The sequence below is a fragment of the Zalophus californianus genome, chromosome 11 (assembly GCF_009762305.2).
Source record: "Zalophus californianus isolate mZalCal1 chromosome 11, mZalCal1.pri.v2, whole genome shotgun sequence".
NCBI classification, from domain to species: domain Eukaryota; kingdom Metazoa; phylum Chordata; class Mammalia; order Carnivora; family Otariidae; genus Zalophus; species Zalophus californianus.
Genome location: NC_045605.1, coordinates 37543224 through 37687402, shown reverse-complemented (window position 1 = coordinate 37687402; position 144179 = coordinate 37543224). Strand labels below are relative to the sequence as shown.

Genomic DNA, 144179 nt, shown 5'->3' with positions numbered 1-144179 from the left:
CTTTGGAAGGGAAAAGGAGTTCAAGATCAAATTTGCTATGAGTTCTGCACTAAAGTGCTTCTACAAAGAGCTATGGCATGAGGTTGGAGTTTTTGTGTTTTGTTTTGTTTTGTTTGTTTTTTAGCCTATACTCTGGATTCTATAGACCTGGGTTCAAATCTTTGTGTTCCTATGACATTTTTGGGAAAGTCTCCAAATAAAAGTATCAACCTCAGAGGGTTTCTGTAAGGATCAAATGAGATTATCAGCTTTGTAAATTATAAAGTATCAGATAAAGATTTATTATTATGGGAGGCTCCAGGTTGGTTCTATTTCCTCCAAAATTGATGCATGGTTCATATTTTAAAACATGAGTAGATATAAATGAAAATTAAAGCAGTTATCTAGAAAGTATAGTGGTTTAGCCAAAGACTAGGTTTGGCAGAACATGTTGAACATAATGCCCTTGGAAGGCTCTGGATTTAAGGTCCTCAGAATTCTGCCTCTTATCTTTCCTTAAGTCTATTTTCTCAAAATCAATAAATCCCATCTTCAGTAGATGCTTGGCACACACCTCATGCCTATCCCTCAGGTATGAGTCAGTTGAGTCCCTGGGATATTAGGTATTGAAAAGATGACACTCTTTGAGTCATATAACAATAGAGCTGATGAAAAGAAATATGCCAGAGAGTGAAGAGCCACAGGGGAGCCTCTGAGAATGGACAGAAGCCACCCAGAGCAGCCTACAAACTGAGGGCCAGCCCTGGCCTGCCACTGAGTCACCTGTCCCCAAGAACACCAGGCAGCAGTTTCCAGGATTGTGTGTCTGGAGGTTCTCTCAAGTGTGTATTTCCCTAAGATATTTGTTAATTAGGCAGATCCAGGTGTATCCTGTTCACTGCATCCAGAAGTAAACGTTCAGGGAAGTGGGAGTTCCAGAAGTGAGGAAGAAGCAGGCTGGTCAAAGGGGACCCGGGAGACCCGAATTCACTTCCCCGGAATAACTGTACTTTTTCTGGATGTCATTGCAAAAGGAGAAGGGAGGGGCAGGACCATCTTTAGGGCCTCGCCAAATTGCAGGTAATAAATCTTTGCTTTTCAACAGGGATTTTCTATCACTGATAAACAGAGATTCCCAATCAAGTTTTATTAGTTTATCTCTTCTATTTGAAGGTTACCAAAAGTCATAGAAATTCCCTGGGACATTACCGGGAAGGATAGTGAACCATCATCTCTTCATCGTTGTTATTATTATTACTATTGTTAGCATTTCTTCTTCCAGACTCACAAAATTAATTGGCGGGGTTACTCTCAGTTGGTAGCCAACCTGAGAACATGTAAGAAATGTCATAAAGCTCCTCAATCGCAAATAAGTCCCCAGCAGCCTGCAATGCTATCAGGGGTGGGGGGGACGTCGTCCCTTGATTCTCTTCCCTTGGGCTGTCTCCGTTTCCTATAAAAATACAGAATCTGAGAAGAGTTAGCACACTGTGTCAATACTAGCTGATTAGAATAAGTGATCTCATGAAATCCTTCCCACCAGCTGGAGCAATGCCTACACAGGAATTATTCTGATAGGTGAGGGTTATGGTCAGGTGCCTCTGTGCAGAGGGTCAGGAGGAGCCTGTCTTAGACCAGCTTCCCATGGGGCCAGAGCCTGGCTCAGGCGAGCCCTTTAATGGGAGGGCTGGGGCCAAAGTAAGGTCCCCTGTAAGATCTTGGAAATAATGCTAGTAAATTGCTCTCTACATGTCAAGTAGAAGATCGGCCCATAAGAGATCAAAGTAGAAACATACATGGAAAAGGTAAGAAGCAGCAGGACCTATGACATTCATAACCAGGGGTGTGCTGGTTAGTGTCGAACAACCAGCTTTCTGGGGGTGGAAGGGATAAACCTGATTTGTAACATTTGCCAATTTCTTTAGTATAAATACGCATTGTGGCTAATTTCAAGCTGCCAGTGTGACATCACTGAAAGCAGAATGGGGAAGAGATGCATATGATCAGCGCTCCAGAGTTGGTGCAAGTCACTGGGAGCCACTCCCTTGCACCATAACTTTATAATCCAATTGAGTGCATTAAGACATATAGAGAAAAGGTGTTTCCAGCAGAGAAGGAATTGATCAACCATAGAATGGCAGAGAAAGAAAGGGTCACTGTGACAGACACTGACCATGCCCATATGAGTACTATGCACGAGAGAGGAAGACTTGGCAACGTGCACCTGGAGTAGTTCCAAATCCAAATCCATCACCTGCCCTGTGAAATGAATGCATCAGGTTATTTTAGCTTAATGCCATTAAGCCTCAACTTACCCAACACCTCTTTTTTCAATCCCATTCCAACCAGACAAACTTTGAATCATGACCTGGTTTCCTAGGTTCGCTTGGCTCTATGGCGAGAGGGGGGGTGCAAGCTAAACATCTATGATACTCGCTCACAGACTGCCCCACAGCTTGAGTTAAGCATCATATAATGATGCCCTATAAATACATAAGGGGACATAATTCAGAGAGCCCTTTCACATTCATCAGTGGACTACATTTGACCATAGATATTTTGGTTTTTGACTTCTTTTATGAAACAGAAGCTCTGGTCACCATGTGCCAGCATTTTTACAAGACTATAATCAGCTAGAGCTGAGTAGATAGTTTGTCATGATCCCTTTCATGTCTTTATCACCTCTCTGACCTGACCCTCTTTACTCATTTAAATTACTTGCTTAGCTCCCATAGCCACTTGGGTTTGCTAATACCTAACATGGCCTCATTTCATTCATATCTATGCTGTGAGCACAAATTATCCCAATTTTATAGATTTCAACCCAAAATTCAGAGATTCAACAGACTCTCCTATGATTGCACAGTTAAAGGTGAGATCCAGATCTTAGAGTTTAAGGTTGTTCAGGGTCACCCTATAGGGTTGTACAGATTGTGCACTGAACAATTCTGGGAATGCCTTTCACACCATAGTCTATGTGAATGGAACCATCTAGAGTTGTATAGTCCGCACTATATGTGAAAGCCCTGAGACCATTTTCCCTTCTATGTCACCATAGTCATAATATTGTCACAAATTCAAAATTAGTCATGTCCTTCAAATTTTTATTATAGAACAAATACTCAGATAAGTGAGTGAAATGGTGAATGATCAGGTTGAGACCTGGACCAGTAGGTCTGAACACAGTAAGTCTTAGCTCACATAGATACATTGTCCAACTTAATGGAAATGAGGTAGTTAGTGAAGAATTGCTCCCTAGTGGCCACAATCATGTTAAGGGTGATTTCGTTTTCCTCTACAAGTAACCCAATCTCTTTCTAAATTTCAGTCCCCACATGATTAAATGAGAGGTTTGCACTCAACTTTCCAGTTAAGACAGTAGTGCTTGATCCTGGCTAGACATTTAGAATCACCAGTCAGATTTTATTTATTTTTAATTGACATTTAGGTCCCATCCCTAAAGATCTGAACTGAAACTTCACCAAAAAAGATATACATAATGTCAAAGTAGGGGGCGGGGAAGCCCATGAAAAGATGCTCAACATCATCAGTCATTGGGGAAGTGCAAATTAAATTTCTGGTGAGATGTATCACATACCTACACCCACCAGAATGGAGAGGATATGGAGCCACTGGAACTCTCCTGTTGTGCTGGTGGAAATGTAAAATGGTCCAGCCACTTTGTAAAGCTGTTTAGCAGCCTCTTAAAACACTAAACATAGGGACGCCTGGGTGGCTCAGTGGTTAAGCGTCTGCCTTCGGCTCAGGTCATGATCCCAGGGTCCTGGGATCGAGGCCCACATCGGGCTCTTTGCTCCGTGGGAAGCCTACTTCTCCCTCTACCATTCCCCCTGCTGTGTTCCCTGTCTCACTCTCTGTCAAAAAATAAAATAAAATCTTTAAAAAAAAAACAACACTAAACATAGACCTGCCACATGATTCAGTCATTCCACTCTGAGCTGTTTTCCAAGAAAAAAGAAAGCCTACAACCAGACAAAGATTTGCACATATGTGTTCAGAATAACTTTATTTGTAATAGTTCCAAACTGGAAACAACTCAGATGTTTGCTGACAGGTGAATAGATCAACAAGCTGTGGTATATCCCACAGTGGAATACTGCTCAGCAATAAAAAGGAATTGATACATAACCACATGGGTAAATCTCAAAGTAATTTTGAGCTAATGAAGCCAGATAAAAGAAAAGGAATGTATTATATGATTCCATATATGTAAAATTCTAGGAAATAGAAATTCATTTATAGCAACAGAAAGCTAATCAACGTTTGCCTGGTGGTGGGAGTGGGGGAGGTAGGGAAGGATTACAAAGGGTGTGAAGGAACTTTACTTGATTGCAATGATGGGTCAAGATATATACATTTATGTCAAAACTCCTCAAATTGTTTAACTACGTGCAGTTCATTGTATGTCAATTATACAATGTATATAATACAATGTATATCAATATGGCTATATTAAAAAACTGATGGCTGGATCTCAGGCTCAGAGATTCTGATTTAATTGGTCTGGGCATCAGTGTTTATTAAAAATTCCATCTATGATTCTGGTGTACAGCCAAGGTTGGTTCTATAATTTTCAGTTGCCCTAGGCCAGGGATTTTAGGAAAGCCCTTCCCCCCTTTGTGGACTAGAGCAGAAGGGGATGGTCCCACAACAGCAGTTGCTCATGCAAAAGGATGCAAAGTGATTAAATCCATTGCCTGAGTGCCCAGGGTCCAGCCTAGCTGCCTGGAAGCTGGAGCCTTTGGCCTTTCATAGAACAGAAACAGCCCTCCCCCTCCAACATTTATTCATCTATTCCAGCCTGATGCTTCCTTGTGACAATTGTCTTTTCAAAGCTGCCTTTGGTGAGCATGTTGATATTTAAAGTAGATAAAGATATTATTTAGGAGGGTTTGTATGTATAGAAACAGTGTGTCTAGCCCCAGCCAGATGCCTCCTACTAACACCTGCTGGTACAACTGTGGGCATGATATCCTGAAGTTTCAGAGCTAAGGCAGCAGATTGGGGATCCAGAATGCCAGGAGGTGGAAGAGAAATGCTCCCTGTCTTCATACTCCCAGGGATGGCAGCAAAACTTGACCACTGGCAAAGACCAGGGAACATGGAGGCCGGGAGCTAGAACCAGGTGGATGACCCTTTGTGCTAAGGCCCCTTCTACTCATCCCAGAGACACAGTGAAAGGGATATTGCTTTGAATCCCATTCTACTTTTTATCAGTTTGGGCAAGGCACCTGACCTCTCTTTGCGGTCAGTCCCTTACCTATAAAATGGAGACAACAAGGTCTTTCTCATTTACTTTAACAGAGTTATTGTGGAGATTGAATGAGAAAATGAGTGTGATCAGGCTTTAGAAACACAAAAGCATTTTATTTACCATGATCATCCCAGTGTTTTATAGAAGGGAGAAGCAAAGGTGTAGACTCAATTGGTAGGAAACTGGATGAGCCTGAGGAATAGCATCATTACACAGCCTCCAAAACTTGACTTGCTGTTTACATGACGTGGGTGGTGTTGTAATCATCACGATAACAATAACAGCTAGATTTATTGAGCACTTATGTTCTCAACACTCTACTAAAGTGCATCTATATTTTACAGAGGAATTTTACAAAGGAAGGCACCAAAGGGCTGATAGGGAGGTTAACAACTTGTCCAAGATCACACAGCCAGCAAATGGACTTGGGTCTTGCCAAGCCACAGTCCAGCTCCCAAGCATGCAGTTATAATCAGCTGAGTTTTCTCCTACAAAGGACTGTCTCAGCTCAAGATTTTAATAAATGACTTAGGGGCTCTCTGTAGACCTTCTCTCTCAATCCCAAAGCAGGTAGGGCTCTGCTAAGAGTCAGGAAACAGGAATCCTTGTTCTAGAATATTCTGTGCTATCTGGAGATGAGAGTGGGTGTTTATGATTGGGCTTTTAATGCAAGTATTTTTCCTTGGCTTCTGAAAATAAACCTACGGAGGTAAGATTAGAGTTATCAGATAGGCTGCAGAATGTGAGATGATATGCCTTTAGAGTTTCTTTTTTTTTCTCCAAGAGTTTATTTATTTATTTGTCAGACAGAGAGAGCGCACAAGCAGGGGGAGTGGCAGGCAGAGGGAGAAGGAGAAGCAGGCTTCCCGCCGAGCAGGGAGCCCAGTGCGGGGCTTGATCCCAGGACCCTGGGACCATGACCCGAGCCAAAGGCTGACGCTTAACGGACTGAGCCACCCAGGCGTCCCACCTTTAGAGTTTCTAATTACTCTCCATTTGCTGGACACTTCATGTCCACCACGCACAAAGAATAGACCAAAAATACAGCTATGTGCTGATACTGTACACCTTACAGACTAAGGCTGAGAGAGGGGGAGAAAACCGATAAATATAATATGCAGACGGATGGCAAATATCCTTAATATGTACAGATCTCACAAAAGTGACTAAGAAGAACATTCTCACCAATTTTTGTTGTTGTTATATAAAGTCAAAGTTTATCTTTTTGAAAGGAATAAGTTGAGTTCATAGAAAGGCAGATCACGAATGCAATCTTTCCCACATGACATATTATTTATATGTAGTTGTACTGTCAAAAAGTTTTTAAATGAGCGAAGGATTTCCAAATAAGTTTCCATTTTGAGAAGGGAAATTACAAACTCATTACAAAAAAACTTAAGGAAGGGACTCAGATTTACAAATGTATTCAGCCACTCTGACTAAAGGTGAGGTTGTAGAACAGGGGTCTACCTGTTGTCCCCCCTGAGGAGAAACCTCCATCGTTGTGGACGGGTGCTTAACTCCTGGCTTCCCCGAATAATTCCAGCCTGCTTTGGGTCATTTGATTTCAAAGACTGGAAGAGTTATCTCCAGAAAAATGAAGATTGAGCAGTGCTGATGGCAAACATTGTGAGGATTCTGAAAACGGTGGAGCTGGGTTCCATTGGAGAGGGAGTGTGCCCGGGCAGTCTTGCAGAGTCTCACAGCCCTGCCAGTTTGACAACAAAACGGTCCAGATGGAAAACTTGTATAGTCCCTTGCTCAGACTCATCTCCGAAAAAATCCAGTCTTCCTTTGATAGGACCAAAGACTTTGGCTCCACTGGCAGCCTGAGCTGGTGTGAGAGCAAGAAGATGGATGAGGCATGCTCAGCCCATTGTTGGGCACAAAGGAAGTGCTTCCTCAACAGCTTCTGTTATGCCGGCCCTGTTGTGAGCAGTACACCTTCCTTCCTACCTCCACTGGCAGGCTCTTGAGGCAGGGTGTGAAGTCCAGGGGCAGATTTCTGATACTATCACATGTGCTCACAGGTGCCAGCTCTCCGAGCCATGCTCTTCCTGGGAGAAGCATTTCACGCTGCGCTACGCAGGTCTCCAGCTCCACGCTGCTGGGTTGGACAAAGAAGATAAGGAAGGTGATCGGATCATGAACACGCATTTCTCTTCAGTGCACTTACATAGGGACTGAATCTTAGAATTGCTCATTTCGAGAAATTAGAGATTGTGTAGGCATTTCTCCAAATGCTAACATAGCATAAGGACATGACGTTTCTTTCTTCACAAGGCAAAGTAAAAACAATTTTAGGGGGTTGGCTTAGACTGAGTCAGTGAAAAGAGCAAAGAAGAAATGAACTGTTCAATAATGAGAAACGAAGTCCATTCCACTTGAGGGAGATAGTGTCTTGAATAGAATGAAAATGCTATATAGACACCCTGATACCAGCTGGTAACGAATGGGTAATTCTCCAGGTCACGTTGTTTAAGGAACGTGTAAGTAAATGAGCTAGGAGGCAAGGGCATTTGATAAACTGATAATCAGAGGGTCAACTTGACCATGAGTTCCTTGAGGTTGGGTTCCTCATCCTCCTCTCAGTTTCCAATGAATAGAAAAGAAACTCGAGATCTATTCAGTTTTCTCTTTTTTTTTTTAAGATTTGTTTATTTATTTATTTGACAGAGAGAGTCACAGCGAGAGAGGGAACACAAGCAGGGGGAGTGGGAGAGGGAGAAGCAGGCTTCCCGTGGGGCAGGGAGCCCGATGCGGGGCTCGATCCCAGGACCCTGGGATCATGACCTGAGCCGAAGGCAGATGCTTAACGACTGAGCCACCCAGGCGCCCAGTTTTTTCTTTTTTTGATTACTGAAAAATGCAAGCAGATCTTATCCCTGGAAACTATTTTGTTCCTAACCTTCTGCACACAAATATTCTTTCCTTTGAATGAGTATCCTAATCAATCCCTTGGACCAGGTCTGAATAGCTATGCAGGCTTATCAGCTGCAGGTAAACACTGTGATCGTGGCTCAACTTAATCCCATTTACTGCACTGCTTAAAAAAAATGGAGGTGATCTTCTTAGGAACTGAATAAGGAGTTTCCTGAAGCCATAAAGCCCCGAGTGGGGCTGCATCTCCCTCAGACTCTCATTAATGACACCATCTGGCACCAAGACCTGAGAACCTGGGTGCACCCTCTGCTGTGGTTTCTTCTCCCCGCCCTTTATTTTATTTTTTTGTGAGCGGTAGACTCAGTTGCAAGTGTCGAAAAAAGCAGCTGCAGCCTTCCAGGGCCAGTTGCAGGAGGATGGAGTTTGCAGACCAGGATGTGAGCTAACTTCACCCTTGAGCAGGAAAGGAGGCAGAGGAAGATGGCGGAGATTTGCTTGTGGGGGGTGGCACAGATGGGAAAGCAAATGGAGGCCTTTGGGACCGATGCCGAATGGAAGCAAGAATGAAGGTCTGTCCTTCCAAAGGCATTCTTGTTATGACTCCACAGATCATCTCTCTCTAGGAGAGGTGTCATGATTTTCCTGATCCTTCTCATCCTAGGAGGGTCAGCAGAACACCTCAGACCCATCTCCCCACAGGAGGGTCCATCATGACCTTCTAGACACATCTCAATATAGGAGGGTTCTTGACTGCTCAGAAACCATACAAACTAAGAGAATATATCAGCATTTTCCAGGAGCATCTCTTCCTAGGAGCACTAATCATGGCTTCCTGGATCCATCTCCTACTCAGGAGGACCCACCATAACTGTTCAGACAAATCTTAATCCAGAAGGACTCTTGACTCCCTGGACACTTCCTTGCAACCCAGGAGGGCCTATCATGATTCCCTAGTTTTAGCATTTAAGGTCCATCACTTCCTGCCCAGAACTAAAAAGCCATGAGATGCCAGAAAAGGTCTCCACCAAGTCTTCTCCACATTGGAAGGGCTGAGGACCCCACATCAGTTACTCCCAAAGAACAGCAGATATAAATTCATGGCGGCGACGGGGGGGCGAAGCAAAACTTCTATTCTGGAAATAAGAAGCAGCATGACTTAAAAAGCTCTTTCCCCAGTCTGTAGCCCAGGCAGGGATGAAGAGGGTCAAGGTAGAGATGAAGAAGTTGATGAAAGTCAGCAGTTTGGGCTCTAATATATCAAGCAGAGAAATTAAGCAGTGGGCTACCTAGCTGCCTTCTCTTCTAGATCGATTATCTAGAGATTGCCAAGGGCACCAGGCACTGCCCTTGGTTCCTTTCTGCTTGGGAACAAAGGTGCTGAAAGTACCTGCTGACAGCCCCTGAGTCCCCCAAGACCATCAGGTCTTCTGGGGTCTTCTCTCCACTCCTAGAGCTCACCCTCCATCTGCTGGTGTTCACGCCCAGGCCCAGAAGTCCGTCCACCGAGCACCGCAGTCCACTCCCAGGCCCTGAGGTCCACCTGCTGCTGGGCTGTATCCTGAAGCTTCTGGCATTCTTAGAGGGCCTCGCACTGACCCAGGCGCACATGGCGATTCCCAGCTTCCTGATGATGAAGTCTCCCCACCGGTCACCAAACTTCCCAGAAACATTCCTCCCCTTTTCTCTACCAAGTTCCTTTTTTTCTTAGGACTTCCTCTATTTTCCTCCATAGGAAAAGTGGTGGTGATTTTGTGATGGGGGCTGCACAGTCTTCAGAGGTGATTAAACAGATTCTGCCCCACCCCACGGTATGAATACATTGTAGCAACCAAAAATAGAGTAAATCGCTAAACAACAGAGCCCTGTGTCGTGTTGGTATAAACTACTGTTCCAGATATGCAGAGAAACATTGGTACAAACAAAGGATAACATTTTCAAAGGGGGAGGAAGAGCATGAGGAGGAGGCGGGGTCTGAGGGATGACGAAGGATGAAGTGAGATTGCTGTGCCCCAGTACCTGGGAGGCGGGGGCGGGGCTCTCAGCAGGTGAATCAGGTGAGGAGGACCCGGGCTTCCAGGGCTGGGAGGCTTGCGAGGTCTGCTCTGGTGGATTCTCTTCTCTCCGTTTCTCAGGAGAAGACAAGGGCTTTCTCGGCTGTGACACAGAACCTAACATTTATCATTGAGAATAAAAATTCTCAGCCTATATTTGTGTGAAGCTCAGGGTGTGTGAAACATTTTTTATAGATAATGTTAAGAAGCCATAAAACATGGCTCTGTGTGGGAACCAGTGACGGCTCGTAAATTGTAGCAGCTTCTTAACTACTTGGCTTGAACGCAAAGTGAACCCTTCCGGGATTTTTTAAAAAACTGGTTTCACCTGTCCATGCAAACGCCAGCCTGTGAAAACTTTTGAGTCACTTGTGAAGCTTGAGAAAAGAGCTTATGCTGTCGTTTGGAGTGGGCGTGGATTCGGCAGCGCATAGACTGATAAGAACGTGAGTGAAGGACATCTCTGGCATTTTTCTGGACCCACACATAACGGGATGCATTTTTCCCTTGTTCTCTTCACTTTCTTCTTCTTTTTGTTTTCCCTTGTTTGGTTTTGGGCACTCTAGGAGCTGAGGCCCTGTGGCCTCAAAGGGCCTGCGGGCTGGTGTTCAAGGCCAGGCCAAGCCCGCCTTCCCGATAAGGGGGAGCAGGGGCTGAGAGGGGCAAGTGGATGTATAAATAGCTGACTTCAGGATATGGAGCAAGAAGGCAAAGAGCCCCAGAACTGCCACTCAGAGTACAAGTTGGTACGCAAAAAATAGATGCACGGGAGCCAGGGTGCAGGGAAGGTGTGTGGCCAGGGCTGGCCGACAACGAGGTGGCTCGCCCATTCTGTGCTGGGGACGTGCAGATGTCACACCGGGCCACGCTGTCCTAGGGCTTGTCCCTGGTGCTGGCCTTCGTCTTGGTCATCTTTGTGTTCCGCTTCCCATCGGTATTGTCGCCCACAGAGCAGCGGTTAATAAGTAACGGTTGGATTAAGCAACCATTCATGAAGGAGTGTCCTCCCTGGGTGACAGGTTGAACTAGAAGAATTCCAAGATGCCTTTCTACTCAGAGACTTTATGATTCTATAGCGAGCCTGGCATGTGACAGGTGCTCACTAAATATTGAACCAGAGAATGTCTGCTTACTATTGAGTTTACGTATTCCCATCTTCTTTTTTTTTTTTTTTTCAGAGTATTGCAACACTTTATTAAGAGTATTGACTTTGAATTAGTAGCTGAGGTTCCTGGGTAATCCACATCAACCCTGGTATCAGGTTCTTGAGCCCAGCCCATGGCTAAGTGCGAACACACTCTGTATTAGTGTCTCAGGCACAGGGGCCATGACTCCAGCAACCTTGAGGTTAAACTGTTATGTACATTGTATCTACATGCGGATACAGTATTTTAAATTAGGAGGCAAGCACACGTGTAAAAGTGTTACTCTACCAAATATCAGGAGATGGCTGGGGGTACAGAGAGAGCAGTTAATAAAAAGAAAAGAGCTATATTACCTGTTGGGAGATAATATAACCTGGCTTATAGTTCTTCAAATTAAAAGAAATTGGTACAGAAAGGAAGTATAATCCAAAGAATATTGCTAAAACAATCCAGAGAAATTTTTCCATTGTCCAACATGTTCCTAATACAGGTCAGAATTCATAATGACTTGGACGGTCAAAAGGAGAATGCTAACTTCTGAAAAGGAAAGCCCTGGACATTCTGGGTAGGTGTTTGGCACCCAAAATTTCACCAAAGAAGAATGCTGTTTCTTAGTATCAGACCAAAGTGCAAAGCAATATAAATTAGAGGCCAGTCTTCTCTTGATGGTTGATTTACTTCTGTAAAATAGACTGTACGTTCCTTTTATATGAACAATTTACATTTGAAGCATTAGATTTTTTTTTTTTTCACTGATGGGGGCAGGAAATGGGCTTCTGTTCTACTGGAAGTCTGTGAAGCTAAGGTATCCTTCTCAAAGTAGAGGCCGGAATTGGAGGTGAGAAATGTTGGTACTTGGAAGAGTTAGGCTGCTTTGCATCTACCCAGCGTCTAGAACCAATTCCAGCTTCATAACTCAGCTGTGAAGAACTCCCTTAGGCATTTGGTAGCCATGTAGCCAGTAGTTCAAGACTAGGAAACCCTGAAATGGGTAAAGTGCAGACTGTTACCTGGAGATGTAAGTGTATGTTCTAGAAGGAGAACAGGTCTCGTTCTGGGCACTGGGAGGCACATTTAAGAAATCCCAAATCAAAATAGTGTCATCGTGGGAGCTGCTGATGATCTGAAATTCATCAAACTGTAGCCAAAACGCACATCCAGAATGTTCCACCAAAGTGCACAAACACAAAGTGCTTGCTGGGGCTTGAGGGTCCAGAGCAGCTTGCAAGTCCCAAACTTTAATTTTCCCATCATAGGACCCACTGACAATCCTCTTGTTATCAAACCGGATGCATTGGACCAATTCTTCATGTCCCTCTAGGACTCTTAAACAGGCACCACATTCGATATCCCATAGCCTTATGGTATTATCTGATGATCCACTAACAACCAGCCAATCCCTGTACTGGAGACAGGCAATGCCTCGCTTGTGCCCATTCAGAGAACGAACAAATTCACAGGTACTCGTGCTCCAGACTTTGATGGTTCTGTCACCAGAGGCAGACACGATGTATTTATCATCAAAGTCTACTACATTGACAGCAGTGCAGTGGCCAACGAGGACACAGCGTAAAGTGATATCGGTGGCAGAAGCCATGTCCCCACAGCGATGGAGCGGTCCTTGGAACAGGTCACCATCAGTCCATTGCTGAAGCGTAAGTGCAGTACGGTCTCGTTGTGGTGGATCAATGTATTCAGAACTTCACCCGTGTTCATGTCCCAGACTCTCACTGTAGAGTCTGAAGAACTAGTCACAATGACACGTTCATCATACTGGAGACAAAGGACAGAGCCAGTGTGTCCTGTTAACACTTTCAAACATTCCAAGCTGGTTTTATCCCAAATCTTAATAGAATTATCTCGTAGGCCACTGGTAATTTTTTCATCATCATACTGTAAACAGTAGACACCTTTACTATTTTCAGAGCGGCACTGAATCTTCTGCAAGTTGTGTCGTCCACACTGCCAGTTAGATTCTATAGTCTATATCCTGGATAATCTTTGGGTATAATGACCTATAAAATGAATTGGGAGGGCCATCTGTAGGTCTGTTCTTAAACAGGTACTGATCCCACCCTCTTCTTTCTGAAAGCCCCTTCCATAGAGGGTCAGTGCACACCATTCCTTCAATCAGCTTCTTCCAAAGCATTCCTTCAGAGATCACTCGCTGCCATTCTTTACATACCAGCTCTGCTGCACACAGAGACCTGGCATCCAGGTAAGAAAGAATGTTTTCTGCTATGTGGTCTAAGCCTTGCTCTGGTAAATCAGTAATAAAGTCCTGCTGCAACATGGGCTTCAGGTAAGAGTTACTATGTCCATGCTGATAATGACACATTCGTGAAATAAGGTGTTCCACAAATTCCACTTGATCTGATTCAGACCACTGGTCAAAATATTTAATACACAAGTCTTTTTCTTTTTGATAGTTTTCTTCTGAGGTCCTCTTTCTGGAGATGATCACAGATGATGGTCCATTACTTATCTGCCAAAGAGTATTTTTCTTGGGGGACTCATCTTCATTTTGATCCTCCATAACTGAAGTGTTCTGGACAATATTTTGTACTTCAGATCCACCAATCCAGAATGAATGGGGGTATTCCCTTTCAGACTAGTCTGAGAAAAGACAGCAGTCAAGCAGCTTCCAAGATTCTTTCCATTTACTGTATCCAGCTTTCTTCAATAAAACCCCAAACATGCACTTCGGTAACATGAACTCTATGGTCTTGTCCTCAATCATCGAATCGGGCTCCATGGAGGCCCCGGCGGCCCTGCCTCGCTCTTCCCGCGCAGCAGCAAATGGCCCGGGCGGAGGAGGCGATGGCGGAGGCAACAGAAACCGAGGTGGCTCTCCTACCCACTCCAGCTGCCAGCCTGCCCGGGCTGCTGGCAGCTCCCGTACCCCCATCTTCTATCTCCCCATATAAACCAGCTTATCCTTTTCTCCAAGTGTAGTAATCATTGACAAAGCACTTCAACTTGTCTCATCTCGCAAGAGCCCTAGGAGGTAGAGTCTGGGTTTCTACTGCTGTGTAACAAACCAGCCCATAACTTAGTGGTTTGAAACAACAGTTTATTATTACCTGTCCTGGTTTGTGGTTTGACTGAGCTCAGTGGGGCCAATCTTTTTGGGGCCTCATGGAGTCACAGTCAGACGTTGGCTGAGGCCATGGGCGTCTGAGGGCCCAGTGGGGCAGGACATCCAACATGGCTCACTCTGTTAGCTGGTAGTTGAGGCTGGCTGTTGGTTGGGGCCGTTAAGCAGATACATACACCACAACTTCCCCAAGTGCTTGGGCTTCTCACAGCATGGCGATGTTACAAGAAACCCAGACAAAATGACCTGGCCTCATGTAATCTAACCTCGAGGTCCAGAACATTGTTTCTGCAACATTCTGTGGTCATGCCAGTCACTGAGGCCAGCCTGGATGCAAGGGGGAATTAGAGGTCATCTGTTGATGGAGGAATGGCAAGGTCATTTTATTTATTTATTTTTAATTTATTTTTTAAAAGATTTTATTTATTTATTTGAGAGAGAGAGCATGAGCAGAGAGAGGGAGAAGCAGACTCCCTGCTGTGCAGGGAGCCCGATACAGAGCTTGATCCTAGGACCCTGAGATCATGACCCGAGCCGAAGACAGACACTTAACGGACTGAGCCAACCAGGCACTCCAAAAAGACAAGGTCATTTTAGAAGAGCAGCTGGGATGAGAAATATTACTGTAGGCAGTCAAGGAAAATACCATCTGTCATAAGTATATATTGTTAATATCCCATTCTATAGGTGAGGACATTTTGCAGTGACTTGCTAGGTCATATGGTTAGCTTGCTCATTTACGGGCAACCAAATCCACACTCCCTCTGATCTCTTAACCACTATGCTTCACTGAAGACAGTGTTCTAAAACTTTAATGAGTCACCCCTTTCAAAGATGCAGGATTATTTTCAAGAACATAAAAATATAAATTCTAGTAAAATGTATAAACTTGAAATGTAAGTTCTAGTAGGATTTGGGATGCCCTGTCTGACAAAGAGTAAATAAAGAACTAACATTTTTGAGTTGCTTCAGTGATCCAGGTACTTACACACTCTATATAAACTCATGTAATCTTTACTAAAATGTTTTCCCCCCAGATGAAAAATGAAATTTCGAGAGGTTAAATAACTCGCCCCAAATCACACAGCCACTAAGTGATAGAGCCAGGATTTAAACCCAGGTCGGTCAGTCCATCTTCCAGGCAGCTCCACGTTGAGCTTGGGCTCCCAGGAATCAGATGCTGAGATGAGGTCAGCATGAAGAAAGGTCACTGATGAGATCAGGGACATCACCTGAAAGGGGACATAAGGGCACAGGGTCAAACAAAGGAAAAGGTAGGCTGTTGCTGTCATAGCAAAGGACTTAGCAGGCCCTTGGGGAGCCCTGAAGCTGGGATAGCCCTTCAGAGTTGTCCTCAGCAAGGTGTCTGGCCTTTATTAACGCCCTCCCCCCACTGCAGGCATCACAGTAAATGGTTGCTAAATAAACCAATGCATCAAGCAGATCCAGATTGAACTATAAAGGGAGGCAGCATCACGGGGGTGGCGGGGGGGGGGGGGATGTTCCCTGACATGTCAGGCCAGCCAGCCCTGGCCCTGGACCAGGACAGCCTTTCCTGTAGGACACTAGAACATTTGGGCCCTAACTTCAGGCCCTAACTTCCTCAAAAGGAGAAGCCAGCTCGCTAAGCCCAAACAAAGCACTAAGGTGAACACTGTAGGTCCCTTTATCTAACCTGCCCAAGGAGTCCTCAGCACAGGCGGGTACATTTTTAATGTTGTTGAGTGTAGGCATGGCCCCAAAATGAATCAACTTACAGTATTGAGTTTATTTACTCTAGGATTCCACATTGTGGCCACACACCCAGTGAAAAGTTTCTACAAGTAAATAATTCAGGAGCTATTTACTCCTAGATGCTGGTGGTAGGAGCTTGTTAGGTGGTAAGATATGAATAGCCCATCATAGTGACTGTCATCATCCAAACAGGATGGAATGATATGAACACATTTCCCAGACCTACCCTTTGTCTCTGTGCCTGATCCAGTCTCACTTTCCATCTCCGTGGAGCATGGGAAGGGGGAGAAGTGGGGAGAAGTAGAAGTCAACAGGGAAGAGGAAAATAAGAAACCACTTCAGGGAGATAGGGCTGATTTACTGAATGTGTGTTATCCCTTAGGCCCTCTTGCGACCCCATGAATTATTCTGACTGCCAGGTTTCAGGCGAGGAAATTGAGACTCAAACGGACTAATTAAGATCCCTGGGGGTGGGGAGAAAGAGGGAAGAGAAGGAAAAAGGGGTGAAGGGAGGAAGGAAGGGGGGAGACTGGAGTTGGGCCCATTTATAGAAAAGGGGGGTGATTTTTTAAATGCCCAAACATACTCATGCCCCCAGAAAACCATGCTTCTTCCCTGTGCACCCAAACTGAGAAAACAAGAAGGAGGTAAGTCCCGGAACCCCCAGTCCTCATTCCACCTTCACTTTCTCCTTTCTAAATATCTCCAGGTCCTGCTTGAAGCGCCTCAAGACCGTCTTTCCAGAGGTTTTTAGACATATGATGACTTAAATCCTTTTGGGCTTCATTTCTAATAGAATTTCCAACAACGAAACGAACACTTACTGAGCACTTATTGTACATCGGAAACTTTCAAATATGTTATTTCATTTACTCTTCACAAAAACCCTGATAAGATAAAGAATTATTAATTCTATTTTTGAGGAAGATGAATTTGAAGCTCAGAGAGGTTGGATGGTCCAAGATCACACAGGTAGTGTCAGAACCAGGATTCTAAGCCAGATTAGAGCCTGCACACTTTTCCCTTGATCCTCCTGCCTCAAGGTTATGGAGGTCCATGAGTCCCACATGGATTATCCTGGTCTTGCTTTTGGTTGATGCAAACATTCAGTGTCCATCAAGGATTGCAAATTTCACAGGGATCAGTTACTTGGAACTGGGCATTTTATTTTTATTTATTTAATTCAATTTTGGGTGGTGTGTGTGTATGTGTGTGTGTGTGTGTGTGTGTGTGTGTGTGTGTGTGTGTGTGTGACTCTTGCTACCTGTAGAGTATGCCGGCCTCCCTCAGATAAGCAAAACTTCCCACTGTACTGAGTCATTTGGCAAGAAGAAAGTGGTCCACAGCCAATGCAAACAGAGGAGGAGCGCAGGCAGGGGAAGGGAGGGGTGGGAGGAGAATTTGGTAATGTATGGAGCTGTGAGTTCAAGCACCTCATTTTTGCCTCCTGCAAAATAACCAACACCCCTATGTGAATATTTTTCCAAGGAGTCACCCGGTCTGTACTTTTGGTCTGTGGTCCCTTAGTGACCCCATACCCGGCAGCCCCTGCTTTGTGCTTTGGCAATCATCTTTGGTCTGGGACTGGCTCTAGCTTGTGTGAACACCCGTGAATGCTGCCAACAGTTGCCCAAGTGGCGGGGGTAACCATTATTCACAACACGCCTGCGGCTCTGCCCTTTTGCAGAGCGGATGGGAGGGACCAGGTCCTCCCAGGTCTTGGCAGTGGACTGAGACACTGGCAGGAGTATTGAGGGAGGGCTGACAAGCCAGAGCCTGAAGGGAGAGGACCATTTGGGAGGCACACCCAAGTAGAAGTCCCTGCTTCTCAGATTTAAATGAGGAGGCAGGGGGCCAATGCCAGGGAGGTGGGGCAGGTAAAAGAGGGAGATGGGCGAAGGAGGGAGTGGGGAGGTGTTATTTCCTGGGGCACATGGAAGAACTGTCAAGCAAATGCCAGCCACAGTTCTGGAGGCTCTAGATGGAAAGAAGACAACATCAAAATGGCATTAACTCTCAACCCCGGATGCTGGAAAGAAAAAACGATGTACATGTATAAATGCATATATTAATTTATGAGCGTGTAAAAATGTATGTGTGTATAAGTTCATATATGTATACGTGTGTGTACGTATGTATACATAATTTCTCTACAACAGTGCTGGGTTTGCGACCCTCTCTACCATTTCCCAACTGTGGACCTTGCACCAGATACAGAAGGTGAGAATAGGAATTCCCCTGGACAAGACTGGCAGGGAGAGGTCAGGTGCGGGCCCACGCTCCAAGCGCAGGAAATGTTCCCTTCCCTTCCACTGTCCCCAGCGATTAGGAAGGTTGCTTTGTTTTCTTCCCAGGCAGGGGCCTGGAAGAACCGTGAAGCTCATGGCTGTCTTTGGAGTCCTCGAAGGGAGGGAGCCCCGGGCGTGGAGGGGCGGCCTCAGGCCCCGGGAGGGCGGGCCACAAAGGGGCATTGTTCCCGGGAGGGCGGGCTGGGGCGGGCGCCCACTCCGCCGCGGGCCTGGGGGTGGGCAGGTTTGCTCCGCCGGAGGGGAAGTCCTCCATCCCGGCCCACGGTGGCCAACCTCCCAACAATAGTTTGTTAAAAATCAGGAATGCAGGAAAATGCCAGAGACTCTCTTTTCCCCTGGGGTGTGTGGGGGAGAAAGCCACTCCTTTTCTTGGGCTGGATCCAGGCTGTTTCCCCCACCACCACCCCAACCTTTCCACTGTGTGTGGCTGCACCAACTTCCGAAGTCCTCGGGGAGGCGGCCAGGGGACAACACTCCCTTCCTCTGGGCGACTGTGCGTCCTTTCGAGCCCGCTCGGCCTGTTTCCTCCGGCGCTTCTAGAAAGGACAGGCCGATACTTAGGGCAGCAGGGCCCAAACCGGGATGAAACCCCTTCCGCTGTCCCAGTCCAGCACAGGGAGCCTGAGCCGGGGCTCCGTTCCGAAAGCGGGCAGGCCGGCAGCTGCGATCGGGGGACAAATGTGTATACAGCGCTTCCTCCGACAGCCCGGGTCCCACAAGGGCGGCGGCGGGGGGGCACCCTCGCGGGGGAGGAGGGCGGCGGGGCGCTAGGGGCAGTCCACCATCTCGGGGGTCCGGGGGCGACGCGGCGAAAACCGTGCTTCTCGAGGGTCCCGGGGGTCCGGTCCGCTCTCAGCTGTCCCGCCCCGCGACGTCAGCGGGCAGAGTCCGACGGCGGCGGCCGCAAGTGGGGTCCTTTGCGCGGAGCGGGGGGCAGCGTGTCCGAGGGCGGCGACCCCACCCCGCTCCCGCCCTCCCAACCCCGCTCCCTGCATCTCTGGTGACCCTCGCCGCCGCGGGGAAGACGATCCAAGGAAATGGACTGCGACGGGCGGGACAGCCAGCGCTCCTCGCCCCCGGGACCTCGCGTCCGTCCTCCCGGCGCGGGTTGTCCCCGGGCCTCGGGCTGGGAGCCTGGGAGGCCGAGGGAAGCCTCAGACTCCCAGGACCGGCCGCTCTCATCCACCCAATTCCGCATTGTCCCCGGGGCCTCCCTGGGCCCGCTGAAGACCCCGGCGGGGCCCGATCCCTCAGACCCGCGGGAGGCCAGCGCTCGGTTCCGGGTGGGGGCCCCGGCTCGCCCCCTGGTGACCCCACCCGGCCAGACCGCGGGGCGCATCCGCCAACGGCCTCACCCTGGTGAGGTGACCCGACTGGTAAGGACTGGGCGGTGGTGACCGGGGCCGAGGGTCACTTAGGTCCTTTCACCGAGCGCTGCCCGGGGCCCACACGTGCGAAGCCCCAGGCGAAGTTGCTGGAAGACGGTGAACTCAAAGCAGGGGAGGTAGATAAATCAAAGGTACAGTTGCATCCTGCTCGGACAGTCTGTTGGCCCATCTCAGTGCGACCCGTAGGGTCCGCCCTTCCCTAGACCTGTGTCCCCCTTTTTTGCGATGCGCCCCATCTGAGAGGTGTTAACACGGGCGTCGGCTTACCGCGGGGCGGGGGGCTGTGTTGGGCGCCCCTTACCCCCGCACTCTTCGGCGGTGCGCTGATTTCACAGGCTGGCCGGCAGAGGGCAGCCTGATTCCAGGTTCTCGCCCCAGCTCACCGGGGAGGCGGGACCTGGGTATCTTCTTCCTTAGCCAGCCATCTCGTTCACCTGCAGGAAGGCTCAGCGGGGAGGGCCCCGGCGCATCTTGTCTCCAGGGAAGCCAGCGTGAGCCCAGTTGACTGTCCTTTTACTCCTCTTGAGAGCTGTTTACATTTTCAGGAGCCACGAAGTCTCTGCACACAAAGAAAGCGGGCCAGGGAAGGCAGAGTGTGTGTGTCCATGCCTCCCTCCGACCGAGGCTGAGGGGAGCCCTTCCCTGTTTTCGGAAATCACCTCAGATTCCAGTTCGGGTAGCATACCACTGCACACTGTCTTGGTGGAAGAAGCTCTGGGTTCAGAGCTATGAAATCCAGCTGGACTTCTGGCTCCCTCCCTATGAGTTGCCTCCTATTAGACTGCATCATCTTATAGCACTTACCACTATGGTCATTTTATCTGTTCAACACATATTCATAGAGTGCCCACCGTGTGCCAGGAAACTATTATTTGCTGGGCTTGGAGTCAGACAATAAGCAATATATATAAAAATGAAATCATATCTGTTGGAAGGGGGCCTGTTATACAGGGCTTTGCAGATATTTTACGGACTGTGGTGTTCATGTGAAAGAAATGGGGAACCATTCGTGGGTTACGAGCAGCAGGTGGGCGTTTGCTTTTCACAAGCATCACCTTGGTTGCTGTGTTGAGACGAGACAGTAAGAGATCATGAAGCAACATGGAGGCCACAGCAGGGACCGAGGTGAGAAGGGTGTCGTCTCGGCCCGGTGGGGCGTGCTGGAGGTGGGGAGAAGTGGTCGTGTTGTGGGTATGCATTTCAAACTAGAATAAAGAAGATTCCTGTCTGCTGTGGGGTGTGATCGAAAGGAATCGAAGATGGCTCCAAACAGCTGGAACTGGAAGGCTTGTGGGGGAAAGGCACGGAAGAGCTGAGTTTTGGTCATACTAAGTTGGAGATGTCTAACAGAAGAAGTGGTGGAGAGGTTGTCTAGAGAGGGCTGGGCTGAGATAGAGACGTGGGGCTGTGAGGATACATGGAGGCGGCACTGGAAGGCCTGCGGCTGGAGAGATCTCGAAAGAGTGAGTGGGATATGGGATTGCAAGCACGGAGCCCGGGACCGCCAGTACGCACATCACGGCTGGTCCCTTTGCTCAGCTGTGGTCCCCGTGATCCTGTCTTGTTCACAGCTCCATCCCAGTGCCTGCTCACAGAACATCTGATTCTTACGTGTAAGGCAAGCAAAACGAGATGCCTACCTTCTAAGATTGTTGTTGGGAAAAGCTAAAAGGGGCGATGAAAGTGAAAATGCCTTCCGAATAGTAGGCACTCAGTATATTCTTAAGATATATTCTTGATGATCTCATTCTTATTTATAACTCAGGTTTATGAGAACTTTACCGCCTCTATTACTCGATGGCATCTTCCCAATTAATTCCTGATGCATGCAGGCAAACACTGCTCTTCTCATCTCCTAGAGGAGGAAAGTAGGCTTGGCGAGGTAGAAGAACTTTCTGAAGGTGAACATCTAGTGGTAACACCAGCCCACTCATATAAATATGAGCACGTCTGTGTCAGGCACTGTGTTAACAATGTTGCTTGTATCTTGGCAACAATACTCGGAGTGTAGAAAGGATGGTTAATGTAGCCAAGGTCACAGGCTGAGTGGGTGGCAGAGCCTGGGGCATGGAGCAGACCCACCCCCTCCTGATACTGACCAGAATGTTCTTTTCCCAAACCTGAGGCTCCTCCTCCACGTGCTAGACTCCCCGCAGGGCTGGGCCCCACCAAGGGTCAAGTGAGTGGCTACCTCTTTGCTTTGAAGGTAGCAAAATTCTCCCTCCTTCCACTTCTCTCCTACCAATACTGCTGCAGGATCTGAAGGTTCATTCACTCCTTGGGAGTTTCTAGAGCAAGCAAAGTCAAAACATTTTGGTTCATTGCTCCCTCTCTCTGGAATGTCTTTTCCCTTGTTTTCTATCTGGTGAACAACTCCTATGTGTTCTTCCAAATTCTGGTGAATTCCTATATGTTTTCCCAAAGCCAACCCATATGTTTCTTCCAGGGTGAGGCCTTCCCTGCTTGCACCCACTGGAGTTAGTCGCTACTCAGTTCACGGGACACTTTGGTCATACCTCTTTTGTAGCAAGTGTCACAACAAATGGACAGTTTCCTGTGGATTTGACGGATGCCACTGTAAGATGGTGATTTCCTCTAGGAAAGATTTTTGTTTCCCGTGTCTTTCTATCAACATGGTGTTTGCTTCATGGATATATAAGTGAATGAATGAACCATCAATAATCACTGTCAAAGCAATTGTGTGGGTGTCAAATACTGTTTTAGAGACGAGGAAATAGGCTCAAAGAGGTGACTTGCCCAAAGTCACTCAGCTAATTAAATATTGGAGCCCTAGCTCCAGAGAGATGCCTCATGAGGTCTCTGACCGCTGGGGAAGCCCAAAGACTTCAGGCTGCTTCTGCTTTCTCTCCAGGGCCATGCAGGGTCGCTGAACTCTCCCCCAAATGATCCAGCAGGTGGCAACAGAGACCAAGGAAAGGTGTCGACCCGGAGGGAGCCCAGATCTGGGGGGGTGAGGGGGAGGTGAGGAAGGCAGAGCCACCGAGCGCAAAGGCAAGGTGATATGAAGAAATCCAGGCAAGGGAGAGCATCTTTTGCCTCCATCATTTGTAACTCAGAAGGAAATTGTTTAGACTCCTGCAATTGACATGAAGAAAGAAAAAAACAATTAAAGGACATCAAAAGGCGAAAATGAAACTTCACACCTGGATGGAAAAGCCATATGATCTGTCCCAAGTCACAGAGGGAGAAAGGGGCCGAGGGGAGGGTCAGTGTCCCAACTCATCGCCTACGTCATCTGCAGAGCAGGCAGCTGCCTGGTGGCTGAGCACAGAGAAACCCGGTGCGGCTACAGGCGCATGAGATGGGCCCTAGAGGGTGTTTGGTCATGGACTGAGAGCCCCCTGGAGGGCCAGGGTTTATGGCTTGTGGGGCTCTGTCCCCAACTCTGCCCTCAGAAACATTTTTACCAACGGCTTAAAAAGCAGAGGGAAGGTCCTCAAGTTTGCCAAGGATAGGAAGCTGAGCACTTGCGAGTGCCCCTGGGGAAGAGCGGGGAACTGTACAGCTCCAAGCAGCACGGGCCCATGGGGAAATGGAACACGGGCACATGTCACCCTCGTGTTCTGAATCAGCGGCCAAGGACAGAATAGAAGAGACATGACTTTAGCAGTAGCGTATGTGGCTAAGAACAGGGCTGGGGCCTTGTTTCTGCAGCACCTGTAAGACATTCCCACCGTCTCTACCCCTCACGACACGCCAAGAGGCGCTAATGGGGAAACTGAGGCTGGAAAGTCTCGCCTCATTGAGCGGTGAAGCTACATTGTAGATAGTGTTTCTCTAAGTCTTGGGCAACTTCTGGGCCTTTGCCGCACATCTCTAACCAGGCTGTAGGTTCTGCCCTTCTTTCCTCAGAGCCTCTTCCCTCCCGTCCAGCCCCCTGCCGTGTCAGAGGACTGAGTGACCCATCTCTCTGGCGGCATCTTGTACAACCTCCACAGTTGATCTCATCCTCTCTTTCCTCCCAATAATCTGATCCATGCCACATGGGTAGGCTTGCTGGATTTGGCCAAAGCCAAAAACCAGAGGCTCGGTTAGTTTGAGTTTTAGAAAAACAATGACAAATGTTCACTGTCTGAGACGTACTCGTATTAAAAATATTTTTGTTGTTTACCTGAAATGCGGATTTCATGGGGCATCTGTATTTATATGCCAACGGTATCTATGAGTGTGAGTTCTGAAAGGCCATTTCCATCATTCTGGAAGTGTCCAGTTTTCCTGTTACCTATCCGTAACCACAAGTTCAAGTCCCTACCTGCCTGGGCAGGTAACATAAATGCATGAACTGGGTGATCAACAGGAGGAAGGGGGCCTGCAGCTGGATCAAAAATTGAAGAGCGAAATGTTTCCTGACCCTAGACATTCAGATTCAGATGTTGAAAATATATACTAAATCCCTGTTAAAGCAAAGAGTGAACAAATACACACACATATCCATAGCTGTCAGAGTTCGGCTTCCCATCTGGAACCCAGGCTCAGCCGAACCCCTTGGTCTGAGCAGCCTGCTCTCCTCTCCCACCCCCCCTCGTCCGTTAGCTCACGCTCGCTCACCACGGCCCACCTCACCCCCGGCGAGTCCCACGGGCCACTCGGGCCCACAGCGATCTTTCCCTTTCCACGGTCAAAGCGCTCCCCTCTGCCCACGGACACCTCTCGTGCTCACATCACTTCCCCTCTGGCAGCCCCGAAGAGCAGACAGCAAGTGACTTTGAGAGGTCCCTACCATGTGCCAAGTCCTTTATATACAGACCTTGGCTTATTTCTGGCCCCCTCTCCTCGGCAAGGTGATGAATCACTCATAGGGTGGCACCCTGGGTCAGACAACCTTCAAATTCCACCCTGACTTTTAGTATAAAGACGCGCTCAGCATAGACCTCCCAATGGGGCCAGGAGTGTGCGAACTCACGAACTCAGTCACTGTGGGCAGGGAGCCCCGCTGTCCCCCAGTGCTTCCCCCACCCCCACATTTCCTTACCGCCTCCCAGGCCGCCTTCCCAATTCTAGTCGCAAACAGTTTTCAAATCTGAAGCTTCAGCATGAGTTTGAGCTTTGGCTTCAAAATCCACTTTTTACAGAGCTGATTAGGACCTGGATTTGAAAGATGTCTGTTCTGTTTTGGCCTCCGTCCCGCCGGGTGGTTTTGCTTTATTAGAAAATTAGCCAGAGCACCTTCAAAGGCCTCCTCTTGTGCATGGTGAACTGAGCCAGACTTGGAGTTTTGAAAGGAATGCCATTGAGTCTTGGCAAAGCTGTACCTTTTGTTTTTAAGTGTGTGTGTGTGTGTGTGTGTGTGTGTGTGTGTGTGTGTGTGTGTGTGGAGGGGGAGGGCAAGGAACACGGATGACTCAGGGCAAAGGACCAGTTGGCCCCAGACCTGATCCACTTCTGGTGGGAAAGGCAAGAATCCTGGAAACAACCCAATTAGACACCAAACTGGGGGGCTCAAGAAGGGGCAGGCACCAGCCGGGCAACCTTTCCGTCTTGCTAATTCCGAAGATTTTTCCAGTATCCTCCTCGTCTCGGGATTGCTAGCCTCCCCAGCTCCCAGCTCCATTGGGGCTGCGAGGTGTGAGCACGGGGCTGGGCTCCACTCCGGGGTGGGGGGGGGGACTGCTCGCCTTCACTGAGCCCCCCGCCCCCCCCACAGGCTTCCTCTGACTCAACAGCTGCCTCCTGGAGCTCCTTTTGAGTTCTGCTGTTACTCTTTTCTTTAAAAACAGAATCCCCTCCTTTCAATGGGAAAAGGTGTCATGACCAATACTACGTCTCTGTTTAGAGTTAGGCTCCAGACTTCTCCAAGGGGGGGAAAATGGCTTTAAAAAAATTGGATGAACTAGAAGGAGTTCTTTATTATACATCAACTTCAAAGAGACTGTACTTGGCCCCTTGGACAGGACTCAGAGCAGAATTTCCCAATCAGAAATCAGGGACAGAAAGAAAAGACCAGGACACATGGGCGAATTTTCCTGGATTAGTGGTTTTTCCTGTAATAATCTATTTAGTGTCTCGGGGGAAGGAGGTTGCATGTGCTTGTTTGCCAGGTACCGGGAGGGAGGTGGAGGGGGTGCGGGGTGGGGACACAGAATGAAACAGCCCTCCACCCCGCGTTCTCCCCACCTCACCCGGAGGAGGAGCGGGGCTTAGGCATCCTGAACCCAGTGTGGTGCTTATGACACCAGCTCTGCAGTCAAAATGCCCCGGGGGTTTGGGCACTGGCTCTGCTGCTTATGGGCTGTGTGGCATTGGGCAAGTTACTTAACTTCTCTGGGCCTCCATTTTAGATGCTAAAACAGAGTTAGTTACAAAACCTACACTATAGGGTTCTCGTGGAGATTTGATGAGTTTAAAAAGTTAAGAGACTTCAGCGCCACGCTTGGCACTTGTGTTTACCGCTCTCATTCAAGTGTGGAGGAAGTATGTGGGAGTGCAGAGGAGGGTGCCCGCCTGCAGCAGGGGAAGGCTTCAAAGAGCCGGGGATATTTGATTTGCACCTGAAAGGTGAGTGGGAGTTGGGTAGACCAAGGTAGTGGGAGGGAACCCAGTTGGAGAGTGCCTCGGGAGACTGGAGAGAAGGTGGGGGTTGGTAAGAAGGAGCAGGGCCAGTGTGGCTGGAGTGAAGGACTGGTATCTGGCTTGGGGAGGGAGTGAGGGCATGGGGGGGCCGGACTAGAAAGGCCTTGAGTGCCATGTCATAGGTCATTCATTCATGTCAGCCACGTTGACCGTATCTGGGGTACTGGAAGTATTCAATCAATATTAGCATCATTATTATTACTATTAATATCAAATCCTTTCCAGGCATTATGTCCCTGAATTCTCAAAACATCCCTGGGAAGTAAGCTCTGTAAGACAAGAAGGAAGGTGGGCCTTGCATCGTTTGCCCAAGGGCACGGAACCATTGGGCCAGAGCTGGCAGGTGGTGGAGCTGGACTTTGAATCTCGGTCTGAGTCCAGAGCCTAAGTACTCTCTTCCCCGAGACTTAGTGCTTTCTCACAGTGTTTAAGGCTTCTGCCCTAAAACAGTGCTTCCCATTTGCCTCGTTAAATGGGATGGTATATGAACAATGCCATACTGTTTACAGGGCAAAGAATTAGATTAAAGGAATCCAGTAAAGCAGTCTGACGGGGACCTTCCGTGAAAGAGAGTACCTTGAGTCTGGGGTGTATTTCAGGCAGCCTGGGAGGGGGATCTCCTGGGCTGTATCCCCAAGGTCATCTGACTCCCTGGTGCCCTCACCACAAAAATCACCACGACAACCCCAGTCGGCATTTCTTTGCAGACAGCCTGGCAAGGCTGAGTGGTACCTGACACCCTCTGGGCCACTTCGCTTGGAACAAGGGCTTGACTCCCTTGGGGGTCAGTGCAGGCCAGGCTGTCCCTGTCCCCAGGCTGTGACCAAGAGCCCAGACATCTTCTCATCGGCCTGGGGCGTGAGGTACCCTCTCCTCCACTCATTCACCGCTGGCCGAGCATTTGGGTCCTGGGTCAATTCTGCCGGTCCTCTCCCCTTCTTTTGGGAGACATTCACTGGTCAAAGACACTTAGTTCTTAAGTCCCCGTGGGTCCCCAGCACCTCCCGGCAAGTTGCTGGGGAGGGAAGAATGGGCTCCCGTGGGGAAGCAGACAGTGGGCACCAGGGAGCCCCCCTCTCCAAGCACTTCCCCGTTCACTGGGCCCTGGTATCTTCAATCCAGAGCTTGAAGAAATCAACGTGGACCTAATTGGCATTGGATCAGCTGCCTCTCCTTAGCATCCCAGTGCTGAGGAGCCGATCTGCAGACATGTCGCCTCCTCCAACAACCCTTCCCTGCCCCCCTTCCCCCCGATAGTTCAGGCATTTTGTGGACTGGAAACTCCACATGGGCAGGGCGTGTGTCTCCTCATCCCTTGTTGTGTAGCCGGCCCTGAGCGCATGTGGGGAGCGTGGCCTTTCGGCCTGCATCTCTGGGCATTGCTTTGCTACCCCCTTTCCTGGCTTAGTGCCTTCGCCACATCCTGGCCTTCACTGCTGAGTCCTGGAGGCTGGCTCTCAGGTCACCCTCATCCCACCTAGGTACAAAGTTTCAGGGCCCCTACACAACGTCTTTGTATGTCTTAAAGGCACCCCGAATTCCCAGTGACCAAGGTAAAGACCCATGGTCTCTTCCCTACAACTTGGCCCCTTCCTGGTGTTCTCTGAGTAAGTGGCTCCATCAGGCAGCCGTTTGGGTCAGGCAGGAAGCTGGGAGTCATCCTGACTCCTCTTTATTGTCTACCCCTGTCCCCCCTCCCCTGTCTGATCCCTGCTACTCCTCACATGTCCCCGAATTCCTCTCCTCCCCATCTCTGCTGCATCCGCCCCAGTCCATGCTCCCTGCTCCTCTCATGTCCCTGCCTGCCTCCTTCACCAGCCTTCACACTTCTATTCTGGTCCCTTACATTCTCCATGCTCCCGCCAGAATGTTCTTGAAATGCAAATCCGATCATGTCACTATCATTCCTCCCTCCTCCACACACACAATTTAAAACTCTGCTGTCGCTTTTGTGGCTCTTACAATAAAAGCCAACGGCCCAGACCTTGGGAGGTGGACTCAGAAGATGTATTCTGGGTGCTGTCTCTTGTGGACACCCCAGTCTGCCCTTCGTGCGGGCGGTGGGACAGGGCCCCCTCTTAGACTGTGTCCCTTCAAGATGTCCCAGCCTGGTTACCCCTCATGGTCTTCTCTTGGCCTGCAAGGGGATCAGAACTCCTGGCCATGCCAGATGCTGGAGGGGCACTTGTGTTTGCCCCTTGGCCTCCCTTCTTGACTGGCCCGCCAATGAGGGATGCTTGGGCCACAGTTTAGCTGTGTGCTTTCCTTTAGATTGGAGTTGCAGAGCAGTCTGTACGTTTCCCTAAACTCCACACGACATGTATAAATTCCTTAGAGTGGAGCGGGGACTCAAACCCAGTTCTTTCTGAAGAAATCTTCTCCTCCTGCCTCCCCTCTCTCGGCTCTTCCGTAGCCAGGAGTGGGGCTGGAGGAAGGGTCACAAAGAGGATTGGGGTCACCTCTGTTGCCAGTCCTCAATACACGGGGCATCATTTCACATTGGAATCTAGGGGCGCTTTACCTTCTCCTGAATCCTTCTGGGGGCCACAGGCAGAACTGAGTACAAAGAGTTCTAGCTACAGAATGCTGTTTAAATAGAAGGTGCTCAGTGGAAGGAGTTGGTTAGAATCTTCTATTATGAGATGAAAAGGGGCATGTTCCTTTTGGAAAAGTCGAGTGGATACAGCTCTGAACAGCTAGAGACCCCAGAAGAGCCCAGGAAGCAGAGGGGGCTGTACCCGCTAACTTGCCTCCGTCACCACCACACCTGGGGCCTGAAGTCAGGGTGCAGGGTCTTCTGAAGCCTCAACCTCTCCCTCCCAGGCTCTCAGTCAGCCCCCGGACGCCATCTGGTGTCCCAGTCATATACTGAACACAGAGAGGGTATAGACAGTCAAGGTGGATCTAAGGCCACGTAACTATGGATAATGTTGTCCAAGGGCACTTGCTCTCAAAACATACAGGGTTCTCCAAAGGAGACTTTTGAAGTATGGTGCTGAGTGCGTACAAAAAAGTGTGTGTGTGTAGCTTACCAATAGGGAAATCATATGAGCCCTTACTTTCCAATCTAATCCAGTATGTCTGGGTGTTTCTAGGAATGTTTATTTTAAAGATCCTTCCCTATAGATCTTGATGCTCAGAGAGAAGGTCTGAGAACCACAATTTAGACTGCAATCTAGCATAGTCCATTTAATTTTTAAAGATTTCCCCCATGTCTTATTTTCATGGCTGTATTTCCTTCTTACCACAGAGTTATAGGGAGAAGAGCAATGACAGAAGACACTATGTAGCTTGTGGACCATACTTGTAAGTGCACATACAGATACATAGAAATTTAGGTACATAGGAATATGGATATAAACATGTAGAGAAATCTAGAATGACTTCAATCTGCAAAAGCATTCTGCTCACAAGCAAGAGTGGGCACTTACCTTCTTTTCCTTGGGGTCCTGGGAAATGGGTGTGTGTTTCCATGTTCACCTTCCTAGCACTGCTGAGATTCCACCTAAGGACGTGGTCTTAGAAGCAGTGGGAAGTCCCTTTTCATCTCTGCTAATCCGTCTTCACATTGTCGGCAGGTCAGTGCAATAGATCAGGGCTGCAATTTTTTTCTACTGTTAGGAAGATATCCATTCAGTGGAATGTGTTTTTAATTCTGCCCACTGGTTCTCAAAACGTGCTGGACATTGGAATCACCAGGAGAGATTTCAAGACCAAATATCCTGGGGCCCCTGGGTGGTTCAATGGGTTAAGCGTCTGCCTTTGGCTCAGGTCATGATCCCAGGGTCCTGGGATCGAGCCCCACGTTGGGCTCCTTGCTCAGCAGGGAGCCTGTTTCTCCCTCTGCCTGCTGTTCCCCCTGCTTGTGCTCTCTCCCTCTGACAAATAAATAAATAAAATCTTAAAGAACAAAACAAAACAAACAAACAAAAAACCCCAACCAAATGTCTGGGGTGTAACTCAGAATAATTCCATCAGAATCTCAGGGTGGGTGATTGGTTCTCAGGTTATTAGTATCTTTAAAGTCCCCAGTGATTCTGGGGGCATCATGTTCAAGAACAATTAATTTGACCTACACTTCACCTGAGGAAGAAATAAAAGTATAGCAGGAACCTTCACTGAAAAGCCAGGAGAAAAATACTCCTTTCCCTTGTACCCTACCCCTAGTCATGATCTCATGATTACTTTCTGTACCCACTTGTCCTTCTGTGGTTTGATTTGCCTTTTTTTTTTTTTTTTCTTTTCGCAGACTTCAAATATTATCCTGTGGTATGCACCTGTCTTGTAGTTTTGGTACATTCAGAACTGGAAAGTTCTTTTTTATGACCCAGCCATTTTCCTTCAAGGTCCGACCATGTGGCTGCCGGTTATAGGGATGCTTTTTAAAAATGGAGGTTCCTGGTCTTTGGCCCATACTCACTAAATCAGAATTGCTAGGGGTGGTTCCATGAATCTGGATTTTTAACAAGCTCCTCAGTGGTTCTTATACTTCAAAGTTTGGGTATTTCTGCCCTGAACTCACCAGTCCAGTTAAGGTGCAGTCATGTTTAGGGTCTAAAATATTGAGGTTGAAGACCCAAGAACAAGCTTAATAGGAATGTGATATATTTTAACCCCAGGAAGATGAACATTCTGGGAACAGGGATGAGCAGAGGGGCTGATTTTTAAGTTACTAACTACATTAACTCTAGAGATATAAATGAAAATCCCTAAGACGCTTCCCCAAGGCTATCCTTAATAAACTGAGATAGGAGAAAGAAATTTCCTAATCCAGGTTCTATATGGGATGTAGTATTGACCACCTCAATAGTGCACGACCAGAAATAATGAGTTTTGAGGCGCCTGAGTGGCTCGGTCTGTTAAGCATCTGGCTTTGGTTCAGGTCATGACCTTGGGGTCCTGGGATTGAGCCCCGTGGGAGGCTTCACCATCAGCAGAGAGTCTGCTTCTCCCCCTCCTTCTGTCCCTCCCCCTTCTTGTGCACGTGCACGCACTCGGTCTCTCATAAAAAACCAAAAATCTTAAAAAAAAAAAAAGAATGAGTTTTGCTCATGTGTCTGGGTTGCCTGGGAGATGCTGCTGATCTGGACTGGGCTTGGCAAGTCGGCAGTCAGTGGTACGTAGGCTAATGACTTTACTGACCTTGGGTGGGTTTCTCCACCCAAGGCCACGGCCAGAGCATCTGGAACAACTCTGCTTGCTGCCGGTGTCTCATCCTCCGGCAGCTGGCCCCAGACATGGCAGGACTCTGAGAGAGAGCAGAAGCACGCAAGGTTTCTTGGAACCTAGGTCTGCAACTCGTACAATGTCACTGCTGCTACATTGTTGGCGAAGTCAAGTCACCAGATGAACCCAGATTCAAGAGGAATAGACTCTACCCCTTGATGAGAGAAGTTGTCGAGTCATATTCCAAAGGTTGTGGCTGCTGGAAGGACATTAAGTGTTGCACTTTTGCAAACAATCTACCCCATCCATTACTTAAACTTTGCCTGTTTGGGTAACGCCTAGCTAGAAGGTTCGAGATTTTAACAGCTCTCAGATTGGTCTTGGGCATTGGAAGGGTCTTGCGTGGGAAGGGAAGGGCTTGTGTGTCCACCGTGTGCTCCCAGGATCTTAGACTTTACCGATGAGAGCCTGGCGGACATCATCAGAGGGGATGTGAAAAAGTATTCAGGAAATTAATCAAGATAGGCAGAAAACCTCCCAAAGACAGCATTGTACTTGCCTTGCACATCCTGTCTGCACGAGGCCCTGAGATTCTAGTCAGGCTCTGGTTGTCAAGGAGATGTTGTGGTTCCAAAGTGGGACACATCCATTCCTGTGCTCGAGGCCTATTGAAAATGGCTTTCATCTCCCTTTCGGATGAATAAATACAAGTGTTTTAGTCTAACCTTGACGACCCTGCACGGTCTGAGCAAATGACACTTGCCAAATGCATCTTCTAATGCAAAGCCCTACGCGCCCGGCCTGAATATTGCACTCTGGGTTTTTGCTCACTCTGTCTGTCCTCTCTGCCCAAGTGTGCGGTTCTTCAGTCTCTGTGAATCCAAGTCTTAGAAGAAACAGAGTAGCAACTGAAGTGAAACAGACCTGAGAACTGTTCTACCATCCACCTGTTTGACCTTAGACAAGTTACTTAATTTTGTTTGACCTGTTGTTTTTTTTTAACTCTTTGAATGGGGGAAACACCCATTTGTGGGGTGACTCTAATAAAAATAATGTATGTAAAGCTCCTAACATTTAGAAGGTTCTTGATAATTGATGGCTGGTTTTATGACCCCCTGCTATACAAACTATTCCCTTATTCTTTCCTCTGTTGTCTGATGTCCCTATGCTAGCCTCTTCCTACCCACACTTCCCTTTCTTAAGGACAGGGGCTATGCCCTCCTTCATACTGTTATCTACATTTTACAGATGAGGAACCCAAGAAACCACAGGATTAGGTAACTTGTTCAAGGCCAGAGAGCTAGCAATGCTTGGCGTTGAGATTTGAATTTATTCTGGGATGTGTTTTCTAAATTCCTATCTTGTACTGCTTTATCTTGGCCTGCGGTGTCCTGAAAGCAAAGCCAGAAACCATGGTTTAGGAGACCAGAGAAAGTGGAGGACAGGGGAGGGAGAAGGGAAAGGGGGAAAGGCGATAGAGTTGGACCAGTCCTTGATTCTCCCGGCTCTCCAAGTCTCCAGACCGAAAGAAGGAAGCATCCATCCTGTTAAGTCACTGGCCAGGGGTTAACTGTTAACTCCCAGCATTTCACATGCCTTGTGCAAAGGCAGTTCCCTCTGGCACCCTCCTACAAGCACTCAGAGCAGCCCCGGGGGCCAGAAGCCAGAAGTCCGCAGTCCAGGGCCACAAGAGATGCTCCCCCACCGAACCTGGCCAAGGCTTACGCGGAGCTGGCCACTGCAGCGGGGCGGGAGGGAGTTAGCAAGGGGCTACCGTGATTGTGCAATAGTGTGCACTAATGCTTCTGGGCAAGTGAAGGAGAGCCAATGGATGGTGGACAGTTCTGTAACCAGGTCCATTTTCCTAAATTTCACCTTGATATGTTCGTTTTAGGAGCAGGCTCGTGCCAGAGGGAGAATGAAGTCTTGCCTAAGCTGCTTCGAAAGGGTTCTATGGAAAGGTTTGGCTCACCTGTGTTTTGAAACATGTCAAAGATGTGAGATTAGGGAGAAGAGACATTCTCTGCCACTGACTCTGTTCTCAACCCAAAGTGAGAAAGTGATGTGATGTGCATTAGCAACTATGACTTTTTAAAAAAAAAACTTTTTTAAATTAACATATAACGTGTTATTTGTTTCAGGGGTACAGGTCTGTGATTCATCAGTCTTACACAATTCACAGCGCTCACCGTAGCACATACCCTCCCCAGTGTCCATCACCCAGCGACCCCATCCCTCCCACCCCCTTCCACTCCAGCAACCCTCAGTTTGTTTCCTGAGATTAAGAGTCTCTTACGGTTTGTCTCCTTCTCTGGTTTCATCTTGTTTCATTTTCCCCTCCCTTCCCCTATGATCCTCTGTCTTGTTTCTCAGATTCCTCATATCAGTGAGATCATATACTTGTCTTTCTCTGATTGACTTATTTCGCTCAGCATAATACTCTCTAGTTCCATCCATGTCATTGCAAATGGCAAGATTTCATTTTTTTGATGGCTGCATAATATTCCATTGTGTATATATACCACATCTTCTTTATCCATTCATCTGTCGATGGACATCTTGGCTCTTTCCACAGTTTGGCTATTGTGGACATTGCTGCTATAAACACTGGGGTCCACGTACCCCTTCGGATCCCTACATTTCTATCTTTGGGGTAAATACCCAGTGCAACTATGACTTTGAATTGGTAACTTCCACCATATAGTGGAATGGTGCTGAAAACAGAAATGTAATATAGTTTTAAGCTTTCTTGAGTCTTCTTTAGATCAGGCTTGTTGTTCTCTTGGGAGAAATTCTTAGCCATTAAATTTACAGGTACTGATTTGATATAATTGGTCTGGGAACCTTCCCCTCGGGGACCATCTTTTAAATCGAAGTGCACCTACATGACTGGAGGAAAAAAAAAACCCGATTTTTTAAAATTAAAACAGTTGCAAGTTAGCTGGATTGGAAAGTTATCTAACCTCTTGTTTGGAGCATAGACTATCCTTAACTTTCTAAGTAAAATGTCATGTTGATAGTATTACACTATCATGCAAGAAACTTAGGCTGAATTAAGGTAGGGAAGTTCAGTATAGGAAGTGGTATTAGAAAGACGAGTTCAAACCCTCACTGGGCAAATCTTTCTGAGACTCAACTTCCTCACCTGTAAGATGGAGGTGTGATTCTTCCCCAAGTTATCCTGAGGAGTAAATAAGATCATGTATGTGAGAGGACCAAGCTCACACATAAACCTGGACTTTTATTTCACTTTTAAAAATGGTTCAGAGTTGTTAATAAATTCCCAGGGAGCCAGTGTCAAAAAGGGGGATTCTGAATTGGGGGAGGTCCTGAGGAAGGGCTGGGCTGCTGCGTTGGCCGGATGTGTCCCCTTCTTCTCCCCCAGACGTTGCATATTATTGAAAGAGACAGACTCTCATCAGCAAGGAGCTGGTTTCTACCGATCGTCCGTGGACGGCTGGACACGCGGCACAAAGGGAGAGCTCTCGCCTTTGACACGAATTTTTATGTAATCAGCATAAATCAAAATTAGGACTTGCCTTGGAAAACCTTGCATAAAAGGCTTTACACATGCTCTGTAGCTTTCCAAAAGCCTGTCTTCACATATCTACTTGAGACCTTACCATCACTGCCCATTACACGTGTATAACCTCTCCTTCCCGTCTGTTGTTCTTCCCACCTCTTTATTTCAATTGGCAACAACACTGTGGAAGGCTTTCTCATTTAGCTTTTGAAACCTGCCACCGTATATTTCAAATACATGATTACATTTCACCTCATTCTCAACCACATCCAGAAGGTATTCTTCCCCTCAGATTGTGGTGTGGAAATCACGGTTCCCAGAGATCAAATCACTTCTAAGGTCACAAAGCTAGGATTAGAATGTGAAGAAAAAGTTTTTGAAGCCAGGCTCTGACCCCAGGTTCAATGCCCCTTTCCCATTCTACATTCCCGGTTTGGCTAACAAGAGACAATAGTGAAATGAACGTGCCTCTTGCTGCGATCACAATGGACATTTTATTTTTTATTTATTTATTTATTTATTTATTTTAAAGATTTTATTTATTTGAGAGAGAGAGAGAATGAGAGAGAGCACGAGAGGGAAGAGGGTCAGAGGGAGAAGCAGACCCCCCGCTGAGCAGGGAGCCCGATATGGGACCCGATCCCCGGACTCCAGGATCATGACCCGAGCCGAAGGCAGTCGCTCAACCAACTGAGCCACCCAGGCGCCCTCACAATGGACATCTTAAAAGGTAGCAATAATTATAGATTTTGCACCACTTATGCTATTGCAATATTCCATTAATGCAGTATCAAGTGATTATAACAAATGTCACCAAAAAACTGTGGGTTGGGAATAAAGGGGAAAAAAAAGACATAGTTCTGATGTCTTTCTGAAAGCATGTCTCAATCATCGAGCAGAAATGAACCTAGGCAAGAATGCTTCTCCAATGTAAATATAAATATATATAAAAGAAAACAGTCAGGGTTCAGTTTTGCCAATTTTATTGAACCAATAAAATTCCTACTAATAACAATGAAATAAATTTCTGCAAGTATAAATGTGATACAGTTTAACAAAACCCATTGTTCTGTACCTATAAATAGATTTTCAAAATGTCATAAAAAGTGCAGTTATGAATTGTTGTTAACATGTTTAATACACAGTTCCTTTATTTCAAATGTGTTTGTCTTGACCCACCAACAGTTCCTTCTGCATCTGTTCAAATAATATTACCCATCCCTCCAAAAAAAAAAAAGCCATTAAAGCACTAGAATATTACACATAAACTGATCCATTCAGGTCAGCTTTAGTCAGAATTGTAAAATCAGCAACATAAGAAAAATAAAACCTACTTATACATACAAAAAGCTTTCATGGGTTCTATAATCTCCTTAACTGCTGACTCCCGTGGAGGGCATAATAGTTGAAAAGGCTTATATGGTTAACTACCTTAGACTACTACATCTAGAGCAGGGTCTGGTTTGCCAGAATGAGTTTAAAGTGGCTGTTTATCAAGTCTGCTATTTTCAGAATTGAAACTATAAATATAGGACCGCCGTTTGACGCTGAAAACTGTGTGAAACCTAAATTGCATCAATGATCTATTTGATAAAAGCTTATTCTAATTGAAAAACCTTATATAGTAAGACTGATATATATAGCAGTCTTAAAGATCATGTCATCTGCCTCACATTAGTCCAAAGTCACGTGCTTCGTAAAAAAAAAAAATTACAGTAACAAAGCACAGGACTACAAAGGCAAAACATCACAGCTTCTGATTACATTGAATAAAAAGTACCAAGGAACGCAAAAGATAAATCTGTATTAATACTGATGAATTAAAGAACTATAATAGACATTTCACAGCATGCTACATATATCGCTCACAACTGAAGGATAAAATGATGTCTAAAATTGAAAGTCAAGAAGTTGGCAATCTGATTTCATGTGCAATTCAGCTACAAAGTCTTAATATATACATTCATCATGTAGCTGCCCTGCAAAATCAGGATTTTTTTTTTTTAAAAGAGATTTCAAGTTCAAATCCTATTTCATAAGCTAGAGGATACATCCAGTTCTTCCATGACCAGGAAAGTTATTTTCAGGTTTGAAGGAGCTAATCCGAGGAGCAAGGCCATATTCCAAGTTGACCTGACGGGGTACTTTCTCACCTCGCTCAGACTGTGCATGTGATGGGACTATTCTATTGGGCATGGAGAAGATGCCAAACTGGCTTGGTTTGCTTCCTGTGTCTATCTTATTTTGAGCTGAAAAGAGTAGATGTGAAGAGAAAGAGGAAGGGAAAAATCGTTATTTTCTTTCCAGAGAAGATCTATGGATGCAAAGAAAATGTGCACTAGATAAGAGAGTTTGGCTCGCTTTCCTTGATGAACAAGGGCACCACTGAACTCTTGCCTTTCCTTTTAGAGAACTCATGAAATTCAGAAAGGAGAAAACAGCCTCTCAACATCACAAGGAAACATTTTCCTACCCAACTGAAAGGTTTCCTTTATCCTTCCTTTTGATCCTTCCTTACGAGATTTGGAAGTCGGTGGAAATCTGTAAAGACGGATTAATTTAAGAAAGAGATGTATAGCCACTTTCATTTGCTAAGTGTCATAATGCACACACTCAGCTAATCAGAAGTCATGGGCAATACTTGAGCATTAAAGACCAGAGGTTCTCTCCCCCTTTGATAATCTTTCTGTGGAAATTATACATTCATTTTTAAGAGGTTCAACCGAGGGGTACAAGAAAAATAGACTGTTTTAGCAAAATTTATATACCAAAAATTCTATCTATCATACTTAGACTTACTAATGTTTGATGTTGTCTTATCAGCTATAAGTAGAATGGTGTGTTTGTTCTAAAGGCTATTTTATAGGGTGTGTTTCATTATCTCAAAGATTTCCACAAGCATTGGGAAAAAAATAAGATATTCCTTCCCCCGCCCCCATTTTTCCTTTTTCAATTCTCTACTTCATGGTGGTGCAGTCATAATTAATTTAAAGCTAGAATGAACACTTCATGACATATGATTTAGTAAAAACCATCCCTTCAGCATCTACTATTGTCTCATTTCTTAACGAGGCATCAATTCACTCCTGGGCAGTTAAAGGCATTTTACTAGACTCTGCTGTCAGGCTGGGTTGCTCATGAACAGAATGCAAAGTGTCAAATACCACCACAGATTGTAATAATCTCTACTTCTAAACAGGGTGGTTCATCCTCAGGTCAATCATCGGTAGAGCAACACACCCCATGTTAGGAACCTGACAGAGTTTCCATCCATGAACAACACAGAGCGTGCACTGGCCGGAGAGGAAGAACTTGCTTCTTCCTCCTCTGTGCACTTGTTCCTTAATGATAAAGTCTGGGTATACCTGAAATGCAGGCAGGGGAAGACAGACTACAAAGTCAATGCATTCCTTTTTCATCAAACAGTACTGCCCCCCCTGCCCCCCCATGACAGCAGGGTAAGAAAGGGGGTGAGCTTAATCTGACCCAGGAAAGCTCGTCCAAACTCTTATGTACCCAATTTTGTGGTATTTTATCTATGTTATATATCAAATGGGCTTGTGTGATCCAATGGGACCACCTAAACACCTTTTATCATGTGTCCTTCTATTAGAACTGTGTTTCAAGGCCCAAGCAACAACAATCAAACAAGTATCTGAAACACCACCCATTTATATGCCAGAACTTTCCTGTTCCACTGAAGGGTTACGGATCAATCTGAATTGCTGGAGAATTTTAAATTTACATTCAAATTACTTGGATTGACACCACTATTTATTCCCTAATATAGATCCAGGTTAGGATGGTAACTCAATCACGTTAAAATCCTGCTAAACGCTAAGTTCTGCATGATAGAAATAGTTCCATTTCCGTATCATGTATAAATATAAAGACTTCTACTTTGATTAGAAGGCAAAAATCTTCTACGATTTATTAAAATATGGAAGTAGCATTGCTGAACAACAGAGAGTGAATCCATGAAAAGGTTGGATACTCTGAATTTATAGGCTCTTTGGGGATGAGGTAGAGGACAGCAAGCTATTTTGGCAGCCGGGAAAGGGGAGAAGAGTATGGGTTGGGCAGGATTCCACTCAGTGCTGCATAATATCTGGTAGGGTGTCCAAGGTAAAGGTTAGCTAAAATGTAGCTGGATGGTTGAGGGATTTAGGGGAGCTGGGACAAAGTCATATTCTTAATGAGTGGAGAAAAAGTAACTCAGAAAAAGTAAATGCTGGTGACTATCAGCAGGTGGCTGGTGACGTTTGGATGGTGAAAAGACCTGCAGACCAAGATGGGCTGAGGGACGCAAGCGTGTAGAAGGTTGAGGCACTTGGGGGAAAGAAAGCAGGCAGGAAAGGGTGGACCGAATGTAGGTCAGAACTCCCACAGGGGAAGGTTCCTTGATGTTAGGTGTGCGATGCTGAGGACGGCCACGCTCAGAGTAATGTTCCACGTGTTCTTGGGAAACCTTTTCCTTCCTCACAGGGCTCTCTCTGCCTCTGCCTCTAGGATCCATTTCACCCCAGCTGTTTTTGTTCTAGGTCTCACCTGAGTGGACACTGCTAAGCCAAATTTAGCATGGAAATCAGCTCCACACACTGGGGCATTTAAGTTCCGGTGACTGAGAGGAATACATTCATGGTACAGTACTGTTCTGAGGAAAGACTCCGTAATTTGATTCTCAGTCTCCAGAGGGATACAGTAGGGAAACACATATGAAGAGGACGGCCACCGAGAGTGGGTTCTGATGATACAAATTAAGTAACTTCACACTCGATCTGAACCAAGGGGCCACATGTCTCTCAGGGTGCTGTGGAATTATACCACCAAGAAACTTTCAGATACTGTTCATATAGCATTACTGTTGCATACTTTTTACTCCATATAAGACCGCCTATTTGCAGAAAAGAAGAAAAAAGTCTATTAGATAAAGACAAGAGTTTAAGGTCTTGCCTTTCAGAGGAATGATTTCAAACTGTCTTCAAAACACAACACAACACAACACAAAAACCTCATTTTACTATCACAGTGCAAATCATTTATATCACATGCACTGAAATTTATTTTTTTTCCCTAATGAACTGTCTTTAAGAGTTTAAAAGAATCTTATGGTCATATATGCATGCACTCTGCACTAAAGTGGTGAACTATTCTTAAGTATAGATTTTTAATTTTTTTGCCGATCATTTTATTTTGCTGTGGCCTAAAAATCTAAGATTTTGGATTAAAAAACTCTATAAGGTGGAAAAGGAAAAAAAACCTGCTCTGGAATAATGTTAGTCTTTAGAAGAATTTAAGAGTTTTGGAGACTTTACAACACAATTAAAATAGGGGCTCTGGTTCAAATATGGTCTTAATATAAAGCTTCCACTGAGTTTTCTGTTCTAAAACAGCCCTGCATCGCTCTGCCATTATCTGGGTTTAAAGCCATAATTAAAGGCCAAGGCCATGGCCCAGATTCCACATTAGCCACCTTTTATGGTAAAAGTACCCCAGATGGGACGAAGATTCTTCCTGAGACTGAGACAACATACGTGGTTCAAAAAGGTAAAGAAGGTAATGAGCGGTCTCATCTCAGAAAGCCTCTTTTCCTCTGGTTATCACAAGTCCACCTGAGGGGGCCTAATCTGAAGGATCAAGTGGGGCGGCTGCCAGGCCACTCCCACAGTCAAGCGATTGGCTTACAGAACAGAGTCACCTTCCGATGGGAGAGTATTCAGGTATTTCCTACGGTGATCTGAGAAATTATGAATTACAACCAAAGCTGGGAAGTAAATAGACTTCAATCAAGCATATACATCAGTGGGTTGTTAGACCAATTTTAACATGATAAGCGATGAAGTCAGAGAATTCACATTCGCATGTGCTTTTTTTTTTTTTCCAAGTACACTTGCACATTTAACGTTTGGCACAATGTGAGCCCCAAGGTGTAGGTTAGCATATCGTATAATCACGTCATTACACCAATTGAACCAGATATCTCTTTTAAAAATATCACATTTTAATATAAAAAGCTATACTATAAATTACTACATAGTAAATTCAATACTCTGAAAAAATCCCACCCTGGAAAACCACATCAGAATTTCAAGTTTGCGTTAGAGAACGTTCCCGGCAAACTTGCCGTAAAACGGTACTCACACCCTGGAATGCTGCACATGCTGTGGCTCAGGAGGTGCTCGAGCACCTCCGGAAGTCAATTTTTCTAGGCTGGTTCACTGAGGTTCATAAATATATTGTTTTGTCTTTGTTTATAGGTCCAAGTCGACTTATGTTCCTGATTACTGATGAGATAGATCAATGCTGAGCTAAAAAGAAACTTTGCTAGAAAAGAGATCTAGTAAAGGCACTAATATTTCCAAAACCCAAACTCCAACTACTTACATTTCTGGGGTAAAAAAATAAAAGACAAAAACTAAGTGGCCATTTTAGTTACTTACACCTTGTTTCCCCTTTTGGTCTAAAGCTCATATGGTGTTCTGTGAGAATTTCGCCTCCTTTTCCATTTATAAAGATCATTTTTAATCCTGTAACACAGGTCACCTGCACAACAATATAGGGCTATTAACTGAAAGGATTGTAGGAAAAGAAAAAAAAAAGAAAACAAAAAAACCAAACCCAGATGTCAGGAATAAAAGATATCCTCAACTTGAAAGTTCTAAGGTTAGGGAAGTCAAATGAACATTTATGCTATCATCCATGTCTTGTCATTTGCCTACTTTCCTTGCAGTTAATACACATCTGTATAATGTGATGTCGAGTAAAATCAGCATATGGTATATGCAATTAAACAGAAGAGATCTGGCATGAATTCTCTGAATACTATCTTTAAATAAACCACCCTGTCTTAAAAAATATTAGTAATTTTTTCCTCACATGGAAGATTTCAAATGAGATCCTGGGATCTAAAAATGCAGAACCACCTCATATTAGTAGGCTTACAGTCATCTTTCTGTTTTCTTATCTGGAACAAAATCTAAAAGAAAGCAACCTAACATGTTGTACCAGAAAAGGATGATGAATGGAAGGGCAAAATGATCTAACAAAACACTTGTCCACGATTCTTTCATGAGAGAAAACTCCTGTATGACAAGTAAGGAAGTAAGTCTAAGATGAAATCTTTGTGGGAACTCTAATGGAGAATTTTGACGATATTATTTACTATGAACAAATGGAGCGGTTTTTAAAAAATTAGCATGTTTAAAATTCAAGTCACCCTTAATTAACCAAAAAGTGTTTAAGCAGTGCAGTTCGTGTCCTACTGGATAGCTGTAAGCATCTCTTTAGGCACTTCACTGGTTCATTAACACAATACAAATTAAAGCTATAAACACATAATGTTGTGCTCTGTGAAGATAGTCTAATCAAGCAACATAAACCAATGCAAAAATGTGACTTTTTGGATGCTTCTTCCTCCCCTAAGACTTGATATCTTTTTAAAACCAGTTGTCCAAAGAGATTTTTTTTTTTTCCCTGGGGAAGGGGGTGCTTTGGCATTAGGAAAAGAATATCGTTCAACCCCAGTAAGGCAAAAGCCTTGCGCGATAAAGAAATCGGAACAAAATTTCTTTATGGCTCTGTTCAAAAGGACACTTCTGCAATGACATAATGGGGGGAAAGTCCAGCAGAGTATTTTTTCCCAACATATTGCACTTTTTTTGTTGTTGTTGCTGTTCAATCACATTAATGCATAGAAACACAATTTTTACCTTTGAATATTCAACTGTTCAACCTATTAGAAGAAAAATCATGGGAAAGAAGTTCTAAAGGCCTACCAGGAAAAAATACAAGTATATTAACCTTCCTCTGCTTACTGCAATATAGAAAACACTATGAGAAAAGAAAAATGTGCAAAGAAACTTTTTGGTCAATCATGTGTGGGTACAGGCTTGTATGTGCCGACTGAATGAACTGTGAGCAGCCCTGTGAGCACTGATTATTCCGGTGACTGAGGATGGCTGTCAGTGATAGAAAGGATTGTGCATAATTTCACTTTTCATATATACATCTGATAAGGAAAATGGAAACTTCTGTTTCAGAAGAGAAAGAAAACAGCTGAATTTGGCATTTCAGTAGCATGCTATAGAATTCATCATGATTAATTTCACATTAAATTATGGACAATGGCTGTATCACATTTCACGTTATCGCCAATAGCAGTAAAAAAAAACAAAAACAAAAACAAACAAAAAAAAACACAAACAGTGCCTGACAAATAATCTCCTGGGGACACAGATATGTGTCCTGTGAGCAGCTTAGTTCAACAGCGCATGCTTTTCCTCCACCAGATTTAGGACACAACATTAAAAAGTTTAGAATGGCCAGAGGAGGTCATTCTGTGCTGTATTTCCAATATCTGAAAAACAATTGCTTGAGCAGATTGTAAGCGCTTTTCCTTATTTAAAAAAAAAAAAAGGAAAGAAAAGAAAAGAATACACATACATACAAATCCAAAAGCGCTGAAGTTAAGCATTAATAAACCAGGTTCATGATTTATGATCAGTATCCAAAAAATCCAACTATAAAACAATGCAAAGTAGTGCTCCTCAGTATTATTTTTGCAATTGTTAGTAATGTTAAGCATCAAGAAAAATAAAACACATCATTGCACATTACAGCCGCCAAAAAGAACGGCTAAACTTTGACACTAGAGATTGAATAATTTTTGATGCTACATCACAAACAGCTTCTGATGTATATCTTGTGTGAAAAGGTCTTTACACACATAGGACATTTTCGCTGGGTGATGATGCTTCAGGTCAAATGTCGAGTTATGGCACGAAGCGCATAAAGTAGTTCAGCTTGCATCCGTGCTTCCATTAAAAGTAGATTTACATGAACCTAGAAATGAAAATGTTATCTTCTTAGTGACCAGTATAAATAGTTGAAAAAAACTTACTTTTTTTTTTTTAACATATCAGACATTCACAAAGGTTTATCACACGTACAGGCGTGTAAATGACATAACATTCATTGACAAAACTGTAAAAAAGAAATGGGTCTTGTGAGCAGTAAAAATGACCTCTAAAAGCCTGGAAAATACCAATCATTATGTCAGAATATATGTTAGGTAAAGCCAATCAATCTTCTGGATTATGCAATAACTTTTTTTTTTTAAAGATTTTATTTACTTGACACAGAGAGAGCGACAGTGAGAGAGGGAACACAAGCAGGGGGAGTGGAAGAGGGAGAAGCAAGCTTCCTGCGTAACAGGGAGCCCGACGTGGGGCTTGATCCCAGGACCCTGGGATCATGACCTGAGCTGAAGGCAGACGCTTAACGACTGAGCCACCCAGGCGCCCCTATGCAATAACTTTTTAAAAATATTTTTATAAATGACAACTTTCCTGCAAGTGATACTTTCTTCCAGTTGTCAAATCTTATAGGGCTAAAAATCAGCTCTACATTCATTAAAACCTATGTTCACTCCTTGGAAAGCTTTTAAAAACATTTCTTACTGTGTACTTGAAAGATGCTAAGGTGAAAACCTGAAGCTGAAAGCAGTTTGTAATTAGTGTCTGGTCCTTCTTAGATATGCATAGCTTCCCTGGAGTATTTCAGATACAACTGTGAACAAGCTCTAAGTTTTAGGGGAGATATATACCTCAGCTGATAGGTTAAAATTAATACCCACATATTTTCAAAACTTACTACAGAGAAATGCTTTTGATATTATATTTATTTTGATAACTTCTACAGGTTAGATGTACTGTTAAGACATAGTCTCTTGATGAGTAAAGAGAATTTCTAGATACAACCTAGTAAAGGAAGAAAATCTAATGCAAACATGTAAACAGGGCATAAAGAGCCATTAAGAAGAGATGCTGGCAGTAAAATGGGTATTTATGTGATGTGTGATTGGCTCTTAAGACTTCAAAAAATCAGTTAGGTTTGGAGGCCATAACATTCTTTGCCACGGTCATAGAATTAATTAGTGAATACTAAGACCCTAAAGAGATTTTCTTACTCTCAAAAGCTTGGAAACTGTGGTATAAATGAAGATTCTTGGACTTACAGGTCGAAAAGACCTAGGCTTTAAGGCCAGTTTTTACACTACAATGTTGGTAAAGATTCTTAACATTTACTAGGTCTTAAATAACGATTCCTATATATTTTATCCAAAGAAATATTCTTAGATAATGGTACATACGTTTGGCTCAAAGGTCATGCATTATATCGTCAAAATACTAAATTACCAAATTGGAATGAGAAACTATTGTTCTAATAAGTTAACTCTAATGGCTAGAGTTAATCTCTCAACGGAGATACCTTCTGGGCCTGGCACAATCACCCCAAACACATCTCCTTAGGTTTGATTTTTATTAATCATGAGAATGGTAGACATTTCCCTAAAGGTACTTTAAAAATATCAATATCCAGATCCAGCCTTTCAAAGGCGGATGCTACACGTGTACAGTACACACCACGTTGGCCAAAACATGTAACCAAAATTTAGTTAATATTCAATAAACTGGAATTTAAACACGTTTTTAAGACGGCCGGATGATGCCACTTCCTTTTCTTTAATGGCACTAACTTATCAATATTTTCCTGTGTAATTTTTCCTGATCATTACTAACTACACTGAACACATGCCTAAGGTGTCTATAACGTTGAGTCACGAAACACACCTTTTCTGAGTGCTTGAACTGACGCCAGTAACTATCGTACATGCGCTTGGTGGTTCTCTCCGGATAGCAGGTCACTGTCTTAATGTAAACCTTCAGGCTTCGTTCAAGTAATTGATTAACTTCTCCGTAATCATAGTCATCATACCTATGAGCCAAAGACAAATGACAAAATCAAAATTTCTGATTTCTAAGTTGGTATCAAGAGACGGTGATTGTCTAGCAATTCAATACCAAAAACTCATTAACTAATTGTTGTCACAAATATTTACTGAGTGCCTATTAGGTGCCGTGTCCTTTTCATGTAGCTTTCTAGGCAGTGGTGATACACGGATGAACAGAGTAAACAAAAATCCCCGGTCGCGGGGATTTTCAGCCCTTCTGGAGAAGGAAGGAAAAAAAATAGACAAGCATGTGATATGTTGGGGGTGTTCACTGCTGTGGAGGGAAAGGGAAACGAGCTGTGAGAAGAGAAGCTGTGGTTTTAGGGAGGGAGCGAGGCTGCCATCTGAGGAGAAGGCACCAGCGGAGAGCCCTGCGGCGTGAGTCATGGGTGGGGGGGCGTGCAGAGGGAGCAGGCTGCTGACGTATCACGTACGACAGGAACTGACCCCAGAGCCCCGGAAGCAGTCGTGCGGGGGTCACAGGCAACCTCGCCGAGACTGCTTTTGTTGGTGTGGTGCCATAGTGCGTCCAAGAGGGAATGGGGGATAAAATGGTGACAGCAAATAGACAACACTTCATCAAAGAGATGGGCTGTGCGTGGGAGGGCGGGAGGATGAGGCAACGGCCAGAAGGAAAAGAAGGATGAAGAGAGGATTTTTTTCTAAAGATGAGAGAAGTCACAGCATTGTGTATATACTAATGGGAAAGATCCAGTGAAGAGGGTAAAGTTGATTTTGCAGGAGAGACAAAGGAAGAATTTATTTTTTTTTAAGTAGGGGCTTGAACTCACGACCCTGAGGTGGAGACCAGAGCTGAGATCAAGAGTTGGACGCTTAACCAACTGAGCCACCCAGGCGCCCCCAGAAGGAGGTTGTTTTTAATTATAGTTGGCATAGAATATGATATTAGTTATAGGTGCAGGACACAGTGATTCAACATTAATATCCTTCACAAAATGCTCCCCACAAATGTAGTTACCATCTGTCACCATACAAAGTTACTACAGTCTTACTGACTAGAGTCCCTGGGCTGAAACATTGTATCATCATGACTTACTTATTTTATAAATGGAACTTTTACCTCTTGATCTCCACCTATTTTGCCCTCTCTTTCCCCTCCCCCGACAGCCACCAGTTTGTTCTCTGTATCAGTCTGTTTCTGTTTCTTGGTTTTGCTTTTTAGATTCTACCCATAGGTGAAGTTATACCGTTCTTGTCGTTCTCTGGCTTACTTCACTTAGCATTATACCCTCTAGGTTTGTCCATCTTGTCACAAATAGCAAGATCTCATTCTTCTTTGTGGCTGAGTAATATTCCACTGTGTGTGTGTATATACACACACATACATACATACATACACATATATACAGTATGTACATACACATATACAGTATACTATCTATCTATCTACCACATCTTCTTTACCTAGAATAGGGATCTTTAAATGAGAGGAAATGGGAGTTTGTGCCCAGAGGGCTATAAACAGTTCATCCATCACAAGAGAGAAGAGAGAGCAGAGTCAATGGGCACAGAGACAGACAGGAGGGTAAATGCAGTAGTGGGAGCTTGTGGGATTTCTCTTCTATATTTTCAGTTAATTTTTAACTCAAACATATACTTAGTTAAAAATAAGTATTCAAAGATCTTATATGAGCTTTATTTGGTAGCATCCAACAGATACACACCATAACATTTGTCATGTATTGTCTTGAACATAATTTATCACAATTGAATTAAATTGCTAGTATTTATTTTTCTTAAATTAGGTAGTTACGGCTTACGTGTCTTAAAATGTGATGATTCTGTGTTAACTTATTATCTGGAATGGTAAATGAGCAAATAGCATAGCTAACTATTTACCATCATAACAGTGTCTTCTAGGTAGAATGCTGGACTATTAGTTTCAGGAAAATTTTTTTACATTAAAATTATAGAAAATACTTTGCTTAGCAAATTGAATTCTAATTCCATTCCACAAAGGCTTTCTGATACATTAGAAACGATATAGTAGAGTCAAATTGAACGTATTCATAACTGGGAATTTTTTCTTTCTGCAAATTTATCTCCATAAACGCCTTCAAAACCCAGCTCAAAAAGGCACATTCTCCCAAAAAAGCTTTCCTGATTAGACCATTCAATCTCATTCACTCATTTACTCACTGTCCTCTCAATGCCAATTTTCTAAATTTAGAGGCCATTAATTTATATTGACTGATAGTTTCATTTTAGTGTTCTTATGTGAGCTTTATGAGGACACAATCTATCCTAGTTTTATTTATACCCTAATTACCATTCCTTTAAAAATAAACAAACAAACCAGCATTTATCACAGTGAGCTAAAGGGGCACAATAAACATTTTTTAACTGCCTAATTCTTCCAGGAAGGATTCTTAAATTGAGTCTGATTCTATTGTACCCCCCAATGATTACTGATTTTCCCCCCTCCTTAGTAAATTCTCATTACTGTATTTATAGGTGCATGCTAAGATTCCCAACAGTTAAACAAGGAAAAATGTTTTTCTATAAAATGGAAGTCATTTTTTCAAAATCAGAAGTCCACATGTAACACTTTCTCCCCAGTACTATATAGCACTAAACAGGACAGGAGCAAGACTCATGCCAGAATTTTCATTTAGAAACATTTAAAACTGTCTTGACAATGAACATACCTGATTCCAAACATACAGTGAACATAGTTAAATAAAGCTCTGCGCAGCGTAGTTGTGTCAACATCCTCATGGGTGGCCATAGTGTTATAGGTGAGATTGTAGACCATGCGGAACTTCTCATCAAGAAGATGTCCAATGTCAGAATAAAGTCTGTTCACCAGGGAGAACCCATGATTTTCCCAGGTATAGTCCTAAAAAGAAGAAATTGTATCCAGTTACAAAATGGGCAGTCTCCCATTTAAATTCCATGTTTGTAGTAAATATAACCACTGAAGCAAGTAAGTGAAGATATGTCAAATATAATTCTAAGGTGACAGCTTTACTAAGAACCCTTCACATCGGTTCATGGATCAAAGTGCCATGTAGTCTCCTCAGTGGAGTCCATGGTTTGACATGTTGGTGATGAACTCTGGCCACCTCCTGTGGTCAGGTACTATGCTAGTTAGCTACACCCTTATCTGGAAGAACCCCAGAAAATCTGAGAATATTCCTATGTGACCAAACCTACTCAGTGACCAAACCTACTCAGTGACAATTAGAAGATCAGTTCTCCCAAAAGAACTGATTCTGTCTTAATTCAAAGAAGTCTGTCTTAATTCAAACTTCCACTCTCTTTAGGAGCCACATCACTACTGTGGCTCTGTTTTCTAGGGGTTGGTGGGGTAGCCCTTAAGCCCATAACTACTGGTATATGATCTTATTACAAAATGCCATTTTATTGTAAATGTAACTTTATCACTTAATTTCCTCCCTGCTCCTCTCAGAAAAAAAAAATGGTATGAGCACTGTACAATTACCATGTAATAATGCAAGTAACTGAATAAGACCATTTCCTTTTGCCTTCGTAGAGGGGGAAGCATTGAAATAATAATTCATCTACTGGAAGATCAAATTAGACTAGGCCAAAAACTAGGTTACATAGAAAGATCTACAGACTCTATCAAAATGACCATTAATTTCTTTAGAAGTCAATGTATTTACATCTCAACATTTCACAGTTAAAATGACAGTATTTCTTCTCTAGTTTCTATGAATTAAAGGCATCTTACATACCTGAGCTCGGAATGTTGGCAAATGTTCTTCTCCTCGTCTGGCAAAGTCCTCATACCCAAAACCAGGGTCTTCAATATATCGGGAGACATCAGATGTTATAATCATGTCATCTTCAAAATCTAAGGACAGTAATGAACAATCTAGAATAAAGGAAACTGTGCATAGAACAATGAAACTGCTCCATTTCCCTCCACGTTTTAGCTTTTCCATGGATTTCTGAAGTGACAATATTGACTTCCTGGCTTAAGTTTTGAATTTAATTTCAATTCAATTGCATTACTAAATACTGGCAATCTTAACATTTAACTGTACTTGTCTAGGCAAAAACATGACTACACTGAAATATCTAAGCAGTAGCAGCAAAGAATCAATACACTAGCTTTACTTAATTCAGAAGAGGAATATAGCACAGGGCTTTGAGTATAGAGCTTAAACATTTTTTGAACTCTTGCGCCATGAAGTGGGATGTGGGGAAAGAGACGAGATGAAGGTGAAAGACCACCTGAGTGGAATTTAATGTTAAGATAGATTTCGTTAAAATTCAATGGTGCTTCATCTGGATGTGTCCATGCTGAAAATCAGTGCAATCTCATCCATTTTTAGCTCACAAAGAGGCATTTAGGGAGACGGCCTGGGAAGGGAATTGGGACAGGAAGGAGAGTGGCCTTCTGGGTACCGCCATTATTCTGAGTTGACTTGGGCGCTAAACAGGAAGGGTCAGTTTGAGAAAATTAATTGAGTTTTATGCCTAATGTATGTGCGCTTTTCTATGCACATGGAAATAAAAAGGCATACAACGTACGAAGTAAAACAATGTGTTGATGAGATTGTGATCAGAATATTATAAAAGTGGCATTCAGGAAGATAGGAAGACTACAACCATCTTTTAAGACAGCTGACTTCTGCATACTTGATAATATTAAAAATTTACCACTGAAAAATTTCAAATGCCCAATGCATGTTAATGTCATTTAAAGAAAATTCTAACTCACTTTTTTTTTTTAGGGCAGTCTGTCTTTATAATTACCTTTTTCTCATTTCAACCACTGAAAGGGAATGAACAACCTTTATTTACTACGTCCTACTCTAGGAAATGAACATACTGTTTCCAAAATAATAAAAAAAAAAGCTCCTTCCATGCAAAGAGCAATATTTTATTAAGTATTTTAATCAATATCAAATAAATGCCATACTTAATAATTAATAAACAAGTACTAGTTTTTAGAACAATTTTTAACATTTTATTTATTTATTTGAGAGAGAGAGAGAGAGAGAGAGAAAGAGAGCATGAGTGGGGGTGAGGGGCATAGGGAGAGAAAGAAGCAGACACCTCACTGAGCAGGGAAGCCTGACTTGGAGTTCGATCCCAGGACCCTGAGATCATGACCTGAGCCGAAGGCAGACACTTAACCCACTGAGCCACCCAGGAGCCCCACTTAAACAATTTGGTGGCATAAAAACTATAATTCTTAACTGGACAGTCTTGAGAGGCTTAAAAGAACAGGTACAATTCTAGTAATTCATCCAAAAGATGTAGTAAATTAGTAGTGTCTGCATTATCCTTAATCTTTGCTATTTCATGAAAATCCTAGCAATAATTATTCTTTCTCACAAGGTTTAACCTTTCCTTAGGTCACTGCCATGGCCTAACAGGGTGCTCGATAATGGCAGGAAAGATCAAGTACCCAGGCTACCCAACTTTGGAAATATTAAAATTCTTACCTAACTTCTTTACTACCCATAATGCGAAGAGACTGACATTTGTTGAGTACTTTTTTTTTTTTTGTCAGAGAGGGAGAGAGCACACAAGCAGGGGGAGCAGCACACAGGAGAGGGAGAAACAGCCTCCCCGCTGAGCAAAGCACCTGATGCAGGGCTCCATCCCAGGACCCTGGCTGGGATCATGACCTGAGCCAAAGGCAGACGCTTAACCGAATGAGCCACCCTGGTGTCCCTGTTGAGTACTTAATATATACCAGGTACTATGCTATGTGCTTAATATCTATTTTTTGTTTGATTAATGCAAAATAAATACCTTCTTAAGAAATTAGTAAACTGTAAACTACTAAAAGCACTGTCAGTAAGAACTACAATGCGAATTAGTTTAGGATGGTGTGGGAAACTTGTAAACACTGAACTACTTAATTTGATCTGAAGCTTGTAAGTGACTTCCAGTTTTCTAAATCGAAATCTTGGGCTTATCCCTAGCCCAACCCATGACCCCTGCGTTGTCTCATCAGGCTGCAGAACTCTGTTTGGGTAAATGGAAACACTTTGAAAACGGTGTTTTCAATGCTTTGTCTCTCCGTATTTATCAACGAGGTTATGCTTTCCTTAATTCAGTCCATCACATACTCATCAATAGAAATGAAGCAAAAAAATTGAAAATGTAATTAGCGATCGCTGAGGCTGCTAGGAAAACTAGGAGTTTTGTGGGCTGCGAAGTAAAATCAAACCAAGAACAGTGAATGAGAACTAAAGTCTGCACAACAGTTTCTCCCCTGATGTGATCTCTCCACCCACACTGCACAAGCAGTTGGTTTCACTGGGCAAATACTGATTCTGAAGTTGACTATTACACAGCTGGTTCATTTGATGTTGATGTTAGTTTCTGATTTGTCCACAAACATTTTCTAGTTGTCATACGACTTTGAAACATTTTAAAATAAACAATGATAACTGGAATCAAACAAGATAAAATTTATCCTACAGATAATATCCATTTATTCATTTTAAAATTAGGAGTCAATCAAGACCTGTTTTCTAGACCATTTTGTCCACAGAAAGAAATGTACAAAGGTCTCTCAAACTACAAATACTTTTTTTTTTCAAATTTATTTTAAGAAGTTAAAACCAGTACTCTGATCAACAAATCTAAAACTCCAATTTTAATTCTATCTAAACAAATATTTCAAAGTCTGGGCTCAAAGGAAATAGTAGTTTGCATACTGGCTGCATTCTCTGCCCCAAACGTAATACAGAAAACACTCTACTACAGTAATGGAACAGCTTTCTAACTTGAAAAACAAAAAGAATAAGAGTTGGTTAACTCTGTTACCAAGCTATAGAATACTACCTCTGTAGAACATTTTAAACGTTTATTTTCTTCAAAAGGTTTGAAAAGCTATTCTTAGAGTCTCCACATGCAATCTGGAATGCTTTATCACACGGGTCAAACCAAGAAATTCACTATAGAAAAAAATACATTTCTATTTCCATTTTAAAACGTGGTAAGATTATAAAAAGGACTCAGCCACTCTACCGAGTCATTTTTCTGTTACCTTTGTGTGACCAGCAAATGTAGTACTGGGAATGGTTAAGAGTAAACAACGAAATGATTTATTTCCTTGACTGATTTACAAATGATACAGCCTCTTCTGTCAAAATTAGAACATAATTTTTGGCGAGGATCTAAGACTTGCTAGTCAAAATTCACTACTGTATAAGGCAGGAGTCCCTGCTCAAGGATCCAAGAAAGTAGAGGCTGGGATCCAAAATATATTTTCAAGGGGTGCCTGGGTGGCTCAGTCAGTTAAGAGTCCAACTCTTGATCTCAGCTCAGGTCTTGATCTTGGGGTCGTGAGTTTAAGCCCCACGTTGGGCTCCACGCTAGGTGTGGAGTCTACTTAATAAAAAAAGCAAAACAAAACAAAACAAAAGAAGCTCTCAGAAGAGATTTGATTAAAAAAAATAAATTTTCAACATTAAAAAACAACTAAGAGAAATAAAACATATCCTTCAAGCTCTAGTAATGTTCGAGAAGTTCTTAAAAATGAATGTCTGAAAGCAAATAGATATTACTAACCTTAATAAAAATGTTTACATTTTACAATCTTGGTTGACCTTGAAGGCTCACCCTAGGCTTGTGATTTTCCTTTGTCCCATGGGTTCCCTCTGGATGGTCTTTATAAACAACTCTTCCCATTTTAACTCCCAATCATATGGCGATAATTTCCAAAATTTCATCTGGAGTTTAAAAGCCTCTCCTGACCTTCAGACCATCTGCCAAGGCCCTCACTACTGCAGGGTGGGGTTTGCAGACTGGTGGCCCTGCCATCACTTGGAAGAATGATAGCCATGTGGCCTCTCAGGTCCTAGACCAGATGACTGAATCAGAATCCGCATTTCGGCAAGATTCCCCAGTGACTCACACGCAATCAAAGTTTAAGAAGCAGTGTACTAGACATCTCCAGACTGGAGGTTTAACAGACCTCTTAGTTCAAAATGTCCAAAATATGGCAGGTTGCATGCTCCTTAAAGCTAGAAAGGTCATCATGATAAGGCCTCTGTTTACCTAACCAGCTTATGTGATGACATTACCTGCCTCATGATTTATGCCCACTTGTTCCTGTGCCCAGCATCCTGTTTCCTTAGCAGGGTGCCTTGGCTCTGCTGATTGTTTACCACCAACTCCCCTGTCCTCCAGCCACTGCCTGACTCCCTTGCACTCGAGTCTTGAAGACTTAGAGCCCAGTGGCTGGAGGAAGTCTTCCTCGGGGACCCCTTTTGTGCACACTCTTCCCCCCCACCGAGACTGGATTCAGGGCCCTCTTCTAGGCTCATATACTGTTCATACTCTGCTATGAACTGAAATTCTTTCTCTCCCTCCAGCAAGGGGAGCTTCCAGAGGGCAGGAATCGTGCCTTATTTAGCCTGAAAACCTCAGTACCTACTACAGTGCTGAGACTATAGAGGGTACTCAATAAATGTTTGTAGAATGGATATTAAGCCAATAACTAAAACACCGAGTTTCTTTATTTGGGATTTCCTGCTGCTTAGAAGCTCCGAGAAACTAGAACTTAATATAGTCAATGTGGTGGATAAAATCTTTCATAAAGAGACCACAGGGGAGATGATAAAAGGGGTTTTTCTTCTTCCTGGCGAAACTTCTGAGAACTACTGGTCAATGCTATGTTTAACATTAACAAACAAGTTATGGCCCAATCAGTTACCCTCAGAAGTTATGAGATTGACTGGCCTTAAGATGAGACATTTCTTAAACCAATGGAACTCTATTTTTAAAATGTTATGTAGATTGGTGACTTTGGAGGGTTTCAGCTTTCTACTGAGTCAATGCTATTTTTTTAAAAAGATTTATTTTATTTTAGAGAGAGAGAAGAGAGAAAGAGAGTGGAGGGAGGGACACAGGGAGAGGGAGGCAGAGAATCTCAAGCAGACTCCCCATTGAGCTCAGAGCCCGACTTGGGGCTCGATCTTATGACCCTGAGATCGTGAGCTGAGCCGAAACCAAGAGTCAGGCACTCAACCGACTGCACCACCCAGGCGCCCCAAGGCTATTTTAATAACATTTACTATGTGGTGTTCAATATCTTTTTTAGTCATAACTAAAAAGTTGCCTAATTCAAAGTCTCTTTGAGTACTGGGCGGGGGGGGGGGGGGAGGGGGGAGGAAGTGTATTTTTAAGACCAGAGCAAAGATGTCTAGCTTTTAATACAGAATGAATTCCTCCAAATCCGATATAAGAAAATGACCTAAATAATGCATTTTTATAAAATTCCAAAGATGTCTCCAAAGAAATGCAAATGCAAGTACAATGTAATTTTAGAACTAATCTGGAAAAGTAGCAGTTCGAGAACAATCCTCCCACATACTCCCCACACACAAGAAAGGCAGAGATGTGTTTTTTTTTTTTTAATCTATTGAAACAGGATTTCACTGATCGCTTTAAAACATCACAAAAGTAGAACGAATTAGGTATCTCTATCTAACTTTGTAGGCAACTGCTCTGGCTTCGAATCTCATTTTATCCCAGATAAGTGTGGACTACAAGGCGGGAAGTCCCTCTCAACTGGACCTGGAGTGTATTCAAAGATGCACCAACAGAAGGGGGGTGGCAACAGCATCAGGGGAAGCTGGAGGAGGAGGAAATAAAAGGAACTTGATAGTAGAGTCGGTTTTACAGATCCGTGTGGAAAATACGGAACGTGGTCTATCAGGGATGCAACAACTCAAAGGCAAAGACAGTACGGGGTGGGTTGGGGGGAGCTCACCTGAATGAGGAAATGAATGAAAAGTGTCTCCAGAGACCACGAAAAGACTTTCTTTCTTCTCCTTCTCAAAACGAGTGGTCATTTCTTCCTGAGATGCCTCTTCATCTTCCCTCTCTTCTCGAAGCCTCTTCATTCTGTCCATTAAGGCCTCCAGCTCACTTAGAGAATCGACAATCTGAAGCCAGGTAAGATAATGTTGGGTGTTAGTAATATTAAGAATTATTCTAGTAAATGTCCCCGTCTCCCAATGCCACCTTATTATGTACAGTGGCGTGGGCACAGTTCTTAAGTTCCTGAGTGGGTTTTCCATTAACTCCAAAGAAAATCAAATGACACATTCAAACCTTTTCAGGAGTACGATGTTTTTGCGGCAGTTATAAATCTAGAAAATTTAGAAGTGTAGATATATTTAATCTAGAATTCTAGCATTATGTATATATTAAATTAGTTTATTTTTTAAAATGAGGCAGCTTTATGCTTTGTAATAATATCTATTTGCTTTATTATTTTTTTCAAAGATTTTATTTACTTATTTATTTGAAAAAGACAGAGAGAGAGCATGAGCAGGGGCAGAGGGAGAAGCAGACTCCCTGCTGAGCAGGGAGCCTGACACGGGGCTCCATCCCAGGACCCTGGGATCATGACCTGAGCCGAAGGCAGATGCTTAACTGACTAAGCCACCCAGGTGCCCTTATCTATTTGCTTTGAAAGCCTCCTTAAGACAATTCAGAACTGCATGTACAAGTTAAGTTTTTACAGTAGGAAAAGTTGTGTAGAAATATTTCAAGTATACAATGTCCTGTTTAGTCAGACAAATTCTTTCTAGATATTTTTCAGGCAAAATAGTAAAGAAAAACAAAGTTCAGAACACTAACCCCGAAGTTGTTGCCTGTAAGGGACGCATTCTCTATGCTGTTATCATTAGCGAGATCACACACACAGAAATTGTTGACTGATATTAGCCTGAACCCATTGGAGATTTCTGGATCTCTCTCTGGATTGATGCCACTACCAAAAACAAAGCTTGCCAAAGCATGATAATGTGCCAGTAGGACCACAGCATGTACCAGTTCAGGCAGAGACCAATTATTTTCTCCAGTTTTGACAAGTTTCTGAAATGAGAAAGTGAATCAGAGTAAGAATGAAAATCACAGAATGCTACAAAGCAATTTTAGAAAGCATGGAAAATCCACCAAACTTTTAGGTCCATTTATAGGAATCAAACTTAAAACTCCCTTTTAAAAATGTTTCATATAATAAAGATATGGCCTTGGTCAAACAATATTACATTCAACCGGCAAACCTAACAATATAATTATGTTGTAGATCCTTCTAAATCCCTTATATGTACCATGGATCTTCTGCTTCCAAAGCGCTTTTACATATTATGTTGTTTTAATAAGATATTTCAGAGACTCCAAGAACACTAAAGCTAGAAGGGACTTTAAAGATCCTCTAGCAAAGCCATTCACTTTAAGGTTTTTAGGTAAAGACTTTACCTTCAAAGTCACATAAAAATCCAAGTCAGTAAGTCAACTTTTAGGTGCCTTTCCTGATGGAGAAAGAGCCGATAGCAGATGGTACGAATTCCAGAATACTACCTTGCTTTTGAATAGGAACTTCAAAAGTTTCAAAGCACTTTTTCATATGCTATTTCACTTGATCCTCCAGCTGAAGGATGGAACCACAAGTGAAGTCATTGAAAACTGTGATGTCTCCATCCTCACTTTCTCCAAGAGCCAATCCCATCTATCAGTCCATCAGAGAGTCTTTCCCATCAGTGTTCTACCTTGCTTGGTGTACACGTGCGTGTATGTCCTGCTGTTCCCCACAAATCCACGCTTTTAATTCTGCTCACATCACAGCCAAACCCCCACCAGACACCTGTTTTGCTTTCCTCTCCATTAACCACACAGACACACACACACACACACACACACACACACGCACGCACGCACACACACAGGAAATTTAATATATTACCAAAAGCTCAGGAAAAAGGAAAGGAAAAATTAATCATATTCTACCACCCTCATATAACTTTCACATATTTTATTTTTATAAGCATAATTATATAATCAGAGTAATACATCTAATTTTCTCTGCCTTTCAAACCTGACATTTTGACATATTCATTTCTCATGAGGCTCACGCTGTCTTAAATTGAGCATGGGCTGTATACTGCATAGCAATGGATGTACAGAGCTACTTCTCTGTTCCTTTACTGTTAGATATTCAAATTGCTTCTAAAGTTTGTTGGGTTTTTTTTGTTGTTGTTATTTGCTATTATAAATAGCATCATCAAGCTATAGCTCTGAATAATTCCTAACAGCATTTTTAGGGCAATCATATTTTAAATACTTTTGATAATACTGCCAAAGAGCCTTCCAAAACAACGGGTAGAATTTACAATGCCTTTGTCAGTCTTTCCAAGAGTATTAAACCTGAAAGGATAGACATCCAGCACTCATCATCTCAAATTTCTCATCTCACACTCATTTCTGTTTTTTTTTTAATTCATTATAATTTGTTTTCTTTTTTAAGCAAGCTCCTGAAAGCAACTTTCACTAAGGTCACATATGACCTCCAAAAGACCAAATCTAACTATTTCTTTTTAGTACTTATCCTATTTGATCTCTGTAGGATTTATGTTTTCCTTACTTCCTCCCTTCTTGAAATTAACCTCCCTTGACTTCAGCAATTCCACTCATTTTTTTTGCATCCTTTCTCCCCTGAGATGCACGTTTCCCCATCTTCCTCATAGCCCCCTTTTTCTGCTTGCCTTTAAAATGTTGGCTTGCTCTATTCGACCCATGATCTTCTTTCCTTGTGCAATACCTCCCTGGATGGAGCATTCATTCCTCCAACTTGACCTCTGCTTACTGTCAATAGCTATCTGATTTTATTTCTTTTTTTTTTTAAGATTTTATTTATTTATTTATTTATTTATTTAAGATTTTAATTTATTTGACAGAGAGAGACACAGCGAGAGAGGGAACACAAGCAGAGGGAGTGGGAGAGGGAGAAGCAGGCTTCCTGCTGAGCAGGGAGCCCCGACACGGGGCTCAATCCCAGGACCCTGGGATCATGACCTGAGCTGAAGGCAGACGCTTAACGACTGAGCCACCCAGGCGCCCCCTACTTTTATTTCTAATCTATCCTTTATCTTGAGTTACAGACCTGTATTTCCTTCAGTAATTGAACATCACTATCTAGATGTCACAGTCGTCTGTTTGCAGGCCAGTGTATGCTGTCCTGCTCATGGCATTGCCTTTTGCCAGTCAGGAAGGTAGAAACCTTACTTACTCTCCTGTCCCTACCCTCTCTTCCAACCTCACATTCTACTAGTCACCAAGTCCTGCCTCTTCCCGTGCAGAATGCGTACATACAGTCTGATCTCTCCTCTGGCTTTAAAAAAAAAAAAAAATCACCTCTCAAATGGACTACTGCAATTGCTTTATGACTGGCTCTCCTGTTTCTAGACTACCATTTGTGATTTATCTTCTGCATCACCACACACATTCATATTTACAACTCAGCTCAAAAACCTTTGATGATTCTTAATTCTTTATCATAGTGATCTCTGAAATCTTTTGATCAGATATACTACTTCTTTCTTAAGATTTTATTTGGGGGGGGCACAAGCAGGGGGAGAGACAGAGGGAGAGAGAGAATCCCAAGCAGACTCTGCACTAAGTGCGTAGCCCAACGCAGGGCTTGATCCCAGGACCCTGAGATCATGACCTGAGACAAAAATCAAGAGTCGGATGCTTAACTGATTGAGCCACCCAGGCGCCCCATGATCACATATACTTCTGACAATAACAGCTGGGGGCTCCAACCCTTGATAGTATGTACATTTATTTATAAATTAATAAATACTTATAAAATACATCTTATATAGATAAGCCGTACACATGTACTGTAATACTAATACTGTAAAATATACAAATAGAGAAACTTATTAAGGTAAAAATACATGTGCATGTGTATGCACACACACATACGCGCGCACACACACACACACACATAATTTTCTAACATTTTGAAGGATTGCCTTCTGCGTCCCCTGAAGTAATGTAACATAAATCTGAAGAACATAGCTTTCTGAGGATAAAACATAAATTTTTTTTTAAAGATTTTATTTATTTATTTGAGAGAGAGAGAATGAGAGATAGAGAGCACGAGAGGGAAGAGGGTCAGAGGGAGAAGCAGACTCACCGCCGAGCAGGGAGCCCGATGTGGGACTCGATCCCGGGACTCCAGGATCATGACCTGAGCTGACGGCAGTTGCTTAACCAACTGAGCCACCCAGGCGCCCAAACATAAATTCTTTAATACAGTATCCAGCTCCCCATTCCTCCCATCTCCTACCCCCACCTCACATAACCTTCCCTACTGTCAGTAACCTGAGGCCGTTAGCTACTTTTCCAACACGTTTCACACTCTATTATTTGTCTGGAGTACCCTCCTCTTCTTGAAAATTCCCACTTACTCTTCAAGACCTATCTCAAATGTTACCTCTTTCAAGCAACTTCCTGATCCCCTTCTTTCTATTCATATCTTCATACATCACTGTGCTGTGTTTATTGTCATTACCTCTCCTCCTTTCTTCCCCTAGATTCCAAGCATGTTCAAGGGCAGGGTCTACCTTTTTAGATGCACCAAAGTATATGGCACGGAGTAATTAACATATGACATAAAAATAATGATCAATTCTTCTATCTAAGTAACATTCAAGTCAGAACATAAACCTCGGGACAGTATTACGTTTCATATATTCCCAGACAGATACTCAATTTCTAAGAGTTATAGAGACTGACAAAAGCTCAGTTTGGTTTAACTGGGCAAATAACTAACAAATATGTAGTCTAATAGAGAGGATCAACAAAACCAAGGACATGTCTACGCATTAGAAGCAGGGAATTTAAATACCTAAGGCTTCTCCGATAACAATTTAGATGACAGCTGCTATGTATTGAACAGTGACCAAGTGCCAGGCACAGAGCCAAGGATACGGTACAAGGGCCTCACCCTGTGTGCCTTTGATGGAAGCTCCTTTCCACCTGCAAGTGTTCTAGTCAATTGCAACTCTGTTTCTCATCTGAGCTCTAGCTTCCAGAGGCCTTCAAGTGTTCACACCAATTGGCACATGGCTTTTTATTTGCAAAACTGTAATTTGCAAATCTTAAAATTATGAAATGTTAGAACTAGAAAGGAGCTTGGAACTCATTTAATGTAGGCCCCTCATTTTATAGAGGGGGAACTACTGAGACCCACAGAAGTTAATTTACTCAAGGTCACGGGCATGAGAACCCAGGTGGCCCATCGTGCAGTTTATTTTCTTTGTCTGCTTCCTGCTTGAAAACAGAAATCAACTTTTCTCAGAGCCACTCACTAAAGCACCCGGGTAGCTCATTACCGATTACCTAAAGAGGAATATTCATTTGTACCTAAATTAAACCCACAGACTTTTTACATTTTTCTCTTCTATATACCGATAGCCTATGTTTTAAGTTTCTAATACGCAAGTAGTAAAAATTAAGTCTTAAGCAAAAATTAAAAAAAAAGAAAAAGAAAGAAAGCAAAAGAAAAAAGAAAGAAAGAAAAGAAAAATGAACTCTTGGCTAGAATCATGAGTAAACTTCTTTTTCATTTCCAAACAGCACTCAGTACCTGAATGTGCTCTTTCGTGATCAGCCAGGGTCGGTGTGCTAGCAGCTTGTTTATTTCATTAAGATTTTTCAGTCTTTGCGGTACATATTCCAAACCATTCAACCACTCAGCAATACCGCCTGTCTTTAAAAATTCATCCACATGCATGTTTATTAGGTAGGAACACTGATGTCTAGCTGCAGCCTAAAACACAAGAAGAGTCAGTTGAGACAACAATCGTGGTAGAGGTCGGATTCTACTAGTTCTAAACCAATAATAATTTATTTGGAGTTTAATAATTTCAATAACCAATACTTCTTTTCTTCCAGATTCCTCCTCTTCCTCCAACTTCTATCATACAATATGCCATAGATTCTTGAATCAATACATGTAGCTGATATTTGTATAAGCAAATAACTGTCACCTGCAGGCAATTACCTCCTCAGCCAGAAGTGGGTACGGATTAACCTAGAATCCACTTTCTGGTTATGTCAAGAACATACATGTCCATTTCATGATGGTAAATGATATGAACTATGTTCTATTTAAAATACAATAAAATCTCACTAACTTGTACTCTACCCATTCAGAACGCATGCTAATTTGGGTGCTCCTCCTACCCCTTCTAAGATAACTGTGATTTCAGTCTTATCTGGGCACATCACCCTACTGAGATGAGACTGAAGCTCGCTGACCCCTTCCTTCCTGCACAGTCAAAACCAGCTTTGACACTGACAGTTTGGGAAATCTGTGCAAAACAGACTTTTCACCGCTCCTTGCCCTGGGACTGCTTCTCAGGAAAATAGTATTGTTTACTCATTCTATTTTCCGTATCTTGCTTATCTCTTAGTGTGTGATCATTCTAAGGCTGCCTTGGGCCTCACTGTCATCAATAATGTAAGCTGGAATTACAGTCTTGATCGTGTTCGTCAGTCGAGAAAACAGAGCGCTGCCCTTGTTGTTGTTTAAAACTTCAGTGAGCGCATAAACAAGATAATCAAATTAAACTTAGGAAAAACGAACCTGCTCACTGTCGGCTAGCTCTGCGAGCCCAGCTGTTCTCCTAAACTGTCCCAGCACAGGGCACTTGGAGCAGGTCCTTCGTCTGTTTCTTCAGTAATAGTCCAACTGTAACACTGTTCCCCTCCACCTTTCTCATCCCGATTTATAATTCTCTCCCCACCCCCACCAAAACATTAACTAGTTCATCCAGTTTGCATCAAGTACTATACTTAGCAGCGTTATGATTCATTTAAGAATTTTTCTCCATTGGTGCTGATTGATAACTTTCCTCTCATCGGGCCAAATTAGCGATATTCTTCATGGAGAAAATGACTAAATTGGATGTCACAACCAACCTGTTTTATGTAAGTAATAAAGAGAAGGAATCAAGAGCAAAATAAAACTTGTAGGATGTTAGGGATATTCCTTTGGACCCTACAAGCGTCATTAACTGTAAGAGAATAAACTGAAAATTCAAGGAGAAACAGTGAGTCCTTTAAGATGTGTAAAGTATTCAAAACGTATCCAAGACACGGGGTATCTGAAAGTCCACGGGCTTCTTCAAGTCTTATTTCTAGAAAATTACACCTAGCTCGACACACACACACACACACACACACACACACACACACACTTGGAGGCAGGAGGAGTGAGTGAGGGCGAGGTCAGGGAACTGAGGCAGCCGGCAAGCAGGCGCACCATTATTGCGATGTAGTGCCTGTGTGGTAGAGGAAGGGGGCCGTCCATGCGCAGCATATAGAACTGGCTCCGCAGGAAAGACTCCAGGTACTGAGCGTGCAAACTCATGACCTGCGTGATGTTGTCCAGCCGACCGGATGTAGAGTATTCTTCCACAAGAAAGTTAGTACGCTCATCCACCGTGTTTGCTTGGACAACCTTGCAATTGAGAAACACACAATGATTATTGAGAAGCAGTGGTTCTTTTGCTTACATACATGATGCCACTCTTGAAGCAAACGAATGTTCTTTTGATATGAGCAGACCTTGAAATTGTGCCGTTGCTCATACCAGAAACGGAAATAAAAAGAAGGCGCCACTCATTCTTGGCTCTGGGACGACAATTTATTAAACAACAAATGTCAAATCGTCAAACACACAGCTCTGAAACGAGAGAAAAGCAGCTTCCATCTGCTGTGCCAGGCACATAAGGCACAATTTTCAGGACCCACTTGCCTGGTCATTATTACGCCAATTCGTGGAGCGGCAAAGCGGTGGCATTTGATTTCCAGAGTTACAATTTTATCTCAACAGCCTATGAAGATACTTAATCACGTTACCTTAAGACAAGTATTTTCAGTCCGATCTTTTGCTTTGTTTTCGTTCAACATAAAATGAAAAGCTTTCTGAAAGTCTTTTTAGGGACAAAGGAAAATACGATAATTTGTAGGAAAGTGTTAATTGAAAAATTAAAAAGGACACTCGAATACTGTCACTCCTATTTTCAGCCTATTGTATTAATTACTAAAACCAACGTTAGTTATTAAAATGGACATCCTCCATCCCAGGGAATCAAAATAGTTTTCTCAAAAATAGATTATTATCCATAGCTTTATACACAATGACAGTTTAGGCATCACACCAAGAATTGGCTCTGAAGGTGTTAAGAGCTTTATTAGCACCTCGTAGAAGGACCCAGCTCTGTGGGAATTAATGGACAGGAGATGAATATTTCTAGGCTCAGTTCATTATTTATTGATATTTTCGAATTAGAATTCTAGACTTAAGAATACATTTCTTATTCCAGATTCAAAATTAAATTTGAGCTCATGCACCTAGTTAACCACAGAAGCCTCATCTAGAATCCAGATTTTTCTAAAGTCCAGACTAATGGTCTTCCCAAAGATCCATACTGCCATTAGAAACTCTATTTACTCTTTAAGGCTGCCTTCACAGTCTCTTCTGAAAAATAAGCAAAAATTACACAAAGGCACTACTGACCAAGGAAAATGTAATCCCAAAGGAAACAGAATGTTTGGAAAGTGTGAACTGTGAGGAAATGTTAATTACAATGGCATAAAAAAGCAATTTCATTTCAGCTAGTTATAAAGCCAAGTACAGTTTCATTTGCCCATTTCCCCCCATTTTGTCAACTACAGGGACCAAGTGATGTTAAAAACAGTAAGATCCGGATCAACCACATGTAATTAAACACAGAGTATTTGTTGGTCTTGTTTTGTTTTCTCCAGAGCAGTTTCTTTTGTTTAACGGACTGGCGCCAAAGACGTTAACAGATGCAAGACGTCCTGAAAACAGTAGTGGTTTCTGCAAACCAGCTTACCTTCAAATATATACTGTGAAAAAGACTGTGTTTCAGGAAGTCTTTATGTATACGAGGTAATCACTCGGCCAAGAGTGGTCCCTGTGCTGCAGGGGAAAATGGGCACAAACACGGCCATTTCTCTAATGACTGGTCACCACCTAGATCAGCTAGAGCCGTTACGGTTAACAATCCTTCAACCTTTCCGTTCAGATGGTAAGGTCACTCAAAAAGCGAAATGAAGATGAAGGACTACTGACTCTGGCAAGGACCTCGAATGTATCCTTCAAATTCTATTCACCCTTTCTTTTAAGACAATGCCTCGCACATAGCAGGTGCTCTGTACACCTTTGTCGACTACTTTCAGAACAACAGAGGAATAATGCTGGTGCTTTAAGATAAATGTCTTTGCAGTAAATAGTGAATCAGGATACACAATCGTATTCAATAAGGGAAAAACTCCTTCCAGCAGAGAAAAACTCCTCAGTTTAGTGGTTCTTAAACTTTTCTTAGCCCAAATGTCTGAGAGGCATCTAGAAATCTAGGAAGTCCCGCACATTTGCTGTGATCTTTCATAAAGATGTATACCCACAAAAGGGGCACAAATCTTCTATTGATTATCATTTCTTTTGCATTACATTTTATGACCTTTTTCTTGCAGTTACCATATTGCCTTGCCACCCTCACCAAAGGTATAGACTATATAGATTCTATTGACATTCTGTTCAAGAGACTTAGAACCAAAACAAGCAAGCAAACAAAAGAGTAACAACTAATGATGTAATGGCATGTTTTGCTTAATAGGTTTAGTTGGGAAACTCATTTTTTCATTTCAAAATATATTTTCTTAACATTTATGAAACGTATAATCACCATGAGGCCATTTAAAAACTTAAAACCTTTAGGTTAATACTACACTTGGTTTAAAAAAACATTTATTACTGTTAGCAGCTTTGTTCAGAAAAGTTATATTTGAAATCAAATATGGTAAAATTTACTTTTTTCTAACCTTGCAGTATAACTAATAACTAACTCTAAAACAAGAAGGCAGATTACTAAGTACACAAACTTTTAAGTGAAGTTCAAAAGGAAATATCTCTGTGGTTCTCTGACATATAAATAAGGAACAAAAGCAAAACACAGGCTTACTTCCATATTAAAAATGGAGATACTCTTTGATAACAATTCAGTTATTTTTTTGTATCACACTTAATGTATTTTAAGACAGATAAACTTACTTCCTTCTCTGGAATAAAGGCACTTGGTCCTCTTGTCAAGGGTTGAGATACTCTGATTCTTTTATCCTGTTTTCAAAAGAAAAGTTTTATGTGTTAACGATGATGTTCTAAGAAAAGTTAAATTGGTGCAAGTTTATTGCTGAGGTACTAAAACAAACAGCATAAATAGAATTATGTAAAATCAAAATAAGGGACAGGTCTCAGATCACAGAAAATCCATAAGGGCTAATTTGTGAATAAGATAATGGGGCAAAGTTCCTCAAAAAGTTAAAAACAGAACTACCTTATGATCCAGCAATCACACAACTAGGCATTTACCCAAAGAATACAAGAGCATTAATTCAAAGGGATACATGCACCCCTATGTTTACAGCATCATTATTTACTATAGCCAAGATATAGAAGTTGCCCAAGTGTCCATCGATTCGTAAATGGATAAAAAAAAGATGTGGTATATATATAACGATGGGATATTACTCTGCCATAAAAAAGAATGAAATTTTGCCATTCACGACAACATGGATGGAGTTAGAGAGTATAATGCTAAGCTAAATAAGTCACTCAAAGGAAGACAAACACCGTATGATTTCACTCACGTGAAATTTAAGAAACAAAACAAACAAGCAAAGGGAAAAAGATGAGAGAGAGAGACAAATCAAGAAACAGACTCTTAACTGTAGAGAACAAACTGATGGTTACCAGGGGGGAGGTGGGTGGAGGGATGGGTAAAATAGGGGATGGAGATGAAGGAGGGCACTTGTGATGAGCACCAGGTGATGTACAGAATTGTTGAATCACTATATTGTAGGCCTGAAACTAATATAACACTGTATGTTAACTAACTGGAATTAAACTAAAAACTAAAAAAAAAAAAAAAAAGATAATGGGGCAAGTGCCTACTCTAGTTCTGGATACACAGTAGGCTTCCAAAATTTCATTTCCCTCAGTCATCTTCTATAGCCCCAGAGATTCTTAGCCCATAGATGACATGACTGAAACTGTCGATCTCTGTAATAAAATCATATCTAATAGTATACTAGTGCACTGTCAGACCTCAATCTGAAAGCTCCAGGAAAGGCTGAATTCAGAGGATTCCATGCAACTCCCCAAAGCAATGACCTGACCTGTGGGTTTTTTTCCGGAATAAAATAGGAATAAACATATCTAATATAAACTTTTGAAGCTTTGAGTAAGAAAAATGTAAAACTTGGAGAAGTAGAGATTAACTTAATGTAAGAAATGGAGAATGCAGCAATGCATCTTGTTCCACTTGCTACTCTATTTAATATTAACTGGGAGATTGCCAATGGTATGTTTGAGTGTTAGAGTTTTTTGAAGTTTTTAATTTTTTTGTTAAATTTTTTAATTAAAAAATATCTTGGTAACCCCCTTTAAGTGTGATATCTATAAAGCTGCAAACATTCCAATCAGGTAAAAACTTCCTTCTCTGCAGGCATGTTGAAAAGCGGGAATAATCAGAGGGAGGCTCTCAAGGCTCTGAAGTCCTCCTTAGGCAGGAGCAGAGAGAGGAGAAATGGCCACTTAATGTTCTATATTAAAAGTAATATTCTAAAGTTCTAAAAAAGAAGCCCTCTAAAACTGTAACTTAAAAACAGGGACTATGCTTACACCATACACAAAAATTGGCTCAAAATGGATTAAAGACTTGGATGTAAGACCAGAAACCATATAACTCCTAAAAGAAAACATAGGCGGTAAGCTCCTTGACATCACTCTCAGCGATATTTTTTTTGGATCTGACTCCAAAGGCAAAGGCAACAAAAGCAAAAATAAACAAGTGGGGCTAGTCAAACTAAAAAGCTTCTGCACAGTGAAGGAAACCATCAACAAAATAATAAGGCAACCTACTGAATGGAGAAGATATTTGCAAATCATATACCTGATAAGGAGTTAATATCCAAAATACATAAAGAACTCATAAAACTTCAAAAGCAAAACAAAAATTCAATTTAAAAAATGGGCAGAGGATCTGAATAGACATTTTTCCAGAGAAGACATTCAGATGCCCAACAGACACATGACAAGATGCTCAACACCACTCATCATCAGGGAAATGCAAATCAAAACCACAATGAGATACCACCTCACACCTGTCAGAATGGCTAAACTCAAAAACACGAGAAACAACAAGTGCTGACGAGGATGTGGAGAACAAGGAACCCTCATGTGTCAGAGAGGATGCAAACTGGTGGAAGACAGGATAGAGGGTCCTCAAAAAATTAAAAATAGAACTATCATATGATCCAACCATTCTACTTTTGGATATTTATCTGAAGAAAATGAAAACACTAATTAGAAAACATATATACACCTCTATATTTATTGCAGCATTATTTACAATAATCAAGATATGGAAATAACCTATTCATGAATGGATGAATGGATAAAGAAGACATGGTATACTGTATATATACAATGGATTACTCCTCAGCCATCAAAGAGAAAGAACTCTTTCCATTTGCAACAACACAGACAGACCTTGAGGGTATTATGCTAAGTGACATAAATACTGTATGATTTCACTTACATGTGGGATCCAAGTGATAAAACAAATGAACACACAAAACCAAACCAAACTCCTAGAGAGAGAAAATAGATTGGTGGTTGCCAGAGGGGAGAAGCATGGAAAGGTGGGCAAATTGGTGAAGGGGATAAAAAGGTACTAACTTCCAGTTATAAAATAAGTTAAGTCACAGGGATGTGATGTACAGCATGGTCAATAATATTGTATAGCAAATTTGAAAGTTGCTAAGAAAGTAAATCTTAAAAGTTCTCATCACAAGACCAAAAAACGTGTAACTGTGCAGGTGACAGACGGTAACTAGGCTTATGGTGGTGATCATTTTGCAATGTACACAAATGTCGAATCATTATTTGGTGCACCTGAAACTAATGTAATGTATGTCAATTATACTTCAATAAAAACACAATAGGGACTAGGCTGTGGTTTACAGAGATTATAAAGACTGCATGGGAAACTGAAGAACATAACATGAGAACAGAGGTCTACTGGAAAAGAGTGTACTAAGCTTCAGGTGCCACCAAGCCCTCCTCAGGAAACTTCTAAACAGAGGAAGTGACTCTAAATGGTTCCTTATCCAATGTTGGCAATATCTATTTCATGTGACTTTGTCTCCCGGCCATAGCCGACTAGACCAACCAACATAGAAACTGATCTGCAGCCTACAGGTGCCTTGACGCAAAAGTTATACCCAAACACAACTGAGGGTAATTCGTTGGACCAGTTAAGATTCTAGAGTTACTAGAAGTATATGCAAGTAATGCACTCTGACAAAGAGCAACAACATAGCACTCAGAAGCAGAGGCAGAGAGCACAATAAAGAAGCATTAGAGTAGGCAACAACAGATATCTGTTTTTTTTAATATATATGTATTTTTTATTATTATGTTATGTTAATCACCATACATCATTAGTTTTTGATGTAGTGTTCCATGATTCATTGTTTGTGTATAACACACAGTGCTCCATGCAGAACGTGCCCTCTTCAATACCCATCACCAGGCTAACCCATCCCCCACCCCTCTCCCCTCTAGAACCCTGTTTGTTTCTCAGAGTCCATAGTCTCTCATGGTTCGTCTCTCCCTCTGATTACCCCCCTTCAATTTTCCCTTCCTAATATCTTCTATTTTATTTAAACATATAATGTATTATTTGTTTCAGAGATACAGGTCTGTGATTCAACAGTCTTGCACAATTCACAGCTCTCACCATAGCACATGCCCTCCCCAATGTCTATCTGCTTCTAAGGGGAAAAGCAATAGCATTTCTACGGAGTCTCTAGAAGAAGTCCAGCCTAATCATGGGCTCTCCTGTGTCTTTTCCTCCCTTCCATCCTTCCCTCTTTCTCCCTCCATAAGGTAACCGGAGTCTTTTTTGTTCCTTAAAATCAAAGAGCCTACCAAACACAACATAGTTATTCCAATCTCTTACTTCAGTGAGCAGCAGTTACAAAACAAATGAACAAAAGTAGGCAGCCAGGCATTCAATGATTTTTTTGAGAACCTGATCAGATACTGTGATAGACTCAGAGGATACAGAGCAAGCAAAACGGGGGTGGGGGGGTCCCCGCCCTTGTGAGCGTGGCACACAATCTCCATCAATTTTCAGAATTCTATCGGAATAAATACAGTGAATAATGATAATCTAAACCTGTTCAAGTTTCAGAAAGGACCAGGCATTTAGGTTGTATTTATAAAGTGATGACAAATATATCTTAACCTATCGGTCAAATATACTAGCAGACTCCATGTAAAAAGAAGTAATTTAGAATTTCTAATATTGGCATTTCCTGTCTACATCAACCACAATCTTGTTTTACCCAGAAAAATAATTTAAAGGAAAATAACAGATTTCTTCCCTCTACTAGTCTCTGTGAGTTATAGGAAACATTTCAGATACTCTCTATACAATATAGCCTAATACAGTCATATGTTAAAAGCAATTTCTTTGATGACGAATCATTTCAAATGAATAAAGCAGTTAAGAGAAACTGATTGTGAGGACCTACCACAGGTTTGAAGAGAAAAAAATGCCAATGGGAAGGTAAGTGGAGGTTTTTGTTTATATTTATAAAAAAATACTTCAAGTTCAGAGAAAAGATAGGGAGAGAGAAACTAAAAGCATACGAAGGGTTTCAGGAGACAAAGAATGATTTATTATGAATATGATTTGTTTACAAAAATCACTCTTTGATACATTTATCAACTGAATTTACCTTTACATGCTTGAACTTGTTATTCTGCCTACGAAAATATTTTTCTGGAACAGAAGATGTTTAAATCTGAAATACGTCTTCATTACAAATGGAACTGCAGGCCGTTGCACTGCAAAGAATGTAACATCTCTTCGTTTTCACCAATTGATAAGAAGCAACAGAAACTCAATTTCATTTGTGTCAACATTCATTTGCTCATTTAGTCAGCAAACATTCATTGAGTATCTACAACGTGCCAGACACAAATAAGGATTAGCCTGGCAGAAATGCATACAACCAACCACCCTGCATATGACATATCCCAGCGCAGATACATACACAAGGTGATGTGGGAAGACATCATTGTAACAGTTACCACTTGCTCAGTCATTCCCCTTTTGTTGAACATTAAAGTTATGTCCAGTTTCCATTATTATAAAATAATGCTATGAGGAGTATCTTTGTAAAAAGAGATTTGAGGGCAGACCGTGGTATTCCGGATAGGTTCTTTAGGAAGAATCCCAGGTGTGGATTTCCTGGGTTTTAGGTCATACATATCTTTAAAGTTCTTGTTGCAAACTGCAAAGGTGCTAACAAAAATGTTATACCAATTTTATTTTCATCAGCTGAGAAAATGCCCACTTAACTCATTCACTTCCAACGTGAAAAACAGCAACCAAAAATGTGATTGAAACTTTTCATGATATACATATCTGAGGTAAAATTTCTTACATAGAGATATGTAATACAATTAATATACAATTAATAATACTACAATATTTTAAATAATATATACTTTAATAATACAGTTCTGGGGGTGATGTAGCCCCTGGGCCTGGGACTAACACAAACCAACAAGCCAACAGAAGCACCCCAGTTGGGCAGTTACTGCAATAGTCCCAGGGAGAAATGATGTGGCCTGACCTAAGAGAGCTGCTTAAACACTGAAGGGAAGGGAAAACTAACATCATTTTTTAAAAAGATTTTTATTTATTTTAGAGAGAGAGAGCACGAGTGTGTGGAGGGGCAGAGAGAGAGGGACAAGCGAACCCTGCACTGAGCGTGGAGCCCGAGGTGAGGTTTGATCTCACAACCCTGAGATGGTGACCTGAGCCGAAACCAAGAGTCAGACGCTTAATCAATGGAGCCACTGTGGCACCCCTGAAAACTAACATCATTTTTAAGTTTTGCCATCATGTATCCTTCCTCAGTTATGTTTTTAAAATGGCACCACTACTGAAATGGTCAGCCTAGTTCCTGCTTCTGTATAAGGAGCACCTTTTCTGGTGAGGATTCTACTATTGTCTCAGTTAGCTGCTTTGTATATTTATAAGAAGGTGAAAAACAAAATTTCAAAAATGATCAAGGCAGCTCATAAATTCTACTGTGAACTCATTTTTCTAAGTCCCCCCCCCCACCTACTTTCTGTCTCTGTACGTTTTTAAAGTTGATAAGGTCAAACCCAAAAGAAAGAGGATGGCACCATATCCCAAAGATTCATTTTCAAACCCTAAGCTGAAGTTCTGGTCTCCTGTCATACCCTGTAACACCTTTCCTCAGCTTTTATTTCAAATTCAAAATGCCCAGGACTGAGTTGCTACCTCACATTCATACCCTGATTAACTTTTCTGAGGTCTCCAGACCTCTGTTGCCTTGTAGAGTAGCCATCAGTCACATGTGACGACATTTAAATTAATTAAAATTAAATAAAGCTAAAAGTACAGTTCCTCAACCATGCTAGTCCCATTTCATGTGCTCAACCACCACATGCACCCATTGCTACTGTAAAGGACAGTGCAGACATTCCCCTGCCCCAATGCAGAAGGTTCTAGCAAATAGCACTGCTCTAGACTCATTTTTTTTAAATCACATCTTTAGCATTTTAATGCCTTTTTGAAATGATAAATGATTTCTCTGCAGAGTTATCAGTTTGATGATCACACCTACTCAATCCCATAACCAAGCATTTTAATGTAATTGCAGAAATGCTCTCAACCAAATTAAGAGTGAATCCAGATAAGGGCAATTCAGGAAAAACAAACAAACACAAAATCAGCCAGTTCTAAGAATCCCTGTCTCAGTTTCTGCTCTTATGACAGTCTCCAGGAAAAGAAAACCTTTTTCTCCCTTTTAAAAAAAAATTATGGTAAAAAGCACATAACATGAGACCTACTGTCTTAACAAATCAAGAGTACAGTACAGAATTGCTCACTCTAAGTACAGTGTTGTACAACAGATGTCTAGGACTTTTTTATCTTGCATAACTGAAACCTTATACCCATTGAACAACAACTCCACATTTCCCTCACCCCCCAGCCCTTGGCAACCACTACTTTGTGCTTTTTATGTAAGCATACTCTTCAGATCCCAGCTGAGATGCTCCTTACATAATCACCAGCCTTCCGGCCTCCTCGCACTATTCAGTTCTGTCTCCTGTGTAACTCCACCCTTGGTTGCCTCTGTAACACTGGACCACCCATCCTACTGAGTCTTTGACCACTTGTACACTTTTCCTGAACATCCCCTGCATTTCTTTCATTAATATTCATTCGCTCAAGTGAGCATTCTCTTCCAGGGCTTACATCTTCTTTCCATAAAACCAAATTTACTGAATTGTGTGATAGTCCCTGTTGCAGGGGTGGGGGTGGGGGTGGGGGTGGGGGTAGGGGGAGGGTATGTGAACTGAAAATGAGCAAGCCACGCAACTGACTCCTGAATCTTGTTATCTAGTTCAGAGCTAGCTCTTCTTGGCCCTGCAGGCTGGCTGTGGGGCATTCTGAACTGCCTGTGATGTCATCTGTTTGTAATATTTGCACCTTAAAATCAACATGTTTAAAACCAGTCTTCTGGGGCATCTGATTTCAGCTCTGGTCATGATCTCAGGGTCCTGGGATCGAGCCCCACATGGGGCTCCCGGCTCAGCGGCCTGGAAGGGGGTAGGGCCTGCTTCTCCCTCTCCCTCTGCCCCTCCCCCCGCTTGTACTCTCTGTCTCTCTCTCTCTCTCTCAAATAAATGAAATCTTAAAAAAAAAAAATCTTCCACATCAAACTCACTGTCCATTCTTGCTTTCCTGTCTGAGTCAGTCGTAAAATCGCTGCACGCCCCAGTAGCCTTGGTTCCAATGGAGAGTTATCTTTGTCTCTTCATCCTAGGAGCCTGCATTCAAACAACTGCCAGATCCTGTTAACTGCCTTTTCCCATCCTCTCCACAGACCCTCCTCAGCCATAAGAGTTGAGAAATAGTTTCCTCTCACAACTGAAATTAATGTCCATTCAATGTCTTAGCTTTCCCTCTTGTGGGGGAAGATAACACATAAAAAATGCAAAGCATAATACAAAATGAGGTCTTAGTTTTATTTTTCTTTTGCCAAATTTCCCTTATGTAAAACAAAACCAAACACCCCAAACTAGAATAGTTATATTTTCTCAACAGATGCTGCTCTAATAGAATTCAAGGTTTGTTCTAGAAGTGAAAGTCACCTGCAGCCCCACTAATTTTAAGGAGTAATACTGTCATATTTTCCTCTTTTTAAGTATAAACTGGTATCTTATTCTGCAGAAACAAATGGCTTTGCTCATACTAGCAATTCTTGTACAATGGCCTTGTTTTGTTTCTATGAAAATCTAAAATCCCAGGGCACCTGGCTGGCTCAGTTGGTGGAGCATGTGCCTCTTGATCCCAGGGTTGTGAGAGCCCCAAGCTAGGTGCAGAGATTACTTAGAAAAATGAAAAATTTTTAAAAAATGAAAGAAAATCTAAATTCCCAAAGCTAGCCCTTGAGTTTTTTTAGCTGCATTGTCCATTACAATAGTCACATGTGGTTATTTCAATTTAAGTTAACCTTAAATGAAGTTAAAAATGTACTGCCCAAATTGCATTTGTCACATTTGAGGGTGTACAACAGTCACAGGTGGCTAGTGAGTGTCATGCTGCACAATGGAAATCTAGGATTTTTCTAATCATCGCCAAAGTGTCTACGGTACAGTATTGCTCCATAGCATCACTTAGTCCTGATTTTAGCAATTGGGATGATGCAAAGATATAAAATGGTTAAAATTTCAGGAATGAACAAAAGTGTAATAAACATGTAACTTTAGGGGTACCTCGGTGGCTCAGTCGGTTAAGCAGTCAACTCTTGATTTTGGCTCAGGCCATGATCTCAGGGTCCTGGGATTGAGTCCCGCATCGGGCTCCCTGCTCCTTGGTGAGCCTGTTTCTCCCTCTGCTTCTCTCTCTCTCTCTCTCTCTCCCCCTCTCTCTTTCCTCCTCTGTCTCTCATGAATAAATAAATAAAATCTTTAAAAAAAATTGTTTTAAAAGGATTGTAAGGTCAAGAAGGCTACCATGAGGAAAGTTTCTTTTTTCAGATATGTTATTATAGCTGAAAGAAGTTATGCTTGAAATTCATCAATGGAGATTATGCCTATTAAGTCATTAACTGCTAGAAAACAAAACACTGAAAGGATGAAGATTAATTATATTTAGAAAACTGCTTCTTCTTTTGACCTGTAACAGCTAAGCAATTTATATAAATTAATCCCAATAGAAAATTCAGATACTTGGAAGTCAGGAGTTCTTAAAATTATGAATTTTTAGGTGTAATCAACAAATTACTTGGCCCTAAAAAGCTGACTACCCCGGAGAATTAAAGTGCTGCACCTCCTGCTCCTAAATACTTTTAAAATTATTAAATTTCATTTTCATGGAACTCACCCATTTATCATGGGAAAGCAAAACACATGCACCTTCTATTTATTAAAATGTAAAAACTACTTGTGAATTTCTCTCTCTAGGAGAGAAATACCGAGTAATACCCAGAGACACTTAGAGGTTTTTAAAATTTTCAACATATAAAATTTACGGCAAAACATAAATTTGACTCCACGGTGCACACTGATCCCATAGCTTTTATTTTATTTATTTATTTCTTTTTAAAGATTTTATTTATTTGACAAAGAGAGACACAGCGAGAGAGGGAACACAAGCAGGGGAGTGGGAGAGGGAGAAGCAGGCTTCCTGTGGAGCAGGGAGCCCGATGTGGGGCTCGATCCCAGGACCCTGGGATCATGACCTTAGCCGAAGGCAGACGCTTCATGACTGAGCCACCCAGGCGCCCCTGATCCCATAGCTTTTAAAGATAGCCTGAGGGGGCGCCCGGCTGGCTCAGTTGTACACCATGTGACTCTTAATCTCAGGGTCATGAGTTCAAGCCCCACGTTGGGTGTGGAGCCTATTTAAAACAAAATAATAAATAAATAAATAAATCCTGAGAGGGCAATTTAATACCTTCAACATTTGTTTTTGTAATACAACAGTGACAAAACAGCTTCCATACGAAACACGTGCCCCAAACAAAATTTTTAAGTGTGACTGTAATAAGAAAGTCAACTGCAATGATCAACACAAATAGTACATTTCAGTTGCTGAGTCACCTTCTATTCTTTACAGGTGTTTCACTTTGGCACAAACCACTGCAGGAAGGGCAGAGATGGATAGGAGGCTCCATGCTATGAGATAATGCTGATGACATCTTTTTGTTCCTTGGCAGACACTTTCAGGGATAATGACTGGGTTTAGAGAAATCGATGACATTACATATTTCAGAGGAAAAGGGCAAATGGAAAGGAACACAGAGATTAAAAACTATCACTACCTAAATGAGGAAAGAACAGGCTTGAAGATTAATTGTAACAGACTGGTAATTTTACAGTAAACTCAAATTTAAATTTCTGTAATGATCTGGAATATACATTATGTTCCCACCACCCAAATGGCCTAAAAGACAATTTAACGAAGTTGTGACTTCTCCCACACTAGATTAAAATATGTATTGACCTGCATGATACTATAATAACTGCAATCTACGGTCATTTTGTGAGAAAAGATCTGGTAGCAGAAAATGGCAATAGCACCAAGGATGGGAATCTTTCCAATCCCACCCAAATCTCTCCTATTACTTGGAGCTAGGGTGTGCAAAGAACTGCTGGGTATCAGGAGCCCAACCAGGCATCGCAGCGAGTGGCAGAAAGGCACTGATAGTCCAAACAGCACTCAAAATTCCCCTTCAGAGGTGGGAGATCCTGCCTCATTTTCAGGGCCTGAGACCAGGAGTGGACTCCCTTTTAACAGACTTAGAAAAACGAAGCCTATCAAGTCCCTCTGTCAACAATAGCTCCAACCCTGGGTAGAGTCACTTGAAGAACAAGGCAAAGACCTTGTTAACTGTAAATTTCAGTGATTCTTTACTAACACATACTGGCTAAAATTTTAACTTGAAATCTCAAAACACTTTCAACAAAAGCAATGCATTTATCCAGTGTATTTTTTGTAAAGATTTTATTTATTTATTTGGGGGTGGGGAGGAGCAGAGGGAGAGGGAGAAGCAGACTCCCCACTGAGCAGGGAGCCCAACATGGAGCTTGACCCTGAGACCATGACCTGAGCCGAAGACAGATGCTTAACCAGTGACTGAGCCACCCAGGCGCCCCCATCCAGTGTATTTTAGTGATTTCTTTACCTTCTCATTCCCTTGCTAAGCTGTCAGCTCCAGGTGGGCCTGGATAGTGCCTTGTTCATCCTTGAGTATTCCAACTTAATACAATCTACAGTGTGAGGCAAACATCTGGTCCATTTTTGAAAGTTTTATGTAATGATCATTTGAATAACAGTATTTTTTTTCTATTTCATTTTTCAAAAAATCAGTTCCAAGAAATGAGACATCATGATTAAAAAAACAAAAAACCTTGGTGTGCCATTTGGTAGGGACCATTTGGTAAATTTGTTTTACCAATAGTGGGCCTAAAGATAGACAAACTCACCTACTGAGTAGGACTATTATCTAGCAGAAATCAGTAATAATAGTTGCTGTAGTAGATGCAGTCAAGTACACAAAGATGAATGGGCCTCATCCCATCAGTAAAATAATTAAACACATATATCTATATAGCAAAGGGTAGCTAATGATTTAAATTTGCACTGCAGTATAGCTGAATTTCTAAATGAGCTTTCCCTTGGCTAGTAACAAAAATCCCTTAAATTTTATTCATTAGAACATTAGAACATATTCATGGTGAACTCCGTGCAAAGTGCAGGCAAGTTTTTCTATTTTTATACAGACTATGAAATAGCAAACTTGTAAAAACAAAGCACCCTGTACAACCACAGACTGACACCGACTTATAAAGGTAGAAATATTAAAAACAAATATGGGAGGGATGCCTGGGTGGCTCAGCCGGTTAAGCATCCGATTCTTGATTTCTGCTCAGGTCATGATCTCAGGACTGAGCCCCACGTCAGGCTCCGTGCTGGGTGTGGAGCCTACTTAGGATTCCCTCTCTCTTTCTCTCTCAAAATAAAATAAAATAAAATATGGGGCTGGGATAATCTTTAAACTACATGAGTAGCATCATACTACTAACTAATCCTTTAAACTGGAAGTAGATCTAAAATCATGTTCATGGGTGCCTGGGTGGCTCAGTCGTTAAGCATCTGCCTTTGGCTCGGGTCATGATCCCTGGGATCGAGCCCTGCATCGAGCTCCCAGCTCCGTGGGAAGCCTGCCTCTCCCTCTCCCACTCCCCCTGCTTGTGTTCCCTCCTCACTGTGTCTCTCTCTGGCAAATAAATAAATAAATAAAATCTTTAAAAAAAATAAAATAAAATCATGTTCATATCCAAGGCCATCCAGAGTCAAGCAGCAAAGAACACACATCCTTTTCCACTTTCCATGCAATGTCACAAAGTAGCATAAATCTATCAAGTTAGTTTCACCTATAATTAAAAATCAGTAGTTTTCTTTTAAAGATTTTATTTATTTGAGAGAGGGAGAGCAAGAGAGCTGGGGGGTGTGGAGGGGCAGAGGGAGAGGGAGAAGCAGACCGCCCCCCCACCCCTGCCGCCGGCTGAGCACGGATCCCGACATGGGGCTCCATCACATGACCTGAGCCGAAGGCAGACGCTTAGCCGACTGAGCCACCCAGATGCCCCTAAAAATTGATAGTTCTAATATGACAGGTCTTTTCCATATTCTGTGGACTTTAGATATATTTGAACCAGCGCTTCCTGAGACTCTGCCTTCCCTGTTTTATGTCTGTTGAAATTCTACCCATTCCTCCTTTAAGACCCAGCTCAAATATCATCTCCTTTGGTCTCCCCTCCACTCCTACCAATTCCCAAGACCTGCTGAATTTAAACTTATTCTTCTTAAGATTCACAATTGTGTTTCTCTCTCTTATAACTATTAACATATACCATTATCTTATGACTCCTTTCAAATAATAAATAAGCTCCTTAAAGAGCAGGATCAATTTCTGATACAGTATCTATGTATTACAGCACAGCAACATGAAAATAATAGGGTACTTGTATATTTGTTGAACTGAACTAAGGAGACAGGAGTCTGGTACAGATTTTTCTCTTCCTTCAACAGGGCAAGAGCATCCTGTGGACTTGAGGCCATTCTCTGTATTCTTATTGAGAAACAATAGTAAGTTAAACTAATAAACACAGTCCTGGACATCAATCCATTACCTTCCTTGTGCCCCCTGGGTTTCCTATGTGACACTTTTTCCTGTTTATTTTCTTATATTGATAAAACAAATAATATCTTACATTTCCCATAATTTGTAATATTTTCTAGAAGTCAGTAATAATATTATTACATGCTGTGACACTAATTTGAACAATAAACGCTCCTATATAAGCTTTTCAGTGTACTTGCTGAACATGCTATCAAAATTTTGGGCTCAAGCCCAAGACAATGAGGAGAGAACTATTACTTTTTGTATCTGAAATAATGCGAGTCCATAATAACTACCACAGACAATATACTTTTCTCCTACCAATTACAGGATCTCTCCCCAAGTCCCACAAAAGTATTAAGAAGGGCTTTACTTCTCTACAATTTTTATAAAGTTTTGTATTGTGTAATAATAAAAACTCTTCTTGATTTTAGAACGTTTTACTATTAAAATTAGGTCCTAATTAGATTAAAAGAAATTAAAAATGGGAGTTTTAGAAAGTAAGACTCCCATCAGAGACCATTACAGTTACATAATATTCTGATAAAAGTACATGGTCAATAGGGCTAGTCTTTTGAAGAAACAAGAACATATGCTATGAATGTAGTTCCCTTGGTATATGAGGGAAACCTAGTTTTGTTTTTTAAAGATTTACTTATTTGAGAGAGAGAGAGAACACACAAGGGAAAGGGGCAGAGGGAGAGGGAGAGTCTGAAGTCTAAGAGAGGGAGAGGGAGAAAGCAGGAGAGAGTCTGAGCATGGAGCCCTGAGATCAAGACCTGAGCCGAAACCAAGGGTCAGACGCTTAACCAACTGGGACACCCAGGCACCCAAGGGAAACATAGTTTTAAATCAAACTTCTAAACTCAGCATCTACCGCCTAGGTTGTAACAAAATCAAAAGGCCTTTAGGTTATTCTAATGGAACACAGGATGCCAGGACAATTTCCAGATCTTTCAAAACACAATGATTAACAAAATACAGATCACTTGCTTAGCTTAGAGGAATCAGGAGGAAAGCATTAAATACAATTGATTTCTAGAGATGTATAAAACGTAAGCATTTTAACCACTTGAAAACCAATACTTCTTTACACACTTAGTAAAAAATAACAAGAAACTTATGTTCTAATTTAAACTGAGAAAGTACCTTTCACACAGCCTCCCAGGAACACAACAGCTGAGCAAATTAAAGTGTGTTTGATTTTATATTGAATTATATTCAACTTCAGTTGTAGTGAAATTTAAAAGAAAAACATAAGTTTTTGTTTAACTTTGAAAAGAACAGTTGTATTTTAATTTTTGCCTGGAATAGAAAATCTGATCTGAATAATAAAATAATCAGAATCTGATAGTTCATTCCCTCAACCGATGGAGCCACGCAGGCGCCGGTTATGCTCATTTAAATGGATGGTTCACAAACTTTTTTGATATCAGGACCTCTTTATACTAAAAATTATCGACCCCAAAAGCTTTTATGTAAGTACTATCTATCCATAATTACCATTTAAGAAATGAAACCAAAGAACATTTTGAATTACTTATTCATTTAAAAGTAAAAACAGGGATACGTGGGTGGCTCAGTCAGTTAAGCGTCTGCCTTTGGCTCGGGTCATGATCCTGAAGTCCCAGCATCCAGTCCCGCATCGGGCTCCCTGCTCAGTGGGGAGCCTGCTTCTCCCTCTGCCCCTGACCCTGCTCTCATGCTCTCTCTCTCTCTTTTACTCTCTCTCTGAAATAAATAAATAAAATCTTTAAAAAAAGAAAAGTAAAAAAAGAATAAACCCATTACATGTTAACACAAATGAAGTTTTTGGAAACTATAGACAATAGCAAAAAATCACTGAGAAAAGGAGCATTATTTTACATTTGTGCAAATATCTGGCTTAATTAAAAAGAACTGGAGTCTTGTATTTGCGTCTGCAATTCAAAATGTTGCTATCTGTTGTAGTGATTGCACAACATGAATAAAATCTGGCCTCACAGCCTTTTCACATAATTTTGCACATTCTTTGGTACTACACTAAACTGGACAAATCGTAGCTTTTATAAGTTTGTTGCAATGTGGAATCTGAAGCCCTATCAATAAACTTCTTACTCTGCTGCATTAAAACCCATTGGCTTATCTTGTACTTGTATTAAATCGATCATTTACCCACATATGATTTTGTAATGTTAACCACTGGTCCCTTAGAAAGTATTGGCTCCCTGAGCTTTGCAGGTTTTTAGAAAATAGTGATACATATAATATAATATTAAAAATAAAATTTGTTAAATACCACCACTCATCACATCAGAGGCATCTGTAAGTACTGAGAAGTGGTCAAACTCATGGTAGAGCATACCAGTTTTCAAAAATTCTATTCTCATGAAAGCTCAATTTTTATCATTGGCAATAAGTCCTGTCAGTTGTTTTCCTTAAAATGGCAGGCTCACTTGGTTAGTTTTTGCGAAAATGTCTGCCAGATACCCAAGTCTGAGTAACCATCAGTCATTCTTTCCCGTACAAATGGTGATCAATAAAATAATTAGCTTGGCTCACAACTGTCACACGTCTGTTCTGTCCGGAGACAGCCACTGTATTGTGGCGTGCAGAAGAGCTTTGTGCATATTCTCTACTTTGAAACAGAGACTTAAAAGATAAGTAAGTATTCAATGGTCGAGATTTAATAAAATGTATAATCTCTACTGTCTCATCAAGAATATTCTTGAGTGGGTGGCGCCTGGGTGGCTCAGTCGTTAAGCGGCTGCCTTCGGCTCAGGTCATGGTCCCAGGATCCTGGGATTGAGCCCCGCATCGGGCTCCCTGCTCCATAGGAAGCCTGCTTCTCCCTCTCCCACTCCCCCTGCTTGCGTTCCCTCTCTCGCTGTGTCTCTGTCAAATAAATAAGTAAAATCTTAAAAAAAAAAAAAAAAAAGAATATTCTTGAGTGAAACTGACTTTTTTACTGTGAATACAGGGTGGTGAGGAAAACAGTGGTCACCATTACAGTGTGATGCCCCTGCTTTGATTTGTGCCAAGGCCTAAAGGTCCACAGACCACACTTTGGGAACCACTGATTGAAATAAATGTTTCCAATGCACTGGGCTCTCTCTTTCAATTATGTATCCTTATAAGTGGTTTCAGTCATTTGCAAAAAGATTGCCACATTTTACCTTCATATTAAGACAAAGTATTAAGAAGCTCTTAGAACAATTATGATGTTTTGTTTTTCTCAATACTACAAGATCATAGAGTTTCTATGGAAGTGTTCATTTTCTTATTTGTGAAATAAACTTTCAATCAATAAAGTATATACAAATGATCAAGAACACCCTGTAGAAAAAGCACAATTTAGGAGGGGTGCTACCCTACCATATAGTAAAATATATTACTATAATACCCCTACCATATAGTAAAATATATTTCTATAATTAAGAGTTGTGTTGGCATATGAACAGATTCACAAACCAATGGAACATTCGTAATTATGACTCAATATCCGGAAACAATAAAAAAATTGGTAATTCAACCACACACACACACACACACACACACACACACACACACACACCCCTTCACACATTACAAAAACACCATAAGCAAAATCAGATGACAAATACTTGAAATTTAACACCGACAATAGTTAGTTCTCTAATTGTTTAAGGAGCTCCCAAAAGTCAAGAGGGAAAAAACAAAACCAAATTAAAAAAAGGACAAAGAACAGGCATTAACAGAAGGAATTATGCATTAAAAGACAAAAGCAAACATTATATTTCATATATCAGACTGGCAAATAACCAAGTTAGGCAACATATTATTTATTGACAAGACTATAAGGCAACAGACACTCTCAAAAATTGTGGGAATGCAAGAATCCAGCAACTCTCAGGGACAGGAATTTGACAATGTCTGGAAAAATTACATATGCATTCATCCTTTGACCCAGCAACCTCACTTCTGAGAATCTAACCCATCGTTACAGCCATAAAAAATGGCGAGGAAAATGTCTAGGTACCAAAAATAACCTGAACCTGAATCTAATCAAGCTTTTAGTCCAGACTTCAAATTAGCAGGAAATAGAGGGTGAGAGGCACAAGTTAAAAGACAGCATGAGAAAACAGAGAAAAATATCCAAATTATGAAATATTCTATAGGACAACTGACCCAACTGGTTATAGGCATGAAAAAAAACAGCAGGAGCAACAAAAGAGGAGAGACTACTCTGAAGAGAGACTTCAAAAACACAGCTTCAGTGGATGTAAGTCAGAAAAAGTCAACTCTAAAAAGACATGGAACAATGAGAGGAAACTGAATAAGATGAAATATTACATGATATCAAGCAATTATTGCCAATTTTGTTAGGTGTGATATTCCCCCTGTAGTTATATAAGAATGCATTTATATATTTTAGATGCTAATGTAGCAGGGGTAAAAGAGAATGACTTTTGAGACTTAATTAACTTAAATTACCTCAGCAACAATAACACCACTGGATTGATGAAGTGACAAAATCTTGCAATATTGAATTTGGTGATGGCTCTCAGAGGTTTGGTGTACTATTTTTTCTGCTTTTGTATAGCTTGATGTTTTTTATGATAATTTTATTTTATTTTATTTTATTTATTTGAGAGAGAGAGAGAGCACAAGCCGGGGGAGCGGCAGAGGGAGAAGCAAACTCCCCACTGAGCAGGGAGCCCGATGTGGGACTTGATCCTAGGACCCCAGGATCATGACCTGAGCCAAAGGCAGACGCTCAACCAACTGAGCCACCCCAGGCACCCCCCAGATATTTTCTTTTTTTTTTTTTAAAGATTTATTTATTTATTTGAGAGAGAGAGAGAGTACATGAGAGGGGGGAGGGTCAGAGTCGGTTGGGCGTCTGCCTTCAGCTTGGGCCATGATCCCGGGGTCCTGGAATTGAACCTCGCTGAGCAGGGAGCCCGATGCAGGACTCGATCCCAGGACTCCGGGATCATGACCTGAGCTGAAGGCAGTCGCTTAACCAACTGAGCCACCCAGGCGCCCTATATTTTCTTTTTAAAAGGTTGTTATTTGGAAGGTCTTGGGCTAAGTACTGGGAGTACGAAGATAAAGCGTTAAGTGCTGACCTCAAGGAAACCTCAGGTAAATAAATATGGATGTACAATTACAATAGACGTTAGGAGCTATAATGGAGATGACCAAAATAGAAATACCTAACTCTGCCTGCAAGGGGGTGGATCAAAAAAGCCTTCCCGATGGGATAGATCTCTAGGAAGGAATGGAAATGTGTCAGGCCATCTAGAAAACAGATGGGTGTATGTGGGTACAACATCCTAGGTAAAAGGAACAGAAAATGCAAAGGCATGACACATTTAGAGAACTATATGCTGTTCTACCAATCCCTGAATCTCAGGGAATAAGCCTAGAGACACAGGCAAGAGTCATATCATGAATGCCAGACCAGAGCCAGGTGTTTTTTATGATAATTTTCTTTTAATTTTATTTATTTATTTGAGAGAGAGAGAGAGAGTGAGAGGGAGAAGCAGACTCCCCAATAAGCAAGAAGCCCGATGTGGGGCTCACTCCCAGACCCTGAGATCATGAGCTGAGCTGAAGGCAGCTGCTTAACTGACTGAACCACTCAGGCACCCCTAAGAAAATATTTCTGACATCAATGAGAAAAAGGACCGGTGTGGGGGAGGCTGGAGAACATAATACCTGTTAGAGGGCTCCTATAATTTCTAGAAGAGAGAAGACCTGGGTTCACTAAGCAGTATGGATTAAGAAAAAGCATTGTGTTGAGAGCTACTTAGGAGACAGAACAAACAGAACGGAGGGGCTGACTGGATAGGAGGGGGTAGGAGTGAGTGAAGTCTAGGTTGCCTCTGACGTAGATGCCTGGATGGATGAAGAATGGTGGCACCAACTGATATAAAAGAAATCCACCCCCTTGCAGGCAGAGTTAGGTATTTCTATTTTGGTCAACTACCCTGATCTGCTGACCCCCAAACCGTCCTTTGCATATTTCTGTACCTCTGTTCCTTTGTCCTTGAACCTCCACATGGAATGCCACATCCCTTCTTCATAGTTATTACAGTGTTTCTAACTCATCGCCTCAGGCCCAACTCAGTTCCTACGTGCTCTATATTGAGTCATTCAACAGTGAGTTTGTACCCTCTTCTGGGTTCTCACTTAAATGACACCTGATCATACCTTTACATGGCTTTATCTTTTATTACACTAACTTAATTCTAAGAGTAATTCCATCTTACTTGATAATAAATTCAAATCTGGTGCTAACAAATGTTGACTGATCACATAACATCTCTATATATTACTAAGACTACTACACATTTAATAATATCAGTAGCTGTTTTGGGGCAATAATCGCCTTAAAACATTTTAAAGATTTTATTCATTTACCTGAGAGAAAGAGCGAGCATGAGCAGGGGGAGAGGCAGAGGGAGAAGCAGACTCCCCACCGAGCAGGGAGCCAGGTGCAGGGCTCTACGTGGGGTTCAATTCCAGGACCCCGGGATCATGGCCCAAGCTGAAGGCAGACGCCCAACCGACTGAGCCACCGAGGCACAGTGGGGAGCCTGCTTTTCTCTCCCTCTGCCTCTCCCCCAGCTTGTGCTCTCTCAAATAAATAAATAAAATCTTAGAAAAAAATAAAGATGAGCATTCATATGATGTAAGCTTCACTAATTTTTAAGCATTAAAAAGACATTGAAGAAGAAGAAGATAGCAGGAGGGGAAGAATGAAGGGGGGGGAAATCGGAGGGGGAGATGAACCATGAGAGACGATGGACTCTGAAAAACAAACTGAGGGTTCTAGAGGGGAGGAGGGTGGGGGGATGGGTTAGCCTGGTGATGGGTATTAAAGAGGGCACGTTCTGCATGGAGCACTGGGTGTTATACGTAAATAATGAATCATGGAACACTACATCAAAAACTAATGATGTATGGTGATTAACATAACATAATAAAAAAATAAATAAATAAAAGGACATTGAATGGGAACCAGAGCATTGTACTGGGTATCCTAAGTTAAAAACAGCCATTCCAATCAACCAACCAACCAATCAGTATGCACTAAGTGGATTGTTCATTTTTTTAAAAATTATTTATTTATTTGAGAGAAAGAGAGAGAGCGAGTGGGAGGGAGGGGCAGAGGGAGAGGGAGAAGCAGGCTCCCTGATGAGCAGGGAGCCGGACGTGGGGCTGGATCCCAGGACCCCGAGATCATGACCTGAGCGGAAGGCAGATGCTCAACTGACTGAGCCACCCAGGCGCCCCTGAATTCTTCATTGTTGAACAGCTTATGTAATAGTTCTTTTAAGACTATAAAAAGTAGAAAAGCTACCTAAAGGAGTTTACAAACTGTTGGTGAAATTAGACGTAAGTACCTCAAACAATAATAAACGGAACAATATGTAACTAAATGCTACGGGCAAGGTGATATAATGAAAAACGTACCAAAAAACCTGCGTTCTTAAGCATTGAGAGAACTTGCTCAGTTTCTGGGGCATCAATTTTCTCACTTGAAAAATGAAAGAGATGATCTCTAAGGGCCTTTTTGTGTTCACATTGTCTGGTTATACAGAATGCTGTGAGCAACTCTAAAAAACAGTTTTCAGAAACAAATAACCAAAATGCCTTAAAATTACCTTTTCATTATTTTTATTAGTTTAAAACAGATATTTTTAAAATAACCATTCTACTTAATAAGCTGACAAACTCAGATTTTGAATTTTTGGTAGAACGTTATGAAACCAAAATTAGAAAATAAACCATATTACAGATATACTATATAATTTACATATTTTTATAACAGAATGACTTTCACTTTAAATTTATCTAAAAACCTTTTCAATGTTCTACACTCTATATTCTGTATAAATGATCCAGTTGAGAAGACATACCTACTCTTAAGAAAATTTTAAATAAAAAAAATCAATTTCTTGTAAGGATTCATGTTGTTTTATAAAATTAAAAATCTTTATAATCTATTATTGTAAATGATTTTTCAATGTCCTCACAAAATGATGTATGGGCTTGATGTTTTCAGATATTTCTACTAAGAAATGTATTGTAGAATTTTAGCTTCACCATTAAGGATTACGAGGCCTCTATATATTCATGAGTCTTAATTTTCCATAACTTATTTTTTAGGGAGTTCATATAATCTTAATACGTCTTCAAATACAGCTATTTCTTCACCAGAATGCAATCTTCAAAAAATACATTTTTCTCTTCTAAAAGAAGAGTCATCTGATCATCAGTATGTCAAACATGTATACAACTATCAGAGTTGATGGGTTGGCTACTTGGAAAGGAGGCCTCACTCAATGGCTGGTTGATGCTGGCTAATGGCAGGGGTACCATGCTTCTCCTCCACGTGATTCAAAGACTAGTCAAATGGTGATTTTATATCATGATCAAGAACAGAAGTGAACTTAGTGAAGTTAAGTCACTCTTACCCATCATGTAAATGAAGTTATTGTCAATAAGTCTGAATAGATATGGGATTATTTAAGCAGAATTTAGTTGGCAAATATTTGTCAATACTTTTAACATACCAAACAGACTTCTGAATTTCAAATACCCAATAATTTCTTTTCCATTTTGTTAATGCTAGTATTTGGTTTCTTAGGGAAACAAATGAAAGTTTCAAATAAGGATGCTCTATGAAACAGAAGCCATAATTTAATTTCACTGATAAGCACTGAAATAATTTATTTCTATAGTGGCAAAACACAAAATCCAGATTTCTAAGTCTTGAATGGCAATATTCTGCAGTCTTATAAAGCTATGGTGCCCATCTCCACAAAAGCTAACAAACTTTTTCCCCCAGAAAACGTGTTTTTTTTTTCTAATTTAGAAACAAGATGATCGTGTTTTTATTACAAAAAGATAAACACGTGTTTCAAAAATACACAATTCCCCAGAGAAAAAGAAAAAAGTAATACATTATAACAGTAATACTGTCGCATCCAAGCAGCAGGTAAATACTGAATCTCTTCAAGACTCAATTTATTCTTTCATAAAGTGGGGATGGTATCTCAACTTCAAAAGACTGTTACGAGGATTGAACGATATAAGGTATGAAGAAAAAGCCTACTACTGAGTCAGAGATATAGTGGGCCCCAAATGAAAAGCAGCCCTATATTCAAATTTTAGATAGAATTTCTGACAAGATTTACTAATTTCCTTACATTCTGGATTATGTTTCCCTGAGACCTTCAGTGAGAAATGAATTAACTTACTGTTATTACTACACCCCCGCCCCCCACAGCCACTTCTGAATTACAAAGCAGTGGAAAGAGGATGATGTGCAACAGGATGGAAGGCCCCACACCGGATGAGGAAGGATGGAGCTCGTAACACTGGCACGCTACGGTAGAGGGCAGATGTTTGAGGTACGTGTGTATGAGGTATTCCTAGGTAGATCAGGTCAGATGAGTGCACTTTTCTGAACGTACCCCGTGTTTCTCACAGATGAAATTGCGTGAAGCAAATACAGAATTCACCATTATGATCAAATCATTCCCTTACACATCAACTGGAACAAAACTGCCTAAGCGCTACACTAGAACAGAAAGCAGGCTGCATTCTAACACAACATCACTTAAACACAGCTCTTACTAAGACAGAAAGGAAGACTAAACACATTTATTATTATTATCCCACTATACCAGACTCAAGACTCTTGAATACATACAAGTTAAATTGTTTCATAGGAAAAAAAGTTAACTTGACAAAGTTCACAGGCAAGATGGAGAGAAACTGAAACATGGAAAATCTGCTTTCAATCATGTCATGTAGTTTATTATAAATAATACCCTATAAATAAATACTTGCCTTCTTTATATCAAAGATCTGGTCTTATTTAAAAAAAAACAACAAAAACAGAGAGTTAATTTATGTAATTTATAGTTAGATTTGCAAAATTTGAAATTTGAAAACCAGATTCACAGAAAAAGATAACCAATTTTATCAAGAAAACTGAGATGCCCTGTTATCATTAGAGTAAAAAAATAGGATATATGTCTCAGATAATAATCAATTACTTCCTGGTGTGTAGATAAAGTATGTTTGTTAAACAGTAGTGACAAATCAAGTCTGCAAATTCTAAAGTTGTAATCAAGCAAACCAGGAAAATTTCTATCAACCAGAAGACATTCTATATATTTATTAAAAATGTAAATTACTCACAGAAACACTGGCCTTTAGAAGTGAAGACCAGTAGACCATTGCCTCTATACTAGGTGGAATAAAATCCAAATTACCTATTATTCTGTTTCAAAGGCTCTTAGAAGAGGAAAACCAAAGCAATTGCTTCTCTTGGTTAAGAACTATGTCTTGCAACTCTCAGGCAAGAAATGCAAATATATCTCACTATATTAGACTTTACAGACTTATAAAAGGAAAGGAAATAAAATCATCAGGGCACTTAGATGAAAACTTGGCAATTAGTAATAAAAACACTGAGTCAGTTCATTTCCATACACTTTTCTGTTCTTTTTGGATACTGAGAATTTCTATCTAGGTTGAGGGAAAGCAAACACATAAGAAAATCATTGAGGGTATGGTGGTCATAGTTTTAAAAGTTACCTTGTGTACCTGATAGCCTCATCCATGAAATGGGGATAATAATAGCACCTACCTCGAAGGGTAGTATGGCACAAAGCCTAAAATTAAGGCTGAACATTATGAGCTGCCTTGACATCTGATAAAATAAGGAGGATCTTAAATAGCCTAACTACAAATTCCCATCCTCACGCTGTTCACGTAGATAAGGTCCCCAAACCAAACAACCCTCCTTACCACATGCACCAGGTACAATTCCTGCTTTTCCTCAAGTAGCAAGTTTCAATTCCCCACCAGTCCATGGAATTATTCAAACAAGCCAATCACAGATTTCCACAGGAATCAAGGGGTATCTCAACCTCTTGATATGACAAAGCCTCCCACCCACAGCCCTTGGTTGTTCACTCCTGAGTGCAACCTCCATGTGGCCCTGTGTGGTGTGCAGTGTTTTCTTTCCCTGGGGTGTGAGTATATAGAACAAACTGCTGATCTCCTCTGTCCAGTGTTGGGTGTTGTGTGTCTGGCCATCCCCATGACCCAAAGTTGGGGATCTCTCCCTCATCAATGGGATAAATAGGAAGCTATTAAAACAAGTAGTGAGAATAATTATACGAGTGAATACCTGTAAACTTCTTAAAACAGTGTCACATTATCAGATACATAGCTGCTACTATTAGAATTAGTCAACACTGAGTTCACAAAGCACGATGTAACTAGTCAAAATGTTTAAACGTTATCTAACAAGTTAAAGGAAAGATTTATAGAATAGACTGGATTTATGAAACTATTAAAATTGGCTCACAGTAGTCCCTTAATTCAAAATTTTGCTCATCAAATGTCCCAGACAATTAAAAATGGAAAACAGAATTGGAAAATATAGCCACTTAAGTGAGAAACACTCATTAACACAATAACTGGTTATGGATACTCTTTAATGAGTAGATGATGATTTTTAAGAATTAAAATTTAGACTGAAAAAATTATTAAATATACAGTCACCAAGACCACATCACTCTACCTTGAAAATTAAAAAGGTATTTAATATTTAACTAGTCTTTTCCACACACTGTATTTAGATGATCGACATTTTATTCATGCTTTCACAACTGTTAAAGTAACAATCGATGAATATCTATTAAAAGCCAAAATAATATGTTTTCCATTTGTACCTCCTTTCATAGTTACTTAGAAAATATATTTCACTCCAACCACATAGTAAGCTCTCTAAAACCTAGGTCGTATTCTGTATGCCCCTTTATTCTTCAAAAATGCTGGAATGAAAATATTAATTAACTGTAAATTAAATTATTTCAGGGGCACCTGGGTAGCTCAGTCAGTTAAGCCTCTGGCTCTTGACTTCGGTTCATGATCTCAGGGTCCTGAGATGGAGGCCCAAGTCTGGCACAGCGGGGAGTCTGCATGAGATTCTCTCTCTCTCCCTCTGCCCTCCCCCTGCTGGTGCACGCTGTCTTGTTCTCGCTCTCTCTCTCAAATAAATAAATAAACAAATCTTAAAAAAAATAAATTATTTCATAAAGTAACCATCTTTCCCTACCCTTAGGTCCTAATAAGTAACACCTCTAGATTAATATACAATGTTCAAATTAAATATTTGATAAATTCCTGGAATTTATACAAGAAGTCTTATCTATCATATAGTATAAAAAGAAGAGTAATATAACAGCAGCTATCTTTTGAATTCAAAATTAAAGAGGAAAAACTAAATTTCTGTTTAAATATTAGTAAGTACAACAAGTTCCTAAAGAGAAATCCTAGAATGACGTATATGATAACAGAAAGGAAACTGCTATCCAGATAGCTACAATACCTTCATTCATTTCCAGATTGTATACATCGATGTCTACACATTTGAGTCCTCATTAACCACCTACACACACATTATTATTCCCTTGGCAATTTACCCACAGCTACTATGGATATCTATTAAATCTATGAGCTTTTGTTTTTGTCTCAATGCACCTTTAATTTACCATCTCATTTGGATTTGCTCTCTGCACTGAAATTATTTGTTCTACTTATTTCAAAACAGTAATAGCTCTTAAAATTTTTATGAAATACACATTTGTTATGGAAACAAACAAAAGACAATAACAGGAAGTAAATGATAAAAATAATTTCCAGCAATCCCATCATCTGGGTGTTGATATTACTAATTTTGAAGTCCACCCTTTTTTTAAAAAATTAATTAATTTATTTTAGAGAGAGAGAGCAGGTATGAGTGGGTGGGGTGGGGGACAGAAAGAGAGGGAGGGAATCTCAAGCAGACTCCCCGCTGAGCATGGAGCCCAACGCGAGACCCGATCCCAGGACCACGAGACCAGGACCCGAACTGAAATCAAGAGTCAGATGCCCAACTGACTGAGCCAACCAGGTGCCCCTGGAGTCCGCCCTTCTGTCTCTTTACATTTTTAAAAATGAAAATGGATATGAAGTCATATCCTTTAAAAAAGAAACCCAGCCTTTTCCACTCAATAACCTATTACGGACAATACATTCACTATTCACTTCAATACATAGATCTAATCCCAACAGTAGTTCAGTATACCACTGTATTTATGTCACATATTTGTTTAATTGATTTCCTTATTATTAAGAGTAACCTCAGACTATTAAGCATTTACTGATAATACTTTAAGGGTAAGAGATGATTCAACTAGAAAGGAACCCTTACTGGATAAGGCTTAGTCAAGAAGGAAATAAATATAGACAAGACAAAAGATTACAAATGATAATGTGGTTTTATTCTTTAGCCTGTACTAAACAGCACTCTCACAGACCTTGATGGAAGGCGAGGTGGCCCAACAGTGAGAACCAAAGTTTTGCCTTTTTGGTGGGTGTGGATGCAAGAAGGAACAAGGAAAGCGGGCAGGTTGCCAGTGGAGTCTCTTAAACAGAAGTGATCTGTAGACTCAAAATTATAGGAAGCAGTTAGGGGGAAAAAATAGGCATGAAGTGTTGCTTTTATTTTTAATCTTGTCATTGCTTCCAGTGTTCCCCAGAGAATTCTATTTAAATATAATCAAGAATGACCCATAATTTAGTATTTTTATTCTTTATGAGAATAAAATTACAACTAGAGCTAGGCAACCCTTTTTTTCTCAGGCAGGGGCCCCAATCCTAAACTTACATCGGAGCTGCTCAAGTTTTCCATTAAGCTGAAGATAGTAATTATCACTCGTTAATTAAGGGAGGGATTGTTGTATAGCATTTTGAAATGCTCAGATGAAAAGTGCTATGTAAAAAAAATATGTTATGCTAGCTTCATCAGACATGCAGTAACTGACAGGAAATATTCTCATACCTTACTTTTGCTGCACTGCTATTTTAGACCATGAAAATGCCTTTCTAAATTTCCTTTTTTATGAGTCTCAAAGTCAAAAGCTGACTGCCCATTGCCATGGAGACAGTTCTATTTAAGGTACTATATTAGTCCTTTCCTCACAGAGGGATAGAAAAGTGGTCAATAGAAAAGCATCACTCTCCATGGGTTAGAATTAAGTAATTACATATGCTTCTGGGGCAGCAAACACATAAATGGGAATTTAGGAATGGGGGGCAATTTAATACAGTTTGTTATTTTTCCTGAGAAAGATCAACACAGGTTAGATTTTACCACTAAGCTGGAGACAATAAGAGAAAAAAATCCCATTACCTCAAAATTATATGCAACCAAATAAGAAAATAAAATTATTTCTATTTACTATCCTAGAGGGAACTGCAACTAGCTGAAACAATCTTTCCTTTCAAAGAGCAATCTTTTATCCTTTGGATTTATAGAAAGCCCACATATAACAGACATTCCTTAAGTTTCCTTTGTGTTAATTTTCAGACTTCCTGATTTGGCTTTCTGACATCCCATTTGTAACTGAAGAGTAAGCTACTAGTTTACAGGAAAAAAGGAATATCCATAATTGACATGTATGTTTAAATTTGTCTGAGACTCGAAACAAAACAAAACAAACAAACAAAAACACAATCTTTCAATCCTAAACCTGTCTTTAGGACAAATACTATCACGTCCTCTGTTTAGGAAAATAAAAATGTCCAAGATAATCTTTTCCATGAAAGCTTAAAACATCAATCTTCTGTGAAATAAAAATAATTTAAGATGGTGAGACCCATCAAAGTTTATCAATGTTGGTGCTAAAACACTATTTTTATGTAAACAAGCAATTCCAAAAGATATTTTCGTTCGATTTCAGTCATAAAATAGCTTCTAAAACCCAACTCTTTTCTCCCTTAAGCTAAAGTTCAGAATCCAGCAACAATAAAATAAGACATTATATTTCTTAAGGTGAGAACATGTCGGACCAGATGGTCTCAAATCTATATATTTTTTTAAATAGGCAGAGAAATCTTTCTGATTCTGGAGCTGATACTACCTTTATTATCTATGAAGAGTAGGGATTTCATATTGACTTAATTTGAAACAATTTCCTCTTTTTACCATATTTCTCCAACAGTTGATAATGCATACTGGAAATAAAATAGACACACACAATTTTGATTCATAGAAGTATTTGCTTAATAACTGTAGACCAGTGGTTCTCAATCCTTAAGAGTGTATCAGGAACACCTGGAGGGGTTGTTGAAATACAGATGGGCGGGCCTCACCTCCAAAATTTCTGATTCAGCAGAGCTGGGTCAGGGCCCCAAATAGTACATTTCTAACAAACTCCCAGGTGATGCTGATGTTCCTGGTTCCAGGACCACACTTCAAGAACCATTGTCCTAGACATTAAACAAGCTTATTAACTTACAGAATTGTTATTCCGTTAATATATCACTTCAATCTTTCCCCAAAGGAAAATAAAACAATAACTTTAATCTCAGGGGTGGGGGTGGGGGAGGACAGTCAATCCTAGCAATCTGGAAAGGATATTAATTCAATCAAAACCAAGTTAAATTCCTAAAACTTGCTATCCAGTGGTTAGGCAGCTGCTGGGGTTACAATGACATTCAGGAAAACAAACCCTTGACCAACAGAAAATGGCTGTGTCTCTGGTGGATTCAACTGGCCTTGAAAAGCAACTATCTACTATAAACTTGTGCAGAGAAACTTAGTAATTGAATGTAAATTTTTCTTAGAAATAACTGTAAACCAATTATGCATTTATGTATGTGCCAGAAAAGGTATGTATCAAGTTTCTAGGAGTCCAATCTAGCTTTCCTGCCGACTTACACTTTCATTTTAGAAATCCTTTATCTTGAATTGATTGATCTACAACTGACAGCATATTGCATTTTAGTTTTCAAGTGCTCTATAACTCTGTCAAATAATTATCCATAAATACTAAAATGCATTAAAATGACTATAAAGATAGAATAAAAGGAAACAGCCTTTTGTAATAACAATATACTCCTCTACTATTTTATGGGCATGAAATGCATACCTGTCACTGGCAAAGTGATGGGCAAGTTAGAAGTACCAGTGGACAAATTACTTAGTTCTCATGACATCAAAGTACCTTTCATAAATGGTAACATTGTGGTTTATTAAAAGCTAAAACTGTTAAATGCATAGTCATGATGGGTTCAAACTTTAGTGGCATTCTAATACAAAAGATGTAACACCTGGTAGCACATTGACAGTAGGATTCTGAGTGAGTTTCTTACTCAGGTTTTAAAAAAAAAAATTCAACTGTTTCTATAAATATCTGAAGTTAAATGGAGTTATCACCAAGGTGCTTCGCAATTCTTTCCATTTGCCACTGTGACAAACATGTTCTCTGCAATAGTTTTAATAAAGACCATTAGGAAAGGAAACAAAAGAAAAACACATAGATGTACTTACTTTTAAAAGCTTACCATCAATTAAAAGTAAAGTATTTTCCATGACTAGCTACTTTTACATCATAGGATTTGTTTTTTAAAACCAAGTGCACTGGGACGCCTGGGTGGCTCAGTCGGTTAAGCCTCTGCCTTCGGTTCAGGTCGTGATCCCAGGGTCCTGGGATCAAGTCCCGCATCGGGCTCCCTGCTCGGCGGGAAGCCTGCTTCTCCCTCTCCCTCTGACTGCAGCCCCCCCTGCTTGTGCTTGCTCTCTCTCTCTCCTCTCTCTCTGACAAATAAATAAAGTCTTAAAAAAAATTAAAAAAAAAAAACAACCAAGTGCATCAATCCTAAAATTTATGTGGAACCACAAAAGATCCTGAACAGCCAAAGCCATCTTGAGGAAAAGAGCAAAGATCACACTCCCTGATTTCATATATTACAAAGCTACAGTAATCGAAATAGTATAGTATTGGCATAAAAACAGATATATAGATCAATGGAACAGAATAGAGAGCCCAGAAATAAACCCAAGCATATGTGGTCAATTAATTTATGACAAAGGAGGCAAGAACATACAATGGGGAAGGACAATCTCTTCAGTAATTGGTGCTGGGAAAACTGGACAGCCACATACAAAAGAATGAAATTGGACCACTATCCTAGCACACACACAAAAACTGACTCAAAATGGATTAAATACTTGAATGTAAAACCAGAAGCCACGTAACTCCTAGAAGAAAACAATGGCAGCAAGCTCCCTGGCATCATTCTTGGTAGTATTTTCTTCTTTTTTTAAACCTGACTCCAAAGGCAAAGGCAACAAGAGCAAAAATAAACAAGTGGGACTACATCAAACTAAAAAGCTTCTGCAGAGCAAAGGAAACCAAAATAAAAAGGCAACATACTGAATGGGAGAAAATGTTTGCAAATCATATATCTGAGAAGGGGTTAATATTGAAAGTATATAAAGAACCGTTACAATACAAAACCCCCCAAACAATCAATCTTAAAAATGAACAGAGGATCTAAATAGACTTCTTCCCCAAAGACATCTAGGTGGCCAATAGGCACATGAAAAGATACTCAACATCACTCATTATCAGGAAAATGCAAATCAGAACCGCAATGAGATAGCACCTCACACCTGTCAGAATAGCTATCATCAAAAGGTCAAGAAATAACAAGTATTGGTGAGGATGTGAAGAAAAGGGTTCCCTTTTGTATATTGCTGGCGGGAATGTAAATTGATACAGCTACTAGAGATGACAGAATGGAGGCGCCTCAAAAAATTAAAAGTAGAACTATCATATGATCCAGCAATTCCAATTCTGGATATTTATCATAAGAGAACAAGACTAATCTAAAAAGATATATGCACCTCTATGTTTACTGCAGCATTATTTATAATAGCCAGGACAAGGACATGACCTAAATGCCCATCAATGGACGAATGGACAAAAAAGATGTGGTGTATATATACACACAATGGAATACCACTCAACCATGAAAAGGACTGAAAATTCGTCATTTGCAACAAGGATAGACCTTGAGGGTATTATACTATGTGAAATAAGTCAGAGAAAGAGAAATACTGTATGGTTTCAGTTACCTGTGGAAATCTAAAAAAATAAATAAACACACAACACAAAATCAAGCTCATAGATACAGAGAATAGATTGGTGGACAGGGGAGGTACAGAGAAGAAGGTCGAGGGGTGGGCAAAATTGGTGAAGGGGACCAAGAGGCACAAATATCCAGCTATAGAATAAGTAAGTAGTGGGGGTGTAATATACAGCATGGTGACTACAGTCAATGACATAGCAAAATCGCAAGTTGCTAAGAAAGTAAATCTTAAATGTGCTCATCACAAGGAAAAAAAATGTCATAACTTTGTATAGTGACAGGTGGTAACTAGACTTATTGTGATCATTTTGCAATGTATATACATGTCTAATCATTATGCTGTACACCTGAAACTAATATAATGTATACCAATTACACTTAAAAACCAAAACAAAACCAAGAGCATCCGATTAGTGATTACTTCATAATATAAAAGAGAACAAGATAAGCATAATCATCCATATCAATACTTGGCTTATGTACGTTTAATTCTCCCACATATAATCATAACAATATGCAATCATAACAAGAGTTGGTCAAAAGAACTCCCTACCAGATCTAGTATGAAGCACACAATATTAAAATGCGTAGCCGTGGGGCACCTGGGTGGCTCAGTCGTTAAGCGGCTGCCTTCGGCTCAGGTCGTGATCCCAGGGTCCTGGGATCGAGCCCCACATCAGGCTCCCTGCTCCGTGGGAAGACTGCTTCTCCCTCTCCCACTCCCCCTGCTTATGTTCCTTCTCTCGCTTTGTCTCTATCAAATAAATAAATAAAATCTTTAAAATAAATAAATAAAATAAAATGCGTAGCCATTTGTTAATCTTCACTTCAGTGAAAATTCTGATTGACTGAATAGGGTCTGAATCTTGCACTTTGTACTGGCTGTGTCATTGCTCCGGACATCATTAGATCTCAACCATGGAAGACATCATATACTGATACTTTTACAAAGGTGCAACCCTGGTAAATGTGCCATCCTATATTCACTGACTAAATACTTGGTGTGCAATTTTTAAAGCTCTTCGTCTTAAAAAGTATCCTGAATAATTAATGATTTTCCATTTTTGAATTATTGACAGCCATCGCTTCTGCTCACCAGAGGGGTTGGTTTCCCCTGAATTACCCTCCCCTCACATACACTGCCCTACCAAGACTCAGATACTTCTGCCTTCGGGTACCACCCTTGTCAGCTCTGGAGTACGTGTTTGTTTCACTTACAGTATGACACAGTTCTTGAGGGCCACTACGTTAATGTCGGTGGAGGAAAGTAGTTAGGGAATTAGGACGTTAGTGGAATAAGACAATGAGTTCAACACTTTAAAATTCACTACAGAGAAAGCACTACACGTGTTGCATGGCCTATTTGTAGTCATAAGAAATGTCTACAGACCTATCCTATATTCTCCTCACTCAAGAACTCAAAGACAATATAAATGACAAGAGCTCTGAAATCCTAACATGGGGACTCTGACCAGCACACAGAACACATTCAGAAGCTTAAGTATCTAGTTTTGCACTATGGCCTATCAATCCAAACCATTCACATAAGTTAGGTTTTGCAGAACTCTCAAAATGTAACTGTAATTAAAATGTAAGGCTGTGTAATATATAATGGTTCTTCTATTAAAAATCAAAAAAGGTGTGATAAGGTGTTACTTCAAAAGAAGTAAAAAAACACACTGTGTTCATAAGTGCTTAATGGCCTGACAAATGTGCTTTCAAGGATATTTAGTATCAACATGTTTTTAAAAGTTTTACTTTGAATATATCCAAATTATGTTATCTATCCAGTCCTAAATAGGTCATTCTATTTTTTTTTTTAATTTTTAGATTATTTATTTATTTATCAGACAGAGAGAGAGAGAGAGAGCACAAGCAGGGGGAGCAGCAGGCAGAGGGAGAAGCAGACTCCCCGCTGAGCAAGGAGCCTGATGTGGGGCTCGATCCCAGGACCCTGGGATCATGACCTGAGCCAAAGGCAGACGTTTAACCAACTGAGCCACCCAGATGTCCCTAGACAGGTCATTCTAATTAGGTGTTTTTACAAATGTGGTGTTTATTAATAGTAGGCTTTGGATTAATTTTTTTACACCAATGAAAGTACAGTTAGAATGATATAGCAATGTTTTTTTTAAGTAGGTACTATACTATGTTATCTGTATGTTATTACCGAGCAGGCTTAATTCAGAAAGATCACCTAACCTAGGCCTCTGATGCCAAATTCCTTACACTGTCCTCTCTACCAGGAGGTCAGCTAACTAGACTGCTGGCTACATCCAGCCTGCTGTCTCCTTTTTTACTGCCCGGGTTTTATATTTTTAAATAATTGAAAAAAAACCCAAAAGCATATTCATGACATGTGAAAATAATATATAATTAGAACTACAGTGTCCATAAACCAAGTTTTATCAGAACAAAGCCACATCTATTCCTAAGTGTTCTTTTATGCAAGAGACCTACTTAGTATTTGGTGCCCTTAAAAATGAGGGAAAATATATGTTTAGGGAAGTAAGAATGTAAAAACAATTCTCTTTTCTGATAAAAATATATACATTGCCATTTTATGCTTATTCTATGTGAGGTGTCTTACCGCTGGTTTCGCCATCCAAGGACAGAGTTGAGTGGTTGTCACGCTGATAACTACTTAGGCCTCACCTTAGGCTTGCAAACCTAAATTATTCACTATCTAGCCCTTTGCAGAAAAAATTTGCCAAACACTATTCTATACCATTTGTCAAATGAGTGGCATAATCTTGAAGTTCTCTTTATGAGATCCAGATGTAGGCTGTAACTCATCACCCGGCTTAGGCCAAGAACCCTGATGTCCTCAGTGCCTGTGTTTTGACTACCCAACAGGTAGGAGCATTTGAGGTCTGCTGAAAGAATATATAAAAGAATGACAGATATTCGTAAAGTACGTGAGTAGTTTATAATAATGTTAACAGCCTCTACATTTCTTGCCTGTTTAAGAGTATGAAGGCCATGAAGGAGCAGTAATATTCGGATATAGAATAAGCACAAGATGGCAACGTATGTATTTTTACCAAAAAAGGGCATTGTTTCTACATTCTTATTTGCCTAAACATGCATTTCCCCCCCATTTTTAAGGGCACTAAATACTAAGTAGGTCTCTTGCATAAAAGAACACTTACGAGTTCATGCTATTCTTGGCTATTCAACAATGCACTTTGCCTAAAGAATATTAAAACCTAGACCTTGTGGTTATCTTAATAGCTACCCGATACAAAACAAGAGCTTACAAGATTATTAACTATACAGGCCATACTCTATTAAAAAAATAAAACCAGAACACAGATATTCTGCACCCCATCTGAGAATTCACCAATTTCAGCAAATATATTATACAAAAAGGTTAATATAAAAGAATTCAAATATTACTTGGGGCTTAGTGCTGAGGTACCTTTAGCTTAGGTGATTTTTGTTTTAAGCCCTTTTTGGTGGAGTAAATTTGCTGGGTGTGTTTTCCTTTACTAATTTATACCAAAAAAATTAAGATACACAAGTTAAATCCCTAATTTCATATAAAAAGGAAACTTTCTGAGGAATTAAAATTGCTTTTTTTTCATTTATATTACCTTAAAGACAAAATGAAAAGTAAAAAATATCCCACCCAGCTTAAAATGCACCATGCTGGGCCAGAGCCTCAGTAACTACAAAGCACACAAGGATAAGCCAGCTTGATGATGCTGGACCCTTGGTTATCCCAACACCTCACTATCACCCAATTTTTAACCCGTTCTTCATTTCCACTGTTTATTTGAATACTGGATAGAACTGCAGTCACGGAATTTTCCTATTAGAGACAATAACCAAACATAGTCTCAGAGTGAACATATTACAAAATATTTTTTGTCAAAATTATTTACCCTTTTTAGTGTCAAGTATGCAAGTTAGGAAAGCCCTCCAGTGAAGCAGTTATGTAGATTTCAGGATGTAAATTCCCCTGGAGACAATGTTATTATACCTACTGGTTAGGTTTCCAAGTTATTTGTTTTTTATTTTATTTTTTTTAAGTAGCCCCATGCCCAGCATAGAGCCCAACATGGGGCTTGAAGTCACAACCTTGAGATCAAAACCTGGGTTGAGATCAAGAGTCGGACACTCAACTGATTGAGACACCCAGGGGCTCTCCAAGTTAATCAGTAAATGCCTATTGAATATAACTGTAATATTAATAGTACTCAACTAGATATCTTACTGTGTTTCTATGGAAAGACTCTCAAGAGCCCTAATTTACAAATAGCAGAACCACATCTTCCCTCAAACTCCTCTCAACATAAACCCTTTGTGACACCAGTAACTCCTCTGTTAAGTCTTCTGTAGATGTCACATACAAAATGTAGGTAGGGGGAGGCCAGTGGCTGGACACCATCCCAGGATCTGGGCTTCCTTTTAGCATCATTTTTGCCTTACCACAGAAAGCCAAGATGAATGGTGGAAATGAGCATTCATGTTATATCTTATCTTCATAAATCTTTTTTTACTGTAAAATATTACTAAAAATTGAGAACATTTCTTAGAGGTCCTATTCAAGAAACAAAACACTTGAACTCAATGTTTCGAGACAATGTCTTCTGTCAAGATATGTCAGCAGTATTGAACGAATCAACATTACTGAACTAATAAATGACTGATTGGCAAAAGAAATAAGTCAAAGTTTGCTGGAAAATTAGGAAAAATATATCCTGGGATTAGGAACCATGATCACATAACAACAGACGTAGATAAAAGAGCTAACTAGATAGGTCAAAACTGTCAATGAGAACCTCAATTTGGTTTTCAATTGATTTAATCTTTTAAAGAAATTTGCATTTCTAATACAAAAATAAAGTAGAAAATATCCGAATTTGAAATCCCTCTTATTAATCTCTTGAGTAATCAAGTCCTATTGTTTCATTAATTTCATATTTTGTAAAAGTTGTTCCATGAAGAAAACATGGAATGTAAGGAAATTCAGTGTTTATATCTGTATAAAGAGCCAGGCTTTGGAGTTAGACCCAGTTTCAAATCCTGAGTCTGCCACCTATTGGTACTATGACCTTAAACAAGTAAGTAAAGCTCTCTGAACCCTAATCTCTTCATCCACAAAATGTAGTAATTCTTTTTTTTTTAAAGATTTAATTTATTTATTTGAGAGAGAGAGAGAGAATGAGAGATAGCACGAGAGGGAAGAGGGTCAGAGGGAGAAGCAGACTCCCTGCTGATCAGGGAGCCCGATGCGGGACTCGATCCCGGGACTCCAGGATCATGACCTGAGCCGAAGGCAGTTGCTTAACCAACTGAGCCACCCAGGTGCCCAAATGTAATAATTCTTTAGAGTTTCATTGTGATGATTAAATGTGATACATATGCAGGGCTTAAATATTTAGCAGTCTATGGCACATAGGTGGTATTCACAAGAAGTTAGTATCGTTACTGGTATTATAAAATGCACTTCAAAACTAAGAGTTACAATCTCAGATAATTACAATCATCTTCCACAAAATCCAGCTTTAGGTAGCCATGAGGTTAATTTCAGCCTTCTCAATATTCAGCCTATATCTATAACTGGAAAGAGATTTCATTTCTTCCAGCGACTAGTTTCACCTTTGCAATAGAGATGTAAAAATATGTACCTAGAAATGAGAACATGTACCTCCATTACAAGTAGTTGTTTATTAGTAGAAAAAGTAAGTCTCACTCAAATGTATATTTTATACTTTTAAGAAATCTCTGGTGCAAGAAATAATATGGCCCTAAATCAGCCATTTTTACACTTGGTCGTACTTATTCATATATGATATGTTCAACACATTCTTCATGAAACGTAAGGTATTCTATTACTCCTTAGTGGAAGCGTTCAGCAACAAAATGCAAGGTATTCCAACCCACCATTAAATATCCCATGATATTCATGTGTCCCTCAGGGGGCAGTCAATATCCTGGCCCATGGACCAAAAAGTGACTCACTTCTGGGTGGATCTTAAAAAGTAAAGGCTAACTAAGGGGCAGTCTGGGCCCGGGAACGGTTCTCTGGTTCAGTTACCAAGGGAGTGCCTGCTGGCCAAGGGGATCGCAGCTGGCTTGGGAGATTTCCAAAATAAAGGATTTGGGGGAAGTGGAAGAGAGAAAGGCTTAGCCAGAATATGTGAAAAGAACCTTAGGAGGGGACCTACGGAGAATCTTGGAAGTTTGAAGGTACGTCTTTAGTACTCCAAAACTACCATCCCTTACAGAACACTAGCACCTTCCAGGAGGTAGAGCATATGTCCTATCAAAGCAATGGCCATTTTACATTTCTGAGAAGGACCAATAGCTAGCTAAGGCCAGTGTCCTGACCCTCTTAGTGAAATGACATTCTTGCTCCCTATCAGAACTCCCTCCAAAACGGAGCATATTTCACTGAAACATGCCCATGGCCAAAAAGATGGTAGTCGTCTTTGTCACTGAACTTCTCAAAGTGTTCCTTATATATACAAAATATGACTGTAAAGAACAGACATATCAAATATCAAACCTATTTTGGAAAATGAGAGTTTTCATTTTATCAGATTATATTGTATCCGATATAAGTATACTGCCAATATTTATGAGCAATAGATTTTTAAATCAGAATTCTAATTTTGCTAAAAATAAACTTCCTATTAACCAGATCCCAAATAAGAGGAAACCTAGTAGGGGAAAAATATATGCAAATAATTGTTAATTATAATTTAATGTGCTAAGTGTGATAAATGCAGTATATTTGGGCAGAACAGCAGTCCTGAGGAGATAGGGAGAAGGAAAATGGTTTAAAGATTAGGAAACACTTGAGATATCACAAGTTTTGAAGATTTTTGAAAGACAAATAGGAGTTCTACATGTTAACTGTAGATTTAGATGGCTATAGGATATAGATTTTTGAATAGTTTATACTGCATCTACTTAGAAGTTTAAGGTAACTGTTGTAGACACATCACTAATCATCACTAATCATTTTGGCTTTGCCATGTATTTACTGTATGTGGTGAAACCCACCCCCTCCCCCATCCTTGCCCCCCCACCACAGTGGTATCCTAGGGATAGTCTAGATACTGGTAGTCATTTATAGGTCTCACCAGATCTATTCAAATAAACAGATCCTTATGGCCATGCCTTCAAGACCACATTGAACTGCAGGTAGTTGTCGTAGTTTGTGTGGACAGAGCAACCGCACCCCCTACACACAAAATAGAAAATGCCCTCTGTCTTTGAAGATTGCAGTATTTAGGGACTCCTTCATTCATAGGACATTCAGAGCTGTCCTATCTCCCCGTCAACAGTGGTGTTTTCTTTATTCTAACAATGCTTGTTATCAGCAGTCTACAGTGATAACTTCTGATTCTTTCTTGTCTCTTCTTCTTCTGTTGCTTCTCCCACGTCTCCGCTTTCAAGAAAAAAGGCTAATCTGGCTACTCAGAGCCTTTCCTTTTCAGCCAAGAACCAACCAATTTGAGCACAACAGACATAATCTTTGGATCTGACCATTCTTCATTGCATAGTACTTAGGACAATATTCCCTCAGAGCCAGAAAGATGTGTTTTTCCCCCTCCTTGGTTTCTACCAGGTAAGGGGATGCTCACAAAAAGTAAAGATCATTTCTAGTTAGTCTAACTCTTAATGTGATAGTAGAGAAGCTTCTAGGATGTCACTGAAAAGGTGCTAGACAGCATCTGCAAGTGATCCTCATACAGAATAGAGGTGACTGGTTTGGTCTTATCTACATTTTCTGTGAGGTGGTGCTTGCCTTTTGTTTTCCCCATAGACTCCTGAGAATTACATTTACATGTACCATACATTTATATGAACTCTGGCTCAAAAGGTCTTAAATGTTCTGGTTCTGGAACTCCTTCCCATCCTTAAAAATTATGGAGGAACCCGAAGAGCTTTTGTTTGTGTATGGGTTATACCTGTCAATATTTACTGTATTAGAAATTAAAACTGAGAAAATGTTAAATGTTAATTCACTTAAAATAATAAATCCATTACATGTTAACATAAGGCACATATTTTTATGAAAATAACTTTTCCAAAACAAAAAGTGAGCAGAGTGACATTTACGTTTTGCAAATATCTTTAGTGTCTGTTTAATAGAAGACAACTGAATTTCATATCTGATTCTGTATTCAATCTGTTGCAATGTTTTGATTGAAGTATTTGAGGAAAATCTGGCCTCACACACATAAGTTGGGAAATGAAAGAGTTAATTGTGAATATTCTTTGATAGCACACCAAAACTCCACAAGCAGAGCTTCCTAATGGTTCCTTATAATGTGGAATCTGAAACACTATCAGGAAACTGAACTTTCTATACCCTACTATATTAAAATCTATTTGCCCAGTTTGCACTTTTAATGGATCTTTTACCTACGCAGGATTTTGATAAACACTTGCTCAAAAATGAGACAAGCAATCCTGAAAATTGAAGGATCACTGACAACATTCATTGCCAGTAAGAGAAAGAATGGTCAGATGGAGAGTTTTGCAGACCCACAGCCGTTCATAGTTGCTGAAGCTGGAAATGAGGATATTTTCCCTGGCAGCTTCAATACTTCAGGGGACCATAAGAATATAGTTTTACTATAGAGGCAGTCCTAAGAATTAAATGGACTTTTTACTAGTTGTATGATGGAGGTCATGGCACTTAAATTTTCTGTGAGAACCAACTCAGATAACGTGAAAGCACTCTAAAAATTGTGAAAGTCTAGACAAACTTAAGTTATAACCCAATATTTTCAAAAGGGAAGAAAGGGACAGAGGTGGGGAGAAAGGATTAAGACACCTTTACTCCCATAACTCTTCTCCTAAATTAGCAGTATTAATTTTTTCTTTGCCCTAGATTTCCCCAACTTCTATTAAATACAGTCATCTTTGACTCTTAGACTTTTCAAACTAAATACTAATTTCCCTCATCTGCTGAAGTGTTGAAAAGGCAATTTCATTTTATTTAATTTTTGGGAAAAATGAAAGCAATGCACTGGATTACCCCATAAGAGGTGGAGGAGTAGGTATAAATAGAAACATGCAAATCAAAAATCAGTATGTTGATCATTCTAACCAAAGCATATTATCTTATCTTTACCTCTCATTTACAGACAATAACTAAAAAGGACAGAAAAGTGAAGACTAATCAAATTACTCAGTATGTACTGAAATATATTGCTACAACTCACAAAGAATTACAGTAACCTGGGAAAATAAATAGGCTCATGTTTTTCTTGTATTTATAAGTTATACTTTATGGTTTACAAAGCACTTTAACACACATTACCTCTCCTGAGCTATGCAGCAACCTCTAAGTCAAACAGAAATTATCTACATTTTACAGAGAAAACTATGCTTCAAGGAAATTAACTAATTTGCCTCAAATTAAAAGACCTACCCGAGACCTACCAAATTAAAAGGCCTATCAGAGACCATGATTACATCTAGTGGCTTCCAGCATCACTACATTAGCAGTTATGTTTTGGCAGTTTACTTATTTGGTCGTGGGAAGGTGGGAGAAGCAACAGAATCCATTTTACAAATGAAATTTTAATCGGACCCGAACTATGCAACATATAAAAATACAAAACAATGATTTTAATGTGTTTTAGCTATAAAGTAACAATTACTGTTAACAATAAGTTTGTTAACAAGTAATAATATAACAGTAGAAATATAACATGAGTACATACGTGTGGGATTTTTTTTTTGAAGGCCAAAACCTTCATAATCAATGACCATCTTTCTTATCAATATCATATTAACAAAAAAGTTCAAATACATGGACAAAGGTAGCAAAACAAGTTTTAATTCGCGGCCTGCACAAGAATAATCTTGTAACAAAAGATAACTTTTAAAATAATTTGTTAAAATTTGATAAAAACTTTAAGTAGCTGTGCTTTTGTTATAACTTAATAATTTTAACTGTACTTAAAAACATAATCCAACTCATGCATTTAACACTGAAGCATCTTAGGGCTCCCTAAAAAGCAGTTTGAAAACCTTTGTATAATTGTTTGCCATCATAAATTCATTGCTTGATCTCTGCCTAGTTCACTTAAGATAAAATAAGTAAAAAACTGGTTTTGACAATCAAAAAAATACATATAAGAAAACTAATTAAGAGTTATCGCTATGGAAATCAGTCAAGGCAATTACATCCTATTGGTTGAACCTTATAAAATTGCTCTTAATTGACAATTTTAATTATAAAAGTGAGGTTCATATGGTTCGATTTAATATTTCCTATTTTATTTTTGCAGTCTTTTCACTTAAAAACCCACCAAAAAGTTGCCAAAATAAGTGATTATATAAACAAAGTGGAAAAATAAAATACCAACAAAGATCTATTACTACTAGAACTACCTAAACACATTAAGAATTTTTAAACGTTAAATATTCTAACTTACAGTGCAGTTTTATTCACTTCAGTAGTGCTGGCTGCTCCACACTCAAAGAATATTGCAATATGCCCCTTTTCATTCATCAGAAGATAAGTGGACTAATAGTTACCTACCTTTCTTAATGCAGTTTGGTACTCCACTTTGAAATTTATCTAGTTCTCATGGGAATTTCTTCAAGTAACATGCATTTTACTTCAAAACTCATTAACTTTTCCAAAGTAAGTGGAAGCATTTCCTCTTTTATTAAAAACTTTATTGAATTATTTCATTGATAACAGAACAAGTTAGACTTAGTAGGAGTTATAGATGTGAGGATAGTTTTTGTTCATTCATTTGTTTCCCTGTATGGGAAATATATTCTTTTTACTAACCTAGGATACCAAATTAGGTATATTCAATATTTTAAGAAGTCCTTCTATTTTAAAAGACACTGAATCAAAATTGTAAAGGCACTTCTAATAATGAATGTGACTCTCATACAATATATAACTCAATTTTCAGACATTGGGTTAAACCAAGTTATTTCATTTGAAGGTGAATCCAGTTCCTTTTGAAGATTCCCCCCCCCAAATTTAACACATTGCAACAAATTAAGCTACTTAAAGAAAAAGGCTTCATGCCACATAAAAGGTGACTCTTTCCCCATCATTAATGAGGACTGTAACAGCAAAGAGTAATTCACACTGGGTGTGCATGAGTTTCATTCTTCATTATGAACTGAACTAAAATTCAAATTGCTATGACTCACTTGGTTATTACTGAACACTTTATTAAGTGGAAAACACAAGATAAATCCAAAGAATCACATTTTGAGTTACAGATGAATTTTAAAGTTATATACTTTCTATCAAAAAGAAAATCATTTTTATTAGAAATAAACTCTTACATGCTATTTTTAGAATGATGAATTTAAAATGCTAAACACTTGGTATCTTTTAAAAGCACTTAAGAATAGCACTCTTTAAAAGCTACAAATGTTGCCAAGTCATGTCATAACTGGCTCAAACAAGCCCATTTCCATCTAAAGTTATTTCATGCTACTGCATGAATCAATATTAAATACCTTGGAGTTACTAAAAACTGGAATATTAGCAGAGGTATATAGCAATTACAAAATATGAAAATGGTGAACTTCCATTTTCCATATACCTCTTTCTTTTAAGAATGACTAGAAAAGAAGATGTTCTTTCTAGGTAAATAGAAATAGTTTCTTAAAAGCTAAGAGAAATATATAAAGAATGCCAGCAAACAGTGATGGATCCATAGCCAGGGTTCTCTTAAAAGAAAAACTAGATTTTGAAGCCTAGTATCACCTCCAAACATCTTATTAGCCTACCAAATTCCCAGAGCCATTAAAAAAAAAAGTCAAAGTCAATATAGTTCTTTTGTTCCTTATTCAATTAAAAAAACAACAACAAACAACTAGCTGTTATTTTAACCAGGCTTGAGTTTAATCAGATGTGTCTCAAGCAACAATTTTTTCATGTTAAAGACATAACTTACCACTTTTGAAGTCAGGAAATAATAATAATAATTTTTTTTAAAAGCTAGGTTCAGGTGACATCTGACCCTGAAGTGAAAGAGTTAACATTCAACTAAGCTGATCTGCACTTCTGATCCATTACATTTCTCACAAGCTGCCCTACAATGAACTGAGCAAGTATCAACTGTAATTTGATCCCAGAGTTTATGGAAAAAAATAACTGCACATACTCAACATGCACATTTAATAAAAATCTGTTTCAAGAGAAACATATCCACTAAACACAATTTAAGGCACATTTAACTGTTCGATTAACTTCAAATCTGCAATCCCTTTGCTTTCTTCATGCTCTCAAATAAAATAGTGGGGGGAAAAAAGCAGCAGCCCTACTGCAGGGAAAAGAGGCTTGAAAAACAACTTTGATTGGCACTTGGCCTGACCCACAGAGGAAGAAAAACAGTTTTTGGACAAAGAGCGCAAATATTTGAGCTTGCTGACTTACATGCTTTCTTTCTATTTTTAATATATAAATAACAATCCCAATTGCACTGTAGTTAGAGAAATTGACTAAAAACGGTGCCGTATTCATCTTAGTCTTCCAGTCCCGATGCATTTGCACAGCTCAGCAATTTTAATTCATTTGTACTGGACAAACAGAAGCACCTCAACTACTGTTTCCACTTAATGAAATGTAAAAATGCAGTTTGAAGGAAAATAAACTGATTATAATATTACCCAGTGGAGGCTGTTGAAGTCTGATTAAAAGCTTTTCTCGGTCTAAAGCGACATCTTTTCATTCCCCTCCCCCACCCCCTTAACGGAGTGATTAAGCCAAGTAAGCTAAACAATTCTGGAGTAAACTTTCTATCAGTCACTTGGGGAAGCAATAAGCTGATTGTACGTCTGATTTTTCTGGACCTACACGGGGCGGGGGGGTGCTGAGGAGTGATAACCCATGTCCACCTCCGTCTCCACCCCCGTCTCCTCCTCCCCCAACCCCAGAGGAACTGTAAGGTCGAATAGCATTTCCCATGGGCATAAAGTTCAAGCTGCTTTCCCAGTTCCTTTCAAGACTGAACTATAGACACAAGACTGCCGTCAAAAGAATGTAAAAAGGGGTGTTAAGAGAGAGCGCGCAAAGAAGGCAGAAGCGACCGAATAAACAAAAACAACCCCCGCCAAGAGTTGGCCACACAGCAAAGAGGGAGCCAGGTTCCTGAAGACCAGACCAGGCTGTTCAGATTTCGCACCGACCTCCATCCACGGCACCGGGAGGAGGATCGAGCCGGTCGCTCCCTCCTTCCGCCCGCGGAGCAGGCCGGAGGTGGCAAGGCAGGGAGGTGATCCGAAAAACAGACTACTGGCAGCAAAAAGAAAATCGGAAAAAAAAAAATCCCCAACCCCTCGGGACTAGCATCTGTCCCGGCGGAGATAAAAAGCAGCAGTGCAAACCTCCACCCTCAACCCACGCCCCCTTCCTTCGGTCTCGGCGTGGGGAAGGTGCCCCGGGATCCCTTTAAGCCTCGCCCCAACAGTGCGCCCCGGGGCCGAGCAGCCCGAGCCCCGCCAGCAGGAAGCGCCCTCTCGGGCTGGACCCCAGGCCGAGCCCGTACCTTCCGCAGCACTTTCCGGCAGTTGGTACAGAGCAGGTAGTTGGCGGCGGCCGACGGGCTGCTGCCGCCCCGGTTCATCGTGGCTGCGGACGCCGAGGGCGAAGACGGACGGTGGGGCCGAGGCCGGGTATCACTGCGGCCACCCGCGCCGCTGCGGGGTCGGACCGTCCCCCTGCCGCCGGCCGCGCTTCAGCCTCAGCCTCCCCCGGGCGGGATGTAGGGATGGGAGGCGATGGCCCGGAGAGCGAGCGGCGGTGCCCCAGGCGACCACCGCGGCGGCTGCCGAAGCGCCGGCGGAGACGGCGGCGGCTGCTCCTCACCGGCCCGTTGTTCCTCCCGCCCCCATCCTCCAGACCCCCGCCCCCGCCAGGCTAGGACGAGCAGCCGCCACCGCTGCCGCCGCCTCCGCCGCCGCCGCAGCGCCTCAGTGCGGCCCCGCCCCCGCCTCCCCGCCACCTTCACCACCTCCACGCTCCGGTACCGCCCCCTCCCGCCATTCGGACAGCCCCGGCCACGCCCCTGGGCCGCTAGCCCGCAGCCAATGAGCAACCAGAGCCCTGTTGGGAGCTGCGCCGGCCAATCACAGAGGCCGAGGACGCCTTGAATCTCCGGGCAAGTTAAGTTTATCTCCGAGGCTCGGAACTGAAGAGAGATGGCGGGTTAATTAGGTAGTGTGGGGTGGAAGGGAATACAGTTTGTGCTGCTCCACCAATAGGAGGGAGAGGGTGTGTCGTATGCAAATTATCCCTGGAAGCCCAGCCCCTCCCCGAAGACAAGCCACGCCCCCCTCTCTAGGTCCCTGCAAAAATGGTTAAGAGAGTGAGATAAAAAAACTGGGAGCTAGAGCCTCGCTAGAGGGTCTAAAACTGAGCTAAATATTTCCTGCTTTCTTGAGAAAGGTTGGGGACGGGAGAGGGGCGGTAGCTAAAACGTTCACACACTCAGGGCAGTGATTAGGCTTTCTCTCAGCCAGAATCTTAGCTTAGCTGTAAAGAAGACTGCAGTCACGTAGTACTTGGCAACCAGGGATCTCAAAGAACTTTATGCATCGTTTATCTTGAGCCTTGTTTTGCAAAAGACCAATTACCTGAGGTTTGGGCGGGGGTGGGGGGGTAGGCGTTTGAGATATATTTACACCCTTAATCGAGTTGGCGGGGGGGGGGGTACACAAAACCTCTGGTTTAGCGGTTTCCTCCTCCATCTGAAGCACCTTCTCGCAGTCCTTTCAGCAATGAAAGTTCCTTTATTTGTCCAGCACGAAAGGGCCAAAGAGACAGGTTTATCCTCCCACCCAACGGTCCTTTTCTGAGACAGTTCATCAGAAACATGGAGAACAGAGCTTTGCTCGGGAAGGAAGGTTCAGAAAACAAATCGTCTGTAAACTATTGGGCAGGACTTGCCTCTTCCAAAGCTAAAAATGGTGAGTCAGGATTTTGGCGTCCACGCTCTAGGGAGAGAGGGCACATGTAACTGGGGAAAGCTCTGGCTGGCAGAGTGTGGGGGGACAGGCGAAAGGGGGAGCCAGGTCTCTCGAGGAGGCCAGCAACGCGCGTGCGGGTCCAATGCGGGTTCCCGACGCGAGACGCCCGGAAACCTGGTCCCCAGTGAGAACAAAGGCAGGCGCCGAGCGAGAACCTGATTGGTGCCGGGTCCCCACCGGTGTCCTCCTGGCCCCGGAGACAACTTGCTTCGCCCACTGGCGCGGAGCTGCGTGCTCACTGGAGCCCCAGCTCCCCACCCGGCCTTGGCTGTGACCACACAGGACTGTGCGTTATGACATCACCTGTTTTCGCTCTTTAGAACACGATCTGTATTCTCAGCTTCTCCTTTTTTTAAAGGTCTCTAGTGGACCGGGATTTGTGCAGGCCTGCAGTTCGCAGAATCAATCTGGAGATGATGTAAAAGAACGGTTTCACTGGTTTGCATTTCTTTCTTTTCTTTTTAATTAAAACACACACACGCACGCACACACACACACACACACACACACAAACAAAAAACCCTCGTTTCCTTAGGGATTCAGTGTGGTGTTGTAATGCAAAATCAGAAAGGTACACTTGGAGGTGCTAGCAAGTTTAGCATATCAAAGCTGTTAGACCAAATTGTGTGGTTAAAACTGTCAATCTCATTTTTCAACAACTGCCTCCTCTGTCCCTTTTAGAGACCAACACACATACACCAAGTCTACACAAGGAACAAAGGAAGTGGAAATCTGCCAGTGTCAGGTTTAAATAGATTAAAATTGACTGGAAAACCCCTGAAGGGTCTGAGTTATGTGGTTGGGTAAACGTGTTGATCCATTTAACTAGTGATAGCTAAAGGTCACTTGATGCTGTTGTAGACATATGTAACCTAGAATAGCAGTGGTATGGGGAAGGTGCTTAACAATCAGTTGGAAACTGTAAAAGCAAGAAAATTAGGTAAGGAGAGAAATCACCACCTGCTTTTCAATGCAGAGAACCAAGAAATCCAGGGAGAAAGTTAGCAAGGCACAGTTTTCCTAAGAACTGAAACACATATGTGTCCCCATTTAGTGGTAAATTTCTTGGGCTATATTCCTGGCTGGTTCTCTCTTGTAAAGCAGATTTTTTGTGAATACATTTTAAAGGATATGAGATATTGAAGGATGAAGTGAATTTTTGTGCAGAGATTGAATTTTCTCAAATAGTATTTTAGATTCAAATTGTTTTCTATCATATTCTTCGTATAACCTTTCCTCTTACTTCGTAGTTAAAATCCTTTCACAGTGACGTTCTTTAAGCTCTTCAGTAACTAAATTCCCTAGAAGGGATGGCCAAGAGAGTGTAATCTACACCACTACCTGCTCTTACAAAGATTGCTAAAGGGAGGTTTTAGAGGAATAGCTTCATTGATATGTGTACGTGACCGAAGGATGGATCTCTCCACCAAACTCCTCCAAACTTTTGTAACATTAATTATCCAGAGGGCCATTTATTTGACATTTAACATTGTGCTGCACTGTGACATTTCTTATGTTGAACACTTTTATATGTGTCTATGTTCACCCCTAAAATCTTCAGTCTGGTAACTCATTCTCAGCACACAACCTCCACCTTTTCTTCAGGTCCTCACAACCCGCACTCCCATCATCCTTCTTCTCTGTGCTCATGTCAGTGTTCAACTTCTGGATTCTTCCTTTCTCTTCCATTCCTTACCTAGTCTCCCTTCCTTTTCTAAACAGCCTGGATGTCATAAAGAGAATGTGACTTAAGAGAGTGACTTGTGAATCCTGGATCACATTCTTAAGAGGGAAGAAAACAAAATGCAGTTCTTTTGATTTCACACAGGACAAGGAGAAACTCCCTCCCTTTTGTTGTCGGGTATATATAAAATAAGAAAGACTTTCAGAAAAGTAAGATATGGGTGAAAATTACAACCAACATTGAGAAGTACTTTTTAACTTTCTTATTACAAATTAGGATGATACTTTATTAACTGTTTGACATTGTTTTCAGAAATAATTTTTGCTTGTTTTGAAATATTCTCTTAAAATGTGATTTTTTTTTTTTTGTCCCACATAATGTCTAAAATCATATGGCTTGGATGTTCCATAACTTCTTTAGCCATTACCCCATTATTGAACATGGAGGCTGTTTCCAGTTCTTCATGGTTATAAATAACCATGATAAGCTTCCTCATACATAAGTTTCTGGCAGCCCCTCTGATTCCTAGATAAGGAATTTCAAACTGAAAGGATGTGAATATGTTTTAAGGCTCTTGTTACAATTTGCTAAAATATTTTGTGGAAAGTTTTAACCAATTTGTACTCATCCCACAGTGAATGAGAACACAGGGGAGAGAATCATTTGGAAAGCACACATCTGAACTGTCATTCTCCTGCTTCAGGCCCATAAATAGTCCATTTACCTCCACTTCTAATGCTTTCCTCGCCCTTCCGCCTGGTGATTTTCATCTCCTGTTGAAAGATCTCCTGGTGGAGTCAAGCACTTGTCCAAGTGTCTATAGTGTCACCCTCTTATCTCTTCTTTAGCACAATCTCAGTCTTGAAATGATTGGCTTAAATCCTGTTTTCTCCATTAGATTGTGAACACCTTGAGGGCAGGGATGAAGTTACATTTACTTTGTATCCTTTTTTTAAAAAAAGATTTTATTTATTTATTTGAGGGTGAGGGGAGCAGCAGAGCAGGGAACCAGCTGGGGCTGATCCCAGGACCCCAAGATCATGACCTGAGCTGAAGACAGACGCTTAACCGACTAAGCCACCCAGGCACCCCTACTTTGTATTCTCAATTCCTAGCTCAACAGGAAGTTGAGTATGCTTTAAAAGTCTTGGAAAAAAAATAATAAGTTTTCACTCCTTACTTGCCTAAATACACCATACATTCTTCCAGGGTGTCTTTTGAATCTTGAATAACAGTGATAGCATCTTATAAAAGGGCCCCAATAAATATTTATGAATTGAGCAGTTCACAAAACCATTGCTTTGGAGCAGATTGGCTGGATTCATGTCCTTATCTGTCACCGATTCCTTCTCCGACATTGAACATAATGATTATTATGCCTGGGCCTTGCTATTGCCTTTATAAAATGGAAGTTTTTGCCAGAAACTCAGGGTGTAGGGAAGGTTGGGGGCAACGTTTCCTGTTTAGTAATTTTGAAAGAAGCTACCCTGTTAATAGCATGCTGTGACTTTTGGACTTGAAATTGTTTACTTCTTTAGATATTCTCGTACTGACCTAAGAACTGGGCCCCTTTATAGCTCCTAAATAAGGATTCAATTGAAAAAAATCAATTACTAAAGATATTTTTTAAATTCCATTTCTTGAGACAATAGGTCATTTTCTAACATTTTGCCTTCTCAGACTTCTTTTTCCTTCTCCCCGGGGGCACCCAAAGCATTTGGATCGTAGAAAGTGCTGCATTATTTACAAATTTGCAAATACTGTAATTTGTTTTGTGCGCAAAGGAATTTGCACTTCAGACAATTGTAAATTGATTGCTCCCTTTGAGCTGTTAATTAGATTCCTGCTATTTTTTTTTTCCCCCAAGGCCCAAGACCAATGCCACTCCAAAGGAGAAATTAAGGGGATCTGATCCAAAAGGGCTATGGTTTTAGTGCCCATTTCCATCCCACACCCTGAATCACCCACCCCCACCAAGAAAATTCTTACCAAAGCTCATTTGTCAAAGAACAAATATTCCACCAAGATTCAAATTTCTGTAGGTTGTTTCTTGTAATTTCCCATTTCAGAGTTCCCTGCATTTAACTCCATACAAAGCAGACTTCCAGGGAGAGGCCTGCAGATGTGGGGTTTGTTGTCGTTTGGCCTGCACAATGTGAGCCAGCACAGTGCTCTTAAAAAAAAAAAAAAATTGAATTACTTTAAAATTTTTGCAAGTTAGGAGATTTTACACCCCAAATCTAGATTTCCAGTTTCTCTTGAAAAATTGTCAGATCTGGTCACACCAAGCAAGCTCCTATTGCCACATGGCAACCTTTTGCTGGAGCCCAGTACCTGCTATTCGGGTTTGGACAAGTACTCTCTACTCTACCCAGGTCTCTGTCACTCCCTGGCGGTTACATTTTGCCATTATATTTATGTTATCTTCTTGCCGTTTGTAGGGATTTGCCACCTCTATAAACTTTCTTCAGCTTCTCAATCACTGATCTGCTGATTGCCATTCTTAACTTTATCACAGAATATGAATCAAAAATAAATTTGCCATCTCTAAGGGACAGCAAAAGTTGAGGACAGGAAGCAGATGCAAGGTATATCATGATATATAGGTACATGCCCTCACACATCCACCCACCCCCCCACCCACATCTCCACCAAGAAAATTCTTACCAAAGCTCATTTTCCAAAGAACAATTATTCCACTAAGATCCAAATGTGTGTGTGTGTACAATGGGATTATATGTATATATGCGTGTATATATGTGTGTGTGCGTGTGTGCATCCCACAAGGTGGAGGACGGATTATCTAAGGGGGTTACTATGTCCTTTATGCTGCTAACCCCAGTCTTTGTTTTTTTTAAGATTTTATTTATTTACTTGACAGAGAGAGAGAGAGAGAGTTCACAAGCAGGGCGAGAGGCAGAGGAAGAGGAAGAAGCAGGCTCCCTGCCAAGCAGAGAGGCTGATGCAGGGCTCGATCCCAGGACCCTGGGACCATGACCTGAGCCGAAGACAGACACTTAACAACTGAGTCACCCCGGCGCCCCTAACCCCAGTCTTTAATCTAATTCTGCCCACATACCCATTCTAATTGTAATTTTAGGAGAAAGGGAGCCCAGGGAGTGAGGCAATAGTAGAAGGACACTGAGGGTGTTTTCTTTGATGGGCATGATCATGGAGAGACTAAAAGCCCTGGCCCTAGAGTCAGGCTTGGATTTGAGTACTGACTTTGCCCTTATGAGACACATGACCTTGGGCAAGTCGTTTAATTTCTCTACACTTCTATTTCTCGTCTCTAAGATGGAGTCATAATGCTGTGTATCTTACAAGGTGATCGTAAAGATTGAATGAGATAATGCACTAGAGTGTTCAACGAAGTGCCTAGGACATTTGTAAGAACAACAAAGTGCCACAGAAAATGTTTGCTGCTAGCTTCACAATACAGGGGATGTTATGCTCTCTGCATAACACACTGTGACCTTGCTCTACTTACTTAACCAATCAATGGACGAATTTTTGTTCTGAAAATGAGGATATTAATATTAGCTTAGTCACAGAGTTGTTTTGAGGATTAAATGAGCTATATGTAAAACACTTTCAAATAATGCCTAACATATAAGAAATGCTATATAAATGTTTATTATTATTATTACATATTGTGGTCAGGGGATTTTTTTTTATTTGCTCTTTATTTTTTAAAGATTTTATTTATTTATTTGAGAGAGAGAGAATGAGAGACAGAGAGCACGAGAGGGAGGAGGGTCAGAGGGAGAAGCAGACTCCCTGCTGAGCAGGGAGCCCGATGCGGGACTTGATCCCGGGACTCCAGGATCATGACCTGAGCCACAAGCAGTCACTTAACCAACTGAGCCACCCAGGCGCCCTCCTTTTTTTTTTTTTTTAAAGTGGAGATCTTTGATCGTTGGGGTACTTCTCAAAAGTAAGATAACGTGGGTTAAAATAGCAATGGACAGAAAGTCGGAAGACCTAGGGTTTAGTTCAGTATGGCTATGAACTATGTGATATGGCTGGGCCTCACCTGTTAAATGTGGAGAGGTGATTAAGTAGGGCCAGGGCCAAATCCAGGTTTTAGGGAGACTAAAGCTTATATAATTTTTTTAAAGAAAAGAATATAAAATTATAGATTCAAGATTAGTTATGAAAGTGAATACTTAAAATAAGTAACAAAATCACAACAAATTTTAAAAGGGTGAAAATACCATAAACATCACAAAATTCAAATAAATGTTTATTAATTAACTATCTGATACAACCCTTTATTACGTTTTTCCTACATTTGGGGGGCTGATTCCCTCTTCATATGACAATGATTTTTGCAATATTATCTTTTTTTTAAAAAAAGATTTTATTTATTTATTTGACACAGAGATAGAGACAGCAAGAGAGGGAACACAAGCAGGAGGAGTGGGGGAGGGAGAAGCAGGCTTCCCGCTGAGCAGGGAGCTCGATGCCGGGCTCGATCCCGGGACTCCGGGATCTGATCTGAGCTGAATGCAGATGCTTAACCGACTGAGCCACCCAGGTGCCCCTGCAATATTATCTTCTCCAAAGAGAATAGAAAGATAATTTTTTCTTTTCCTTACCATACATTTCCAGTGCTGAGTGCCCTAAGATATATATGCATCGTGAAACAGCCTGTAACCCTACATCTTTGTGACAAGATGCCAGTAAATTGGCCCAATGGACAGTGGACTATTTAGACTTCATCCTCACAATGGAACAACTCAAAGGAACAACCACATACTGAAATGGCTGTGATCCACATATATGTGTATATAACCAGTAAACTCCGGCCAGTAGCGTCTCCATCTCAGCTGCTCCTTAGCCAGAGCAACAAAAATACCCACAGCTTTCCCAGTTCCTCCAGCACAAGGGGGAGTTTGAAGGTGGTATGTTGGGCTGCAAGAACTGTGGTCTTTACCAATAATGGTTAAAATAGCTTACTTTTGATATTTAATTAAAAATATGACCATGTGAACACATTGCTTGGCCCTCTCCCAGGGCCTTGGAAGGGGCCAATGCTAGCAATGGACCCTAAGGTTTAAAATTCATTATATTTGTGGATAATCCACGTTGGAGTAGAGAATTGTGAAGACCTTTTCAAGCTCTAAAATTCTGTGGATCTGTTTTGTCTTAGTATTTCCATGAGAATCTAGTATAAGCAGGATATAGGAGAAGTAGGAGCATTTCTTCAAATAGTCAGGGAGAAAGTAAAATCAGTTCTCTTCTCAAAATTGTCAGAGTTGTGTTGGTTTTCCTTTGTTCGCTCAGGGATTATTTCTCCTTGTTAGCCTGTTCGTCTCCTTGGTATTCCAAATTCATTGTCCCAAATTCTCAATATCCTTCTTTTAGAGATGAGGAAACTCAGACAGAGAGATATTTTATATATTTTAAAGAAAGATTGTTGTGAAATATGCTGTCTAGGCGTTAAAAAGGAAAGTGGATGGATAAAATAGAAAAAATCCACATGACAGTAAGGAGGTTTGAGAGCAGGATCTAATTAATGGGAGTACAGAAGAATTATAATTTGCAGACTCAGAAGCCTTCAATACAGTAGTAGTCTATTGTGAAGGATTTGCAGGAGTCAACATGCAGGACAGAGGTGAGACTGAAGGGGCCCTTGGAAAGGAACAGTCTACACTTCAACTTTCAGACCCTCTGAATGTGACTGTGGTACATGAAGACTTTGACCTTCTTCAGGGACGAGTCTTTTGCATCTGAGTAATTCAAGTGCTTGGAACCTAAGAGGTGCTCAAAAAAGCTTATTGGATGAAATGATCGGATGTATTAGGGTTTGTTAACTAGAGAGCAAGTGAGCATGTTATTTTTATCAACAAAAGTTCTCAAGTTATCCTAAAATTGTAAAAATATTCTCATGCAGGGACACCTGGGTGGCTCAGTCGGTTAAGCGTCCAACTCTTGGTTTCGGCTCAGGTCATGAGCTCAGGGTCCTGGGATCAAGCCCCACATTGGGCTTTGCGCTCAGTCGGGAGTCTGCTGGAGATTCTCTCTCTCTCTCTCCCTCTGCCCCTTCCTCTCCCTTGTGCTCACGCGCATGCACACACACTCTTTCTCTCTCAAATAAATAAATAAATCTTAAAAAATATTTTCATGCAAAGGTAAAATTTGCCTTGTTAGCAAGAAAAAACTTCCAACATTTGTGTGAATGGTAACAACAAAGACAGCAATTTCAAAGATAAAATGTTGGCTTGAGATGATATATTTCTACATGAACGGTAAGCTTGGAATCACAACAGCAATTTGTGAGGTTCTAGAAGGCTGCAAGGTTTGATAGTATGCTTTGGAGTATATGCTGTCCAAATATTCCCTTATTCACTCGTTTATTTATGGGGCCTTTACCAAGTTGTAAGTCCTGGTGATAAAAATAACAAAGACCTGTTTATAATCTAATAGTGAGACTGAGGTATAATCTCTGCATTGGTATAGAAAATAGAAGATAGAATATGGAGAGTAGGGGGTAAAAAGAATTATTAGTAAAGAGCTCAGAAAGGCCCTTTGAGGATTTATGCCTGTAATTGGATGTCTCGTAGTTGTAGAGACATACGATGCAGAATTCTTGCCGTGTCTCAGTGCAATTTATAATGTCAACAGGAAGTCAGGACTAACCCTTATAAATATTAGAGAACAATGCAGAACAGTATATGATGAAATCACCTCTGAACTCCATGTTCGTTACTTGATTCATTCTTGCATTCATGCATTCGTTCACTCAGCATATGTTTGTGGTGTACCTACCATGTACCAGGAACTTGGCTAGTTGCACAAATAAAGTGATGAATAGTGCATCAGGGTCTTACAGAACTTACCACCGAGCACAGAAGATTGACTTTACAAGTAATGCCAGTATGTAGTGAGTATTTTAGTAGGGAAAACACGGGAAGAGAACATACAGCAGGGAACTCTAGCCTGGTTTAGGCTTCCCAGAGGAAGTGAAATGTACACGCAAACAGTGGGCTGTCTCCTAGTTTCTGACAGTGACTTCCACGTATTCCATCCAGTAGGTCCTTTCCATTTGCAATTTGATGCTTTCCATAGAGTTCATGTTCCAGTTATGAAAATCCTAGGCATCCTGACTTTTTACATTACAACAGATAAACTTTTACACTGGGAGCAATCCCTCCTTTCTTTTCGAAGAGGCATGATCCCCATTAAAAATTCACCAGAGTTTGAACCTCCTTTTCCTGATTAAAGACTATCACTAAACATTATTTCACACGTAACGTTTCCCACTTAGTCCACAATTACGCTGAGTTCCACTTGTGTATGTGCAAATTCTACGTATGCCCCACTTCTAATATGTACGTCTATATCATCTCTCTTAAGACTGTACAGTGTTTGAAGATAATCCTCATATCGCTCATCTTTATTCTGCAATTCCCATAACACCCATGGTAATGATATTATAATCAAAATAGTAATAGTAATGGAAACCATTACTACCACATATTGAGTGCTTACTCTGTGCCAGTCATTTTGCAATAACTTATGCCTAAATTATCTTGTCCAAATATTTATTTTTTAAAATAATATTATAAACATTATCTTGCCTAACTATATACAAAACCCTTATGAAGTGGTTATTATTATATCTACTTTACAAATAATTTGTGGGGGCTAGCAGTTTTGCCAAAGTCCCACAGTTATTATAAGACAGCTGTGATTTGAATCCATATTTGCTTGATGCCAGGGTTTATAGTCTTTTGCAACCCTCCCTTGGCATTATACAATCAGTCATTATCGTAAATATTCTCTCTTTTTAAAAGATTTTATTTATTTGTCAGAGAGAGAGAGCACAAGCAGGGGGAGCAGCAAGCAGAGGGAGAAACAGGCTCCCCACTGAGCCAGGAGCCCTATGCAGGACTCGATTCCAGGACCCCAGGATCCTGACCCGAGCTGAAGGCAGAAGCTTAACTGACTGAACTACCCAGGCGTCCCTATTGTAAATATTCTTTGAACTAATTCTCTGTATTAGGTTAACCAAACGGTGAGAAGTCGGCTGACTTAGATCTCCCAACACTCACCAAATATAGTTTGGGCACCTGTATTAATTGGATTCCTATTAATATAAATGCCACTGGAGTAGGCAGAGTCGTATCTATTATCTCTATTCTAATATTTTATTGCCTACTGGCATATTACTCTAAAATAAAACGACTGAGTGGTCCTGGAATATGAAAAATACTGTTGCTAGCACTCTACGTTGAATTTCCTCGTGTTTTGATACAGAAGTCTGAAGATTCCTAGGCACTTGGTCAGTTGTGGAGATAGTGGTAGATGGAGTGGCGATGAAGGTGATAAAGTTGAGGGAACGGGGAGAGGAAAGAAGGTGGTGCTGTCACTCTTATGCGCCGGGTCACAAATAGTTCAGGTATGTCGTGATCAGTTGGGATGAGCTCCTCTCAGAAGGAAGATGAATACACTGGTTTCCACATAATCTGCTGGCCAACTAGGGACCTTTATCTCCACCTGCCCCATCCAAATCCTCCTCCGAGGAAATCTTTCTGCTGGGGGCCTCCTTCTAAATAGTCATGCTCCTTGCTGTGTGTTTGTCCCTTGTCTCAAATGAGTGGACCAAAGGGTAGACACTTGATGTGAAGGCAGCCATTCTGTAACCCGGCCAGCCATCTGTATAGACTCGCTTAAAATGATAAGTGGGGCCAATCAGATGCCTCTCTTGGAGATTTGGCAATGGGAAGCTAAGACACTCAGCCAGTTGGCAGCCAAGTCAGATTGTGGGAGGATGCCGTGAACCATATGCAGGCTCAAACTTTAAAGATCAGAACAGATAGAGAGTGAAGGTTGAGGAAGCCGGAGTAACACACAGCAGGAAAGTGAAGGCAGTAAGACACGAGTACTTAGAGATGCCTCCAGTCCTGGTGGGTTTCCGGTCCAGTCCTTGCTGGGTATCCTTGTAACAATTCCCTTCCCCCATCTCGTGTCCTCCCACTGCCACCTCTGTGAAGTAACTTGACTGCACCTCTGTTTCTTTCAACCAAACAAGACTGACTGAAACAGTCTTCCTTCATTTTCATGTCAAGCACTTACAAATATGAAGTATTACTTTTAGTTCTCATTAGTAAATGGATGTGAAAGTCAGACATTCCCAAAGAAAGAAGTAGAACTCACTGGCCGAGAAAACCCCATTTCAGTTTTTGCACATAAAAAATTCTTACAGCCCACATTTCATTAAGAAAGTCTGCTCTGCATAAACCTCAAACTTTTTAGAAACTTTTTGCATTCTTAGTTGGAGAGTGGGGATCAGTCATCTATTACCCAAATTGGGTTTAATGCCCAAAAGATTCTAAGTCGTCTATATGAAGAGAGGCAAAAAGCGTTCTCCCTTCCCACTCTATCCTTCATTCAGACTTAATGCCTGCTCGCCCAGTTTAATGATGGTCTAGGATTTCTGAACCAAAAAGAATTTTTAAAAAGTAAAAAGAAACAGAAATCAAAGTTCAAAAGACCCCCTTCTCTCTTTCTTTCCCTTATATTGGGCTCATTTGCAGCTCAGCAACCCTTGACCCTTTATCCCCTAAGTAAATAGTTCTGAGGCTATGTTAAGCCTTTAGAAAAAGTTCAATTTCCTTAAAAGTTTCCAAGAACGAAGTAGTTAAGAAAAAAGATAAAGTGAATGAAGGTGACTTTGTGTCAATTTGCAGGTTAAAGATCACTGTGGTGGTCTTTATGGGGCATTAAGGCATATACTAGGAGGTCATTTTGTTTTGGAAATATAAACACATGTAAGTGTGTTTTTTTTTTTCTCTGAAGATTTTATTTATTTATTTGAGAGAGAGAGAGAGGGAGAGAGTGAGAGCAGGAGCAGGGGGAGGGGCAAAGGGAGAGGGAGAAGCAGACTCCCTGCTGAGCAGAGAGCCTGACATGGGGCTGGATCCCAGCACCCCAGGAGCATGACCTGAGCCAAAGGCAGCCGCTTAACCGACTGAGCCACCCAGGTGTTCCCACGTGTAAGTGTTTTAATTTGCTTCGACTTGCCAGATGTGGAAAAGTGCCTCAATGACCAAGCTGTTTCATCACTAGCCTTAATAGATCTGGGCTTTTCTTGGTTTTCATTCCTATACCTCAAATGTCTTGTCTACTGCTTTCCCTTCCTAAAATCAGCTTCTCTCCTCCCCCTTCTCTCTTTCTCTCCTTTATATTGGGCTCATTTGCCGCTCAGCAACCCTTGACCCTTTATCTCCTAGGAAAACAGTTCTAAGGCTACGTTAAGCCCTTAGAAAATGAAGGAGGTACTTCACCTTATCAATGAGGATCATCTTTGCGGGTGTACCTTGCCCCCCACCTTTGAAAATGCTGTGGATGGGGAGCCAAAGGAAAAAGTGCTTCTCCCTGGGCAATACTGGAAGGCTTTGGTTGTGTTGGACTTGCTGTGGACGAGGTAACTCTCCTGTTATTTCTGTATAGACAAGACTGGTCGCTTTGCATTTTCTGTTTCTCCGAGAAAGCATGAACATCCAGAGATGCACATGTCTGTCAGGAACTAGAATGCTGAGGAATGGAAACACATGGAAACATTCACCTATTATACAAGGATAACTTTAGCTGTGACCTGGAATATATTGTCTAAGAGCTCTGTAAAGGTGAAACTGCAAACTTTTTGTTCTATCACAGTATTGTGTAATCTAGTTACTGTTAAAAAATTCTTCAAATTTCATTGTTTAGTACTTAAACTTATAGGGTTTTTTGAGGAGTAAGTGAAAAAATATATGTAAAGTGCATAGAACAATGCATCGTCTGGTTCTGAGCACTCAACAAATGTTAGCTATCATTATTTTTAAAAAAGGTTTCATACAACAATCATGCTGTTTTCCAAGAGGAATTGAAATTTACTTGAATTTTAATGTTCTGGGTTCCCTGATACCCTTTACCATTGCCTGTTTTGATTTAAAAGGGCCTCGAGTACTTGATAACATGCAAGGTTTATCATTAAGCATCTTTATTGCACTTGTGTTCGCAAAGAACGTTTTCGTTTTCCATTAGCCTATCCAATCACATTCCAAGATAGAGGACTCTCTGTCAGAGATAACGTCGACTAATGAAGAACCTAAGTACTTGCAGAAATGAGATGACAACAATGTATTCTTCATTCTAACCTCTCTCTAGGTGAAGAAAGATGATCTTCTTTGGAACTTGGGCTTGTACGTGTTTATAGGTGAGCGTGTGCACACATGCATATATGAGTATATATACCTTTATGTATCTTGTGCTGAATAAATTCTTTTTTCTAAGCTAGAGATACCAGTCATCATTATTATTTAAGGTTTTAACTGAAGAACTGCAGTTGGCCAGCTTATATGATTTCCGTTGGAGAGCTGGAATTCTGAGATAAAGTGGCTCGAAATATTTGAAGTGTTTTGCCTACTAGCCCACAGCTGAGGATCTCCAGTTTCAGTCTGTGGGAGGCAACTACCTTTTGTGTCATGAACAAAATCATGAAAGATAATATGCCTGATATATTCTGTATGACTCAAGCAAGAGCCCAATTGTATTAATAGATCTGTTTTTTTTTTTTTTTTTTTAATATGGGTTTGGGCTGAGAGGGTCCTCCGGGTGGTGTAATGGGCAAGATATATAAAGCATGGATCAAGCCATCGGTTCTGTCATCTTTGCCTTTTACAATTGCCCTCTGTTTATAGAAGCCTATTTGTGAGTCTGCCTTGGTCATCAGGCAAAATGCCTTATTTCTTTCCTCGTTGTTTACAAAACCAAGGACCCAGGCTGCTGGATATTTACACTGTTGTCTGTCAAAGCGTTCACTGGGAGAGGAGATAAGCAAGTCATCTGCCAAAAATATTGTGGCTTGCAAATTATGGGCGCACATAAGAAAGGTCACTGCATTACCCAGTCGTAAGTAAATGCTTTTGTTCTCTTAAGCAAATGATGCCACTCATTTAGGTTGATTTCACCTTCTTCAGATGTCGTGAACGTAAGTTTTGCTTTTCCACTATAGGTCTTAGCCCACTGCACGGTGACATCTCAGGTATGAAAGGGCTGGAGCAAAGTCTGAGTTGGATCCTCCTGATAACACCAAGAAGAGTGTCTCCCCTTTTCCCAAGAACTAGGGAGTATACTTAACCAGACAAGGATAAAGTTCCGGATGTGGAGGGTAACAAAAATGGGTAAGATTTTTTCTAGGTCACAAAAGCAAAGAAGGGAAGGCAGATGCATGGGTGTGTCGGCACCATAGTTTCTGTAACCCTGGCCAACCAGAGTAGCTTCAGAATGGAGCCCCGCGGTCTCTTCCCCTAGACAGGAAAGAAACTGAGGTGACTGGAGGCTCTAGCCCCAACCTGCCAGCACCACCTCAACTCCGTTGTCTTTGTCCTTTGTCCTCGGGGCTGCAGCAACATCATCCTACCCCTATTCCGAGTGAGGTCAGGTGAGTTGCTCAGAGCCTGTGGATCCCAGCAACATGTTAGTGACACTGCGTCTGTGTCGTCACTGCGAAGCAGACTGAACAAGAGCACAGGATTTTGAAGCCTTTTAATGTCTCTTGCCTTTGGCCCTGTCACTTATCCGAGGTCCTTCCAGTTTTTCATGCTCCAGTCTCCTATCCCTTGAATTAATCTGCTGCTTCTCCACATTGTCAGCCAGATTCCCTGCTCCACTCTAACTACAGCAAACTGCTAAACCTCAGGACCTTCACTCTCTTGCTCACCTTCTCCTCAAAAGCCACCCAAAGTATCCTAGAAATAAAGTAGAAGTGCTTAAAAACATTTTGCAATGGAAAACCAAGGGATGACCTCCCTAACATGGCTGATTTAGCGCTATAGTTCTTGCTCCTGTCAGAGGGAAGTTATGGGTGGGATTTTGCCTGGACACACTTTGGCTAGTCCGTGCTTAGTGCTGTCCATGTGGCTAACTCTTGTTTAAGCAAATGAAGGCAGGTGTCCTTGAGGAATGGCAGTGGAGGCTTTGGTGATGTTCGCTTGTTTGAAAACTTGCGGGTTACCTCTGTTCCCGTCCACGAATACAATCTCAACCCCAGTCATATTCGTCCGAAAGAAAAGATCACTTTCATCCTTACATACATGTAAGCTGTATGAGGCACACGTCTCTGTCTGGGTTCTATTCATTCGTGTATCCTAGGAGGAAGGAACGGAGCCTATCCCATTATAGGGGCTTGATAACTCTGTTAATACAAATTCCTACCTGATGAAGTTATACTCTAGCAGTACAGTTCAACAAATAGCACAATATCAAATGGGTACAGCAGGGTAGGTTTTGATATGCTAATTAAAATACACAGAGAAAATGGTCATTGTATTCATCGTGGGGCTTTGAATGAACTTCTGAGGGGAATGTATCTCAGAGCACAGGGTTAGGAACAGAGGGGAAATATGAGACATCTTAAGGAATATCTCCAAATGAAGGGTAGGTGATAAAAAGAGAACTTATCTTTTAAATTATAGAAATGTGAAATTGATCGAGTTCCCTGTTTATCTGAAACACCAGATATTTTCTTAGGATTTTAATGTTGTTATTCCAAAAAAGACGGAGGGGATTTAGACTAGCTAAAATCCCTTCCTCAGCGGCGCCTGGGTGGCTCAGTTAAGCATCTGCCTTCAACTCAGGTCATGATCTCAGGGTGCTGGGTTCGAGCCCCGCTCAGCGGGGAGCCTGCTTCTCCCTCTCCCTCTGCCTGCTGCTCCCCCTGCTCGTGCTCTCTTGCTCTCTCTGAAATAAATAAATAAAATCTTAAAAAAAATCTCTTCCTCATCTAAAAAGCTATGTAACTATGATTATAAATGATCAAAAATTATACAAAATAAATAAAACTGAGGACTTTCTTTCTCTCTTTGAAATGGACCTAGCCCTAGAACAAAGGATCTTCACCTAAAGTCTATGGTTGTACAGCCTCGTGTCTTTGAATTCCCTAAAACTGTGCACAAAAATTTTGTATATGCGCATTTCCCCCCTGAGGGACAAGGACCCATAGTTTTCATCAAGTTCCCAGGGAGGTCTGAGACCCTAAAAGACTTATAAGCCACTGGATTTATATAACGTTTTAAATTGTCTACTTACAAGACTTGGCAGAACACTTTGTAGCGTCAGTCATTATACTAAATGTTTTGTATGTATTACCTAATTTAACCCTAACTTCACGATACTGTTGCTTTTCTGAGAAGCAGCGAAATTTTTCAGAGTCTTCCAGCCAAAAAGTGGTGAAGCTGGGTTACCAACCCAGGCTGAACCAGAATGCCATGCTTTTGTTTATCGCATCAAGCTACCTTCGTTTTCAGTAGACAGCACATTTGCCAAAACCCAGAGCCTTTCCAGCCTCAGCCATCATTTCTGTTTTAAATCATCTTTTATATTTATATAGTAACTGCTTTCTAAGCACCCCCAAGCTTCACCACACGCAAGCAGCATTCCTCTGTGGAAACTTCAACAGTCTCCTAAAACACAGAAGCGACCCTCTCCAGACTGATCACCTTAGTTTTTTTCCATTGTGCAACTGGGCTGCAGTAAACATAATTTCATCTTAATTGTCTACTCTAGACTCAAGTCTGGCCACATGGCACAATGGACAACCCATACAATTGGAGAGACTCCAAGAAATCCATCCCAAGCACTGAATGGTCCTGGCACTGTTCCAAAATTTTACTAACTTTCCACAAATTGTGATTCCAGACACGTTTATACCTTGGTCCCCAGGATAATGGAAGCCACAAAAGAGACAAATTAAAATGTCAGCCCAGCTGGGCCCACATTGTGGGCCAGCAATTACAATGGAACCCCTTGCCTCTTAGGTCACCTGAATGTAGCACATCTGGGCTTCCTGTAAGAGGGATAACGAAATAATCCAGAGTAGTTTCCTAGATGTTCCCTGACTCAGTGTAAGTACAGTGTGCTTCTTAATAGTGGCTAAGATTTCAATAAGCAACAGGAAAATTTTTAAAAATCAGGTGAAAGGCAGAGAATAGAAGCCTGGTAAACTTTGTAACCCAACTACCCCTGCCATTATCCGGGACCTAACTAACTTGAAATATATGATCGAGGCTGGAGAGACAAGTAACATAGAGCATTGGTGTTCTCCTCCCGAGAGGAGTCTCACCCAAACGTCCTCATGTGCAGATTCGGAAGGATGAGTAGTATGCCATGTCACTACAGATGGCGTAAAGAATGTCCACAACAAAGGGGACATCTGAGAGGTCACACCCCTTGTGGGATCATGCTAGAAGTTCAAAACATCCACCCGAGAGAAATAAGTGAAACAGGACCAGAGTCGGAAGTATGGGTGACACAAGCAATTAAATGGTGTGGAAATCAAGACATTGCTTTTCTCCTCACTTTCTCCTTTTTTTATTCTTTATAGACCCAGCCACTGATAGGAGCTGCTCATTTCATCTAAAGTAATCTGTTGTTTTCTGTGCTCTGAAGGTGGTGACCTCAGTGTCCACAATGGGACGTCCGTGAGTGTTTGTTAGGTTTGCGACCGAGTGCTCCAAGCCGGTGGATAGTGTTTCTTCTTCTGGTAGGCCAGGGAAACATTGAGATTACTTCAGCAAAAAATAACTTTTCGGCCAATCTGTATCATCACTCAGAGATGCAGCCGGTCAAGTTAACAAAGAAAACAGATATTTAGTCGTGAAGAAGCTTGGTTAAACTTTTGCTTATCTTTTTATACCTTGGTATGGTCATATGGAAATAGGTTATTGCTTCACACTACTTGGCACCTGCTCTGCAATTGTTTTTGTACTCATTTGCCTGCTCTATGAGATCGTAAGCTTCATGAGGACAGTTTTTTTTTCATCATTATATCCTCAATACAATAAATTTTTTTTTAAGAAATGAATAAAGAAGGTCAATGCGCAACTGGTCTAGTGAATTCTTACCAGGTTAGTAAAATGTAGGTTGAATTGCTTGGGAGTTCTTTTTTTTTTTTTAAGATTTTATTTATTTATTTGACAGAGAGAGAGAGAGCGTGCACAAGCAGGGGGAGCAGAGGGAGAGGAAGAAATAGACTCCCCACAGAGCAGGGGGAGCCTGATGTGGACTCGATACCAGGACCCTGGAACCATGACCTGAGCCGAAGGCAGTCGCTCAACCAACCGAGCCACCCAGGCGCCCCTGCTTGGGAGTTTTTAATAACCAGTGGTTGTCAACCAAATTTATATTATGTGCAAAAAATGGAATATTGAATGCAGTGTACATGTTTTATTGTAGGAGCAAGGATTTAGGCCGTGATGGCTAACTGTGGTTTTTCTCCTCCGGCTCTTATTTTTCCTTTGGGTAACCCTTAGCCCATCTTAGTCTGGGAAATTGCCCTCTCCTCCATTCTCAGCCCTGTCCCTGCCCCCGCTCCCTCAGGTGCACTGGGTCCAGCATTGCTATGTGATCCTCTGTTCCACCAGAGAACCACTTTCCTGGGGCCATGGGCTTCGCTTGGCCACCGTTCCAGATGGTTCCGTTAGAGGAGGGCTGAAATGGGGGAGGGAGAGGTGAGCTGGGAGCTATGGTGGGGGTGGGGAGAGGAGGGTCTTTACACTGAAGTCAGCACAGGGGAAGGCCGGGGCTGGGAGGAGAAAGAGGGGCACCTAATGACTCCATCCGAGGCAATAAATCACCCACAACTTAACTTTCTTTCTGTCATTTGCCACAAAAATAACTCTCACTGGTCCAGAGACTTAAGTCGTGTCACTTAGTTTTTATATTTGTAAAAGAAGGAGATCATTTAGGTGGCTCCTAGAAAAAGTGAAATTTGGTACATCTTGGTCTTGTTGGAAAATTCATCATTTTATCGGACTGAGATCTCTGCCTTTGATATAATGTTTGAGCTCCTGGAACTACAGATAATTCAGAATGCATGCCATCTCTCTTTTACTTGACAGTTCCATCTGAAGAGAGCTCTTATGACTCATTTGTTCATTCATTCCATAAATATTTATTGAGTACCTACTATGTGCAGACACATCTTTTTCTCCAAGCTTCATGTTTAGACCATTTTTTGAACTGTGTCTCGTGGGGATTTTGGGCCAATGCTGATGATCCTTCCTTAGAAGGACTCCACTGTGTCAAAGAACCCCCCCTTAAAATATGGCATTTAGAGCAGAGCATGGTAACACTCATTCATTCATGTTATATATGCCTTATGTACCAGCCATGTGCCAGGCATGAAGGTTACAGGGATGAGTGAGACGCCATTTTGTGCTCAGAGGACTCACTGCAGGAAGGAGAAGGCTGCTCTGTAAACAAGCTAGTTTAGCACAAGTTGCTGCAGCAGAACCCAAATGAAGGAGTGGCCAATTCTCCATGAGAGAGGAATCCTAGAAATGCTTCTCATACAGTATCAGAGTGTGGATGTCTGTTCCATCAGGCAGATGGAGCTGGAGAGGGTATTCCAAGGAAAGTCAATGGCCTAAGCAAAGGTAGGGAGGAATGGAATAGCCTTGTGAGTTCAAGGACCCACAAAGGCTTTGAGAGGGCAAGAGTGTGGGTATAAGATGGTGACACAGAAGAGGTAGGACCAGAAAAGTAGGCAGGGGTAAGCCTTGAATGCCAGACTGAGAAACTTGGTTTTCATTTTTTGTTTGTTTTTCCTACAAGGTGACAGGGAGTCTCTAATGTTTTTAAAAGAAGGGGGGAGAGATGATTAGGCTTACATTGCAGAAAGACACTTTGAAGGTGTGTGGCCCAGGGGCAGAACCTCTGGGAAACAGAGGCAGGAAGATGAACTGGGGGACCCGGTCATCTGAGTGAGAGATTCGAGGGGATCCCATGAAGGCCTGGCAGGGGGAATGGAAAGAAGGGGGTGGTTTAAAGGCAGGGAGCACACATGAGCTGCAGGACTTGGCTACTCGAAGTCGATCAGAGGACCAGTAATATCAGCATCATCTGGAACAAATGCAGGGTGTCAGGCACCACCCCAGACCTACTGAATCAGAATCTGCAGCTTGCCAGGGTCCCCAGGTCATTCATGGGCACCAAAGTTTGAGAAACGCTGGCCTGGGGACTTGGGATCCAGTGGTGAAGACACAGGACGGCCAATGCCGCTGCCCTCACGGAGCTCACACTGTAGCAGGGAGGCCGATGGTAAACAACAGTGCCATGGCTGAGGCTGAATGAGGACTACAGTAAGCGCTAGAAAGGGGACACAACGTCGGGACCCGGGAGAGCGTGCAATCAAGGGCTCAGGTCTGGGCTGCGGTGGTTCAGGGGAGGGTTCCCTGAAATACTTAAAGCAACATGACAGAGTGAGACAGGAGAAGCAGGCAGAACACGTGTGTGTGAGGTGGGGTTGGAGGGAGGAGTCTTCCCTGCAGAAGTCCCCAGCTCCTTCAGGGGCCTTGGAGGAACTGAAAAAGCTGGAGCTGCGTAAGCAAGCAGAGCCCCGCCAAGTGGGACTGGAAGTCAGGCAGGCATCAGGTCAGCCCTCTAAGTCATGCAGAGGATTCTGATTTTGGTTATCAGCTTAAGGAGACAGGAGGAGAAAGCCCAGAGCAGTCTCAGGAAGGCTCATGAGAGGAGAGTGGACAACCTTTCCTGGTGCTTCTGACCACGACTCCTTCATTAGTAGAGCCCTATTGCTTTACGCTTTTTCATTTTTGACCCCGTTTAAGAAAGTTCTGTAGAGCTCAAACTCTGTATTTGGCCCTATGGTAGGCAAAGGAGGGATATTAAAATATTTAAGATGCGATCCCTGCCCTGAAGGAAACTACGGTTTAATGATGACATTTGGTTTCATTAAAGAAGCTTGTAGTCAAACCAAGAAGAACTTCCAGTTAATCATTCCCCGTGTCTTCTCACATGGGTTGCTTCCCAGCCAGCTCGCTCTCCTCCTGTTTTTATATATTTGGTTTTTTAATACAAATTTTTACATTTTTCTTGGTTTCAGGCCATCCTCCCAGCCTGCTAGATCTTTCTGAATCTTGCCTTCGTCGTCAATTCGCTAGCTCTCTCCCAACTTTATGCCATATGCAGATGGGATAAACATGTCTTCTTTTTGCTAATTTAAGACCCTACTTTTAAAATTGGTGACAGGTCTCAGAGGGACTTTCAGGCCCCTAGCCTGGCAGTATTAGAGATTTCCTTCTGGGTGATTATTGATTGATCAGTCGATACATGTTGGATGCCATAGGGTATTTTTATCCTGGGAAGAGTCTCCCTATCCGGTAGCCAGAGAGAAGTGCACTGCCGATGGGAACCCACGGCCCCTGTGAATCACAGTGCTTGCGACATTGTGTCTTACTTCTGTCAGTGGGGAATGGGGATGAGTAAAACTCATTTTCCCAACACTGACTGCAGTGTTGTATGTGGTGGACACGTAGTACACATCTGTTCGGGAATGTAGCCTGCATCCTTTTTTTATGGACTTGCAGAGACTGTACAAAACAGCCAGGCTATTTGATACATTTCCAGGATTGAAATACAAAGTTGAGCCCTTCAGACGTTCCCCAGGTCTGCCCAAGTTAGTGACAAGGCTCCTGTTCCTTCCCCAGAGTCAGTGCCACCGCGTCGTATGCTTTGCTCTCCAGAAATGTTTTCTGCTATTTTGTGAAAGTTTTTAGTCTCTGTAGTTTATCCTAGAGATTCTGCAAGTGATGCAGTGAAATCAAGAGAAAAGGGATGTGTAACTCCTTCTATGCGTCGCTGATCCCCAATTTCATCCACCAAGGATATCAAAAGGGCTGGATTTTGCCCATAGGACTCTAATTAACCGGCTCACCAAATGTAATAAAAGCCACAGTTTTATTTGGCAAAGCTCATTAACAACAACAGCAACAGAAATCCTTCTTTTTGAAGTTGATCATCTAGATATATTTGTAGTCTTTCATACTATCCCTGCATATTTCACTTTTTTTTTCTTTAACAGAACCATGAGTGCCACAGATACTCATTCTTGAAATTTGCTTTCATTCGTTCCTCATTACCTTGATTTTTTTTTTCCCCTTATGGCATCTGAATTTTTGTCCGTTTGACAAAAATACACAGTAGCATATCCTGGGGACTCTTCCACACCCCACATCCTGGTTGTGTGATCTGGACTTCAGGGGCCTTATCCTCTTTAATCCTCACCTGTAAGAAGTGCATCTATGACTACCCTTGATTTATTAAAAAAATGAAACAGATGGGGGGAGGTTAAATTATCTGCACATTTATATTGGTTTCTGTCCCTCCTCTTAGTCTGCTGGTGTGTTGCAGAGCTGAGGTGTGAATGAGGCCTGATTCCAGAGCCTGAACTCTTAACCTAGTACGCATAATTTTGCAAAGGGCCAGAAGACCTAGGAGGCCGGGCTGGAAGTGCCCTTTGAGATCATCTAGTTCAGAACATGATGGATGCTTATTGACCTGATTTTATCTGTCACTTTCCAGGCAAAATGAATCTCCCAGTGGAGATCAAAAAGCATGGAGGGGAAGTTGGGTGGATTAAGAGAAAGGGGTGATCTAGCTCCTGGGACCCCAGGAGAGAGCTTTCATGCCTGGAGCTTTGGAATGGGCTGGATATTGTACAAATGTCTTAACCTACATTAATGCGTTTCTTCATCAAAAAATATTTGTTTAAGTGAGGTTGGGATCTAATTTTAGTTTTAACCACCACCAACTAGCTATGTGGCCATAGGATTTTTTTTTTCCTCGAACATTTACTGAGAGCTAACTCTGTAGCTTTTTTTTGAAGATAAACATTTCTTGCAAAGGGACAGCAGGAGCAAAGGGGTGGTGCATTCACTCAGCAGAGTGGGGAGAACTGGATGCAGAGACTGACTAGGTTCACTCCGGAGAGTTCATGAGACCAAGATTCTAGTTTTCAATATGAGAAATTATTTGTTACCTTAAAATAACACCAAAAGACAAGCATCAGTAAGTTTGTACTTCCACAGGCAGTGAAAACATGAACATCTGAGCAGTGTAAAATGAAGCAGTTTCAGAGAGAGATTTTGCTGAAATCGAGAGTGACCCATGTATACATAAGTCACAGGAGTCAAGAAACATGAAGATTTAGAGGGACACACAGCCCCACAATGTCCCCAAAGAGGGAAAAGATAACTATTTTGAGAGGATGATGGAAACACGCAAAGTACCTGAGATCAGCTATGTAAACTGTAAAGTGTAAGTCCCAGTGCTATGTCGCAGGGCTGCCTTCACAAAGATGGAGAAAGAAAATAAACACCTACGGTTCCACGTCTGAGTCATCTGCGCCCCTCACCCCCTCCTCCCCTCCTCCAACATTTTAGTCTCCCAAGTCCTTGTGGAAGGAGTCTGTCTCCTTTAAAAATAAGGATGGCTGAGGGAGTATTGTTTTTACCTAAGCAAACCAGATGTAGTGGGCTCCAAGGAGGAACTCTTGGTCTGCTTCTGTAAAAATAACTTAAGGAGGCTGACATATTTCAAATGTGTATTAAAAGTTGAAGAGAGGGGGTGCCTGGGTGGCTCAGTCGGTTAAGCATCTGACTTCTGCTCAGGTCATGATCTCAGGGTCCCCCGGATCCAGCCCAGAGAGTCAGGATCTGCGCTCAGTGGGGAGTCTGCTTCTCCTTTCCCCTCTGCCCCTTCCCCCTCCCCCCGCCCCCTCCCCCCCCCCCCCCCCCCCCCCCCCCGCTCCTGCTCGCACTCTCTCTCTTTCAGATAAATCAAATCTCAAAAAAAAAAAAAAAGTTGAAGAGAGGAAGGGTTTGGAGCAATGAATGAGATGAAAGCAAAGCCCCAGCCAGGCAAGATGAAAGCCAAGCAAATGGTGGTTAATCATCCCAGCCGGAAATCAACAAGAGAAATCCAGTGTTTCCTCTGAGATGAGATGAGAAGGATCCCCATTTTCCACCTCAGAAATGCCTCTGCCACCTAAGTCACTGAGCTGGTATGAAGCCTGCTATTTCTGCTCTGTCAAAGTCATTCCATTAAAACTTAAAATAAGCCTGCAACTAGAGAACCTTACCCCTTATAGAAGCCTTATGTAATGCATGCAAATGTGCATCTGAATTATTAGCCTTCTATTTTTTTCCCTTAAAACTTCACTTAATAAGTAAAAACTTGTGAAAGCCTAGGGATTTTTAAAATAAATGTGTATCTAAGAACATCCTTAAAGAAAACCTGAAGAATGGTGTCTTGAGAGCTCCCAGGAGGTTTAGAAGAAAAGGTCTTGTACAGAGAATGAGGGTGGCTGGGTCAGTGCTGGCACTGGTTTAGCCAGTTTGGACTGACCCTTGCAAGTCACTTAAGCCTCCCTGGGCTGCAAGATGCAATGTCCGAGTGGGCAAAGTTCAGAAATGAGAGTCGGAAAGCCTGAATTTGAGTCCCAGCTTTGTCATTTTTGACTATGTGGCTGGCAAAGAATTTAATATTGGGGGGGCTTGTTTCCTTATCTATAAAATGGAGGAAGCAATATACTTAGTTCATAGGATTGTTGTGAGGGACCAATGAGGACCAACATAAAAAGCGCTCTGCAAACTGCAAAGAGCAATAGCCCAGTTGGTCTTTGCCATCCCTTCCCCCCTTTATCAACGCCCCACACAGCACCGGGAGAATAATGAGAGCCGGGGAGGCATTTATTACAGAAAGTCCGAAGTACTACTTCACAATTCACAGTAGCAAGTAAGAACATACTTCAATTCTGCTAATAAAGGCAAACATAAACTAATCGGAAAGCCAGCCTCACCTGGGAAATGTAGACAACATTGACCATCTACACTCAAAGAAGACAGGTATTCTAGAGGGGGTTGGGTTTGGGTAGCTTGGAGGAGAGAGTGCCGCACAAAAGCTTTTGCTCCGTTATGGGGTGGGGGGCGCAGGCACCCTCTCGTTTAAGAGGTTTAAGAGGGGTAGGATGATGGAAAGGATCACACAAGAAGGAGAGCGTTCCGTTTGAGCTACAATCTGATTTCGCTCTTCAGTACAATGTCCCCTTCACCAGAATCTGAAGTCAGGGTGGACGGCGGGGCAGCCGTTTTCCACCCAGCAACAGGATGATGTCAGCGGCCAGGAGAGCAGCCAATCAGCAGGCAGAATGAATCAGAGCGTGCTGGGATTTCGCTCAACGGTTTCCTAGCAAAGCAAACTCAGCTCTTAAGTGCAGAGGCTATCTGCACTTCCTCTGCACTTGAAGCTGAGGCTGAATGGCTCCTTAGCTGAAAGGGTACCAATGGGTGTGCAAGCAGTTAAGATTATTTGCGTCCAAACAGTGGGTCCTATGGGTAATGAGTGCTATCGAGGCAAGTTTTTTTTTTTTTTTTGCCTCAAAAATTTCAGCATCAATAAATATTTTAAATGCTTGATGCATACGTTGTGCCTTATGATTGTCTGAAACCTGTTTTGTGCATTATGTGCTGCTGTGCAGCTCTTGGCACTTTTATAAAGAGCAATACTGCAACTTAAAGGGTTTGAACTTGCTTCTGGTGTTTCAAGTCTTCTCTCTCAGGACGAGCAGTCTGGAAGCCAACAGCTGTTTCATTTCTGGGTCAAAGGCTCCAGTTCTCCAATTTCACTAAAATGTGTTTTGTGAATGCTTTAAAAATAAGTCTAAGTGGGAAGGCTCTGATGTGACTTGTAGATATTGCCTCATGCTGGGGGAGGGTAGACCTCTGTAGTAGTTCTAAAACCACGCTGTAATCTTCTGACATGTTCTCGGGTTTTCTGACCTTAGTAGACAGTGGCAGCCGGACCGGAAAAGGGCACAAAGGGTTAAACCTCCCTACCCGGCATTGGTATCCACTCCATTACCCTTCCCCAGGCGGGACCCTCGCCTATCTGACCTGCACCAGGGGGCCACAGACAGTCGGTCTCTCCTGCGTGCGAGTGCTGAAAACACATCTTCCCCAAAGAACAAAGAGATATAACAAAGAGGGAGTGATTTACCATCACGTCTTCTTGCGGAGTGGTTGGTAGAGCTCAGGAAGCACCACAGACCGCGATGTATTAGCCCGGACCTGCAACCTCCCTCTCTGACAGCTTGCCTCTTGGCTGAATGCCCCCTTCTCCTTGTTCCTGAAGTGAAGACAGAGTTTACAAGAGCTAGCTAATCTGCGCTAGAGACAGGCCATTCTGAAATGCCAAGGGGACTGAATTTGGGAATATACTGTAGGAGGAAGCAGCATTAATACGTTCGAAGGCTGATAACGTGCCGGAGGAGGGCGTGCAGGCTCACCCCGGGTTTGAATCCCAGCCCCGCGACCTACCAACTCTACCCCTTGAGCCAGATCTCCGTTCCCCAGGTGCAGACTGGGGCAATGCTTAGCTCCAAGGATGCCTGTGAAGGTGAACAGAAGCAATCTCTCATCAGGTACAGGCAAAACACAGCGTCGCCGCTCAATAATTCATAGACCCTTCACTCCCTTTAAACTGGAAATAAACAACTTGTTGGCAAATAGAAATCCCAGAGGGACCCGCTTTCACCACCACGGAAGGGTTTGTAATTAGCATGTAAAAAGATTGCTTCCAAGCCTTGAAAGCAGGTTGTCCTTTACGGTCTCTTAGGCCGACTTGAGAAGCCTTGTTTACACTCTAGCATTAATTTGTTCAGCAAAGCCTTACTGCCAGGGCAAAATTAAATTTTGTTCAGGCTCTGTTTGAATGACCCCAAGCTCCACATGAAGGTGCTTTAGTGCGATCGGTGTTTCACTTTTCTGGGAGCCTTGGGAGGAATGCAGTGGGCCTTCGAATTCTTCTAGAAAGCCCTGGTACTCTTTACAAGAAAGATGTAACTCAGAAGTATCTGGACTCATCTGTTCTCATCCTTCCCCTTCTTCATCTGAACATCCTTCCAGGGGCCATGCTTCTGGTGCCCAGAGGGGTTGAGAAAGGCTTTCTGCAGACTGGCAGACTGGGAGTCTGTGGGGATGTGAAAGCCCCAGGGCAGGTTAGAGGTCAGAGCAGCTGTGGTGCCCAGAGGAGGCGGGAGGAAGTGGGGGGAGCGCATTTCCTGGGCGAGACCAAATCAGCTATTTTAGACACTCGTTCCTCATTAGTCAGCAGTCGAGAAGACTACGGAATGGTAACATTCTATTCTTTCCACGGGACCTTTCTCCTGAAAAATGCATTTGCTATGGAAGATAAAATGTCATAAATTCTCTGTCCCTCCGAGGCTTTGCACCATGGAGAAGGAATTGAGAAGCTGCCTTCTTCCCACTTTACAGACAGATAAACTGATAGCTTGTGACCGGGCTCAGGGACCTGTGAGAGATCACTCCGCACTAGGACAGCAGGATGCAGATGCTGAGTGGGGAGACCCCGAAAGGGAGTCTGAGATCCCCTCACGCTTCCTCCCTTAATCCGGTCACTTTGAATCCAAATGGATTTACCTTGACTAGAGTCAAGACCCGCCTATTTTTGAAAGACGAGACCTCCACAAATAGGTGTATGGGTCCTAATAGATCTTTACCTGTATTTAGACAAGGGAAACCAATTTATTCCAAGAGAATGCTGTTTCGTGTCAGAACAACTTGATACAGTGTTATGGGTTGAATTGAATTGTGTCCTCCCCCGCCCCCCACCCCAATCCCTACTGAAAACAAAGAAAGATTGAATGGAACCCTAAGGACCCCCAAGTACCTCAGAATGTGAACTTCTTTGAGAATAGATTTGTTGCAGGTGTAATTAGCAAGGTGAGCTCCTACTGGAGTAGTGTGTGTCCCTTACCAAATACAACTGGTAGCCTTCTAAGAAGATGACAGTGTGAGGACATGTGAAGAGGATCCACAAGCCAAGAAACGCCAAAGATTGGCAGCAAACTGCCAGAAGCTAGGAGGAGGCAAGGAAGGGTTCCCCCAGAGGTTTGAGAAGAAGCATCATCCTGCTGGTGCCTGGATGTTAGATGTGAGCCTCCAAGACTGTGAGGCAAAGCATTTCTGTTGTTTTAAGCAGCCGCCTAATTTGTGGTATTTTGTTATAGCAGCCCCAAGAAACTAGTGTGTAATGGCAATTACCAAAATCCCTGGTGTCACTTCAAAGCAGGTAAAGTTGGCAGTGATGTGATCTTGGACAGGTGACCTGACCTCCTGGTAGAAGGTTTTCTTGTATGTGAAATAGGGCTAGAGCAGGTGACTCCAGAGAATCTAAAAATCCTTCGAGACTATGCAGTTTTCTCCCGATATTTTATAGCTTTTCTTCCTCCCATCCAGTTCTTGAATCCTTCCCCAGCTCTCCATCTGTACTTGCCCTTGAAGTTCAGGACCCAGCTATTTCTTGACTGGAAACTTGCAAAACTGGGCTCCATATATATATATATACATATATATATATATGTATATATATATATAATGAATGCCTGAGGGATCTTTGTAGACACAGATCTGAAAACATCAACCCCCTACATCCCACTTCTACAGCCCGAAGCTGCCCACAGAATACTGTGGAAAATTTTCAGCTTGGCATGAGGCTCTTCACATCGGGACCGAGCCCCCGCTTCAGGCCTGCCTCTGCCCACCCCCTGCAAGTTCCCCTCATCCCCACACTTTATATATTCTAGCCATACTACTGTCTCCTAACCAAGCCTTGAAATTCCCTCTTTTAAAATCGTACACCCATCGATTCCCGCTACTGTTTTATTTCCCACAAGACAACATGGCTTTTTCACCACTTTTTCTCCACCACCTAGCACTTTCCTTAGCATGGAGTAAGAGCTTGATAAGTATGAATTGAAGGAAGGAATCTTTTATTCTTTGTGACCCATTTCAAAGGGTTTTTTAAGCTATGTGAATACCTGAATTAGGAGCTCCCTCAGAGCCCCCATTGTGTGCCACCAATATGTTACACTGGTCCCCGCTTATCTGCAGTTTCTCCCACGGTCTCAGTTACCCATGGTCACACAGCCCGCTAGAAGCTGATGATCCTTCCGACTGGCCACCAACAGTAGCCTAAAGCTCTGTCACAATACCGGCGTCACACACTTCCTCTCCTCATGCAGACGTCCTAGCACCTCTGCTCATCTCGAGAAGGAGGGGGAGTATAGCACAGTAGGCTATTTTAGGGCAGTCCACATTCACATGACTTTTATTACAGTACATTGTTACAGTTGTCCTATTTTTTATGAGTGTTTGCTGTTACTCTCGTACTGTGCCTACTTTATAAAGTCAACTTTCTCGCAGGTTCTGTGTGGACAGGAGAGAGTGCAGTGTACGTAGGTTTCATTAGTCTCTGCAGTTTCAGGCATCCGGTGAGGGGTCTCGGGGCGCTGCCCCTGCCACTAAGCTGGGGGGGGACCACTGTATGTCACTTCTCTATGAATCCTCTTCCCTCCATTCGTGGCGCTTGGCGCACGAGTACTAAATAAATCCTTGCGCAGTAAAGGGACAGATAAATAATGGATTTATTTATTATTACTCTAAGTGTTTGTGTGCAGTTTTGGTTTAATTAGTGTGAAACTCTCTGAATCATCTGCAGGAAGTGGAAAAGTTTAGGCCCAATTTGATCAACTTTTCTTATTTCAGCAGATTGCGGCCATAGCGGTTTAGTTCAGTTGGCCAAAACCTGTGCCAATGATTGGCTTCCTATAGAGTCCTGCCCTTTTTTGGGGTTAGGCACAGCCAGCTCCCAAACCCCAGATGGCCCTGGGAAGTAGTGCAGCTCCCCCCACCCCCCGTGACAAGGGGACAGAGTGAACAAGTGTGAGGGGTCGGCACAGACTCACCATGAGAGTCAGCAGCTGGAGCTGGATGGTGACTAGAAATGAGCCCCATGCAATGTGTGCCCCTCCTTTGGATGCGTCTCTGCTTTGGTACGCCCCCTTTCCTTCTTCTCTGTGCCTAAGTTTGGCCAAACAAGGCCCTGGGTGGGTGTGGAGGAAGCGAAGCCTCCTGGGAAGTGATGCACAGACTCCTCTCCTTTCCTGGCTGGTCTTATAGCAACGGGGTCTCAGTGCAAGGCATCACTGCGAGGCTTAGTTATACCCACGGGTTGGGAGAATCATCTTTTGGATTGTGATGCTAGACAGAGAAATAGGCAGACAGAGATGATATAAAGTGAATGTGTCTGATGTATACCTATATGTGTACACGATTAAAGTGAATTGTAACAACTCTGCAGGGTAGATATCATCCCGGTTTTCCAGATACGGACATCGAGGTCCTATGTTCAGGTCACACAGCGAGTGAGTGGCAAAGACGGGAATTTAAGTCCGGTCTGTCTGACTTCCAGACTTTGCTCCTTCCCAGTCCATTGTAAGCTATCAGGTTAATAAGTTAATTAAATAAACAACATTTATTTAACACCTACTGTATGCCAGTTCCAGTCGAGGTTCTAGGGGTGATGTGGTGAACAAGACAGTGAAGGCTAGAGTGTAGCTGGCAGCCTCAGAGACCGCCCCTAACGACCTCCACCTCCTGGGAGCCACGTCCTCCTGTGATCACTTGAGTGGGCGCCAGACCCAGCGACTCACTTCTAACTAATAGAATATGGCAGAGAGGAAGGGATGTCATTTCTGAGAATGGGTTACAAAAATACTTTTAAAAGTACTTTGAAGTACTTTATGCATATGGGATTCAGTGAGATACCCATGTTACTTAAGTAACATTACTATGGTAATTTACATTCAGTTATGTTAACCAGCAATTAGCCCTAGAGACAAACCTGGGATTTTAAAAATATTTTGTAAAAAGAAGAACTGCAACTGTTAATACTGCATGTGTTTAGCTTCCGAGAGACCCAACAGATTTTATACCTTCTGCCCCAATTTTGTTTAATGTCCCTATGCAGCTCATCCCAAGCCCATGGTTCATACAGTGGGCTCATTTTGATGCTCTCCAATAACCCAGACCTCTGAGAGCTAGATGTATTAACAGCCTGACCTTGACTTTTATGGGTACTACAAGGCAACATTAAGGCTTTCTGGGAGTATTTTTGCATTTTCTCAAGCTATAAAGAAATATGAGATGAGAAATTTCCTCAATTAGACCAGGCCTGAACAAGAGTTTAAAAATTAAACATTTATGAATAATGAATATACAAAAGAGGTATAACCTCACTAAAGGTCAAAAAACACGTATAAAGGCGACAATAAAATAGAATTTTTCACCTTTCAAATTGGAAAATATGATCCTTCATCCATATAGGATTCAGCAAAATGCAGTCTCAAGCAGCTCACATAGGAGAAATTACTGGAACAACTCTCCAAGTGAAGCGGTTGCCCACATGTGTTAAGATTCTTAACCATATTCCACCCCGTTGACCCAGTAACACCACAGGACAGGAGCCCCTCAGCCGTAGCTGGTGCATCGTAGAGATTTAGTATTGGTGGAACTAATTAATTAATTAAATCGGATCCAATTCTAACAGAGCCTAAAAAGTCATACTGTTACAAAAAATGTATAAAGATGTTTATGGAAGCATTTACCTTAACAAGGGAAATAGAGACAGCCTGAATGCCTAAAATAGAGGTTTGATTAAACAAATTATAGAATATCCATTTGGTGAAATATTTTTCTGCCCTTAAGATGAGACTTTAGGGGGCGCCTGGGTGGCTCAGTCAGTTAAGCATCTGCCTTCGGCTCAGGTCATGGTCCCAGGGTCCTGGGATCGAGCCCCACATCGGGCTCCCTGCTCCACGGGAAGCCTGCTTCTCCCTCTGCCACTCCCCCTGTTTGTGTTCCCTCTCCCGCCATCTCTCTCTCTCTGTCAAAATAAATAAATAAAAATCTTTAATAAAAATAAATAAATAAAAAGAAAAAAAGGAGAATTCACTTTTAAATGTCAAATCTGCTCCTCCTGTCCTTCCAAATCTCCTTATCTCAGTCAGTGCTATGCTTTTTGTCCAGTAATCCCTTTCTCACCCATCTGATTCCTCTCTACTCCCCTCCACTTGCTAGTAGGCTCCAAGTTTCCAATCTCCCTGGGAGTGTCTCCCACACCGGCCTCCCCCAACCTCTCAGTCTGTGTGTGTGTCAAATAAATAAATAAATACGATCTTTAAAAAAAAAAAAAAAAGATGAGACTTCAGAAGAAATTTTAGTCACAAAGCACAACACGGACAAAGATTGAGATACTGGGCTGGGTATACCGTGATCCTCAATCTGCCTATTTAGAAGGCAGCTTGAGGATCTAGCTATGAATACGAAAAAAAATCATTGACAAGAAATACTTCAAAATGTAAATAGTGGTTGTCTCATAAGTGACTTGTTTCCCTCTTTATTGATTCCATATTAAAGAAATTTTCTACGACGAACTTGATTTACATTTATAGTTAGGAAAATAACAGTACAAATATTTTAACAATAATTTTTCAAATCTAAGCCTACAGAACTTAGACCACTAAACTATGACTATATATCAAGCCAAAATTTCCAGTAAAACAAGCAAGTTAACAACACTTCTGGTTTTCCCCAAATATTTAGAATTGTGCTAGTTTTTCTCCTTTTATTGCTTTTAAACCAGGTAAGTCAATTTGGGTAAGCCTACCATGTGGAAGAATGGCGCTGAGCATATTCTCTAGAACCAGGCTTTGCTAGTTTACACCCAGGCT

The 144179-nt window shown here is 41.7% G+C and overlaps 2 protein-coding genes and 1 long non-coding RNA gene across 7 annotated transcripts; 1 reads left to right on the top strand and 2 right to left on the bottom strand.

The window, feature by feature from the left end:
• Positions 1-12339: 12339 nt before the first annotated feature.
• LOC113914801 (F-box/WD repeat-containing protein 11-like) lies at positions 12340-14088 on the bottom strand. The gene is given in 4 exon segments (XM_027580359.2): positions 12340-12935; positions 12938-13317; positions 13319-13881; positions 14023-14088. Coding segments are annotated over 4 exon segments (1605 nt in total).
• A 22019-nt stretch (positions 14089-36107) lies between these two features.
• SESN3 (sestrin 3) lies at positions 36108-112285 on the bottom strand. Of its 2 annotated transcripts, none has more exons than XM_027578599.2 (10): positions 112209-112285; positions 65840-65905; positions 63023-63220; positions 61343-61525; positions 56542-56778; positions 55667-55841; positions 49656-49774; positions 48603-48793; positions 45773-45917; positions 36108-43982 (listed from the first exon to the last, which is right to left on the bottom strand). In XM_027578599.2, exons 3-10 carry the CDS (start codon positions 63128-63130, stop codon positions 43896-43898), a joined length of 1245 nt encoding a protein of 414 aa, XP_027434400.1. In that variant the 5' UTR covers positions 63131-63220; positions 65840-65905; positions 112209-112285; the 3' UTR covers positions 36108-43895. The 2 variants fall into 2 exon arrangements, with proteins under 2 accessions (XP_027434400.1, XP_027434399.1); XM_027578598.2 differs by lacking the exon at positions 112209-112285 and adding an exon at positions 110574-110935.
• Positions 111791-129550, top strand: LOC113913986. Of its 4 annotated transcripts, none has more exons than XR_003517336.2 (6): positions 111791-111993; positions 124240-124374; positions 124898-124946; positions 125505-125641; positions 125745-125913; positions 129114-129550. It is a non-coding gene; the product is annotated as an uncharacterized LOC113913986 (long non-coding RNA). The 4 variants fall into 4 exon arrangements; XR_003517334.2 differs by having other exon boundaries at positions 125431-125641; XR_003517337.2 differs by lacking the exons at positions 111791-111993; positions 124240-124374 and adding an exon at positions 123996-124172.
• The last annotated feature ends 14629 nt before the right edge of the window (positions 129551-144179 follow it).

Bases quoted from the DNA above. Each gene is read 5' to 3' on its own strand.
- SESN3 (XM_027578598.2), bottom strand. From the start codon at position 110,651: ATGAACCGGGGCGGCAGCAGCCCGTCGGCCGCCGCCAACTACCTGCTC. The intron at 56,779-61,342 runs GTACTGAGTGCT...TTCTCATTTCAG, and splicing joins TCACGAAAGAGCACATTCAG to AAACTTGTCAAAACTGGAGA. The intron at 45,918-48,602 runs GTATGTTCATTG...TTTGGCTCATAG, and splicing joins CACTGTATGTTTGGAATCAG to GTATGATGACTATGATTACG.